Source organism: Natator depressus, chromosome 7, assembly GCF_965152275.1.
Source record: "Natator depressus isolate rNatDep1 chromosome 7, rNatDep2.hap1, whole genome shotgun sequence".
NCBI classification, from domain to species: domain Eukaryota; kingdom Metazoa; phylum Chordata; order Testudines; family Cheloniidae; genus Natator; species Natator depressus.
Genome location: NC_134240.1, coordinates 103721445 through 103865623, shown reverse-complemented (window position 1 = coordinate 103865623; position 144179 = coordinate 103721445). Strand labels below are relative to the sequence as shown.

Sequence of the window (144179 nt, the reverse complement as noted above, 5' to 3'; positions counted from 1 at the left end):
CAGTTCAGACAGTCTCGCCACAAGCTGTACGTTAGCTTTGAATTTGTTTGCTACTGAAAACCAGATTCCTACTCTGAAAAATGACTATGTAAAAATGAGAGACAAGATGGGCAGAGCACTATCTTTTATTGCTTCTTGGTGAAAGAGACCAGCTTTCAAGCTTACACAGAGCTCTTCTTCAGGTCTGGGAAAGGTACTCGGAGTGTCACAGCTAAGTATAAGGTAGAACAGATTGTTAAACATAAGGAGATAACATACGTTGCAAAAGACCAGTCAGAGTGAAGTGGGCAGTTAACACTTCTGCAATTCAGGACAAAGGAGGGTTAGTAGGTTATAGATTGTTGTAATGAGCTGTAATGCCAATGTAAAAATGACATCTTCTTACTTAGGAGAGCAGTTCCTGCTGTGTATTCAGAGTCAGAGCGGTATGTGCTCACTTAGGCCCAGTTTGTGCTTCGCCAGTGCCAAGTGGAATAGAGGGTGTAAGAAGCCTTCCCCTGCCCTGGCACATCCTCCATAAGGGCCAAGTAAAATTACAGTCACTGTGCGCTGGGAAGCACAAGGACTGCTCCATCCCTACTCCAGTGCAGTGAATGGTGTTCCAAAGGCATAGGAAGCAGCTACCCCTTTGCCCCGCTCTATACACTGTCCACACAGGGGGAAGACAATTGTGTTCCACATACAGAGACTGCACACCTAGGAGCTCTGGGAGCCATTCTGCCTTCTTGAGGGATTATGCCTCCTGCTACTCCCTCTCGGGCATTATAGCTCTGCATCCCCTTTTACTATTGGTTCTGTGCAAATGCAAATAAATACTACTTTTTACTCCTGTTACCCATGCAGAGCCCATACACCTAGAAAAGACTGAGCTGGATTCAGTTTCTTTTTGTGCATCATCAACAGAATTGTTCATTGAATTCTAATTAAATTTAGGGACAGAGGTAGGTAGGGGAAGCCTGAGAGAGAGAGATGGAGAGAAACAGAGTCTGTGAGTAAACCAAGAGAAACAGGGTGAGGGGAGAGGCCAGCAGAGGAATGGAGGAAAACCAGGACTGTGTAAAACCAAGAATAAGTTAGAGACTGAGGCTGAACAGGACAGACAGACATGCAGAACATGGTCTCTTTAGTTTACAGCTGACTGGTCACGTCAGTCCATCTTTGAGGGCGTGTGCCGGAGCATCAATTCCTGCTTGTTCCTGATCATCGGTTCTGGTGGTCTCCTACGACTGATACATGTGGTCCCAGAGATCCGGAACAGTAGAACTAAAGGTCATTCATATCCAGTGAGTCTGGTCTACTGTGCCCCGTTGCAAGCAAACATCACTAGAGTCGAGTCCATCTCTTCAGGAAGTCATAAGAAGCACTTGTGACTCAAAAGACTGACTTGGGCATTTGACAGTACCCAGTGAGATATTTGGGGAAAGAGGAACCTTGAACTAAAATAATAATAATAACAACAACCTATAAGATAATAGCCTGTGCTTACAGAGATAGATATCTATATTTCTTTATGTAGAGGGTTACCAACTGGGTAAATTATACCACCGATGTGATGGACCATTACTAAGATTCTGTCTACGCTACGAACCTTAAAGTGGCACAACGGCTCTCCCAGGGGCATAATTAAACCACACCCAACAAGCGCAGGTAGCTATGTCAGCAGGAGAGCATCTCCCGCTGACATAGTGCTGTCCACACTGGTGCTTTTGTCAGCAAAACTTATGTTGGTCAGGGGGTGTTTTTTTTCAACACTCCTGACTGACAAAAGTTTTGCCAACAAAAGTGCTAGTGTAGACAAAGCCTTAATCTTGGCTGGTAGTCTTGGGACAGAATGACCCTCAGATGTATTTCAAATTATAACACAATAACCTTATTCTGAGAGGTCTGTTTACAACTACCCTGAGAAGATAAACCAGCTGAAGACTGGAACATAAGCCTGTGGTCGTGTTATCCAGAATTTCATTGGTTAAAATTATTACAATTCAAGATGGGTTGGACCATTTGGGTGGGCCCCAGAGTTCCCTTTAACGATTACACTTTCCTGTAAGACTGTTGTGAAGCTGAACCATCCATTACATAAGTACCATAGATACTGCAAGTGAAAAAGAATGATAAACAAACAGCAGCAGCTCTTGGGAAATGACGCCAGCTAAATGGATTTTCCCATGGCTCAGAATAAAAGCATAACTAAGGGATTGTTTGGATTAGACAGGCTGCTTGACATTAATGGTTCTTATCACATTTTCAGTCACTCTTTCGGAAAGGCATGGTAGCATCTCAATGAAACGTACAAGATGGTTTTATGTTTATATTTTAAAGGTATATGCCTCACAGAACCTTACAGTGCCCCATGCAGACCAGCTTAAATGGATATACATAGCTAAACTTCAATATTTTCTCTCAAAAGAATATCTAATGCAGTACATGATTGTTTCTGTAATTCCTGTTTCCAAAAAAAACTTGCAAATAATTTGTATTGGTTTCAATATGCAGGAAATTATCATAAAAACAAGATGTTTGACTACAAAAAATCCATTACTTCTGTTACTATACATTTTAAATAGATTTTGAATATTTGAAGGAATTTTTAAACTGCAGTAAATGTTACTCCACATATCTTTTCAGGATTTAATTGTTCTCTTATGACGAATTCACAGAAGTTGTTACTGAGCAATAATTCCTGGGTTTGTATCTCAGTGTATACATTCTAAGCATGCAATAACTGAAGGACATCAATGCTAAAATATGATATTGTTTTGGTCTGTAATTTTGTTGATGTGTTATACAGTGCTACCAAGGGTCTAAGGATCATACCATATGAAATTAAATGCTACTTTAACCTTCATTTGTAATTCTGAAAGTCTAAACTCATTCTTCTTCTTGACTTTTAGAAACACTGGACTGTGATCTCATAATTTACCATAGGCTAAGCACATTGGGTCTGATCAGTAAAAGGCCAGGAGGCCTCTGTGAAAAACAATGGCACAGCAGAAAATGGAACTGGTGATTCAGTAGATGATATTCTCCCTCTGAGTCAGTGTTGAACCAATGTCCCATCATGGCATTATCTGGCTCAGTGCACCTGGAGACATCAATGCACGGTGAGATGAGCAGTGGTATAGAGGCAGATGAGATGCTCCAGTTCCCCTCCCAGCCTTGGAACAGAGCAAGTTAGAGCACCCTCAAGACTGTTCTAGCTTGCACCTGGCTTCAGTGGCCTCCAAGGAGCTTTTCTGGCAGTCAGGAATCACTGGAGCACAAAGTGATGCTGGCCACACCTCCCTCCTTCAGCTGGCGTCTGCAAGTACAATAGAACCATCTATGCCAGCCCTATAATATCTGGGCATTCCCCTAGATCAGTGCTTCTCAAACTGTCTGATGTGGAGAACCGGCAATTTTTTTTCCAATGTGCCAGGGACCGGTACCATATTTGCCAGGGACTGGTACCATATTTGTGCCATATTATTATCGTATTCGCATAGGCACGCAGCACATCAGATCAGAAAAACTAACATTCTTCACTGTATTAATTGGAATGGGAGTGTGGCGTACTCGCAGAGATTTTCCCATTTAAATACATTGAAGACGGACTGAAGGGCTGTGCATCTGTGCAGATAGTATAAAATGACTATTATTCGTTTACGATCCAAGAAAATATTATTTGAACATTCGCAGTAATATTAATTTATATCGGAAACAATATAATGAATATAATAAAAGTTGGCAGACATTTTTTAGGGGGCTTATCTGCTCCCACCCGACAACCTGCTGCAGTGTCTTTTTCCTCCACCAGCTCCGCTGATCAGTGCAGATGCCGTCAAATTTCACAGAGCAACAACAACAACAATAATAATTAATCTGCCTCTCCCCAAACCTGCGCTAAACTGTCTTCGAGCATCACGGGGCTACTTTTTTTTTTTTTTTTTGGAGTGGGGTGGAGGGGTGAGGAAAGGAGAGGGGATGACAGCCAAGCCCAAGAAATTGCCAGAGATTAATGAGTCTTCTCCTTATGAGTGTGTCCATGGGCTTTGTCTGCTCGGGGCTGGGCGGGGGCAGCGTGAATGGATGGCATAATGTGCAGGAAACACACATACATTACACATGCTGCAGCTCGGGCAGCGCCTCTCCCTCTCCGAGGTGTAAGGGTGGGGGTTGGGGGGGGCGACCCGGCCAATGGCAGCGGCCACGGCAGAGTTGCTGGCAGCTGCTGCTGCGGTGGCCGGGGTCGAGCCAGCATGAGCCGGGTCAGTGCGCGTGGACCACCACTTTGAGTAGCACGGCCCTAAAGTAGGCGAGATTAGGGATCACGGTTAAAACATAACATGCAGTACACAGAAGATTTTATTAAAGCATTAGTAAACCACATGGGGAAATGGCTCCCATTTAATTAGTTTCGGAGGTGCACAGATTGGTGTAGAACTTACTCACAGGGTTTTTGTGTATATATTATGTCTATTCATTGTCTGAATTATATTCTGCAGTGTCAGTCTGGGTCAAATTTATCATTGCTATTCATGCAATATATCTTGCAGAGCTTGATACACATATATCTGTAGATACTAACTGAAAATTGAATTTAAGAGGATAATTCGGAATTGTTTGGTATTTTACTCAACTACCCTAAGTTATTATTGAGATATTTATTATTTATTGTTCTTTGCAAACATTTATAAGGCTGCCAAACCAGAGTATTTGGACACATTTTAAATGGGAGCAGTTCTCATTATATTTGGGTAAAGTTTAAATACATCACTACCCACACCCCACTCTCGTCCCCTGCTCCAGCAGTACAATGCATCAAAAGCAATGATTCAAACAAACCTAGGAGGTTTAAGTTTACACTGGACATGCTCAGAAACTTAATATAGTCACTCCCTCATTAACATTACATCATCTCTTTAAGTGTATTCACTCCCACACTAGTAACATAATACCGTTTCTTACATCTTTCAGAGTGCAAAGCATAGCCCTGCTCTTTTCTCAAATATTTCCCTGCAGCGTATGAGGAAGCATGGTTACAGAAAGAATCATGTATCTGTAGAGACAGAAGGGATGATTAGCTTTTTTGGTTCACTTTTCAAACATATGGAGTAATACATAATTGTGTGTTTATTTAATTTTGTACATCCTCAGCACAGCTAATATTAACAGCAAGGGGTAGGAATGCAAGCCAAAATAGGGAAAGAACAGCTTAAAGAATATTTAAATAAGTTAGATGTACTCAAGTTGGCAGGACTTGATGAAATTCATCCTAGGGTACAAAAGGATCTAGCTGAAGCAATCTCAGAACCATTTGCAATTATCTTTAAGAATTACTGGAGGAAGAGTGAGGTCCCAGAGGACTGGAGAAGAGCAAACATAGTACCTACCTTTAAAGGGGGGAACAAAGAGGACACCAGGAATTATAGACCAGTCAGCCTAACTTTGATACCTGGAAAGATACCGGAACAAATTATTAATCAATCAGTTTGTAAGCACCTAGAGGATAATAGGGCTACAAGGAATAGACAGCATGTGTAACGCCGACAGACCCTGGTCATTGGCGGGATCGAACCGGACACCTCGGGAGCTTCGCGCATGAGCCTCTACAGCATGAGCTAAAAGCTAACTAGCTGTTAGCTAGGGCTGTAGAGCAGACTTACTTAACTCTCTCTAAGGGTATGTCTACTCTACCTGCAGGATCAGCGGGCAGCAATCGATCCAGTGGGGATCGATTTATTGCATCTAGTCTAGACGCGATAAATCGACCCCCGAGCTCTCTTCCGTCGACTCCTGTATTCCAGCTCAGCGAGAGGCGCAGGCAGAGTCAACGGGGGAGCGGCAGCAGTCGACTCACCATAGTGAAGACACCGTGGTAAGTCGATCTAAGTACGTCGACTTCAGCTACATCATTCACGTAGCTGAAGTTCCGTAACTTAGATCCAACCCTCCGCCCTCCCCCCGCAGTGTAGACTAGGCATGAGTGGTCTCGGTGCCACTAGATGGGGCAAAACACCACACACTGGGTTACACATGGATGTGTCAAGAACAAATCATGCCAAACCAACCTAATTTCCTTCTTTGACCGAGTTACTGGCCTAGTGGATGAGGGAAATCTGTAGACATGATATATCTTGATTTTAGTATGGCTTTTTACACAGTCTCTTGTGACATTCTCATAAGCAAATGTGGGAAATGCAGTCGAGATGAAATTTCTGTAAGGTGGGTGCACAACTGGTTGAAAATGTAATTATCAGTGGTTCACTGTCAAACTGGGGGGATGTAACTAGTGGCATCCCACAGGGGTCAGTTCTGGGCCTGGCACTATTAGATATTTTCACTAATGACTTGGATGAAGTGGCAAGTATGCTTATAAAATTTGTGGATAACACTAACCTTGGAGAACAGCACTTTGGAGGACAGGATTAAAATTCAGAATAATCTTGACAAGTTGTAGAATCAGTCTGAATGCAACATGATGCAATTCAATAAAAGATAAGTGCAAAGTATTTCACTTAGGAAGGAAAAAACAAATGGACAACTACAGGATGGGGAATAACTAGCTAAGTGGTTTAACTTCTGAAAAGCATCTGTGGTTATAGTGGATCACAAATTGAATGAGAGTCAACAATGTCAGGCAGTTGTGAAAAAGGCTAATATCACTCTGGGGTGTATTAGCAGGAATTTTTCCATGTAAGATATGGGAACTAACTGTCCCGCGCTACTTGGCACTAGTAAGGCCTCAGCTGGAGTACTGGGTCCAGTTTTGGGTTCCACCCTTTAGCAAAGATGTGGACAAATTGGAAAGAGTCTAGAAGCGAGCAACAGAATTGAAAAAAAAGTTTAGAAAAACCTGACCTATGAGGAAATGTTTAAAAAAAACCCCTGGATATATTTAGTCTTGAGAAAAAAAAGACTGAAGTAGAACCTGATGCCAGTCTTCAAATAGGGCTGTTAGAAAGAAGAGGGTGATCAATTGTTCTTGATGTCCACTGAAGGTAGAACGAGAAGTAATGGGTTTAATCGCAGCAAGGGAGATTTAGGTAAGATATTAGGCAAAACTTCCTAACTATAAGGATAGTTAAGCATTGGACTAGATTTCCAAGGGAGGTTGTGGACTCCCCATCACTGGAGCCTGGGTTGGACAAACATCTGACAGGGATGGTTCAGGTTTACGTGCTCCTGCCTCAGTAGAGGGGGCTGGACTTGATTACTTCTTAAGGTCCCCTCGTGATGTCCTGTACCTTTAAATGTTTGAGCACTCTTCCCCTCCCCAGTGAAATGCATCAGTTTCCTGCTGGCTTCAATTGTGAACAATTAACATTTCCACAGCAGGTAGCTGTGCTTAAATGAGCTCCTCTGTGTCTGAATCACCTTCTCTACTGGGGCCAGAGAGAACACCTTCCATCCCTACCTTTCTATGCTTGTATGATTTACACGGAGCTTCATGGAAGTGACTCATTATATAGTGGAATAATGTTCTTATGGTGGAGCACTCAGTTGGGACTTAGGAGAGGTGTGTTCAAAGCCTGACTCCACTATGGAGTTCCTGTGTGAACTTGGGCAAATCATTTAATCCCTTGGTGACTAATTTTCCCTGTATATCATGGGGATATGTTAATATCCCCATCCTCTGTCTTGTATATTCAGACTGTAACTTCTTTGGGAGAGGGATTGTCCTCCTATGCGTATATACAGTGCCTGGTATACTAGGGATCCAATCTTGACCTCTACGCACTACAATAATAATTATTCTTATATATCTTATAAATAAAACATATAGATGTCTGATGCATCCGATGAAGTGAGCTGTAGCTCACGAAAGCTCATGCTCAAATAAATTGGTTAGTCTCTAAGGTGCCACAAGTACTCCTTTTCTTTTTGCATATAGATGTAGTGACTGATACACATGATGAACAGAGGGGTAAATATTGATTGCACCCACAGGAAATCGCACAGCTAAATCAGACATTAAGAATCTCCGACAGTCATGAAAAGCTAAATTTTCAGCTGGGTTTCACTAAAGTCACCATTGGCAGCCTCCATTTCAAGAAAACATTTCGCAACCCCCTAATTTTGTTGCTACGTGTGTGTGTGTGTGCGTGTGCGCGTGCATGCAAGTGAATTCCAAGCACAAACCCTAAGCATTAAATAGCTAAGTACAGTACGTATTTAGCTAATACTTGTGTTTGTAAATTTTGTGGGTAGCAAAAAGTACGGGTTGAAATTGTGGTTACAAAAGAAAGGCCATTAAAACTAGTAGAAAAATTCTGAATTTAAAAATTCTTTAACAAATAAAAGGACTTCTCTTTGGGCAAAATTTCACAACTAGCTCTGGAAGCTAACCTTTTGAAAACGTAGGCTGAGATGTCATATTAGGGTGAAAGTGAGCAAAAAATTACAATAACCCTCTGTGCACAATACATGAGGACTTACTGTGGTCATCTAGACTCTATAAATGACTAAATATAAGGAAAGCAAAGGAAACTCTGAGCCCAACTGCGAAGATTATTCATGATGATTTATTCATTTCAGATGTAGCTTCCACATGCACCTACATCAGTCTAACCTGCAAACCTGATGCTTTGTTATTTGTATCAGTTCTGCTCATTAAAACAAGGCCAGTGTGAAAGATGCTTTGAAGATCACAAGGAACAAAAGTCTGCTTATCATGGTGGACTCAGGTGGGCTGCAGAAATGAAAATCTATAGAACTTGTCCAGGTTTCAGTCACTTTGAGGAAAACTAGGACAAAAGTATAATGGCAAAATGGGACTAAGTGCAAATAAATAAAATACAATACTTTCTTTGTAGTTGAAATACCTTAGACTAACAATAAATTCTATACAGCCTAAATAAATTAGGAATTTTGCTCGTTAGATACTCCCATAGACATAGTACCAAACAGAAGTTAAACAAGGCCTCCTAAAAGAGCAATAGCACACAAAAGAAAGTTCATAGGTCTTTGTTAATCTTGCTGACATGCTCTAGGGAAAATGTGAGGTACTGCACTGGTAACCTGTGCTGTTAATTGAAACATTCTAAGCCCTGAAAGCAGGGAAGTTGATATTTGCTATGGACATTGCTCCATTGCGTTGAGTTCTGTTACTGCTTTCTGACCGTTTGAAGCATTAGTACAGAAGACTTATATCTTCGGAGGGGAGGGATAGCTCAGTGGTTTGAGCATTGGCCTGCTAAACCCAGGATTGTGAGTTCAATCCTTGAGGGGGCCATTTAGGGATCTGGGGCAAAAATTGGGGGTTGGTCCTGCTTTGAGCAGGGGGTTGGACTAGATGACCTCCTGAGGTCCCTTCCAACCCTGATATTCTATGATTCTGTTTGCAATTATTCCATACAAGATAAATAATGGATATATAATAAAAAATATTCAGTAAGAAACTAGGCTCAATTGCATGTCTATCAACCACGTGACTCCTTTGGGAGAGGGAAAAACTGTGTGTAAAATGACAGTTAAGAAAAGAAAAGTATGTTTATCTTCTCTGGACAGAAATTTGATAAAGCAGCCAAAGTGGTTTCATTACATTTAGCTTCAAAGACACACAGTAGCTGGCTGCTTTCAGATTGTTATACTGTTGTACCCCTACTGTGTGAAAAAGCCTAATTTTAAAAGGACATGGTGAAGTATTTGAAGCCCAACTTGAATATATTTTTCAAGTTGCATAGTTTAAAGGGTTTTTCTGTTCGTCATATTACACTTCAGTGTTGTTGGTTTTAAGTCCATTGATCCAGCAGGAAACAAGCTGGTCATTTGCAGCAGTAAAATTTCTCCTGACATTACCCCATACCACAGGCCTTACAAAGCTAGGCTAGGCTCTCTGAAAGCAGACTTTGCTTTTCTCTGAGGCATCTGACTTTGTGCTTGTACAGCCCCCTATTAGAGCAGAATCTCAACACCTGAAAAGTGGTCATGAATTCTGCCTCACAACACCCCATGTGAGGGAGGGAACTTTTATTGTCTCTGCAAATGGGGAACCAGGGCACAGAGAGAATTCCTGGCATGCCCAAGATCACATAGGAAGTGTGTGACAGAAGCAGGAATTGAACCGCCCTCTCTTGAGTCCTAATGTAGTGTCTCAGCTGCAAGACCCTCCTTCCCCTGCGTTAGTTACTGGCTACTGCCTACATAGTTGATTCGCTGGAGCAAATCTCTGATCCAACAAGGCACTTAATAAAAATTAAGAAAATTTAAACAAAAACATGTGCATATAGCACCACATGTTCAATAGAGCTCAGGGCCACATTTTCAAGCACTCAGCATTCACCACTGGGGACACCGTCAGCTTCACTATTATATATTATAAAATAGTTTAAATTAAAAATCATCAGTTAAAACGACATAGCTTTAGATCGAAGCTAATTTACCTTGGACTATAGCAGGTCTTGTGGGGATACCGTATAAACGCCCCTGGTTGGCACACTTACAGTTTCAACCATTCTAATCTCTGAGTCTCAACCCAGGATCATTTCTTAATTCCCTGAAGCCAAGTGAGGACAAGCAGCAGCCCATATTGTTCGAATGAAGAGTTCTTCAGTTCTCTTAACAAGACAGCCAAACTATTCCGGCGTGCTGGTAGAATCCCACTGGAATAAAGTGGCCTCTGCTGCATACTAGAGCTGTATCTGGCCCTTTCATGGGTCTGGATCTTAAATCTTCTACTCCTTCAAGTTCCTGAACCTCACTACTAAAACAGTAAACTTCCTGCCTCCTACAGCTCCTGTCTCCTAAGGGTTTTATCACACCCAAATTCTGAATGCTCAGAATCTTCTGGATGCAGAAGCTTCTGATTTTGATTGATTGCTGAGTTGTTCTCTTTCAAACACCCTTCTTAGTTCATGTTGTGTTTCTTTCAGCCCCAACCTCAGTTTACATAAAAATGCTCCCTTACAGGTATGTTAATTTCTGCTTAAGTAATACAGACTTCTATACTCATAAGAATAAAGACCTTTTAAAAACATTTCAGATGAATGTAAGCACATGAAAACATTCTATCACAAATACAATAATCATAAATCATTACAAAAGTTATATTGTCCTTAAACCAAAGTTAAACTGCTCAGGACTGCCATCTAGTGACACTAAGGGGTACATTTAACATACAATCAAACTTCCAGAGCTGCCATAATAAGAGTTATAATTATCCTTGTAGACAGCATGGCTACTTAGCTTTGTGTTTGGAATAAAAGCTTGGGGAATGATCCTGTTCTGTGATACACAGCACTAACCAAATCTTTCATGGTACATGCCTATGCAAGGATGGAGGCCTTAAGTGTCTTTTGGGGAATTATTTAAGTTGGTTTTTAAAGTGTATTTACTTCTGCGGCATGGTAAAACTGAAACCTGCAAAAGATAAACAATCATTTCTTATTTTAATGTACAAATATAAAGCCAAAATATGTTTGGGGCCTTAATACCAGACACATTTGGTATATGACTTTGCTGGAAAATAAAAATTTTAAATACCTTTAAATAATTCTGTAAAGTCATAAGCTGATGGCTTTATATAAACACCAATGTGTTACAGAATAAATGCATCTGTGAAGTAGATATATATAACAGATGTGTCAGTAGGGATGATGAGTATGTCTTTTTTCTATTATACGATGCTGTGGGATATATAAATAATGCATCTGAATAATAAACTGACAGAAGTAAGGCTGTCAGATTTAGGTTTGCCTCCAATATTGCCTGGCATCATAGGAAAATGAAGTTGTCACTTAGTGCCATCTAAATACTGTAATTTATTGTGTACAGATTTGGGGCCAGATTCTTCAGTGCACTGGATTGGAGTTATTTTTAATTTATACTGGTGTAGCTGAATGGCCAGAATGTGGCTGTTGCTCTGTATATCAATTTGCCTTTCAAGTGATCGACGAGTGTGTGTGATATGTATGAGAGAAACAGGGGAAAAATCATAGCTAATGTAAATATCTATGTTTGGATACAGTCAATACTAGGTCAAGTCTCTCAGGCCTTACACTAAAAACCCAGAGATTAATGCTGTTCCAGTTCTTTTGTTTTTGTCTTTTCCACAACTCTCCCAAGGAACTTTTTATGCTGGTGAAATTGAATCTTCAAGTGGAGGAAAGGAAAGTAATAAATGTAACTGAAGTTGCCCCTCATGCTTTCCTTTGGGGCTTTCAGACAAAACCAAAAGAATGTGAATTCACAACACTCTCATCTCATTTTTGTGGCCCAGGTTGTCTTCCAACATTACCCTCATGGAGAATCCCCCTCCCCACTATCCTATCCCAGGATCCCATTTTTCCACACAGAATATATTTGGTGGGGAAGAGAGTCCCCTATAGCACCATTCCCTTTCCCTGGATGTCACAGAGCTAACAGTGTGATGGAGGAATGGGTGGGGCATAAAGTGGAAGGCTGGGGTGGGCTACTGGACTTCAGAAAAGCAGACTTTGACTCCCTCAGGGAATTGATGGGCAGGATCCCCTGGGAGAATAACATAAGGGGGAAAGGAGTCCAGGAGAGCTGGCTGTATTTTAAAGAATCCTTCTTGAGGTTACAGGGACAAACCATCCCGATGTGTAGAAAGAATAGTAAATATGGCAGGCGACCAGCTTGGCTTAACAGTGAAATCCTTGCTGATCTTAAACACAAAAAAGAAACTTACAAGAAGTGGAAGATTGGACAAATGACCAGGGAAGAGTATAAAAATATTGCTCGGGCATGCAGGAGTGAGATCAGGAAGGCCAAATCACACCTGGAGTTGCAGCTAGCAAGAGATGTTAAGAGTAACAAGAAGGGTTTCTTTAGGTATGTTAGCAACAAGAATAAAGTCAAGGAAAGTGTGGGCCCCTTACTGAATGAGGGAGTCAACCTAGTGACAGAGGATGTGGAAAAAGCTAACATATTCAATGCTGTTTTTGCCTCTGTCTTCACGAACAAGGTCAGCTCCCAGACTACTGCACTGGGCAGCACAGCATGGGGAGGAGGTGACCAGCCCTCTGTGGAGAAAGAAGTGGTTCGGGACTATTTAGAAATGCTGGACGAGCACAAGTCCATGGGGCTGGATGCGCTGCATCCGAGAGTGCTAAAGGAGTAGGCGGATGTGATTGCAGAGCCATTGTCCATTATCTTTGAAAACTCATGGCGAACGGGGGAAGTCCCGGACGACTGGAAAAAGGCTAATGTAGTGCCCATCTTTAAAAAAGGGAAGGAGGAGGATCCTGGGAACTACAGGCCAGTCAGCCTCACCTCAGTCCCTGGAAAAATCATGGAGCAGGTACTCAAGGAATCAATGAAGCACTTAGAGGAGAGGAAAGTGATCAGGAACAGTCAGCATGGATTCACCAAGGGCAAGTCATGCCTGACTAATCTAATTGCCTGCTATGACGAGATAACTGGTTCTGTGGATGAGGGGAAAGTGGTGGACGTGTTGTTCCTAACTTTAGCAAAGCTTTTGACACGGTCTCCCACAGTATTCTTGCCAGCAAGTTAAAGAAGTATGGGCTGGATGAATGGACTATAAGGTGGATAGAAAGTTGGCTAGATTGTCGGGCTCAACAGGTAGTGATCAATGGCTCCATGTCTAGTTGACAGCCGGTATCAAGTGGAATGCCCCAAAGGTCAGTCCTTGGGCTGGTTTTGTTCAATATCTTCATTAATGATCTGGAGGATGGTGTGGATTGCACCCTCAGCAAGTTTGCAGATGACACTAAACCGGGAGGAGAGGTAGATACGCTGAAGGGTAGGGATAGGATACAGAGGGCCCTAGACAAATTAGAGGATTGGGCCAAAAGAAATTTGATGAGGTTCAACAAGGACAAGTGCAGAGTCCTGCACTTAGGACGGAAGAATCCCATGCACTGCTACAGACTAGAGACCGAATGGCTCGGCAGCAGTTCTGCAGAAAAAGACCTAGGGGTTACAGTGGACGAGAAGCTGGATATGAGTCAACAGCGTGCCGTTGTTGCCAAGAAGGCCAATGGCATTTTGGGGTGTATAAGTAGGGGCATTGCCAGCAGATCGAGGGATGTGATCGTTCCCCTCTATTCGACATTGGTGAGGCCTCATCTGGAGTACTGTGTCCAGTTTTGGGCCCCACACTACAAGAAGGATGTGGAAAAATTGGAAAGAGTCCAGCGGAGGGCAACAGAAATGATTAGGGGACTGGAACACATGACTTACGAGGAGAGGCTGAGGGAACTGGGATTGTTTAGTCTGCGGAAGAGAAGAATGAGGGGGGATTTGATAGCTGCTTTCAAGTACCTGAAAGGGGGTTCCAAAGAGGATGGATCTAGACTGTTCTCAGTGGTAGCAGATGACACAACAAAGAGTAATGGTCTCAAGTTGCAGTGGGGGAGGTTTAGGTTGGATATTAGGAAAAACTTTTTCACTAGGAGCGTGGTGAAACACTGGAATGCATTACCTAGGGAGGTGGTGGAATCTCCTTCCTTAGATATTTTTAAGGTCAGGCTTGACAAAGCCCTGGCTGGGATGATTTAGTTGGGGATTGGTCCTGCTTTGAGCAGGGGGTTGGACTAGATGACCTCCTGAGGTCCCTTCCAATCCTGATATTCTATGATTCTATGATAATAGAACATGCATTCCCAAGGCCCTCAGAAAAGTCAGCAGAGACTCAGTGCTGCTTGGGGGTTCATTAACAGATCCACCACAGCCCTCTGCACTGGGGAAACCTTTACAGAGGTGTGTGTATCCTGCATGGTGGCAGCTGGGGTAAGGACTAGAAGTTCAGTGCCACTGGAACTATGCTCTTAGGGTGCCAAGGAGAGCCACATGGGGTCTTGGAGACAGTGGGGAAAGCCCCTGTGATGTGCAACAGAACCACTGCTCATTTTTTAGAAGGGAGGAGCAGAACCCATCCTCAACCCTCTCCAGAAGAAATGACTCAAGGCAAATTCCATGATGGAATCTTCCCAGAGATTTCTTCTCCCATGCATACTTCCATGGCAGGTTGTGACCAGTTCAGTTTGATTAGCCATGAACTCATAGTAAAGTAACTTTCCAAATGCCATTCCTTTCCCTTACATTCCTTCCATCAGAAAGGGACCCAATGAAATCCACCACCAGCAGCATCACTCTGGTATTAGCCTGTGCTGAACTTTCTCTAGTTCTTACATTAATGAGTCATTTCTGATACTGCTAAATTTCCAGGTGTATCCTGCCCTTTTGTGGTACTTTGTTTTGTTAATCCTACACAAGTCCTCAATGATACTGTAAAGGTACCAGAAGTTTTAAAACTCTAAGCTCTATTTGTGTGCATAGGGGAGATGGATCACTGACCATCCTTGTTGTCCTTTGAGAACATTGCTTTGAAAGGCCCTGTAAGATGCAGCAGGCTGTTAGAAATTACATTTTTGTAATTTCCGCCTCCAGGCCCAGCATCCCATCATTTCCATCAACAGCTTCAAATTGGGAAATCCAAAATTGTGAGGATAGCCTTTAAAATAAAAATTAAAACCTTCTTTTTGGCATCTGAAAATCCACTGTGTTCCAACTTCCCCCAATCAGAACCTGCTTCTCTTGAACAGCTACATCACTGAAATGTCTCTATCTATGAGTCAGGACAGAGAGTCACCTGAAAAAACTACCGGCATGGACCACAAAACAATGCCAATCTGAGTAAGGTCATACAATCTAGCCCTTCCATGTGGAGTAGGGTGGTACCAACCCTACAAACAGTCACAGGACAAAACCATCCTTCTGGTGCTGGGCAGAATGGCTCAAGATGGACAGCAGCAGCACTTGCTGCTGGTAGAGCTGGGAGAGAAATAGTTTTCCCATCCCAAAAAACTTTTCAAGATTTCAACAATTTTCCCATTGCACATCAAGACAAAGCCAACACCTTCCAAAGTTTTCCACCAACGCGCGCGCGCGCGCACACACACACACACACACACACACACACCCAGAATAGCCAACAACCCATTGGTCATGCACTCCATTAAATATTCATTGGGCCAAAGAGCTAGGATGACTGACTCTATAGCCCAGTGGGTAGGTCACTCATTTAGGATGTAGGAGACCTAGGGTCAAGTTCCTGCTCCAATGAACATTTATTTATACAAAGTGGAATAGCTCCACCAGGGAAGACTGAGAAAGCACCCACTCCATAATAGCCAACAGTCTGGTGCTTAGGGAACTGTGACCCAAAGACCTCTTGGCACCAGAGGGCAAAGCAGGGCAGCGAAAGGGTGACAGGGATCCCCTGGGTCTTGCATCTACATACTAGTTCACCAAAGGATGTCATATAAGGTCTGTACTGAAAGCCTGTGTCACACTGGTCCTCATAATCATTGTGAAATGTACATATAAACGTGAGTGAGCAGTTATGAATATATACGACAAATTATGTTCTCTATGTCTGAGAGCTAAGGCAAGTCACCAAAAGGTGATCCACATACTCCTGTCAGGCAGGGGGGATGCTTGTCTCTCTCTGGCTGTTGCTGGACAAATGAAGTACAGTAGAATCTCAGAGTTACAAACACTTCGGGAATGGAGGTTGTTCATTATTCTGAAATGTTCATAACTCTGAACAAAACATTATGGTTGTTCTTTCAAAAGTTTACAACTGAACATTGACTTACTACAGCTTTGAAACTTTACTATGCAGAAGAAAAATGCTGCTTTTAAGAATCTTCATTTAAATGAAACACTCACAGAAGCAGTTTCCTTACCTTGTCAAATCTTTTTTATAAACTTTCCCTTTTTTTAGTAGTTTACATTTAACACAGTACTGTACTATATTTGCTTTTGTGTGTGTGTGTCCCTGCTGCTTCCTGATTGCATACTTCTGGTTCCAAATGAGGTGTGTGGTTGACCGGTCAGTTCGTAATTCTGGTGTTCATAACTCTCTGAGGTTCACAGTAGATGTTTATTTACCAGCAGGCTACTGGCTATTCTGGTCTCTCTCTGGTTTTGACCAGACATTCCATCCTGTGCCTGAGAACTCTTTCCTGACAAAGTTTCGTAAAAACTGGCACATTCCCGCAAATAGTTTTGATTTTGATAAATCGGTATTTTCCAATGAAAAAATGGTTTGTCAAGAAACTCGCTACCAGCTGTAACTACTGGACTTCTGTAATACTGTGCTCTGTGCTCCAACTAGCTTGATGGAAGCTTGCTTACAAACTGGCTATGCTCCCTGAGCTGGACAACTGCACTCCTATAATGGCTCCTGACTTCTCAAGGAGTCCATCTACACGGCAACATTTCACACCTGGTTTTCCAGTAGCTGTGCAGCTTCAGGGTGCTAAGAACAGCATGAGTACTAGTGCAGAGAGGGACCAGGTGTTTTTATCATCATGTCATGGAATTCTGTGCCCTGTCTACTCTGGCAGGAACACTGTGGCTAGCACTTTCACCCACCATAAGATCTGCCACATTATGCGCCTTCATGGGGATATTTCATGTAATCTCAATGAACTGTCCACCAGCACCACCAATGCCAAACACTGTCATTCAGTAAATATCTCCTCCAATGTTGTTGCAGCTGTGTTGGCCCCAGGATACAAACATCCTGAAATAAATCTTTCCCAACTCCCCTCTTCTGGCCTTCAAACAAACCCTGAATCTCACTAAGCCCATCATCCAAAGCAAGTTCCCCACAGACCAGGACACTCCAACTCAAAGTAGCACCAGACCCCACCAGAAAAGCAGATGCAAAACCTGTAGACAATCTCCACGGTTACAATGATCAACACCCCCCATGACACACCTTTCAAGATTCATGGTTCTTACACATGCCTATCAGACCATGTAGTATACCTCATGCAGTGCATCAAATGCCCCAATAACAACTGTGTGGGTGAAACCAAACAATCACTACATCCTTGAATGAACTCACTCAGAAAAATGATAAAAGACACCATATCATTTGTGGGTGAACATTTTTCACGAAGTGATCACTTCGTATTTGATTGTTCAATACTCGTCCTCAAAGGAAACCAGCACAACACCTTCAAAATACAAGCCAGGAACTTAAATTCATAACTCTTCTAGACACCAAAAACCATGGACTTAACAGGAACACTGGTTTCATTTCTCATTATAACAATTTGTAACTCACCCCACTGCTTGACTCTTAATTGCCTACTTCATTTTAAATGGTTTCCTACAATGTTTCAACTCCTTATGCATAATCATCTAAATTATAATCCTCAGTTGCCCACTTCAACATAGTGATTTATGCTTAACAATTTGTCCCAACTTGTATTTAGTTCAGACACTCTGATTTCCTTCCCCAGACCTGTAGAAGAGCTCTGTGTCTTGTCCCTTCCATCAAAAGAAATTGGTCCAATAAAAGATATTACCTGACCCACCTTGTCTCTTCATCATAAATGGTAATACAGAAATACAAGAGAGAGGCCATGGCCTATTCTTTGAGTTAATAGCTTTACCCCTGCAATATTTGTTACCCAAATATTTGTCAGGCTCTTTACAATGATTTATAATAGTGACTTGTCTGGCTGACACTGTCCTTGATAGTTTTAAACTATATATTAAATAACTTGTGTAACAGTCACACAGAATATCTCTAATACCCACTCTTTCCTCTTCTTAAATTCATATGTAGATTTAGCCTCTCTCCAGAATTCTTAATACTGCAGAATATCCCTTAATTGTGTTTTCCCACAGAGAATACAGATCAGAACTTTCCAACTCTTCATAATTTGTTCTTTCCCCAACTTGAATGTATACAGTGCTTATTAAAGTAAGGACATGAAAGCACTTGCTGGAAGCAGCTGTAATGCAGTTAGACAGTGTGCAAGAATTTTTAGGGACCCTTTCTATCACGCCTCATTCCAGACCTGCACCTCCTTTGGTATTGTGTGGCCAACTCTTATGATTTTGTCATAAATCTCATTATAATTATTGTTTTCCTTAAAGCCCCAGCTCCTGAAGTCAAGTGGATATGTGATGATTTCAGTCTTCATTCTTAAAGAAAAAGTAAGTTTCTAGCCCTCATGGCTTTGGAGAAAGCTTCATAATGTGGCCCCAGTGCACCCTAAAGGCTCAAAAAGCAGAAGGCAAATAAAAAGAACACCAAATCTATTATTTTTACATAAATCTCATGATTTTAAAGCCAATATCATGATTTTTTTTTGTGAGCCGGACTCATGGTTTTTGAATATGTGGAGTTGGCAAAACTGTTTGGTAGTTATTTCTGGGGCATTTCTGCAGTACAGAATGACAGTGGTTCTGCGCAATGAAGTGCAGAATGGTTTTGATATTCTCTGGGGGTCTAAAATGAAACCTCCAGGGTCATGTTCACATTGAGACTGAGGACCCAATTCATCCTTAAGTTATTCTATTATCAATATTTATTTGTATTACCAAAGGAACTAGGAGCCCTAGTCATGGCCCAAGACTCCATTGTGCTAGGCACTGTACAAACGCAGAACAAATGGACAGTCCCTGCCCCAAGGAATTTACAGTCTACGTATAAAACAGGAGACAACAGACTGACAGACTGTGAGCGATGAGAACAAACTGGTGAGTATGATAGGCAGTGGTATCCGTGTACCAACAGCCTAACCGCTGTCAAGTTTGTTTTGGCATCCCAGCAAAGGAGAGTTTTGAGGAGGGATTTGAAGGTGAATAATGAGGCAGTTTTGCCGATGTCCACAGTGAGCATCTCTCAAGCTGTGAGGCAGCATGGGAGAAAGCACAAAGGTACTTGTATGAAATTTAACAAATGATCAGAGGTGAGCACTGACAGCTCAATAACGATTGAGAGATGATAGATAGGGTGGGGATTAACCATCAAGGGCCTTGAAAATGAATGCAAGCAGCTTATGTTTTATTCAATAGACAGCGGGGAGCCCCTGGAGAGTTTCAAAGAGAGAGGTAGCATGATCAAAGTGACGGGTTAGGAAAGTGATCTTTGCAATAGCTTTCTCAATGGACCTGAATGGGGAAAATTGCATTTGTCAAGGCCAGAGAGAAGGATATTTACAATAACATAGATGCAAGAGGATGAGAGCTTGGATAAGAGTTTTAGCTGTATGGATAGACAGAATGGCTGTCTCTTAAAGATTTTATGCCGAAAGAATCTGCAAAATGTAGACATAATGAGGATCTAGAGGGAAGTCCAAGTCAAAGATGATGCCCAGGTTACTGATCTGGGGGACAGACAGATGGTGGTGTTGGCCATAGTGATCAAGTCTATCCCTATTCAGAAAAAATCCTTAAGAATATGCTTAACCTTAAGTCTGTGCTTAAGTCCCACTAAAGTCTGGGATTTAAGCACTTGCCAAAGGTTAATCATGCACTTAAGTGCTTTGCGGAATAAGGATGGATGACTGACTAGTTGGCAATAATTATTCTTTACTTAATAATCTTATTCCATTACCCTTTCTCCTAAATTGATGTCACATAAACCCTGAGAACCATGACCATGTACATAAATAATGTCAATATTACCTTTTTCCTCTGATGAACTGCTCCTATTCCACGTGTCCCAAGCTAAAGGAAAATTTTTATTAATACAAGGTTAGAATCCCAAATAATCACTTGAAATAATAAATCACAATACACCTCACTAAAACGTTATAAACGTAGGACCAGTGCCACTAAGGGCATTCCAACTACATCCATTTACAACACCCAGAGAAACGGCATGTTTGGTGTTATAAGGTTTTTGTTAGTTTGTTTTTTCTTCTTTCTTGCAGCCATTTCAGCTTATCAAAAATTCCATTTTTCTTTTTCCCCCCTCCCCCCCTATAAAAATAGGTCTTTACTCTTTTTCTTATTTCTCAGTCTGATTTCTTCTTTCTTCTTCTTTTTTTTTTTTTTGGCTACATCTCCTGGTTTTATTTTCCTCAGTGCAATTTTGACCTATCAATTTCTCTTACCACTCTAAGTTTTTATTTGGCTCAAGTGCATTTTTATGAGCTTGCTTTCTTCATTTTCACTCCTTTATGCTATTTTGTAAACGTTATATGTTGCATCTTTTTATTGCTCTTTTATTTAGAATTACACTGTTATTCCATATACTTCAGGAGAGTTATTCTGCACTGTGTCCTCTTTATGCATAGCTGATATAAGGTTGGGTAGTGCTTAGGGTTTGATTTTATGGAGGCCCATAATTATTTCTAACTCTCAAGTCAAGAATTTCAATGTGTACTTCATTTTTTCAGGTTTCAGAGTGGTAGCCGTGTTAGTCTGTATCAGCAAAAAGAACGAGGAGTTCTTGTGGCACCTTAGAAACTAACAAATTTATTTGAGCATAAGCTTATGCTCAAATAAATTTCTTAGTCTCTAAGGTGCCACAAGTACTCCGCATTCTTTTCATTTTTTCAGTCTCTTTATCTTTTATTTTGGTATAAACCTTAGAGAATCATAGAACCATAGGGTTAGAAGGGACCACAAGACTCATCTTGTCTAACCCCCTGCCAAGATGAAGGATTTGTTGTATCTAAACCAGTGATACTCAGACCTCAGTGGTTCAGGAGCCAAATTATCAACCAACATTAACCAAAAGAGCCACAGTCGTGTGAATTCACTGTTTCATTTACTATAGTACAATATATTCAAATTTATACAGTATGACAGGGGAAATATTTAGTTATATATAATTCTCACCACAAAATGACTGATCAAGTATTATTATTTTATCAACTACAATTGGTTAATAACATAGTAAAAGCATCCTGACTGGTTAATCACTTAGATTGGTTAATAATTAAGTCACACAGTGTTTTAATATCATGTGCTGCAAAGAGCCACAGGAGACACATTAAAGAACCATTTGCGGCTCCTGAGCCTCAGTTTGAGTATCACTGGTCTAAACCGTCCAACACAGATGGCTATCCAGCCTCTTTCTGAAAACTTCCAGTGAAGGAGCCTCCATGACTTGCCTAGGCAGTTTGTTCCACTGTCCTACTGTTCTTACAGTTAAGAAGTTTTTCCTGAGATTTAATATAAATCTGCTATGCTGTAGTTTGAACCCACTGCCTCTTGTCCTGCCCTCTGTGGCAAGAGAGAACAACTTTTCTCCATCTTTTTTATGGCAGCCTTTCAAGTGTTGGAAGACTGCTATCATGTCCACCCTTAATCTCCTCTTTTCCATACTAAACATATCCAGTTCCTTCAGCCTTTGCTCATATAGCTTGCATTCCATCCCTTTAACCATCTTTGATGCTCACCCCTGGATCCTTTCCAGTTTTTCTACATCCTTTCTATACATTGGTGTCCAAAACTGGACATAGTGTTCCAGCTGAGGCCTAACCAGTACCAAGTAAAGTGGTACTATCACCTCCCGTGACTTCCATGTTATGCCTCTGTTAATGCAAGCCAAAACTGCATTTGCATTTTTTGCAAAAGCATTGTTGTTTTCTTATTTTCTTTTATTTATTTTGTATTAGTTTATCTTCAGGCATATATTATGGTAGTATGATTTTTTTAATCTAACCATTTTTTTAAATTTGTAACTCAATGTCCCACTTAAAGTTGGTTTCTTGAGCCCCGTCTATGATCTCATTTGACAGAATGACCAGATTGAATTATAGAAACTTGTAGCATGTTCAGTTTAGCCAACTTTTGGATACTGCATGAGGAGGAGGATCTGAAGGGGCTACAGCCAGTTGGCTAGATTTGATTCATGGCTGAAGTAAGGAGTAGCTACAAGTGGGTGTCACCCTGAGGATAGGATTGAGATGACAACAAAATTATGAAGAGAAATAAGTATATAAATAACACTGACCCCTTCTATGGCTCCTTCCATATCAGAATTTCAAAGGTTAGGTTGAAAACTAGAGAGAATTTTTAAAAAATAATTCTCAACTTTATTGCAAATGTTGACTACTGTACAAACTGGTAAAAACCAAAACCGAAAAAAAAAGTGTTATAAAATATTTTGAATTTTTCCCCACAAATCATTTGTTTGAAATTTCAAAATCTGAAAACTTTTAACCACTCAACTCTTTGCAAACAATAATCAATTGGGACTCACAGTACCCCAGGATATAGGTAACCCCAACTATCTGATGGTCTCTGGGGAAATCCAAACATTTTGCACAATGACGGGGACTGACCAACAGGTTTTAAGTCTGATCCCTCAGAGTTGCATTTCCCTGGAGCTCACCCTTCAAATCCTGTTTACTGGCTTCCTTGATAATATATATTGTGAGACAACTTCTTCAAGGCCACAAATAGCTAGGCTGTGAGAGTCCCCCTAGCTTGGAGTTCAGTGAACAGGATCCTCTACAGCAATCTAGCAACGCTGGTTGTCTCGGCTGGAGGAGACTGGAGCTGTGCTGTGGAAGGTATGGAGCACAGTTGAGAGAGGATATATTGGCTTGGGAAGTAAAACAACCACCAAGATGCATAATCGTGCTCTGGTTCACCATGTTGGTATTGTATTAATTCCTTTCTCACGGTAAAGAGAGGTTAGGTAATTTACCCAATATCAAAGTCAAATCCATGACACAGTTGGGAATAGAAAATTTGAAAATCTTGAGAACTAGTCTTTAGCTCTAATCCCTAGATGATACTGCAGTATAAGCTAGGTGAGGGTTGGGGAGAGGGTGGTTTGACAGAGAAGAATCATACGCAAATATGTGGGCAACACCTGAAATTCACACAGGCAGTATCCTCATGAGTCACCATTTCTGTGTGTTATTAAGGCCTGATCCAAAGCCACGGAAGTCAATGGAAAGATCCCAGTTGATTTTAAGCGGGCTTTGATCAGGGTCAGATAGCCCTTCCAAATGCCATAGGAGCTATTGTCACATCACAGCACTGACTCCCTGACTCCAGCCCCTTCCCATCCAACTTCAAATGCGACGCTTCCCCTTTCTTAACATAGAGGGAAATATTTTTCAAAGCATGCAGCACCCCAAATGTATTTCATTTAAAGAGAACATGTGGCTTAAACCGTATTATTTTGTGACACTAAGAAGCAGTGTTCTCTAATAGCACATCTGTATTTTTCTTTAAAAGGGTGTCATGTACTGTAGCTCTCAGGTGCCACAAGTGCCATGTGATGAGTTACCACAGCAACTGCTGCTTTGGTAACAAATAGCCGGCTGAAAGCTCTTGTAGTTTGTACGTGCTCTTTCATCATTTTCACCCTAGGTTTTCCATGTCTGTTATGCATAACCAAAAGGTAGCCACATAGTGTACCATGTAAGGGGAGGGGGAAGGAATTGGTAAGCTTCAGGAAATAGTAAATTGTGCTTACAGCAAGTTCTGTGCTCTCTAAGCTTCTGCCCACCCATTTCTGCAATCTACATGGAAAATAATAAAATGATCTATGCATAAATACAGGCCTGAGAGAATTCTTGTTTTTTTAATCTGACTTCACAGGTTCAAACTCAGATTGAATGCTACTGTTAAGATGTTTATCCATAGCTAGATACCAGTTATAATCAGGGGCATCGTTTGTAGGGGGCAGGTCCGGATTATCTCTCCTGTGGGCCTGGGGCTATGACATTTTGTGGGGGCCCTGTATACAAGTTTTTTTCCTGAGAGGGAGTTTGGTGCAGGAGGGGGCTGAGGCAGGGGATTGGGATGCAGGAGGAGGTGTGGGGTCTGGAGTTTGGGTGCAGGAGGGGATTCTGAGCTGGGGCAGGGGGTTGGGATGCAGGAGGGGGTGCGAGGTGCAGGCTCTGGCTGGGAGGCTCTTACCACAAATGGCTCCCGGCTGGCGGCGCAGCAGGGTTCAGGCTGCCTGCCTGCCTGCCATAGCCCCACACTGCTCCTGGAAGCGTCTGGCTGCTGGCACGTCTCTGTGTGCTCCTTGGGGGGGAGGGGGACAGCGGGTCTCCATACGCTGTCCGTGCCCACAAGCTGCAGGGATGGTGCTGGGGGTAGGGGCAGTGCACAGAGCAGCCTCCCCTGCACTTGCCAGGGGCCACAGAGATGTGCCAGCAGCCAGCTGATTCAAGGAGCAGCGTGGGACTATCCTATTGGGATCCAGGAAGTGGATGCTGCTAAAGGATCCCCCTCCAGCCTAAGAGGGGGATCCACAGGACCTGGAAGGCAAATGAGTACAGGGGACAACTAATGAAATAACAGGGACAGGAGTGCAGTCAAACGGTCAAACGAAGGGGAACTAGATGGGGGACTATGGCAGGCAGGTAGCCTGCCTGAGCACCCTTTTTAGTGGCCCAGAAATCGCTTCCTGTAATTTATTTTTGCGGGCCCCCCCCCACCCCTTGGGCGAGGGTCCTGGGCTGCAGTCCTAAAACCCCTGCCTTAATCCAGCCCTGGCAGGGGGCCAGAGGAGATGGCTACCTCCCACCCAGACTTCACTGCAAAGATTAAAGGAGCAAAAATGCCATACATTTCTTATTTCTCCTCCAGTATGGTTCTGCTTATTTTCTGTGGCCTGAATTCCTTCTCTGCCCCCACTCCCCAACCATTGCCTGCCTTCCTGGAGCAACTTTAAGACAACCCCACAAAGCTGAGTTGTCAGTTACAGCAAAAGCAGCATTTCAAATCTTCTGACAGTCTAGTAAGCTGGAAAATAGCTCTTGTGCATGACCGTTGGAAACGCATTACAAATGAGAAGGGTTTTTGTCGTTGTTTTGTAAAGTGAGCTTTTCCAACGTCACTTCCGATGGGGAGCTACTCACCATTTCTCACATAAGACACTAACCAGTGAGCTGGGGCATTTTAGAGTACTTACAACACTATGGACCTGTTTTAGAGCCCACTGGAGTCAATGGAGATTCCCGTTGACTTAAATGAGCTTTGGACCAATCTGTACAAACTCAGGTTTAAACACTGCAGCTTTGCACCCCATGCTGGGCTGCTGCCTCTGTATAATTTAGGCCGAGGAGCCCAGCTAAGTTATGGTAACCTCCTTAGGCTGCCTTACGGACTGCAGCACTGCTTGGAATTGCTCCAGCACTGTGTTATGGCTCTGCTCCAGATATGCTCCTGTGTCAAATCACCTGCCCTAGCCTGCTCCCCCTACACTTGGGCTCCTGAGAGGATCCTCTGAGGTTAGCCTTATGGCTGCCTTCTGCAGTGCCTATGCAGGAAGAATCCTGCCTTGCCAATTCCAGAACACTGAGAGCCCCTTTCTGCTATTCCAGCCCTTTTACCCAGAAGTATCCTCCAGCACCGCAAAGTACACGGATCACAAATATCCTTGCCCCAGAGGATTAGCCTGTGCCTTGTACCTCAGAATCTGAACTATTTTTATTTTGTTTTATTTTGCCATATCAAAAAAGCCTAGCCTCCAAGAGCAAGTCGTTACAGTGAAATATATGCTTGCCCTGGAAGCAAGAGGTTGAGGACTAAGGGCCTGCAGTGGTGCTGAAATGCATACAGCTCACTACAACTCCCTGCCGAAGGTGTACTAGTGAGAGCAGCACTTGTTCTTATGAAATGTTTTTGCTGTGCATTTAACTGACTGAGGCATTAAGAAAATTATATGTACTTTACACAAGCAATTGTTTTTATTGAGCATATGGATACTAAAATGGCAAAAAAATATCTCCTTCCTGTGAAATGTAATGTGGTGATTACCGCTTGGATCTTTTAAAAAAATTATTTCTGTTAAATGCAGCTTAATATATACACTGCAGGATCCTAATGCTGTACCACAGACTTGAGCCTGGCAGTCATTAGACCCCTGCCATGCAGACTTGACCAATAATCATTTTAAATGCCTTTGTATTGATTGATGCAGAGCAGAGAGCAAGGAGAGTTTTTACGAAAGTTGATAATTAAGAATAGAGGTTCCCCGCAGAAACTTACCAGTGCTGAAATCAACTGAGGCTAGTATCTGTCAAGGGATTGCACATGTGGGGCCTGATTCAACGATCAGAGACTTATATTGTAGTCTTTAAGGCCAGAAGAGACCGTCCTGATCATCTAGGCTGACCTGCCCATCACAGGCCATAGAACCTCACCACCCACTCCTGCAATAGGCTCATAACCTGGCTGAGTTACTGAAGCCCTCAAATCTTGATTTAAAGAATTCAGGTAACAGAGAATCCACCATTTACTCAAGTTCAAACCAGCAAGTGACCTGTGCCACACTCTACAGAGAAAGGTGACCCTCCCCGCCCCAGGTCTCTGATTGGGGAAAATTCCTTCTGACCCCACAATATGGCATTGTTAGCCCGAGCATGTGGGCAAGACTCACCGGCTAGACATCTGGAAAAAATTCTCTATAGTATCTCAGAGCCCACCCCATCTAGTGTCCCATCTCCGGCCGTTGGAGATATTTGCTAATAGCAGTCGCAGATAAGCCATATGATATTGTAGGCAATGTCATCACACCATCCCCTTCGTAAATGTATCAAGCTCAATCTTTAAACAAATGGAGTCTTTCCATGGGCTTCAATGGGTGTTGAATCAGGGTGATAAAGAACAATGTAGATTGCCAGTGGAAGTGCTGACCGTCTCCTTACCAGAGCTGGCTTTAGGATTTTACACCACCACCCCCATAGCCACAAGAATATTTTTGGCAGCTGCTCTGCCCCATTCATTCTCCTCTGCCTCAGGGTAAGCCCATTTACAAGTACTGATTACTATTACTAAGCAGCAGACTTCACAGTCCTATGTTGAATTAAGACTTTTGGGTCCCTGGCACAGGATTGGCAATTGCCAGAAGTTGGCTCTACCTTTAACTAGATCTGCGCTAATGAACCCGTCTGTACAGAAGTCGACATTTTATCATAGTCTGTTATTTGAGCTACAGTAAAAAAGGATCTTTCAGAATGAGGCAACATGGTCTAGAGCCTCAGTTTCCCCACTGCTATAATGGGGATAACAATACTTTTCCTCCAAGCAGCATTGTGAAGAATCATTAGTCAGTGGACATAATCCTGAGAGCCAGACATACACGGAACTCCCACTGACTGTACAGGGGAGCTCGGTGAGTGCCAATTGCTGCCAATGTCAAAGCTCCCACTGAGTTAACTGGCGCTGGAACAAAGTCATGGTATTCTTACGGGATCAGGTCCTATGTGTGAACAGTCCTCCATAAATGGTTCGGCTTGGGCTCACAGTGGATTGTACCAATGGAATCTTGGAGACAAGGGCCTCTGGTGGGGGAAAGCCCACTTGGAAGGCATTGGTTGCAGCACGATGTGTCTGCAGTGACTTCTCTGAAGGGAACCCCCCATGGACAGAAACAGACTCAGCTCATCTCCCAGATAGTATCTCCTGGCAGGGCTCAGAAGGAGCCTGAACTAAAATGTAAAGCTATCCTCACCCATGGTGGAGCCCCTGGGGAAGAGCAGCTGTGCAAATGCTGCACATCATTCTCCAGTGCATGGTCTCCATTACTGGAAGGATGTGCAATTTAAATCTTTCTGCACCAGCAGGGATGAATTAAATCCCTGAAATGTTAAGCATCATTATTGTATCAAAGACTGAAAATGTATCCATGGAGTGGACATTAGCAAATATGCATAAGACCTCATGACAGTAATTAAAAAAAGGTTTTGCACCTCTTTTTCCATCCGCTGCAGACACAGGGTTGAGAAATAAATTCCTGGTTTATACAGTAGGACAAATATTTGTGTAACTGAAATATTCTTATTTTACTCCTTAGAAGAAACAGAAGTTGGTTTATTGGACAAATAATATTTCCCTACATTGACCATAAGGTGGCACTGCAACATAAGCATTTTTTTCCCTAAACGAGGCACCATAATATTTCAAAACCATGACAAAACACAGTCACTCACACAGTACAGCATGTTAATATTACACATGCCTGTATTAGATTTACATGTTGTATCTACATGAATCACTTTCTGCCACACAATTTTGTCTTGCCTGTTATAGAAGACCCTTTGGCTTAGTTGGAAATTATATTAATTCTTGGCAGGAAGACATTTTCAAAGCTGTAACAACTTCATTGTTTAATCGCCAGTTTATTAAGCTGAAGCATACAAGCCTATATAATGGAATCAATAGACAACAATGTATCATTTTCTTTGTAAATAAGAAAGTCTGTCTATCTTGGTAAGAGGCTTTTGTTGTTGTGTTTTTACTTCATTTTTTTTCCACCTATCAAAAATTCGTAGATTTAATGCCGAGGGTCTTACAGAAAGCACATTTTGCATTCTTCTGCCGTGTTGTTGAACTTTACTACAGTGGAGACAACATTTGGAAATGGCCCTTCCCTTAGTGACTCTGGGACCAGGGTATCTCCAGCTTTCCTGATTACTATTATTCAAGAGGAATAAGTGAAAACAGTGGGTGAGACATATGCATTCTATGTATTTCAGGTTGTAAAGAGCCACTGACACGCTTTGGCAAGCCTTAAAACACACTATACTGAAAATATATACATATTTTAAACTGAAGTACCATTATGGGGTTGCTGGATGGCTCTGTACTAGAGCAAACAGCACTACTACTTATGCCTCCCCTACCTGGTTTACCTCTTAGAATCCAACCCCCATCCATAGTGTCCAACAGTTACCATCACTGAATTATTGTCCAGCAGAGGAACAAAGGGTCTTGGGAACTGTACTATCCATCTTCTGACCCACAGAGAGCTTCTTGCCAAGTCAGGCTTCAAGTCCCTGGATAGGCAGCACTGGGAAGTTGCATGATGCCGCCCATACTATACCTGTTCTCCGGCTAAACAGAGGGTTTGGATCTCGAGAACTGTCAGTGTGGCATCTTTGAAGACTACTAATTTACCTAACGCTATTCTACTGAGACAGACACTAGTTTGATATTTTCTTTCCAATTCTGGGAATCAACAGTGATATCTGCACATAAATGGAAAAGTCCCATCTTACCAACCTGCTCCTGCTGTTTTACCCAATGATGTCATAAACCTGTGTTATGCCGCAATTTGTCAAACTGTGATGTCACTTTTAGGCAGCACCTGAAGAGATGGGGCAATAAAAGCAGCCTAGTTAGAAAGAAGGTCACTTCCATTTTCCTAATGACTACAGTAACCTGCGAAATCAGTAATGATAATTGGCATTTGATAAAGTACAGAGTTTGTTGGAGCGCAGCAATACATCTTAAATGCAACCTTAGGACACAAAACCATGTATAAATGCATGATGATAACCTTAAAACATCCTAGCTCTTCTCAGATATTTCTCTTTGTTTTTACATTCAATGAAGGCAAACTTAGACAGAGATCTAGCCTGTGTACATTTAGCAGCACTTCTTTTGAGCACAAGTGAAATCTGATCTTTCCAAATCTTCAATCAATCATTTTTTGGAGTATACTAGTTTCCCCCCCCGTTTTCCATTTTTGAATCCATAACCTTTGTACCAATTATCAGCTGGCATCCTTCCGATATGTTGCTGTACATGATCTGGTTGTGACCCAATGGTCTCTGGCTGTGGTCCCATTATTGTCCAAACTTGAGTAGGAATCCTCCAACACAAAGTCAGGGTGCTCTGGGCAATAATGTTGGTGAACAGGTAGGATGTGTTCTTCTGTACCATGAGTTAGAATTGAGTAATGCCCCAGCATGGTGCTGGGGGCAAATAAGTCTTAATACAAAAGTGTTGATCGCTAAAGGTTAGACTGTGATTCGGGCTATGCCCCACAGACTGGAACTAGGGCAGGAAGCCTGGAACGCAGCATTCCCCAAGGACGGACGACGGCCAGCTGGAATACAGAAGAAGGCAGGAAGTGACCCAGAGAAGCTGACTGGAGGCTGACACAAGATACCACAGGGTGAGTGAAGGTGGAACCTGGTGGAGCGGGAGGGCCCGTGTTCCTCTTCCCTCACCAAGAATTGTACCCATTCGATGGAGCTGCTGCCTGGAAACTGAACCCACTAGGTGGGGTTGCCGCCAAAAACTGTATCCATTAGGCAAAGCTGCTTTTTGTGGACTGCACTCACAAGGCGAGGTTGTCACCAGAGATGAACCACTGGGTGTAACAGCCACCTGGGGCCCTAACTGCCTCCCGCCCACAACCCTTTGCAACCACTGAATTCAATGGGACTATTTATGTGAGCTAGCGCTGCTCAACATGGATGAATGCTGTACAATTCTAGCTCAATGCAATTTGGTCACAGTCATTCCTGATACAAAGTGCTAACAAAAATATCTTTAGCATTTATCACTGGCAAATCTGTACCACCAGTTCAGGATCTGTGCTATTGACAACTGAATGGAAACCAGAGAAAACGAACCAGTACAGCGAACTCCCACAGAAAAATGCTTTTGGTAGTTTTCATCCACCCTTCCTGACTACTCATTCTGGTATACAATAGGGCTGACCACATTATTCAGTGTAAATAATATTTGTTGAAAATTTAGACCTTATTTCTGTTCACAGAATGTTTGAATCAATTCTGATTTCAGCAAATGTGTCAAATATCGTAAGTATTAATTGAATAGTTCTCATGAACAATTTTGAATATAAAATGTTTGTGACCTAAAGAAGAGCTCTGTTTAAGCTTGTCTCTTTCACCAGCAGAAGTTGGTCCAATAGAAGATATTACTTCTCCCAACTTGTCTCTAAACTATTAACATTTGCGGTGTGAGAATGGGTCACCTGAATCCCATGGTATTGTTTCTGCTCTCAGATTGGATGACTGAATCTTTTTAAACAGGAGATTTGCAAATAGTGAATACCCAATGATGAACTTCTGACATGAATTTTCATTTGTGAAATGTTCAGAATTTGTGAACAATTTCCACACTATATGTCAGTCAAGGGAGAGGTGGTAAATAATAAATATGACTGCACAGACAGCAACGCAGTGAAGTCAGTATAATTATTTGCAAATATGTTTGCGTATCTGTTTTTTATGATTATTATTCAGCCAGCTCTACTATGGACACAGGCACAAGAGCAAAATAACAGTATCCAAAAGTAAGAGCACAATATACTAGTTAGAACTGGTTCTTTGGACTTTGGTGCATCAGCTTTAGTTGATTCAGTTTGGAGTCATTTCAGTGAAGATATCACGTAGTCCTTGAGAGAAACTATACTGAAATAAGTGTCTTTATTTGGCTATAATCCACTCTATTTTTAAAAATCAACTTTATAGTTCGAATATGCTGGGCCAAATTCCGCCTTCAATGAGATTCTGTGGGTGTAACTGAAAAGTGAATGTAGCTTGCTGTATTTTAAATAAAAAACATGAAATATTGCACAGCTGAACTTACTTTGAACAGGGAAACAAAGAATGTGTGCAACTTCATCAGTTTATCTGCACCTATCCTACTAGAATGAAAGGCATTATATTGTCATGCATGATACTGTATGATACCAGTGTATGAATTTAGTGATTAAGTTTTAAATGGTTTCAGAAAATCAACATGTTTCTTTATAATGGAATACTACACAATAATTCATGTAGGGCCTGATCCAAATCCCACTGAAATAAAAGACTTCCACTGATATCACTGGACTTAACGTAAGACCCATTATTGGTTTCTTGGGAAAGTATGTAGATGAGTGGACTCTACATATGTGCATTTAAATAAATAAAATTAAAAAAATCAAATAGAAACTTGTGTATTTCTGTTATTCTATATTATGCCAAAAAGTGAATAGCTTTTTCTTTAACTTAATACTTTCAAATTACTCATTCTTGCACTGAATGTGCAATTCTTCTCTTACTACAAACTGTAGCATATTAGAGGAATTAATTAGGTTTGGGAATTACTTAAATGCAGTAATATATAAAAACATAACCAAGTGACTTTTCAATGTATCAGATTAGTTAATTAACGTAAGGTAATACCATTAGTCTGGGTGAACAGATTCTGCACTGTGCTGATGCACTGTAGTTATAAAAAAAGAATTTTGGATTTAATTCAAATAAAGATTTTAATGGCTAATGGATATTTTTTATTACTTTGGAATGAATGAGGGGAGAACATACCTTGAAAGTGATGACATAAGTGTAGTTTTAAGAGACCAATGCTAATTATGTATTGTACTGTTTTAGAGAAGATTAAACTTCAAAACCACAGTCAGACAGTGTAAAAGAACTCCTTCATTCCAAGGCTATTTCCATACTGCTCTGTTACTGGGGGGGGGGAAAGAAATGGCAAGAGATTGATAAGCAGGATGTTTTACATTCTCATGAGGAAAATGTGATCTAGCTTCAGTGAAATATCGTATGCTAATGGAAGAGAACTCTCATCTCATTAGTTTTGCTTCTCCTTGGAATGGATAAAATGTAAATGTGCACGCAAAAATAGACTTTAAAAAATAAAAACTCCTTAAAGCACTGTATTTGTGGAAGTGAATTTACATATTATGTCTTTTTCCATAAAAAAGCATCATCAAAAAGAACCTGCGCCAGTTTTGTATTAAAAGGCCTATAGAAGTCTCTTAGAATCGCCTTTGTTGTTGGTAACATGGGTCCCAGATTTCGGTCTTCAGGACGTCTAGTGTTCGAAGCAGGACTCTTTGTAATTAGAGCTTCTTGTTTCTCACTTATAGGCCCTGCAGTCAACAGAAAATTATTTTAATGTATTTCTTCCCAAAATGTTCATGGTAAAGAATGTAAATGGCCAAGTAAATAGGTTTGTCAAGAAAAGATTAATGGAATTTTGGTAGCAGTGGTTATGTTCCAGAATATTGGCTACGGGTTTAGTTTCGTAAAATACATTACAGTTAGAATACATGGAAATACTTTGTTTTCCTTTCATATCAATTAATCATCCATGCAATAAGCAACATAAATCATTTCTAGAGGTAGAGATGTGTTTTCAGAAAACAAATAGGACAGTAAAAATAATCATTGATGTGCATTGTTCGGTAACAATTATTTCATTTTATTTCCTAATTTTTGTTATGTTATGAAGGAGCCACCTGATACCTGTCAGGGTGAAGTTCACCCAGTCAAACAGTGCAGCACTTATTTCTGACTTCAGTCCTCTTTAAGGACTTTGGTGGGATAAGTGGTGTTATGACAACTCTCAGTATACGAGAAACTTTACCCCTCCTTAGTGGTACTTGTGCACTGCAGGCCTGATTGTGCTAGCACTGACCTCTTTCAATGCAACTTAGATGAGAGGAGCAGGGGCCAGACTCCTTATCTGTCCAACCTGCTAAATCTAATTACCCAGACCAATGTTTGGACTCAACCAGGTTAATGTGCAGCCACATCTCCATAATCGTTGTCCTACTGTCTTCCCAATATCAGGCATTGTTCTGTCTGCCAATGTTGTTCTGACAATCAGCAACTGATGTCTCAGTCAATGACAGTCAAAACATATTCCCCAAGACACTAGAAATGTTGCCTTTTATAATACTCAGATTCTGGATTTGCTGATTTGGCAACGAAACACATCATACCATTGAAGCATTTCACCTGGCTCTCTAGATCACTTGGGCCAGCTCTTGCTCCTGCTGCAGTTCATGACAAAAACTCCCACTGACATTAACAGAAGTAGGATCAGGCCCTACATGCTCAAACACATGCACGAAGTACCAGGTTTCTGATTTTATAACATCGTTATTAATTCTTTGTACACTTTCTTGCACTGTCCTTACTCAGACAAAACTCCCATTGAAAACAATGCACGCTTTGGAACCAATGGTAATTGTTTGAGTTAGGACAGCACAATTTGCCCCTCTGTGAACGCAGATGCACACCTTGGATGTTGTCTCTCCATAAGCATTAACAATCCAGAATGTAAGCATGACTTTTGCACATCACTCAAACCAGCTAGATGATGCCTACCTAAATCCAGAAACTGGAACACAATATGCATGGTGTATTTAACATTGGACGCATGATCCTCTAAGCGGAGAACTAGTATCTGACCCTTGTCGAAAACAGTCAGCCAGTCCAAGAGATACACAACATAAAGGCCAACCTGTAGCCTCACCTACAAAAAAAAAAAAAAAAAAAAAAAGATGAGTTAATTCATTGATTCTATCTTGTATCAAAATTAATGAATATTCATCCCACTGTTCTCCATGGGAAGGAAAATCTATTTTGGATTTGATCTAGAAGATTTTAAAAATATGATTCCTAGAAAAAGTTTAAACCTTGATCATGTAGCTCTTATGCATGAAGTAGTGCTATTGACTTCAGTTGGGCTACTTACATAATTAAATCCTTCAGAGTTGGACCCCTATATTTGTAAATTATGTCTCAATTCAGTAAGGGCCTGAGCCCAGGTGCTTAGGGCCTCGTCCTGCTAAGTGCTGAGCACTCTGACCCTCAACCATTGAACTGAATAGGTATTCATGGAGATGCTTAAAGCTAAACATATGTACAAGTACACTCACCTTCATCAGGGCCAAAAGGTGCAGATCTGAGCACAATGGTAGCTGAGGGCACTCAGCACCTTTCAGAAATGTCTTACAAACCTTATGATATATTGGGGTTGCAATTCATTCCTCTTATCTTATCAAACAAGCATTCCGTAAGGATACTTTATACTCACAGAATATACCAAAGAGAAAATACTTCCATAAAACCTCTTCGGTTTTGATATGATCAAAATATCTGCACCACCCTTCAGCTGTTGGACTATTCCGCAGAATGGCATGAATTGCTATGGCACAAGCCTCATTTTTTCAAGCCAATTAAAATCTGTTATCTTTTGCTTGATGAAGAATGATCACCGGATAGTTGGGCCTGGCAGATTCAACCTCACAAGTGTCGAGAAGGAAAAGGTCACCAACCTTATCTTAAAATGAAGATGGCGGAGGACTTGTGTACTATTAAACTATACTCCTGTTAGTCAATATTAGTAATTCCTAGAGAACCAAACAGATGCTCAGATGCTAAAGTTAGGGGCATGGCATAAATAACTAGATAGATTAAGTAGTACACCGGCTAACTGTTCAACAGAAGACTTATACTGTATTATACTGTAGAGGAAAATATGATCCTTCTCTTTTATGTGAAGGGACAAATTTTCAGTCTGGCATTAACCTGGTCTCCATTTTTGCTCGATTTTGCACGAACATTTAAGGGTGCAGTTTAGGCTTCTTAAAACTCCAAGTTCCTGTTTGTACCTGTGTTTGTTTCTTTTTTACCCGTTCAGACACAGAAACAGAAAGGAGGACGTGAAAACCTGCCTTTGATAAAAGAAGCTTGGTACACCTTGGAGTCATAGTCAGCACAGAATTGACAAAAGCAAACAACTATGTCTTGTGATCTTTTAGTTGACTTGAGTAATTGCAGTTATGACCTAAATACTGCTGAAAGAAGTCAAGTTTTGAATCATTACTACAGCAATGGAGAGATTATTATAATTAATCTATAAAACAACCTACACATCAATAAACAGGAAGTCATTTGAAAAGAAACACTCTGCTTTCTGAATTGCCAGTAAAGCACAGAAGGAACATTAATCTGATCCAACTATTGTCAGATCATTGTTATTAAATTACAATTACAAATCAAGAACATAAATGGAATATTTTGGTTTCTACTTTTATGAGATGATGACAAGTAGAGAAACTAATCTATGCAACCTGACTCAAAATCTATTCAAACTTAAAGAGCCAATTTTCCAAAGCAATCTCTGCATATGCACTTTCAAAACTGCACATCTACATTTTGGGCACTTAAGTTTTAATACCTGAGTTTTTGCAAGCCGAAAAACTTTTGATTTGCATTAGAGTAGCTGTTTGCATGTACAAAACAGTCTTTGGGCACACAGATTTAGAAACTGACATTGAAAAGTTCTCTCAACAAATTCAGTCCTTACTCTTGGCTCAGATGTTATGTGGAATATTTCCTTTCTGAGTAAACAGTTCCCACAGTTTATTAACTCATTGTATTATTATTATTTATTTGTACCATATGTGACAAAGTTCCTTCTCTGCCTTGGTGGGTCCTGCGCTTATTGGTGGATTTGCTCGCCTCAGAGATTCACGGTAGCCCTCAGTTTGGCCGCTTTTGCTATGGCTCAAACCTGCCGTCCACTCAGCTGACCTCATCACTGGCCAGCAGGGGAAAAAGGAAGGAGAACAATTTCTGCAGTCTCTGCTGGCCCACCTAGTGGGTCGGGGGACAGGCCAGGGACCTTCCCCTCTGGTGGGACCCACAGTCTAGGGCAACTCCTCCTGTATCCAATAGGGAGTTGGGGGGATTGGGGGAACCCGGGTCCTCCCTCTACTCTGGGGTCCAGCCCAGGGCCCTGTGGATTGCAGCTGTCTACAATGTTTCTTGTAACAGCTGTGTGACAGCTACAACTCCCTGGGCTACTTCCCCATGGCCTCTTCCCAACACCTTCTTTATCCTCACCACAGGACCTTCCTCCTGATATCTGATAACGCTTGTACTCCTCAGTCCTCCAGCAGTACGCTTTCTCGCTCTCAGCTCCTTCCACCCTCTTGCACAGGCCTCACTAACTGAAGTGAGGTCCTTTTTAACCCAGGTGCTCTGATTAGTCTGCCTGTCCTAATTGATTCTAGTAGCTTCTTAATTGGTTCCAGGTGTCCTAATTAGCCTCCCTGCCATAATTGGTTCCAGCAACTTCCTGATTATTCTGGAACAGCCCATTATCTTACTCAGGGAAAAGGGACCTGCTTAACCTAGGGCTAATGTATCTACCTTCTATCACACTCCTGTAGCCATCTGGCCTGACCCTGTCACACACAGTAGTGCCCAGAGGTACAATCATGATCATTACAAACCATTATGCCAGGTACTGAACAAACATACAATAGAAGACAGTTCCTTTCCCAAAAATCTTACAATCTAATAATTATGGTTATCTTAGAAACTGTGACCTGACATTAGTTTTGGGCTGCTTGTCAGTTACAGGGTAACCTATGCAGCAAAATTCCTTAGGTACATATTGTATATAATGCAAAAATTTAGGGAAAGTATCTCCACCACCACCATTACATGCCAGAGCTATAAGCTCTAAATAATTTATTTTAACTATTAGCCTCACATATTGCAGTATTACAGGATCAGAACCACATTATCCGAGGCACTATACAATCATACAGCAAATCATCTACGTGTATTCCTCATCTTTATTCCTCTTTCTCCCAACAGGATGGTACTGGGGCAAGTAAGAAACCAGTATCAGTTGTATAATGTAGGTTGGGATACTGTATTTTATAGCATTACTGAGCTTCTACCCAAACAGAGAATTCTAAGATAGAATTAACACTCACTTAATCCAGTAAGAACTTCAAACATAAAGTCCCTTTGTTGCCCAGGATAGTCACCTTCACTTCTTTTTGAACATCTGAAAAAATGGCATGATATACAGGCCTGTGTTTTGCCACTGTTCTTCCAAAACAAAATCCCCTTTTCAGGAAAGTCATTTGCTTTCCCCCTATAAATTATGCAGTGCAACTGAGCATTTCCCAAAGAATCCTCCCTGACTGCAGTCTCTCCAATTTCAGTTTGACACCCCTGGCTCTCCTTCCCTTTCTTTGGTTAATATACTTTCTATTGATGGTAAGTGAAGATAAATTGATGAACGCCCCTTCTCTGTACAGAGGGTTACTTATCAGCAGTGGCAATCGCTATGCTACTTTTTCTTCTGGTCTCTTAGGAGTACTTTTTTCTGCTGTAGTCACACAGCTACTGATCTAACATCCAAGGTCATAGAAAAAAAATCTAGTCTTTCAATATATAACAAATTACACATATATAGACTTTGCCAGCTATGCCTGAGAGGAAGCTGAAAAGTCCATTCAGGAGCCTGGCTGGCATTCCATGCTTTATTAAGGATAACCATTGGTAGCTTTCTGGAAATATAAATGATCTCAAAAGAAAGAACAATGAGTTAATTTTCAGAAGTACCTTCTTCAAGGTGCTAAGAAGAGGAATAAACTGTGGGACAAATGATGATGGTCTAGGCACCTGGGGGAATACGAGGGGTCTGAGCAAGTGTATTCATGCCACAATGCAACTACATTTGTGCAAGGGAGACAGTTGGCAAGAACTGCATTACAGTGGTGCAATTCCCAGAGTGGGCATGATAGTCAGTCTCTGAGGAGGGAGGAGACTGTTGTAGTCAAAGATTTTAATTTTTTGTTCATTTATTGTGCGATGTTATGATTAACTAATATGTTATGTCATATATAATCATTGTATGCTAAATAGAGTTAAGTTGTAGGATTATAGAAGTACAAGATGGATCAGTAGTTAGAAGTGATAATTATGTATTAGGTATCTAAGTAAGTAGGGCTGAAACACAAGGCCTACAGGTTGAGACCTGTAAGATGTCATCTTAGCCATACTAGGCCATAGGCTTAAGAAATACTTGGCATAAGTAAGTGACCAAAGATACTGTGATGTTGTGAAAAATTAACAGCGAAATGTTTTGCTTACAAGATACCCAGTAGTCATATTTTTCTAATACATGCCTTAGCTGCAGGGTACACTATGTGCATAAATACTAATGAGGTATAATCAGAATCTCATTATAAAAAGAGGGTGTCCAGACCAGGAAAACTGAGCTCCCTATGGGAAAACTCCAGCAGGAACCATCCCGCTACTAAATGATCAACTGGCAAGGCAGCCATCAGACCTTAAGAATATCATTAAGGATGTGAGTATAGCTATATTTATAACTTGTGCAGAGGTCTTTATAGAATTTTTATATGCATGAGTAATCATAACTTTAATTTTAACTTGAATAAAATTTGTAGAACAGACTAGACCTTATACTTGTAAATGTGGGGGTGGTCCAGATCCTTGGTCTTTATGTGTTCCTAGAGACTAAATCTGAAACAAGTAGCAGAGGTGACTTTCTCTCTGTTGAGCTTGAAACTGCTGGTGTAATACCACATTACAAAATTCACTTTAAATAAATAAAAAAAAAAGGCTATTCTGTCTCTCTTTCAACTTCCATTTCTGGATGACCGGAATAGCAACAGTAAGGAACATGGGGCTTGATTCCCATTCCCAGTATGGGAAAGACTCTCACTGACTTCAATGGGCTTTGGCTTGGGCCTATGATGCATGATTTCCTCTGAGGTTACTTTAGTAACTGGAGGAAATGACGATGAGATGAAATTTACTGTAATCTGGAGAGAGAGGAGGAGTAAAGTGTCCTTCCACCCAAATCAAGAAAATGGGAGGTAAAGGGCTAGATCACACACACCTGGTGCTTTACAAATGCATCCCACAGTAAACATGATATACTGCTATGTATCTCTAGATAGATAGATATAGATAGATATTTGCAAAAACCCTTTTTTCACCCTCAAACAAAATATAGAAACAAATCAACACTAAAAATGTGGATTTTGGACCAAGCACACTGATATTTAGCCCTTTTCTGCTGTGCACAGTTTTAAAAAAGCGTGAGAGAGAGCACATTTAATCTAGCTATCAATAGCCTTTTCTTGGGAAAAAAAAAAATCCAGCATAAATGATGTATTCTTACTTGCAGTTCGGAAATTGCCTTATCTTTGCCAGAGCTATTTTTTGGATAGGTTTGCAAGTGAAGATTAAACTGTAATCTTTGCTAAATGTGTTCTTCATGCTCCTGCCCACGAGAACCAATGTATTTTTACTGCTGGCGCTCTTCAGGGAACAGACTGAAGAGACAGCTGAGCCAGCACATCAGTTTTTACATGCATGAATATATTTTTATGTCACTAACTTAAAAAAAAAAAGGAGGAAAGTTTGTTGGTAGTCACAAACTGAACCACATCTTGATTATAATTATAATTATTATTAATAGTTTGCTAAGGATCCTGGTATTTTAATAATCCAGACAAAATGTTCTATTGTTAAGCAAGGAATCAAAATGTTACTGGAAATACATACAGGCATGGCATTGTTAAGAGTGTTGTTGTAGACACAGGCTCTCAGTGAGTAATCCAGCATGCAATTTTCAAACAGCTGCAGGGAATCTGCCACTTTTTCATGAAAGTCTTCTGCGGATTTATTCGCACTTGCAAAGTACAGATAATCCGAGTACAATCTGTGAATGAAATACATGTGTAAATGATTAATAAAATTCAAGAAAATCAATTTATATTATTGAAAATAAGATAGCAACGTTACTGGAGACAAGAGGGCCTGAATGTAACATTTACCCATTAGTAGCTTATCCAAAACCTGCTGAAGTTGATTTCAGCGGGCTTTGGCTCAGACCTTAAGGGTCCAATCCTGTGAGTTGCTAAGCATCCTCCACTCTTATTAAAGTCAGCATCTAACAGGATTAGGCCCTAAGTAGTTAGGAGCCAATCCTTTTCTGAAGAGAAACTCTTGAAATATATCTTTTTGTTTATTTTGTATTAATTATTGTTATTCTGTATTGCAGTAATGCCTAGAAGCCCCAACTAAAAAGGGTCCTATTGTGCTAAGCTCTGAATGAACCCATAGTAAGAGACAAACCCTGCCTCAAACAGCTTACTGTCTAAACAGACAAGATGGACAAAGAGTGGGAGAAGAAACCGAGGCAAAAAAAAGTAGAGTGACTTTTCCAAGACAGCCCGTAGGAGAGCTGGAAATAGAAACCAGGGTTCCTGAGTCCTAGTCCACACTGCCTCTCTGTATGCTTGGTATGCAACGTGATGAGGAGCTGTATTGTGGCACAATCTGTGGTCTCACTCCTGCTGTCTCTATTCAGGCAAAGTTCCCATTTAGTTCAATAGGAGTTTTGCCTGAGTAAGAACTACAGCACCTACGGTCCACATATATATACAATACCAATATTATAAGCAACCATGCTGCAATACCTTGCTCTGCAGCTATTTACTAGCCATCTCAGCCATACAAATTTGAATTACAGTGCAAATGGCAGGGTGCACTGTGATTTCAAATATGAAATATTTGTGCAAATCATTTCAAAAACATTTATAGTTGCTTAAATATTACAAGACAAAGATGACTTAAATTCTGGTTCATTTGGATGGAAATAAAAGTGTAAAATGAAATATTTATTTTATTTGTTTTTAATCCCTGGGACTCTGATTAGAATCTCTAGATGTCAACATCATTTTAAAACCGAACATAAGGGAAATGCCAGGATGTGACAAACAAAAGATAGTTTATCACCCTTTGAATGAGATACATATGTCATTTTCACCTGTTTGGGGCTCATGAGATATATCCAGAGTCCTGAAAATTCTGCACCACTTCAGAGCCAATCGCTGCAGCAAGGGTGAGAGTACAGAAGTATTAGGAGCCCAAAGAATCCATTCTTGGACACAGAATTCGAGAGACCCTGAATACACTTCACTCTCCGTAAGAGCATATGTTTATGTAAATCATGATCTAAATGTAAAAGTGGATTTTATTTCACAGCTATAATGCCGGAGGAACACTGAATCCACTTCCATCTTCGATGCCCTTCCCATTTTTATTGAACCAAAAATATCAGGCTGGCCAGAGATTTCCACAGAAGCTTTAAAATACTACTTTTTATTTAAAGAGGTTAGGCCCTGTTTCAGCAAAGCACTCCGCACACGAGCACTCCCACTGGAGTCAAGCATGTGCTTCAGTGCTTTGGTGGATCAGGGCATTTATCACAGTATAAGTTTATGAACTCCTAACTCATCTAAAAAATGGAAAGACAGAAAGAAAGGACAAATGAAATGGTGAGAGTAAGTAGAGGAGAGAGAGGCTGGAGGAATAAAAGGATAGCGTTTCATATAGACAGACTCTTAATTTCTGAACTTTTAGATTTGTTTTTAATTTCATTTTTACATATTCAAAAAACAGTACTGAAAACTTGAGAAAAATTGAGAAACTGATGATGAGACACTATGGGCTCTGTGCAACCTTTTCTCAAACCAGTGAACATGGACTCATGCAAGTAGCCCTATTGACTTCAAAGAGTATGTCTACACTACAGCTGGAAGCGTGCCTCCAACCCAAGTAGATGGAGTTGCACTTGGTCTGCTTGAGCTAGAGTGCTAAAAATAGCAGTGTGGACATTGCATGGGCAGCAGCTCAGGCTAGCCACCCGAGTCCAAGCCCACCCAACACCCTGGATCCGACACAACACCATTGTGGGATGGGCAGTGGCTAGCCCAAGCCACTGGCCATCCCACAGTGTCCACATTGCTATTTTTAGTATGCTAGCTGGAGCAGAGATAGTGCAGGTCTGTCTATCCGGGCTGGGAGGCTCTCTCCTAGCTGCATTGTAGACATACATACCCGGTGCTCGCTTAAATAAGACTTCACCAATATGAATAAGACTTGCACAATCAGATCCTTAGCTGGCGATGTCAGGAGGAAGGACATGATTTGTATTTACTTCAAAAAGCAAAAGATAATCTGTAGCTGTCTGTCACCAGAGACCCAATTAAGAGCCCTGTCCAGTATGGTTTCTAATTTTTGGCCACTCCCCAGCCCAGCAATTCTGTTAGCAGATTGAAGAGAATTTCCATAGAGAAATATAGATCTTGTTTGGAAAATTTAACTGGTAGGCAGTCAGAGCTTTCTGTTATTACATTTCTGCTCCTTGGCAAAATTTCAAGTGGGCATCGATTCCTCTAGATTTATCTGCAGAAGTGGTATGGGATTGGGCCTACATTAGTTGCATCTTTCTGTTTATGTACCGAAACAAAAACTGGTTCACCTGTGTTGTTGAAGTTAACAGTTTTTAGCAATATTCTACTAAAACAGGAGAGCGGATTAGAATTCAAAATGATCTTAATAAGTTGGATAATTAATCTGAAAACACTAATATGAAATTCAATAATGACAAGTGAAAGTTCTGCACTTAGGAAGGAAAAATCAAATACACAAATACAACATGTAGTATGACTAGTTAGGCAGCGGTACTGCAGAAAAGGGGCTTTTAGTGGATTACAAATTAAATGAGAGTCAACAGTGTGATGCTGCTGGAAAAAAGGCAAATGTCACTCTGGGTTGTATTAACAGGAGTGCTAGATGTAAGCCATGGGAAGTAATTGTTCCACTCTACTCAGCACTAGTGAGGCGTTAGCTGGAGAGTCCAGTTTTGGGCACCATACTTTCAGAAAGATGTGGACAACTGGAGACACTCCAGAGGAGAGCAAAAAAATATATAAGTAAACATAGGGAAAATGTGAAAGAATTAGGCTTGCTTAGTCTAGAGAAGAGAAGACTGAGAATGGATGTAACATCTTCAAATATATAAAAGGTTGTTATAAAGAGGACAGAGATTAATCATTGTCCATGTCCACAGAAGGTAGGACAAGAAGTAATCAGTTTAGTTTGCAGCAAGGGAGATTTAAGTTAGATATTAGGAAAAACTTTCAAACCATAAGAATAGTTAACCACTGGACCAGGTTACCTAGGGAGGTTGTGGAATCCTTCTTGGAGCTTTTCACAAACAGGTTAGACACACATCTGTCAGGAATGATCTAGGTACACTTAACTCTGCCTTGACACAGAGGGATAGACTAGATGGCCTCATTAGGTCTCTTCTCGCCCTACGTTTCTGACTGTGCACAGTCACAGACACATTTCAATGCTCTGTTTAAGGACTGCTTGTAAAATTTCTCATGGCCACCAATGGATTTAATCCTGTCCTGTTATTTTTGTTATAGGAAATACTGATACTTTTTAAGTATCAAGCGCCTCAGCCTCTCTACTTCAAAATTATTCTTCTCTTTAAGGAGAAGGCCATAGAGTTAAAAGTAAGCAATAATTGTAACTGTATGATTCTCAAGCACATCACTCCAATCCAGTCACCGAAACACCAGTTCTCTTTTAAGGAACGTGTTGACAAGATTCCATGATGAGAAGTGAAGGGAACAGGCTTCTGGCAGGAAAATCCTACTATCCATCCGGAAATTTCAATTCCCCCTCCTAGCACCTGAGGGAGAGAACCAAGGCTCTGCATATTTCCCATCCATCTGCAAAGGTGCGGAGGGAAATACCAGTTGAGCAGCCAAATGTTGGAGATGGATTCTAGGAAAGCCATGAAGAGGTAGGGGGGTGGGGGATCTTACTCTCTCACAGGCCTCCATGCAGTCCTGTAGGGTCAGGCCACAACCTGCCCCTAAATAAACTGATTAGTGTAATCTGATTAAAAAAAAAAGTGTGGTAATTGTCAGAGTAGAAGGCACCAGCTTTTAGTGTTTGTCTGATGAAGGCAGGCAGGGAAATGTATGTCCCTTTAAGCCCCTACTCACTACAAGAAACAGCCACTAAGTATTTGGCTGCCCGGATTATTTTGCTGCCTTAGGCATCTGTCTGTTCTGGTGTATATGGAAGATCAGGCTGCAGAGTAGAGGATATGAGAAAAAGATGGGGGAGAAGCTGAGGGACAGAAACAGCAGAGTTTAGTTATATGTGGCAGGCATTAAGCACGCAGCAGTATCTTCTCCTGGAAGTGTATAGAAATACATGTGCGTGCAAAGACTGCTGTTTGCTAATGGCACGTTAACAAAAACCCTAAATGAGGATCAGGCTGGAAGAATCTCTCTCCAGGAGAATAGGATCAGGCTGACAGTTCTTGCCATCCAGGGTACAGGAGAACAGGCGCTTGCAGGAGGAACGGAGCCAGCAAGAATCATTTTGAAGATGAGCCATAACTGCAGTTTGTTTAAAAGGTTTAATTTTTCTGATTATTTGTTCTAATCATCTAAAATAATGTTTTTAAAATTGAAGAGCTGCTGACACCTTATGGAAAGCATTTCTCTATCCACTCAACTGCCTACATTTTCTATATTTTTTTCCATCTGTTTTTCAATTCTAGGGACATCTGCATGAAAATAAAATCTTTGTTGATTAGGATTTCAGCTGCTCCTGGTACTTATTGCTCACTTGAAGTCATTATACTCAATCATAAGTTAACACAAGTAAATAACGTGGCCATGACTGTTATGGCACCCACAAAGGATTATGAAACCAGTCAACCCTGATATAAGCACGTGCGACTCCAACTGAAACCAGTGGGACAATTTCTGATCTCAATTGCAATGGGAATTTACACAACTGATGTCACTGGGAACTTTCCCATTGAATTCATTGGAAGCAGAATCAGGCCCTAAATGCAGAATGACTGTATTGAGCCAAAGGACAGAATAAGGGGCTCGTGCGGTGTACTGGCTGTCCAAGGCCCATATGAGCCATGCAGCAGCTGAAGACAAGCCTGGCCACACCCCTTCCCATAATCCTGACTGCACCAACACATTCCAGAATGCCCTCTGTACCAGCAGTCTCTTAATGTAATTGACAGCAGAGTCTGGACCAATGAGAGTTGCAGCCTTTTATGACAGGGCTAAACTCGCTCCTATGATTTCAGATGAGGCACAAGCAAAAAGGGCAAATGAAATCCTAAACAGACAGAATCTACTTCCCTGTAAATACCGAGTTAGTGAAATGGAACCCACTTTTTGTCTCACCCATATTATAACTGGCAAAGTGAAACACCCATATTACAGAAGGTGGTAAGGTAATGAGAAACTTCTGGATAAGTAACATGAGGGAGGTACTTCAACAAGCTCTCTTGCATAAAATTACCATGTCTTAAACCGTAAGGTCAAGAGGAGCATTTAACAGTTGGGAAATGCGTTTCCTGACACAGAGGATAGGAAGAGCTGGCATGGCTCTTTATCGCTGACAAACAGGGAGGGGCCACTCTGGCAGTTCCTGTTTTGCAAAGTCATGATGTCAGGAAATCTAGTCAAGGAGAAACCACAGCAGATGACCTGCCACCTAATACCATGCAACCTGACTGGATACGCCAGCATCAGGGGTGGAGCTGATGTGATGCTCCTGGGTTAAACATTTCAGTGCCAACTCCCACTCTCCTCCACCAGTGCAAATGGAAGGTATGTGCCCTGCTTTATTACGAAACATGTTCAGAATGCCTGCCTGGGATGACTTCTTATTAAATATTTATATGTTGATTGATGTAAATCAAAGCAATTTAGATAACTGATTTTAATCATGATTTCAAATCAGCAAGCAGGAAACCTTGATTTAAGTCATGCTTTGCATTTGTACTTTAGTTATTTTTCTGAAGAGTTTGATTCTTATTGGTTGATACCAATAAACCGTATTGATTGGCAATTAAATATAGCCTTCACATTAATTTTGGTGCTTCATTTGGCTCACAAGAAGGATACACTACACTACACACACACTTATTTAAGTAGTTATCTCACTTATTTATTAAAATTCCTAAATTTTATATTTTTAATTTGTTATAAAATGGTGAATGATGCATTCTTTATTTATTAAAAGGCAATTAATTTTTACTTGAGATTTGTGTCAAGTTATATTTTGATGGAAATTCAATTAAATATGCACAACACTAGCATTTTAAGGTCTTTTTATTGAATAAAACTACTGTAAAAGTGCTGGATAAATAAGGAAAAAAATTATCTAGAAGCTTATCAAAACATGTTTTGCATTTAAAACTAACTGATTTATTACACAAAAGCAAGTATTATTGGTAATTAGTGAATGGAGTGGATTGTTCTGATTAATATGTCCTTCAAGATGTTAGGATTAGTAGATCTCATCCTCTCCAATTAATTTTTATTCATATGCTGGGAAAGGGAAGCAAGCATTCCTGCTTTTTCAACTCCCAATTGGTTTCTTAACTTTTAGTGAACTAGTCACTGAACTCAGCTTGTTGAATAAACTGAAATAAAGAAAATATTCTCTCTGCAGCTGCTGTTGTGAAAAGTCAGTTTTTCATTTCAACTAACTTTGTTTCTAGGTACTTATATAGTGGCTTCCACCAGTTCAATAGTTTGACTTTCTTTAAAATTTGGCAGCACACATGTGTTGCTTAATATTTTTTGTATTTAATTTAAATAACTTGAATAGATTATAATAAGTTTAGGCCTTAGCTTAGGTTGTCAATTTCCAATTGAATTTTAATTAAATTGTATTATGTTAGCACCCAAACGTCCCAATGGGGACCCATTGTGCTGGGCACTACACAAACATACAAGAGACAATTTCTGCCCTGAATGGCTAGTCTTCACCCATCACCTCCTTCCTCCAGATGTAGTTTAGTGCATGGTTTCTAGCACAGTACTGATAAAATAATTATCAAAATTTACAGGACAGGAGAGAAGATGGGTTTGCTCTTCCCTCTGTTGACGAACTGGAATTTCACTGCTGACGTTTATCTCGGACTTAGTTAAAAATGGAATAAAACTCTGTAAGAGTAATAATGGGATCTCACCCTGTAATCACCCAATAAACATTTAGCTAGTTCATGTAGATACAGGAACTGATTAAGACATAGGCACTATGGGTATGTTTACACTGCAATTAAACAGTCACGGCTGGCCCATATCATCCGACTCAGGCTCATGTTTAATTGTGGTGTAGACATTCAGGCTCAGGCCCCCAATTAAACAGCTCCTTAGCCCAAGCCACACGAGCCCGTCAGCTTACATAGGCCAGCCACAGGTTTTTAACTGCAGTGTAGACATATCCTATGGGGCCAATCCAATGCCAACCGAAGTCAATGGCAGTCTTCCCACTGGGTCACTGGGTGTTGGATCAGACCTCAGAGGCACAAGCCTAGTGTCTCAGCTCAAGAGTTATGTGATGACATCAACTGATGATCTGACTTTATATTTATAAAAGCCTGAAAACATGACCCAAGTGATATCAGTGCCTGAGTCTGTAGACAGCCTTTAAACTATAGTTCTGCTCTCAAATGGGAGAACTGCCCCATGCATTTTAATGGGTTATTAATTCAGCATTCTGCTGTTCTGGGGGCCTCTGACAACACTCACCCAGAGGGATAGTATGCGTGGGTAGCCCTTGCTGCCATCACCCTATAATGTTTTTTCTGGGGTGGTAACCTGCCCAAACAAAACATGTTTGTTGGACCCCACCAGCGTAGTAGATGCCTTTTCCGTGGGTGAGCCATGGCAGTGTGGCAGGGCACACTGAAACCCATGAAGCGTGTGTCTAGCGCTGGAATTATTTGGTGCAGCCCTGTTTTGGATAGCCTCGTTAGAATTATGTGCTTCCCCTCACCCCCATTTTTGTGGCCCTCAATATATTGCCTTTATCTTTGAAGCTGTGTATCTGGCCAGATGTGTCTATCTCAGTAGTAAAGGAGAACTAACGTCAAAAGTTTTCCAGTGCTATAAAAAATTGGAGGAAGTACACCACTGTAGATTCTTGCCACTTGTGTGTGGCATTAGAGGCTACCTAGAGAGGCATGGCCCACAACCACAAGCTACAACATACATGGGAAACTTTGGCCCAAACTGTGTGGTCCTTATAACATCAGTGAAGACTATCTACTCTTCCACTAACCTCTCAGGTCCCCTCACCGCTTTCCTGTGCAAGGTAGGGACCTTTTACCGGAGACCTCGTCCTTGAAGGATGGTGAAGCCCTAGCCTGCAGATGGTTGAACTGCCCTGAAAATATATATTTGACAAAATGTGTAGTTGCCATGAAGGGACTGTGGATCATGCTGCACAGCTTCACTCTGCTCCTCAGGGCCTCTGTTCTTTGCTTTTGCTACCCTCTGCACCACACTGCAAACGAGAGCACAGTACAAATCCCTCTCTACTGACAGCCTGCTAGGGCACAGCTGCCCAGAGAAGAGCTAAAACATAAATGGAAAAAAAAGCTGTTTATGTCTAATACACAGGAAAAATAGTTCAAGAACAGTTTATCTTTGTAAAAGTTCAACCCCATACCACTGCCAAAGTCAGCAAGACCAAGGATGACCTGTTAAGTAAGTGTTAGCTGTGGAAGTTAAATATGCCCCAGACATTTTAGCTTAGTACTTTACCAAGTCTTTCCAAGATTTTAACAAACAAACAAAAAAACCTTGTATAAAGAAAAGGAGGACTTGTGGCACCTTAGAGACTAACCAATTTATTTGAGCATAAGCTTTCATGAGCTACAGCTCACTTCATCGGATGCATTCAGTGGAAAATACAGTGGGGAGATTTATATACACAGAGAACATGAAACAATGGGTGTTACCATACACACTGTAACGAGAGTGATCAGGTAAGGTGAGCTATTACCAGCAGGAGAGTGGTGGGGGGAGAGGAGGGAAGAAAACAACAGAAGCCACTAGCCATCACCTTCAGCCCCCAACTAAAACCTCTCCAACGCATCATCGAGGATCTACAACCTATCCTGAAGGATGACCCATCACTCTCACAGATCTTGGGAGACAGGCGAGTCCTTGCTTACAGATAGCCCCTCAACCTGAAGCAAATACTCACCAGCAACCACACACCACACAACAGAACCACGAACCCAGGAACCTATCCTTGCAACAAAGCCCGTAGCCAACTGTGTGTCCACATATCTATTCAGGGGACACCATTATAGGGCCTAATCACATCAGCCACACTATCAGAGGCTCGTTGACCTGCACATCTACCTGCACATCTGTGATATATGCCATCATGTGCCAGAAATGCCCCTCTGCCATGTACATTGGTCAAACTGGACAGTCTCTACGTAAAAGAATAAATGGACACAAATCAGATGTCAAGAATTATAACATTCATAAACCAGTCGGAGAACACTTCAATCTCTCTGGTCACTCGATTACAGACCTAAAAGTGGCAATTCTTCAACAAAAAACCTTCAGAAACAGACTCCAACGAGAGACTGCTGAATTGGAATTAATTTGCAAACTGGATACAATTAACTTAGGCTTGAATAAAGACGGGGAGCGGATGGGTCATTACACAAAGTAAAACTATTTCCCCATGTTTATTCCCCCCCACTCCCCCGCTGTTCCTCAGACGTTCTTGTCAACTGCTGGAAATGGCCCACCTTGATCATCACAACAAAAGGTTCCCCCGCCCCTCCCTCCCCCCCGGCTCTCCTGCTGGTAATAGCTCATCTTACCTGATCACTCTCGTTACAGTGTGTATGGTAACACCCATTGTTTCATGTTCTCTGTGTATATAAATCTCCCCACTGTATTTTTCACTGAATGCATCCAATGAAGTAAGCTGTAGCTCATGAAAGCTTATGCTCAAATAAATTGGTTAGTCTCTAAGCCCTGGTCTACACTAGGACTTTAGGTCGAATTTAGCAGCATTAAATCGATGTAAACCTGCACCCGTCCACACGATGAAGCCCTTTATTTCGACTTAAAGGGCTCTTAAAATCGATTTCCTTACTCCACCCGTGACAAGTGGATTAGCACTTAAATCGGCCTTGCCGGGTCGAATTTGGGGTACTGTGGACACAATTCAATGGTATTGGCCTCCGGGAGCTATCCCAGAGTGCTCCATTGTGACCGCTCTGGACAGCACTCTCAACTCAGATGCACTGGCCAGGTAGACAGGAAAAGAACCGCGAACTTTTGAATCTCATTTCCTGTTTGGCCAGCGTGGCAAGCTGCAAGTGACCATGCAGAGCTCATCAGCAGAGGTGACCATGATGGAGTCCCAGAATCGCAAAAGAGCTCCAGCATGGACTGAACGGGAGGTACGAGATCTGATCGCTGTATGGGGAGAGGAATCCGTGCTATCAGAACTCTGTTCCAGTTTTTGAAATGCCAAAACCTTTGTCAAAATCTCCCAGGGCATGAAGGACAGAGGCCATAACAGGGACCCGAAGCAGTGCCGCGTGAAACTTAAGGAGCTGAGGCAAGCCTACCAGAAAACCAGAGTGGCGAACGGCCGCTCCGGGTCAGAGCCCCAAACATGCCGCATCTATGATGAGCTGCATGCCATTTTAGGGGGTTCAGCCACCACTACCCCAGCCGTGTTGTTTGACTCCTTCAATGGAGGCAACACGGAAGCAGGTTTTGGGGACGAAGAAGATGATGCTGATGATGAGGTTGTAGATAGCTCACAGCAAGCAAGCGGAGAAACCGGTTTTCCCGACAGCCAGGAACTGTTTCTCACCCTGGACCTGGAGCCAGTACCCCCCGAACCCACCCAAGGCTGCCTCCTGGACCCAGCAGGCAGAGAAGGGACCTCCAGTGAGTGTACCTTTTAAAATACTATACATGGTTTAAAAGCAAGCATGTGAAAGGATTAATTTGCCCTGGCATTCGCGGCTCTCCTGGATGTACTCCCAAAGCCTCTGCAAAAGGTTTCTGGGGAGGGCAGCCTTATTGCATCCTCCATGGTAGGACACTTTACCACTCCAGGCCAGTAACACGTACTCGGGAATCATTGTACAACAAAGCATTGCAGTGTATGTTTGCTGGCGTTCAAACAACATCCGTTCTTTATCTCTCTATGTTATCCTCAGGAGAGTGAGATATCATTCATGGTCACCTGGTTGAAATAGGGTGCTTTTCTTCAGGGGACACTCAGAGGTGCCCGTTCCTGCTGAGCTGTTTGCCTGTGGCTGAACAGAAATGTTCCCCGCTGTTAGCCACGGGGAGGGGGGAGGGTTGAGGGGGTAGCCACGCGGTGGGGGGAGGCAAAATGCGACCTTGTAACGAAAGCACATGTGCTATGTATGTAATGTTAACAGCAAGGTTTACCCTGAAAGAGTGTAGCCACTGTTTTATAAAATGTGTCTTTTTAAATACCGCTGTCCCTTTTTTTTCTCCACCAGCTGCATGTGTTTCAATGGTCACAGGATCTTCTCCTTCCCAGAGGCTAGTGAAGATAAGAAAGAAAAAGAAACGCACTCGTGATGAAATGTTCTCTGAGCTCATGCTGTCCTCCCACACTGACAGAGCACAGACGAATGCGTGGAGGCAAATAATGTCAGAGTGCAGGAAAGCACAAAATGACCGGGAGGAGAGGTGGCGGGCTGAAGAGAGGGCTGAAGCTCAAATGTGGTGGCAGCGTGATGAGAGGAGGCAGGATTCAATGCTGAGGCTGCTGGAGGATCAAACCAGTATGCTCCAGTGTATGGTTGAGCTGCAGCAAAGGCAGCTGGAGCACAGACTGCCACTACAGCCCCTGTGTAACCAACCGCCCTCCTCCCCAAGTTCCATAGCCTCCACACCCAGACGCCCAAGAACGCGGTGGGGGGCCTCCGGCCAACCAGCCACTCCACCACAGAGGATTGCCCAAAAAACAGAAGGCTGGCATTCAATAAATTTTAAAGTTGTAAACTTTTAAAGTGCTGCGTGGCATTTTCCTTCCCTCCTCCACCACCCCTCCTGGGCTACCTTGGTAGTCATCCCCCTATTTGTGTGATGAATGAATAAAGAATGCATGAATGTGAAGCAACAATGACTATTGTCTCTGCAAGCGGTGATTGAAGGGAGGAGGGGAGGGTGGTTAGCTTACAGGGAAGTAGAATGAACCAAGGGGCGGGGGGTTTCATCAAGGAGAAACAAACAGAACTTTCACACCGTAGCCTGGCCAGTCATGAAACTGGTTTTCAAAGCTTCTCTGATGCGTACCGCACCCTCCTGTGCTCTTCTAACCACCCTGGTGTCTGGCTGCGCGTAACCAGCAGCCAGACGATTTGCCTCAACCTCCCACCCCGCCATAAACGTCTCCCCCTTACTCTCACAGATATTGTGGAGCGCACAGCAAGCAGTAATAACAGTGGGAATATTGGTTTCGCTGAGGTCTAAGCGAGTCAGTAAACTGCGCCAGCGCGCCTTTAAACATCCAAATGCACATTCTACCACCGTTCAACTACAGGCTGAGCAAGTGCAGAAGAGCTCCTGACTACTGTCTAGGCTGCCTGTGTACGGCTTCATGAGCCATGGCATTAAGGGGTAGGCTGGGTCCCCAAGGATAACTATAGGCATTTCAACACCCCCAACAGTTATTTTCTGGTCTGGGAATAAAGTCCCTTCCTGCAGCTTTTGAAACAGACCAGAGTTCCTGAAGATGCGAGCGTCATGTACCTTTCCCGGCCATCCCACGTTGATGTTGGTGAAACGTCCCTTGTGATCCACCAAAGCTTGCAGCACTATTGAAAAGTACCCCTTGCGGTTTATATACTCACCGGCTTAGTGCTCCAGTGCCAAGATAGGGATATGGGCTCCGTCTATTGCCCCACCACAGTTAGGAAATCCCATTGCACCAAAGCCATCCACTATGACCTGCACATTTCCCAAAGTCACTACCCTTGATATCAGCAGATCTTTGATTGCGTGGGCTACTTGCATCACAGCAGCTCCCACAGTAGATTTGCCCACTCCAAATTGATTCCCAACTGACCAGTAGCTGTCTGGCGTTGCAAGCTTCCACAGGGCTATTGCCACTCACTTCTCAACTGTGAGGGCTGCTCTCATCTTGGTATTCATGCGTGTCAGGGCAGGGGAAAGCAAGTCACAAAGTTCCATGAAAGTGCCCTTACGCATGCAAAAGTTTCGCAGCCACTGGGAATCGTCCCAGACCTGCAACACTATGCGGTCCCACCAGTCAGTGCTTGTTTCCCGAGTCAAGAATCGGCATTCCACAGCATGAACCTGCCCCATTAGCACCATGATGCATGCATTGGCAGGGCCCATGCTTTCAGAGAAATCTGTGTCCATGTCCTGATCACTCACGTGACTGCGCTGACGTCGCCTCCTCGCCCGGTATCGCTCTGCCAGGTTCTGGTGCTGCACATACTGCTGGATAATGCGTGTGGTGTTTAATGTGCTCCTAATTGCCAAAGTGAGCTGAGCGGCCTCCATGCTTGCCTTGGTATGGCGTCCGCACAGAAAAAAGGCGCGGAACGATTGTCTGCCGTTGCTCTGACGGAGGGACAGGCGACTGACGACATGGCTTACAGGGTTGGCTTACAGGGAATTAAAATCAACAAAGGGGGTGGCTTTACATCAAGGAGTATTTCAGGCAGGACTTCACAGAGGGTTCCAATAAGAAATGGTGCACCTAAGTAATTGTTCTTATTGGAACAAGCAGGTTGGTCTGGCCTCTGATTGATACATGGCTCGATTTACCTCGCTGCACCTTCTCTGTGAGTGACTGCAGTGTGACCTAGAGGAAGGAGTCCCCTAGATGGGGGGGGGGGGGAAGGAGGGAAGCAAATGAGTACAAAACAAAGCTGGTCTATTTCTTGTTTTGATCCACTCCATCTATCTTTTACATCTTTGGCTGGCAGCAGATGGTGCAGAAGGACTGCAAGCCATCCCACATCTCACGGCTGCTCGGCAGAAGATGGTACAATAGGACTGCTAGCCATCCTCATCTCTTACCTGCCCGGCAGAAGATGGTACAATAGGACTGCTAGCAATCTATATCGCCTGCCTGCTCACCATAAGATGGTTCAATAGGACTGACTGCAGGACTAAAGAGAATGACCTGGTCAAGTCACTTCTAATGTAGTCCCTGCACCATGTCTGCCCAGGCGCTCCTGGCCGACATGGCCAGGAGCACCTTGGACATGACGATGACGGCTACCAGTCCTATTATACCGTCTGCTGCTACAAGGCAATGGGTTGCTGCTGCTGTGTAGCAATGCAGTACCATGTCTGCCAGCACCCAGGAGACATAGGGTGACGGTTACCTGAGCGGGCTCCATGCTTGCTGTGGTATGGCGTCTGCACAGGTAACTCAAGAAAAAAGGCGCGAAACGATTGTCTGCTGCTGCTTTCACAGAGAGAGGGAGGGAACGGGGGCCTGACGATATGTACCCAGAACCACCCGTGACAATGTTTTAGCCCCATCAGGCATTGGGATCTCAACCCAGAATTCCAATGGGCAGTGGAGACTGCGGGAACTGTGGGATAGCTACCCACAGTGCAACACTCTGGAAGTCAACGCCTGCCTCGGCACTGTGGAAGCACTCCGCCGAGTTAATGCACTTAATGCACTTAGAGCATTTTCTGTGGGGACACACACTCAAATATATAAAACCGATTTCTACAAAACAGACTTCTATAAATTTGACCTAATTTCGTAGTGTAGACATACCCTAAGGTGCCTCAAGTCCTCCTTTTCTTTTTGTGGATACAGACTAACACGGCTGCTACTCTGAAACCTTGTATAATTTGCTTATTTGGGGGCCATTCTCAATCTTCTTTTTAAATATTCTGCCCCTTTGGAGATGTAAACCCTACTACCCATTGTTTCTAATTTGAATTGAAGCACTACTCAGTGCCAGTTATTTTTTTTTTTCAAATGTTATTAAAATTGAAAATTTCAAAACACTTGGAATGAAGCCATAAATATTTACAAAATCTGAAGTTAATTATAAATCAATAAAGCTACAGGGATTTTACAAGTATTAACACTTATACCAGAAAAGAAGTAGACCTCGGGCATATAAACAGTATAAGTACATTTATTACAGCTTTAAGAAAAAACAACAACTCTTGTTTCTAGTGAGAAAGAATTCCACGCATTGCTTTATTGCTAACCTTTCAACAGGATCCCTCAGCATGACGATAAGTTTGGCATCGGGCTGGAAAGCATGGATGAAATCCTGGATTAAAAATGGAGGTTCTCCATCAGTACTGTTGTCATAGAAGAAAACCCAGGCATTGTTATCCCACATTGTAGAAGCACTGGCTTCTCCTAGAAATGAAAAGTATTTACAATGAGTATCTTTGACTAATTTTTTTTCTTTACATTGGCACAAAAGATATAGATCCTGATCCTCAGCTGGTGTAAATCAGTCTGGCTCCATTGACTTTGATGGACTTATGCTGATTTACACTGGCTGAAGATCTGGCCCATCTTTCTGCAAAATCAGGAAGCTCTTACTGTTTAAATGTAGTTATAGTTAAAGACACGTATATAATTACACAAATTATCACTATCATTATGCTGTACTTCTGAAAATGGTTGATGAATATGCCAATATATTTAACTTTAAAAGGGTGTGATCAATTATATAATGCACAAAATTTGTACTCTAGTGGTACTATAACTATTTCCTACTGTCCAGACAGGAAGAACGTATATCCCATCAAGATTTTCAATTCCACCTTATCTTGAAGGTACTTTCTAAGAGTTACTTTTAACACTTCCCTAATTGCAGGGAAGTAAGCCCTAAGTGAATGACATCATTTGTAATTGGCCAGCCAGATAAAAATGTAAAGAACCAGACCAGACCAATCAGTGTTGCTTAGTCCACGAACTGAGGATCTGAGAGATCCACAGGCAATGTGGGAATAAAAGCAGTCAGCCAGCTTTGCTGTGTTACAGTGTATTGAATCTTTCCTTCTCCTCGGTTATTATTGGAGCTTTATTGTACACCATAAGAGATACTGTACAATAGCATCATGTCCCATAGTCTCAAGTACAGATATGCACTTAAAAGGAAGACAAAATAAACTGATTTCACAATGAATAATAAAACACAGTTAAAGACCAGATTCTGATGTCTTTAGGTCAAGAAAAAACCTTACTCCGAAAGCAGTGTCATTTATTTTAATAGGACTACTCCTGGAGTAGGTTGCTACTCAGTAACTACTCAACTGAGTAAAGGATATCAGAATCTAGCCAATAGTGCCACATACTACATCTATCTTTTAAAACTGTACTGTCTCCTTCTGCTGAGTAACACTAAAATTTATGAGACAAAATTTGCTTCAACAAAATGTACGCTTTAGCCTTTTTCAAGCTCTCTCTTTTTGCCAGTGTGGGAGGCACTAATTTCTGTTAATGAGTTTTTGAACCAAAAGGGATGAGGAAAAAAAAACACCTTGTAATTGATAGTTCTGTGATTTAATCATGTACAAGTACATATATGCAAATATATTCTTATTGTAAGGAATTTTCCTTTTCTCTTTCTTTGCCTCCTCTTTTTCTTTGTATTTGAATCCTCATTTTGGAAAAATCCAATCAAGTTTTTAAATTTAAAATAAAAATTGCCAAAGCCTTTATACTAAATAAGCATTTATCACTTCCTTTAGGCTCCACTTTTACTTAATGTACTTCCCTAAAAGAGCCTGGAAGTCATTAGAGACCAGAATTATTTACGGATATTCTCATTCCCATTGTTCTGACAGGAGATACTGGGGCTCTACAGTCTAAGACTGGAAGTCCAGAAGATCTTTGATTTCTCATTCCAAATCAATTATAAACACTATTACATGACCTTGAGCAGATTATCTGACACATTAGTTCAGCAGCGGTCAGTTCAGCTCAAAAGCTGGGTCAAGTGGAACCGCAAAAGACTAAATGCAGCATTGGAGCAAAATCCCCCCACCAAACCAGGAGTGAGAGTCTGTATTTGTATTAGCAGTGTAACAAACAAGGCCCAGTGCTGTAAATATGTGTGAAGGCATATGTGGAATATAAATCTTGCATGGACTGAGTAAGAACAATGCATTTAGATATATGAGTACTCTGACAATCCAGATTGGCACAGCTTCACTGAAGTCTATGAATTATACCGATTTTAAGACAGAGAATTTGCCCCACAGCTCCAGCCAATTTAAGAGCTCTGTTAGGCCCCAGATGCATTGGAACCAATGTTGTCCTGCTGTGTGGGAAGAGGGTAGGAAGTGAGAAATCCAGACAGACAGTGGGCTCCATCCATCCTATGGCACAGAGGTGTTTGGGGGGCCAAGCAGCTGTCCAGGGCATGGGTGCAGGCACAAGCATGAGTCCATATATTCATGAATCTACCCACCAACGAAGCAGTGGGCAGCAGCTACAGAGGCTACAGTAACTGTGCCAGAAAGCCTCTGAAAATAATCAGCAGCCTCTCATCCATCTAGCCAGCCAGCTATCCCACAGACATAAGCGTGGTGTCTGAACAATTAAAATATTCTCTCTCGCCTTCACTCATTTGGAACTCTTCTGCACAACAACCCACAGAGGACCAGATTCTGCCATCCTTACCTACAAGAATAAGAACAGTGGAGTCTAGTCCTTACTTTGCATGTGGATTTGGCCGACATGTTTACTTTTGTATACATGCTCTCAGTTTACTCATTCAGGGGAGTGAACTTTAAGCTAAAGATTCTGTTTTTTGTGCGGTTAATTCAGTATAGCTTGTGTTCGGAACCAAAACAGGATGACTGTGAGGAACTAAAAGGAAAAAGAAATTAATTCCTACTCATTTGACAGTGTCTCTTTACACCGAATACAGATTTAATATCTGTAAAGAGAGTACCCTATTCAACACATGTTGAATTAATCACTGTTATATCCACTGCATTTATATATCAAATTATCATAGCACAATCAAATATATACTAATTTTTCCTATGGACTTAAAGCACATACGGTATGATTAAACTGCCTACTTTCATTAAAGAATAAATTTACACTGTCCTTATCTTGAGATTAATGGAATAAAATCATGTCATGTTTTCATAAAACATTCTTGTGAATTTATCAGATTAATGATTGTAAATAAAAAAGTCCTGCTTAGAATGCCTGAAGCTAGAATAGCAGTGTACTCTATAGGTCTTCTAAAGATCTACTGTTTTATTTGAGAAAATATATTACCCAATAAAGGTATGACTCAAAGATGGTTAGAATTTGAAAATACTGTTACATGACAAAGTTAAAGGAATGTTTATAGTTTTAATTAAATTTCCCTTTTTAATAATCTGAAATTTAACAATGCAGCATTCTAAGGAAACCTGATTTTCATACATCATGTAGACTGTCTCTAGACCAGACTTTTTTACTGAGGTCATAAAAAACTGATTTAATGAGCATAATAATTCAGAACTTTTCCTGCAAACTTAATAAGGGCCAAAGTAACCTTAGCGATAAGGGAAACTGAGACTACAGAAAAAACATGAACTTTAGAAAAAGCTGTAACGAGGTAAAAGTACTTAAATATGTACGCTGCTAATTTAAATAAGTGAACTGAGTTTATCTAAGTGTTCAATACTGTGAAAGTATTGTAGACTGTAATATAAAAAGCAGGACTATCTGCAGATGTCCCTGATGGCAGAACTTCACAGGACCCAATACTGCAGTCTTGCCAGGCATAGCACATCCATTTAGGTAAATGGAAGCAACCTGCCTCCAGAGGAAAACAAATAATGCACCTATCTGTAGATGGGGGCCTTAACTGACATGAATGACCCTCTGCTATGATTAACTTACCCCGGACACAAGACACTTTGATTAAGCTTATTTTACCATCACTATAAATGTTACAACTAATATAGTACCATTGACACATTTTCATAAGTAGTATTTGCAGTACCAATGATGATGTGGTTCATCTTGCTGTGCCCTTTTGTTACATCACTCTGTAACACACCCTGAATCTGATGTGCAGCCAAGTCAAACAGATCAAGGTAATCTTCCACTGGGTAGCGATCATGAAATCCATCCCTCAGACGAATTATTCCTAAAAACAAAACCCTAATGAGTAAAAAAAGAAGCTAGAAAATGAAACTCAAAAGCCAGATCCACAGTTGGAGTAAATCAGCAAAACTCCATTGACATCAATAAATCTACAGCATTTTACACCAGCAGAGAATTAATCCAAGGACCATAACATTAAGATAAAAAGCCAATTATGAAGTAGTTGTGATTCAAGATACTACAATACTAAGAAATAAATTCATTCTGAGAGGAAATATTTTAAAGTGCTATGTTTTATAGACCCTGAATGAATAGCTTGAACTTTCTTCTAAGTTTAGCTTTTGAAATGAACATAGAGGGCCAGATTCTGCTCATTTACACCAGGGTAACTGGAGTCACTTGACTTTGGATTTACACTGGTGTGCCTGAGAGAAAAATCTGGCCCTGAATCTGTCAATTACACCCACATTTAACAAATCAGAAAATCAGCAGAACAACAACATGGACCGTCTTCCAAATTTGAAGAAAACAGCACCTTTCTGCAATTCCTGGCTTTGACAACAATTTTGCCTAAGGGTGAATGGATTTCACAGACACTTTCAAACACGATGGGAAGGGGAACTAAAAAATCTGGAGGAGATGTTTTGTTTATTAATTCTTTTCACCTACCAATCTAATTAACAATAATAGTAAATTGAACTGGTAACAAGATTATTTCAAGGTATAATTCCTATTTTATTCTTTTGGGGTGGATCCAATTCCTATGAAAGCCAATAGCAAAACACTCCAATCCCTATGCTACTTTTTCCTCTATATTCACCTTGCAGTATCACCAGCCCTCATTCTTCATCTCCAGCATCACCGGCCCCTCTTAGGTATCCTCTGCTCCTTTTCCCTTTTTTGTGCCTGCTCTCTCCACTTGTTGCTGATCCTCTTCCCATTTCTCCATTCCCTCTTGTGTGTTCCCCCCAGTCTCTGCATTCCTGCTTCTTATTCTAGAGATTAGTAAGGCCCAGCTCTAAGAAGCTGCCCTTGCCTTACTTTGATTTACCCATCCTGGCTCTTCAATTGCAAATTACGCCAATTTAGATCTTTGGGAGTCTAAGTGCTAGGGAGTTTGTTAATGTAAGCAAATCTAATGTTACACTTTACCTCTGAATTTGGCCATCTCTCCCACATGCACCATCATGGCAGACACAATCAGCTGAGATGCTTTGGCTGACAAGCTCTACGTTTAAACATCTGGAGATTAGAAGCGGGGTATTCTCTGTGGAAGGTTCTAGGATCTGAAATTCACTCCCTCCATTGATCTGATAGAACTTGAGCCTATTAACCATCAGGTCATGATATAAGGCTTATCATTTATTTCCAGGCTTTTGCCAGAAGGGCTGACTGTGAAGAATGATTTTGATTTTAATAGATTTTTAAGACTAGGTGAGAATGCATTATGATCATCTACTCTGACTTTCTGCTTTGTACAGCCCATAGAATTTCACCCAGTGATTCCTAAAGTAGAAGGAATTGTTTCTTTCCTATTATGTCTAATTTGGTGGGGGAAAATCTATTTGATTATACTTGTGCTATACTGTGTGATTCCTAAATTATGACTGTGCACTCAAAATATCTGGTGGGCACATTTTAGAAATCTAAATATAATAATAAATTAAATACATTATTTATGGTAACAGACAAGGAAAAACTAATGTTGAAAAGGAGATATCTATCTATCCTTTTCTTCATTTGTTTTGTTTCCCCATGTGTATGTGTGTGAACACACACAAATATAAAATGTGTGTGTAAACAGATATAGATACCTCCTTTTCCATGTGTGCGGGGTCAAGATTTATATGTCTAGCCAGAGAAATGCAGAGTGCCTCCAATCTCCATTCAGCCAAATACTGAAATCCTAACTCAGGTTTTACTCAGTCTTCACTCAAGGATATTTATATAAATAAACCATTTGTGGTACATATATGAACATTACACAAAATATGACAGACGTTATTAGAAGTGAATCAGGAAAGTTGGGCTTTTCTAAGGTCTCTTCTAATGCAAGACAGCTTACATTGACCTAACTATGGAAGTGTCTACACTTAATTTCACTCCTGCTGACGTAACTGCCCTGCTATGCCGACTTAACTCCACCTACATGAGCGGTGTACAGTCAAGGTCAATATTGTTAGGGCAACGCAGTGTCAGTGTAGACACTGCATTGCTTATACTGATTGTTACTAGCTTTCAGGAGCTATCCCACAATGCCCGACACTGACGGTACAATTGATACAAGTGCTCCCGGTGAGGATGTGCACCGCTGACATCAGGAGCAAACTGCAGACATGCACAAGCAATGTGATTACTGTGGTGACTGTACGCCGACATATGTTAAGTCAACTTAATTTTGTAGAGTAGGCATGGCCGAAGTCTGAGCCAACTTTCTACCGAGGTGCTGTTCCAGAAATGAAACACTTGTGTTTTCACTAAGGGCTACTTTTCAAGGGAGTTTAAAGAAGAAAACAAATAAAACCTAAAAAGGGCACGTAACAATTTCCCTATGCAGGATATAAAATCCCAGCAAAATAAAAAGATAAAACACATTAGCTAATGCAAAAAGTATATGCTTTTAAACCAAACTAAGGAATACAATCATAAAAATGTACGACTTGAAAGGACCTTGACAGGTCATTTGGTCCTGTCCCCTGCATTGAAGCAGGACAAAGTACTACCCTGACAGGTGTTTGTCTAACCTGTTCTTAAAAACCTCCAACGATAGAGACTCCCCAGCCTTCCTAAGTAATTTATTCCTGTGCTGAACTACCCTTACATTTAGGAAGTTTTTCCTAATGTCTAACCTAAATCTCCGTTGCTGCAATTTAAGCCCGTCGCTTCTTGTCCTGTCCTCAGTGGTTACAAAGAACAATTTATCACCCTCCTCTTTATAACAATTTTTACATACTTGAAGATTTATGTCCCCCCTCAGTCTTCTCTTCCATAGACTAAACAAACTCAGTTTCTCCCTCGTAGGTCACGTTTTTTCATAGATATTAAGGTCAGAAGGGACCATTATGATCATCTAGTCCGACCTCCTGCACAACGCAGGCCACAGAATCTCACCAACCCACTCCTGCAAAAAACCTCTCACCTATGTCTGAGCTATTGAAGTCCACAAATCATGGTTTAAAGACTTCAAGAAGCAGAGAATCCTCCAGCAAATGACCCGTGCCCCATGCTACAGAGGAAGGCGAAAAACCTCCAGGGCCTCTTCCAATCTGCCCAGAGGAAAATTCCTTCCCAACCCCAAATATGGCGATCAGCTAAACCCTGAGCATATGGGCAAGATTCACCAGCCAGATACCCAGGAAAGAATTTTCTGTAGTAACTCAGATCCCACCCCGTCTAGCATCCCATCACAGGCCATTGGGCCTATTTACCATTAATATTTAAAGATCAATTAATTGCCAAAATCATGTTATCCCATCATACCATCTCCTCCATAAACTTACTGAGTTTAAACTTGAAGCCAGATAGGTCTTTTGCCCCCACTGCTTCCCTTGGAAGGCTGTTCCAGAACTTTACTCCTCTGATGGTTAGAAACCTTCGTCTAATTTCAAGTCTAAACTTCCCGACGGCCAGTTTATATCCATTTGCTCTTGTGTCCACATTGGTACTGAGCTTAAATAATTCCTCTCCCTCTCCGGTATTTATCCCTCTGATATATTTATAGAAAGCAATCATATCTCCCCTCAACCTTCTTTTAGTTAGGCTAAAGAAGCCAAGCTCCTTGAGTCTCCTTTCATAAGACAGGTTTTCCATTCCTCGGATCATCCTAGTAGCCCTTCTCTGTATCTGTTCCAATTTGAATTCATCCTTCTTAAACATGGGAGACCAGAACTGCACACAGTATTCCAGGTGAGGTCTCACCAGTGCCTTGTATAATGGTACTAAAACCTCCTTATCTCTACTGGAGATACTCGCCTGATGCATCTCAAGACCGCATTAGCTTTTTTCACGGCCATATCACATTGGCAGCTCATAGTTATCCTCTGGTCAACCAACACTCCAAGGTCCTTCTCCTCCTCCGTTACTTCTAATTGATGCGTCCCCAGCTTATAACTAAAATTCTTGTTATTAATCCCTAAATGCATGACCTTACACTTCTCACTATTAAATTTCATCCTATTACTATGACTCCAGTTTACAAGGTCATCCAAATCTTCCTGTATGATATCCCGGTCTCTCTCTAAATTGGCAATACCTCCCAGCTTTATATCATCCACAAACTTTATTAGCACACTCCCACTTTTTGTGCTGAGGTCAGTAATAAAAAGATTAAATAAGATTGGTCCCAAAACCGATCCCTGAGGAACTCCACTGGTAACCTCCCTCCAGCCTGACAGTTCACCTTTCAGTAGGACCCGCTGTAGTCTCCCTGTTAATCAATTCCTTATCCACCTTTCAATTTTCATATTGATCCCCATATCTTTTCCAATTTAACTAACAATTCCCCATGTGGAACAGTATCAAACGCCTTGCTGAAATCTAGGTAAATTAGATCCACTGCATTTTCTAGGCCTTTAATCATTTTTGTTGCTCTCTTCTAGGTTTTCTTCAATTTAGCTACATCTTTCCTGAAGTGCGGTGCTCAAAACTGGACACAATACACCAGCTGATGTCTTGTCAGTGCTGAGTATAGGGGGGAGAATTACTCCTCATGTCTTGCATGCAACACTCCTGCTAATACATCCCTGAACGATGTTTGCTTTTTTTGCAACAGTTTAACATTGTTGATTCGTATTTAGTTCGTGATCCACTATAACCCCCAGACCCATTTCTGCAGTCCTTCTTCCTAGGCAGTCATTTCCCATTTGGTATTTGTGCAGTTGATATTCCTTCCTAAGTGGAGTAGTTCGCATTTGTCCTTATTGAATTTCATCATTAAATTCAGACCATGTCTTCAGTTTGTCAAAACCATATTGCATACTAATCCTGTCCTCTAAAGCACTTACAACCCCTTCTAGCTTAATATCAATCACAAATGTTATGAGTGTACTCTCTATGCCATTATCCAAATCATTGGTGAAGAAAATGAACAGAACCAGACCCAGGACAGATCTCTGTGAGATCCCGCTCAATATGGCCTTCCAGCTTGATTGTGAACAATTGATAACTATTCTCTGAATATGGTTTTCCAGTCAGTTGTGCACCCACCTTATAGTAGGTTCATCTTGGCTATATTTCTCTAGTTTGTTTATGAGAAGGTTATGTGAGACAGTACCAAAAGCCTTACTAAAGTCAAGATATAACACATCTACTGCTTCCCCCGCATCCACAAGTCTTGTTACCCTGTCAAAGAAGGATATTAGGTTGGTTTCGCATAATTTGTTCTTGACAAATCCATATTAACTGTTGCTTATTACCTTATTTTCTTCTAGGTGCTTGCAAACTAATTGTTTTATTTGCTCGATGATCTTTCTGGGTACTGAAATTAAGCTGACTAGTCTATAATTTCCTGGATTGTCCTTATTTCCCCTTTTTTAGATGGGTACTATATTTGCCCTTTTCCAGTTCTTTGGTATTTCTCCCCTCTTCCTCGGATATACTCATCTATCATTTTACCAAAAGTTAATGGGGGACTTACTCATAATTTGCAGAAGGAACTACTCTTTGAAGAGTTATGCTTCCATTTCAGTAGCTGCAGTTCTTTTGAAATGTTAGAATACATGTTTACTCACCAAATCGCTTTCTTGTCCACCAGTGTGGTTCTTTAATTGCTGAGAATCTAACGTCTGGGTGTAACCTGAGCCTGTCATAAAGATCAGTTGTTCCACATTTTGGCTGGCCTATTATGTAGAAATGAGGAAGACAGCGCAGCCGATAGTGCTTATCCTTATAATGATACAAGTGGTTCCAAAATACTTTTCTGAGGTAATCAAATATGGTCCGAAAACGCTTTGAATACAGTGCATATGAGTTTGTTGTGTAAGGATCTGTGGTAGTATTGCCTCTATATTCTTCATACCAACAAGGATTCTTGCTATTTGGAAGGAATTTATTAGGAATTACTGAAAACATCTGCAACATAAAGAACAGTAATTTCAGTCAAGGCAGCAGCAAAGTTTATAATCACACTTTCTTATTTAAACACAATTAGTGAACACAATGCAACCACTATCACCATAATCTTTCTATTTTTTTTTTTTTTTTTTTGGCAATTGCACTGTAGAGATAAACCTCTCCTGCTGACCGAACTGGAGCCAGATCCTGCACAGCTGCACGAGGTGGAGAGCGGGTGCAGAGCTAGATGCAGAAAGGAGAATATTCATACACTCATTGGTTTTAAGGCCAGAAGGGACAACTATGATCATCTAGTTTGACTTCCTGCATAACATAAGCCATAGAATTTCACTCAGTAATTCCTACAGTGGAGGAATACTTCCTCCTGAATCCATAAGTGAATGTGATAAATCCCAGTAATTTATAGTCAAAGTACTGCACTTAAGAGTCATACAATGCCTCTCACAGCTCCCCCGGAGAATATGCATCCCCGAACCACACCTATGGCTGCTGGCACTTTTAGAGTCCAGCCCAATTCCTGTCGAAGACAATGGAAAGGCTCCCAGTGACATCAGTGGGGATTGGCTTAGGTCCTAAAGAAACAACTGAGTCCAGAAATATTTGAGAATAAAACTGAACAGATTTTCCATTGTATTGTATCACTTAATACCAGAAGTTTTGTTTTTGTTTTTTGTTTTTTTTGGGGGGGGGTGGTTGCAGGGGGCGTTAATGAAGGAAAAGATTGAGGACAAAATCAATGTAGTAAAAAACCGTCTTCTGCTGTTAGCTCTATCAGGTCTAACCAGAGGCATTGTACGATTCTTTCTTAAGTGCTGTACTTTGATGACAAATTGAGTGCTTCCAGCCTCCATTCAGCCAAATCCTGAAATCCTAACTCAAGTTTTACTCAGCCTTCACTCAGGGATAAATCCCATTTCTGATTTTACTGAAAGGCTTCCCAATTTAGCCCATTGACTCCAATGGGAGCTGAGATGCTCGGCCTTCTCAGGATCAGGCCTTATCTTTATGCTGCGAGCTCAGCTAAACTCTGTGGAGCCTGCTGGACTCTGTAGTACTGCTTAATTTACGGAATCCTTAAAATAAGCTTGCAAAGAATAATCATTAGGAACACTGATTTAGCCAAAAAGATAAAATAATCAGATCAAATTAACTTCCAGTTTTTAATTCTGAAATACAAGATTTGCATGAGTGATTGGAATACCAATTACTAGATTTCTGGGAAGGTACACTAGCATTCAGTTATTAAGGGAGGCTGTTTTTTATTTTATCAGTTAAATGTTTTGGCACATCTGACTAAATCCTCTGAATTATTTTGAATAAAATGACAAGGAATAAGTTCAATGTAATTATACTACTCTTGCAAGATTGTCAGACTTCTTGTCTCAGATGTTCAGATCATTTATATAATCCATCTGTTTTGCCTGTGGCTCAAATACAAATACATACATACATACATACATACATACATACATACATACATACATACACACACACACACACAGAGAAATGTGCATGGAATAACAGCAAATTATTGACTAAGGTGAAGATGCAAATTTACAAGACTTGTGTGCGGTCATCCCTGTTTTATGGTTCAGTAACGTGGACTACACATGCTAGGCACATAGGGAAACTGAATAGTTTCCACATGAGATGCCTGCACAAGGTCCCGAAAATAAAGTGTGAGGACAAAATACCAAACACAGAGGTGCTGGAGCATGCAGACTGACACACTTAGAAACCACTATCCAGAAGAAGAGGTTGCAATGGCTTAGTCATGTCAGGAGAATGGGAGAAGACTGTATCCTCAAGAATATTTTGTACGCTGAGATTCGAGCCAGCTCTAGAAAGTGGGGTCACCCTTTATGTGTTACGACGATGTGTGCAAAAATGACATGAAGTTGTTCAGCATCAATGTAGAAAGCTGGGAGGAGCGCACAGAATCCCAGTGCAGAATGTCTGGCACTGGACACAGCTCAACATGAAGCAGCTTTGATCTAGAGGTTGGAAGCAAAGCAAGAAAGAAGAAAGCAGCATGCTGTAATCTTGGACTACAACTCAGACAACACATGAAACTGTGAAATTTGTAACAATCTGTGTTGCTCTCGTTTTGGGCTCGTCAGCCATAAGCGGATTCATCAGGCACTTGATTAGACCGCTTATGCATATACCATGGTCCAGTGATTTGACAGTTGCATATTATAAATATACAGATGTATTTATCTATCTATCTGTAGAGACAAGTCTGCAGCAGTTGGTGTTCCAGATCCTCCGCTGGCATAAACTGGCATATCGACTTCAATTGAGCTATACTGTTTTACCTCATCTGAGGATCCAGCCCAGATAACGAACAAACAAAAAAACATACATCAGTTTCAGGGGGAGTTTAGTTTATACTTACATGCAGTTCTTGTTTCTTCAGGTCTTCTAAATCTGGACGTTGTCTGTTTATAAACTCAATCTTTGAAGTAATAGTGTCAATAATTAATTTAATGCTTGGATAATCCTTTACATATGAAATATTAATTTTAGAAGGCTGGTAATGGTCTTTCATTTCACTAAGGCTTTCATTGTCCATTAAGTTTGGATTGCCAGTAAAAGCTCCATAATGGAATGGCGAAGGTATTAGCAATAGGCCATGTTTGGCTCCAGTCAGTATGTATGATGCCATCACTAAAGTCATTATTATCAACCCAAATATCAAGCTGCATAGCTTCCCTTTCCTCAAGCAAAAAAATCCATTCCAGCTTTCATTATGATCAGTCCTTACTTCCAAAACTGCAAGCAAGTTCATCTGCTTACTATCCACATACAAAGGAATTATATTTTCTTGTTTGCACACAGGACACTTCTGGTTATTATGATTAGACCCACGGCATCTGAAACAGTGTTTGTGCAAGTCATTTGGTAATAACTGTATGCAACAATTAATGCAATGCCTCATATTAGTACCGTTAAACTGCTATATTAATGAGCCATGAATAGCCAGAAAATATTTCTGATGCATACAAATTATTTTTTGAAAACTTGAAATAATTTAATTCCTTGCATTATTATATATGTAGTAATTCAAAAAGCCAGGTTCAAACCAAAACACCTAAAATATGCTGAAATTAATATACTGCCTCAGTCACAAATGAAAAAAATACAAATAAAGGTACTGTGGACATGTTTCATAAAGATTTGGCTCCTTAAGGGAAATCTAGTAAAATAAAAAGCAACCACAAGTCTTGCTCAAGTTTTTCCCATTGAACAAAATGAGATGGAAGAAACTTCACTATATAGTGTGAAAGTACACAAAAAATAAAAAGACCTCATTGTCCTCTGACGTATTTAGGAGTAAGCAATATATGTAGCCCAGACAGAAGGTGCCTTGGAAAGTCCCATATGCTCTCAAAAAAGGTAGGTTCCAAAATGGAGTGCTGCTTCTGAAAGTTTCATCTACATAAAGGTAGCTTCAAAGATCTGTGTTGCATAACCTAAAATAAAACAAAACAAAAAATATATATGGATATATGCCAATGGATAAGCCATTACATTAATCAGCTGCAATACAAGTACGATCTATAACTTGCAAACAAATTCTTAGTTAATTTAGCAACCTTAATTGAAATGTATCTTCTACTTAAAAACAAAAAAGTATAGTTACAAAACTTAAACACACTGAAAATTTGGAAACTCAGCTAAAAGTTTCCAATGAACTATCACTCTCTTTAACCCGTAATTAGACTCAGATTGAGAGCCCTTTGCTCACTCTCTTGATCTGTTACTCGTGTTCAAGTTGCACCATTGTCTTCAATAATTGCTCACCATTGTAAATAAACAGTTTATAATCTGGCCCTTTCTTTGGAGACCTTTTCAACTGAATACATGAAGGCCCTTAGGCATCACAAACCAAAGTGTTAGGGCACCTAAGTTACCTAGAAAATCATAGGAACAACACTGTGATCCACAAACCTAGGCTCCCTATACGATGAATGGGAAGAGACAAGTGCCTTAGAATATGATTCACAAAAGAGAGCATGGTAGAGGGCTCCTTACCTAAACCAGCCAATGGGAGATGCTGATGTGCTAAGGCCCACCCCTTTCTCAGAGATAAGCACCTAAATCCAGGCTGCAGGGAGGTGCCTACCTCTAATAGCTATCCACGAATGGGAACCCCTCTCCTAGCTTAGGTGCCTATATCATTTCTTGTAGGAACCAGTTAGGTGCCTGACTCACTCCATGTGAAACAGCCAGAGCCACAGACAGTAGTGGTTTTTCATAGAGTCATAGATTCCAAGGCCAGAAGGGACCACCGTGGTCATCAACGCTAACCTCTTGTATAAGACACGCCATAGAATTTCCCCCAAAATAATTCCTACAGCATATCATTTAGAAAAACATTCAATCTTGATTTACAAGATGTCAGTGACAGAGAATCCACATGACTCTTGGTAAATTGTTCCAATGGTTATTCTCACTGGTAAAAAAGTATGCCTTATTTCCAGTCTGAATTTGGCTAGCTTCAACTTTCCACCATTGGATCATGCTATACCTTTCTCTGCCAGAATGAAGAGCCCCTTATCAAATATTTGTTTCCCAGGTAGGAACCTATAAGGTTAATCCAATTACACCTTAACCTTCTCTTTGGTAAAATAAACAGACTGAGTTCCTTGAGTTTAACAGTATACGGCAAATTTTCTAATCCTTTTTATCTTCCTGTGGTTTTCCTCTGAACCCTGTCCAATTTATCAACATCCTTTTCTAATTGTAAACACCAGACCTGGAACAGTATTCCAGCGGGATTTACATCAGGGCCATCATGTCAGTGGTGATGACTTAATAACTTTTAGCCCAGTGGTTAGAGCACTCACCTGGGAAGTGGGAACCCCAGGTTCAATTCCCCCTTGCCTGGCAGAGGGGAGAAAAGATTTGAACATGGGTCTCCCACCTCTCAGCAGAAGGCTCTGATGTCTGAGACTCCAGGATATTCTCATGGGGCTTCCCTCAGTCTGTCCTTTTGAATCTGCTTGACTGTACAATAATACTTAAACAGTCACTGGGCGACACACACACAAAATGACTCTGTAGCCCAGTGGTTAGGGCAGGGGTGGCCAACCTGAGCTTGAGAAGGAGCCAGAATTTACCAATGTGCATTGCCAAAGAGCTACAGTAACATATCAACAGCCCCCCATCAGCTTCCCCCCACCACTCTAGCACCGCCGATCAGCACCTAACCCACCATCCCTGCGCCTCCCGCCTGCTGCGATCAGCAGTTTTGTGGTATACAGGAGGCTCGGGGAGGAGGAGGAGGAGGAGCAGCAGCAGCAGCAGCAATGGCATGGCAGACTCAGGGGAAGGGGAAGGGACCTTTGGGGAAGGAGAAAGAGCCGCATGTGGCTCCAGAGCCACAGGTTGGCCACGCCTGGGGTAGGGCATCCACCTGGGGGGCAGGAAACCCTGGGTCAAGTCCCTCTGTTCCAAACACTCTTCATTTATCCACTGTGGAACAGCTTCAACAGGACCATAATGAGGGACTTAGGCACCCAAAAAACAGAACTTATTTGCCTAAATCTGGGTTTAGGCACTAAGTAGCATCCTGGATTCCACCCCTTCTGCTCAGTGTTCAAGAGTCTAATATGTGAATACCCTGTTCATGGAAACTGCCTCTATTATAGTCCCAGATCAGAGACAGCATCAAACAAAAAGCAAACACACACAACTTGCACAAGCCCCTTTGCTGCTCAGTCCTTTCACAGGGCACCCACTGCAACCAGAGCTGTCGCCTTTGACCTCCTCAGCAGACTGTCAATCCTTAAAGGAACGGAGCAGAGGTAAATCTAACCCTGATATTCCCTTATGAGTGCTACAAATCCATTTAACCGGAGGGGAGGGGTAATAGAAGCAGTGGCTCAAAAGGTTGGAAAGGGGTGTTTCTGACAGTTTCTTTCAACACTGCAGGGCCTTTTAAAGACAGAGTGGAGTGTCCAGTTGAGTGAAGGTTGTGGATGTGCTGGCAGTCTAGAGCAAGACCTCAAGATAGGATCTCTGGTAGTTGGACTGGATAGCTCTGGGATGTTGTGGGGGGCTACAGATGACCCATGATGTACAGAAAAATCATTGACAAACTTACCATTAGCAGTCAGTTTACATTTTGGAAAGGCACTTTTGCAATGAAATGGTTAGGAATGTTCTGTTTCTTCAATAAAAATATATATTAGCAGTGTCATTTGATAGCTAAGGCCCCAGCAAAAGCACTTAAGCATGTGCATATCTTTAAGTATGGGAGTAGTCCCACTGAAGTCATAGTAGACGGAGTTCCTTTGATCAGGGTAAAGGCTGGATACAGTGTCTCATGCAAAGACTTCCAAGCACTGAAGTCTTCAATGGCACTACTCACAAGCTTAAGTTTACAGGTGCTTAAGTGTTTATCTAGATTGGGGCCTAAATCATTGTCATTTAAATACTTCACCACACAGGTGCTCATGTAAAATCAGGGAGCAAAGTCATTAATAACTTCTTTATTTAAAAGCAGTTTTGTTTCAAATTACCCTACTACAGGAAGAATTCAGAGCAGAGAAATCAGAAGTGATAAATCCAAGCATTAGCTTCCCAAAAAGAGTTACATTCTTTTAACTAAGGCCAGAAACTTAATTTTTTAGTATCTTAACTCAAAATCAGATATGCTGATTTGCTTCAAAGCTTTTATTTTATTTATTCATTTAGTTATTATCTTCTTTTAAGGTTCCACATATTCAGGAAAAAAATTAATTTGATTTGTTTTGTTTTCGACAAAGCTAGGAGGGCAGGGTGTCCAACAGAGAGCTTTTGGGGTAACAAACAAAATATACTAGCCTCTGGTATATTTAATATCTAATAATCCTTTGGTTTGGGCAAAGTAAGCCAGAAAAGCTTTTAAAATAATTTTGGAAAAAAAAAAAAAAAAAACACAACAACAACACTACAGTGAACGTAAAGTGAGAGGGATAGCAAAATGATGAAGGAAGCCAAGGAGGAAAACAGCTGGCATGCATTGTTATCAATGGGTAATATTTAATTTTGTTTTTAATATACCAGTAAACTGTATAAACGTCTCTGTTGAGGGGGATCTTATTGAAGTCTCTCCCTTTCCCACAGTCTTCAGAAAAAAAGATAATAAGAATCAAATACCAATAAGTTAGAACTCGGTACAAAGCCTACTGAAGACATTGGAAAGACTCCCATTGATTTCATTGGGCTTTGGGTCAGGACACTATGCAGTGGAGATGTGGACACTGAAAGAGTTACCACTCTGTAGCATGAAACAATACCAAAATTACAGTTCTGATTAAATGTATTTTGACATACAGCATGAAGCCAATTACGGCTTCACCACTCCTTAAAGAGCTGAAGATTAAAAGCTACTTAAATACTCAGTCTCCCTGCAAAGTGATACCATGACAAGAATGTGCACAACCTGAGTATATACAGTACTCCAAAGTAATCCGATGCTGGGCAAGAACAAAGATGCCTACTTCCAGAGGGTGAATATGCTTGGTCTGACCTAAGTGTTCTATGAAGCTGAATACAAAGTAACAATTGAAGACCTAATACCTCTTTACAAATCTCTGCTATTGAAGTATTTCTCCCTTGAGCCACTGTCACCATTCTCAGACAGGGGAATAACGTGACTCACTTAAATAAAAACATTGCACACTTAAGTAGGCAAAATGTGATTGATGAAGGAGAAATAGTTGAATCTGTGACAGTGCTTAAAAAGCATATTTCCCATACAGGAGTCTCAAAAAGAATTACACATCAAGAGCCAAATGGCCTAAATAGGGAGCAGTGAGGTCCATCCTGTCCCATAGCGAGCTTTGGGGGAAGGGGTTGTCCTCATTTAGGAGGGTGCAACCTGCTCCCCCACATGTGGCTGGCTTGGCCCACATGCTTTTATGGAGTGAGGTAGGCACATGATCCTTTCTCCTTGCTTACCATCAGGTTCCGTAGGCTTCCAAGAGCACATCAAGGGCGTGCTCATTTTTTTTCTCCACTTTCCCTGTGCCATCCACACAATGGCCTGCCACAAACTGAGCTTCAACAAGGTTGCCATTTAGAGCAGTGATTTAACTGGATTTTACAAAACATCAATTGTCCCCGATAGCTAGTCCCTGAACTCAAAGTGATAACAGCCTCTGTTCTCCTCCAAAGTTCCATAACCGTGTTTTCTCTAGTCCTCTGTCTCACAGGACTAGAAAGAACAGTACAGTATTAACAGATTACATTTACCACCTAAGCAAAGAGAGTAGCTTGGGAAACTGCAGTTCTCAATACACACACACACACAGAAAATAATTCAGCTAAGCAAGTTAGATAAGGAGAAAGGGGCATATGAGATGGAAGTATTGAATGCCTTATGGTCCCGAAATACAAGCCAAAACATCCTTATCTTGGTCCCTGTTTTCTATTTCCTTCTTCTTCGCACACATGAAAGGAGATGGCATTTACTCTGCATTGCTCTAGCACTTTCTAAGCCACATTGCATCGCCAATCATCATGCACCCTTCATACATAGTTTTTATTTCAAAATCAGACAGTTATGTTCCAAAATAGGAGCTGCAAGGAGAAAATGGAAACTAGAGGCTGAACCACAACGGTGGGTTGTGTTGGAGATGAGATAACTTCCACAGAAATAAAAAAGCATTCTATTTTCTAGTCTTTGCGAGGGCAGCCTCAATATTAACCTGAGCAACAGAAGGATCATTAGCAAACCATTTATAAAAAATTGTCATTGAGAAACCCTGCAGGTTAGATAATTGAAAGTCCCTTCCGTGCAAGATCAATAAAGGGCATCCAGTTTCCCCATAATAATCATAGGAAATTATTGCAGATAAAAGCTGAGATAGCAGAGAAGAGAGAGCGTGAAGAGTTCAAGAGAACATTAACTTTAATCCGGCGGGGAGAGAGAGAGAGAGACACACACACACTAGGTAATTAAATGATTGTTTTAATGCAATTAATCTATGGCCTTGACTAAGACAGAGAACCTTCTGCCAGCTTTTATGGTATCCCTAAAGGCTCAATACCATCTTCTGACTATTAAATGAAAATACATTTTTCAAGGAGCCTTAATCAAAATATGAAATAAAATAGATGTTTGGTTATTCATATTTAAGAAAAAATGATTCAATAATATCAGTGTGGCATAGAAAATCTACTAAGGAATCGCTATAATAAAAAGCAACATGTCATCTGCAAAAAGGTCCAATTTACAAACAATGTCCCCAATACAGACATGCCTTGGTGAGCTCTGACTTCAACTACTGTGATGGTCTCCCTGCTTCCCAACTTGCCACGGTCCATCAATCCAAAACGCTGTTGCTATGATCATCTTCCTTGCCTGCTGCTGCTATCACTACCCTTCTCCTAACCCTTTATTAGTTTCTTTTACTACCAAGATCTCATCCTCATTTTAAAGGCCCCGTACAACTTTTTCTGCTTGACTTCCAAACATCTTTGTTCTCTCTTCTTCCTTCATTCTATCCAAGATTCCAGCCTAATTCATCCTTTTGTTTCCTTTTCTCACTATGGCCTTCCTCCATGCTAACCATTATGACTAGGAATCACTTCCTCTGCTGACACACCAAGGAACCACCACTTCTTTCAAATCCCACCATAATACAATTTTCCCACAAAGCTTATTACTGTTAATCCACGAAGGAAAGAAGGGTCACAAAAAAAACCTGCTATATTTTAAATCTATATAAATATATATGTGTACACACATTTATAAAGTGCACATTTTGCACTACTTTAAGATAAACCTACCTTCTGATCATCTAGTGTATTATTTCTTATTACTGATGTGTCATAACGTACGAGTCCTGGCACTTAAAAATAACAGCTCCCTACCTTGAGGAATTTGAAATCTAACTAAAATATTCCACAGCAAGGAATGACAATACACAAAGGGTGGAGAAAAGGGTGAGAGAGGACATGGGTGAAACAGCCTGAGATATACTTGCTTTCAAGTATGTTTCTTGAAAAATCTATTTTTGTTTCTGATTTTAAAAACCTGTATATATTTATCTTAAACAATACATATTGAAACTCAAAGCAGTGTCCAGAATGAAGTCTAAGGTGAAGGTCAGTGATGAAACTAAGTTCTGAAGAGGGTTATGTCAACACTGCAATGAAAGACCCATGGCAGCGAGTCTCAGAGACTGGGTCAACTAACTTGGACTTGTGGGGCTCCACCTGCGGGGCTAAAAACAGCAGTGAAGATGTTTGGGCTCAGGCTAGAGCCCAGGCTCTGAAACGCAGTGAGGGAGGTGGGTCTCAGAGCCCAGCATCCAGCCCGAGACTGAACATCTAGACTGCTGTTTTTAGCTCTGCAGCCGCAGGCCCAAATCAGTTGATCTGGACTATAAGACTCGCTTCCACCTGTTTTTTATTGCAGTATAGACATACATTCTGATGCTGCATGTTACGCAGGGTTAGGGGGAGGTGTTTCAGGCATAGGAGCAACATACGAAAACAATAATTAACAGGCGCTTTAAAACCCCAAACCCCATAATATAAGAACTAGGGGCCACCAAATGAAATTAATGGGCAGCAGGTTTAAAACAAATAAAAGGAGTTCTTCACACTATAAGCTCCCCAAAGCAATTCTACAACTTCCAAATATGTCTCCCAGTTAACAGCAGTTGTGTATGGGTAGCTCCTGCATCCAATCTAAGTAAGCAGATGAGAGGTTCAACTGGCCCAATACCCACAGGCTGGAAGAGAGGTATATGTTTTTCCAAAAATTCCATAATTAAATGACCAGAGAACAAAATACAATGCAGGTTGGCCTGCTGCTCTTAATACCTTTGGAATTTGCTGTGATTCATTAGTGATGCCTTGCAGAGATCCAGTAAAATCTCCTCAAGATCTCGTTTCAAAAGAAACATAGGGAATTCATTCGCATTAAAACAAACATTTATACAATATCACGAATTTAAATGCTACTTCGAAAATATATATCCTACAACCCCTTATGCAAGTGTTTAACGTTACTGACATGAGTGGCTTCACTGACCAACAGAATTCTTCAGGTAAATAAAGTTAAACACATACAGAAGCATTTGAGAGATCAGATCCTTAGTGAAAGACATGTTTCCTGCCCAAAGGAACTTACAGTCTAAATCAAACAAATCAAAGATAAGACAAAGCATAACCATTTATGGAAGACACCATGAGGAGATATGATTAAAGGGAAAAAAAAGACGAAGAAAGCATTCCTGGAAGAAATTAGAGTTTTAATCCCTGTTCCAAACAGTGGTGTGGGTATGATTGTGATGGAAGGCTGAATGACTAGAAAGACCAAATCAGAGACTCAGCAGTATCATAGTATTATATATGATATATATACAAAATATACAAAATCAAGAAGTGTACTTTTGTAAACACATAACAAAAATCCACAAAACAAAGAAATATCCAAAAGAAAAACTGAAAGCCTTGACAGAAGCAGATTACAAAAAAAAAATCAAAGCAAGAGATGACCAAGGCACAGAGAGTTTTATCAGCAGAGAAAGAGAGAAGGAGAGAGACGGTTCAAGGATTACACTAGGATTGTGACCCCAGGCTACGGGAAGGATAGTGGAGTAATCAACAGTTATAGAGAAGGGAGGCAAAGGGGAGGGTTCGGGACAAAAGAAGTTCAATTTTGGCAAGACTAAGTTTCAGATAGTGATGGGGCATCTGAGAGAAGATGTCGGAGAGCGAGTTAAGGAGATGCGAGACTGGGCAGAAGAGGAGAAGTCAAGGGTAAGCAAGGCAGATTTGGGAATCTTTAGTGATAGAATACAGGAGATTGAAGCAGATGGGGTCCCCAAGCATGAATGGAGAGAAAGAGAGAAGAGGAGGGACCCTGAGGGACACTAAAACATAAGAAGAAAAGGAGTACTTGTGGCACCTTAGAGACTAACCAATTTATTTGAGCATAAGATTTTGTGAGCTACAGCTCACTTCATCGGATGCATACTGTGGAAAGTGTAGAAGACTTTTTTATACACACAAAGCATGGAGAGGGAGGAAGAAGAGCCACCAAAGGATACATTGATGGAGTGATCAACACTGGGATACAAATAACTATGTGGCATACAGCATGTCTCTTCCCTATACAATATCCATACTAGAGTTAACTCCTCTGATTTCAGGAATCCTAGATGTTAATGCAGTGTCAAGTGAATAGCTCTAATCTAGTTCCAGAACACTCTTCTTTAGCTCTTTTCCTTATATTCTCAGAAAGACCCCATGGTGTGCACTACCTAAAGAGAAAGTTAATCAGATGTTATTTTCCAGTCCTTTGTTAAGAGGAGATTTAGAGACTTGTCTTTTGATGCCATTAACTGAACAGATTTATCTGAGCCACGATTATCTGACCACTCAAGTCCTATATGAGAGGTATTTGACTGATATTAATTCTCATTCCTTTTTAAAAAGAGCTGTCAAAACTATACTATCCAATGCAGGGTTTGTGGGTCTTAGAGAAAGTACAGAAGGCTTCCAAGTTCTATGGAATTAATGTCCCTATGTTAATAAAATTGACTAGAATTTATTGAACTCTTTTCAGGTGGAGAAACTTTTTACGCAACTCGGATATAAATATTATGAACTGGAGGAGAAATAGTGCTAACTGCCTCTTTGATGGCTGAGGAAAATGCTTTAATAGGAAGTTGAAATATGCCAAAAAAAAAAAAAAAAAAAACTATGCTAATACCACTGTAAGGTTGAGATTTAATCAAACAAGTAATGAAATTGAGAGTTGAAGGTTCCATCAGCAACCATAACTGCCAATCTGTGCATATGCATTACAAAAGGGCCTTTTATTACATGATCAATTTGAAGATCCACCACTGGGCAACATAAAAAATTACTCAGCAAACAGAATAAAAATAAACTGATTTTTTTTATAACTGTTAGATGCCTTTTATATTATTACACATTTGTCATGTTCATGTAATGAAATACCCATCTGTAGTGCACACATAAAAGGGTGGAGGTAATTCCTAAATATAATTATCTCTTCTTTCCTTGCCAAACAAGGATCTCAAATTTAATTAAGTTCATACCACAATCTTTCACTACCCCATACAGGAAAAAAAGTAGTCAAAACAAATGTTACAACTAATCTAGCAGCTCCATGTTATACAATAAGCCTTGGACTGTTTTCCTGATGTGACTTCATTATGTTTTCCTGCTACATATGGATGCCTTCCTTCAATATGTATCTTATATTCTGAGATCTAACATTTAGCACTTCCAGTACACAGCCCTGATCACAGATATACTTTCAGCTTTTACGTTTGCTATATTTCAGGAATGAAAGTAGGATATGACTTGAAGAAGGATGTGAATTTTAACCAGAAGAAAGACCATGAAACATTGGAGTTAGAAATAAACAATTTTGTGTATTTTTTTGTTTTTAAGTTCCCAGTTCTAAAACTTCAGCCAGAATATTACTTGATTTACGTAAGGAGCAATTTATTTGGCTATTCTTGAATAACAGCATGTAATTTCCTGCTGTTGAAATGAATGGTACATTATTTATGGCCATCCCCATACAGCATTTGACAATTGTATATAAACATATACCAGTCTTAACCTAGTTCACCAGTCTTTGAGATTCAGCATCAAACTTTTGCAGTCCCCTTGGCCAGCAAGCGGACCTCTTCATAAAATAAAGGAGGAGCTGAGACTCTAGACTGTAGGAAGCATGGATTGGGTATAAGGAATGATGCAGAGGAGCAGAAAGGGGAAAAAAAGAACTAGCTATTTTAAAGACATAACCCAGTCTCACAGAAGTCTACGTGAATTGCTCCACTGATTTCGGTGGAAGGATCATGCTCCTGAAAACATCTGTTGGTAATGGGACAGTTTTCTCCAATTTCCCTTTCTACACTTCTTTCGCTGGCCTGTCATCCAGGGATGAATTGGGCAGAACAGGCAGCAGATACCAGAGAGACAAATGTGACAGGTAGTACTTATCTAAAGGCAAGAAGCTAACAATGTATGGCAGATCTGCTGTGCCTAAGAACTTTGAGAGGAACATAGTAATGATCCTGGAACATCGACCAGCTTCTGCTCCAGAGCTATTTAATGTAACAAGAACTGGCCAAATCAGCAACATAAAACAAGTGAAATTGTCTATAATTCCCATTTTTTGTATTTTGGTATCTAGAAAGAAGATATTACAAGTTTCTATTTTTTAAAATTAAAAATCACAATCGCTCAAAGAATTTCCTTCCCCCCCCCCCATTTTTTCCCCTCTTCCATAAATATAAAAGAAGCAGACTACAATAAATATATGGCTAATACAAATTGCTTTCATATGCTAATAACTAAATCACTCATCTATGTAATGGCTGGAGATAAAACAGATGGAGTAGTTCCCATTTTTCAAAACATGATAATATATTTCTTTTATTTTTCAGTTCTCTGGTCTTAATATTTGATGTGTTATCTTTCATATAATTCTGTAAAATACAGATGTAACTGAAACTTATAAGACTTGCATTAGTCTCCTTGCCTGAACCCCACATTGTATACTGACTTCATTATTCTTAAGTAATTTCAACCTTCCTTAGTATCACATGAAAGCAGCATGCTTTTAACCTATTTTAAACATATTTAAAACATACCAAATTTATAGTTGGCCAAATCATCAACTGGCATAAATTAGGATCGCTCTTTTGATGTCAATGGAGCTACCTCACTTGACACCTCAGTGTCAGTCTAAATGACGATCTGGCCCCAAGACCTTTTAATAAGAAGAATCTCTTTTTGTGCATTTTAGGGCCATACACTCACCTGCCATGGAGAAGAGAACACACAAATATAAAATAAGCTAAAATCTAAATATGAAAGATAGAATTGAAGATGTCACATAGCACTCCACTTACAAACACCATGTAGCAGATCTTGTTTAAAATCCAGCCCCAACTCTGTGGCCAGAGATCCCATCAGCAGTGGAAACAATCTGGTGCTGCTGTGTAAGGGAGGCCTGGATTTGGATTGAGGATATACAGGGAGTGGGCAACCCAGCTGCAGTGGGTTCCTGCTACAGAGTTAGGGGCTTCACAGGACTACTCCAGCCACAGAACTTAAGTAGTCTCCATGGAATGGTTGAGAAAGGGCTCTGTGGACTTGGGAAAATGATGCCTTGTCCTTTCTCCCAGGATGCTGGGCTTCTGCATTAGGTTGAGGATTTGGCATTTGATATTGTTACTACAAGTGTTTGAAAAATGTGCTCTTTTCCAAGGAAAATTTTGATTTTTTTTTTCAGGAAAAAAATGAAAATTGAAATATTTCCATATGGAAATACTGCCATGGTGCCTCATGCTCCCATTCTCCTCTAAAAGACAGGCTCTCTCACCAGACTATCTCCCATGATGTGCCATGGTCTCTGACTAAGGGGAGGTGAGATATCCCTGGCCATGGGTACATTGTAGAAGATGCAGTCCAGCTGGGGTGTACTGCCCATGGAGGAGAATGGGGACATGAGGAAACCAAACTACACCTCCATGAGGCACCATGCCAAGTATATGAACAGAAATATTTAGGTTTTCAGGCTTTTGGTTTTTTTGATGAAAAAAATCAAAATTTTCAACAGAAAGTTGATAGTTCCATGAAAAACTTCCTTGAGTCAAAAAACACTTTTGATGGACAATTTTTGACCAGACCCAGTTTTATTTTATTCCACAGCTGCATTTTCTAGGCATGATAGGCCTGATCCAACTGTCACTGAAACCAACAGAAAGTCTCCGACTGACATCAGTGGGAATTAGATTAGGCCCCTAACACCTTCGCCATACTTAGCCATCAGTATATCTTGTGTCAGATGAAACATTCCTGTTTCAGTCTGCTCAGCAGTTTCTATGGGAACAAATGGCCTCTAATATAATAAACCTAATGCCCTTCTTCAGGCCTAAAATAGGTTATTTTATCAATAGTTTTATAATTGTTTTAAGTGATCTGGACAAATGTTTTCAATACCTGCTTGCTTTCCATGACAAATCAGGAAGATATATGCAATTCTCAACTGGGGCTAGTGTTAACATTACTTTTAAGACTTCAACAAAACAAAAGCAAACTTAACATACTCCACTACAGCAACTCAAAAATGCACCTCTTTTTTATTAATATGTTACCCTCAAGATACTGTGAATTCAATGTTGTAAGTAGTTTATAAAAAAGCTGTGGGTAGACTTAAGCGAAAAAGCTATCTAGAGCTATATAAGGATAAACTCTCTATTAATGTGAAGGCAAAAAAGGAAATAAGTTGTTTTTCTTAATTGAGACCTTTATAACATTATCAATCCTTTATAAAAGAGTTGAATTTCAGTATCCAGGCAGAACATCAATAATAATATAATTCCACCTCCCACCCACTGCACTGCATTTCCAATTTACTGGATGCAACCTGGTTCAGGTTAGCAGCAACTTGCCTTGTCATTGTCTGGTGATAATTCAATGGCATTTTTAAAATGAGTTGATGAACTCAGTTTTGCTGATAAGTGTAGTAAGAGACAAGTGTTAATAAAAAAAACCTGAACACCATCATCACTGGCCCTTCTTAGCTAGTGATTTCAGCAGAAAGGGAAAGGATTGAATGGGAGTGGACACTGAATTATGTTTTCTCTAAACCAGGTTGAGTCATTTTGGCAGGTCATTGTGGGGAAATTTACACTACTGCTGCACATGCTGTACCTGCTCAGTGAATAAACATATAAGCAATTAAAAATCACCTAAAAGAGGAAAAATGGGAGGCGGGGGGAAGGGAACAGAGGAGAACTAATTCTCCTTCTGCTGGATGATGAACATATTTGGCTTCTCACATTAACCTTCTGATGATAAACTTTGCCTGAACTCACAGCTATTTACTTCTGAGTAATCAACTAATCTGCTCCTCTCCCAGCCACAAAAAACTAAATGACATGAGAAATTGTTGATCTCTGCAACTTCACCACAAAAACTTCTTGTAATGGTTTTGAGAGCCCACATGACTCATTAGGAAGGTCAGCAACCTTCTGCAAAAAGCTTACTTCCTTACCTGCTAAAAAAAGGTCTCAAAACTCAATCCACGGGGAAAAAAAATACTGTTAAAAAAAAATGCTTGTCAAATGATTTCCTTAAGGGAAGCACTAACATATTCCTTTTGTCAAAAGCTAGAACATTTGGCAACAGTCAAAAGATTATATACACAGCTTGCATAACAGTTGTTCAACTCTTATCTTGCCATAACTGTTTAAGGCCCCAATCTTGAAGTCTTTAGTAAAGCCGGAAAACACCTACTGAAGTCAGTAGTTTTAACAGTAATAATGACTTCAGAATTGTTCCCTAACACTTAAAATTTGCCCTAACAGATTGAATCTAAACATGTTCTAATTCCTACTCACCAGCATACTTATATAAAAAGTGCACACACTGAGCCATATCCTCATTTTGTGTAAACCAGCAAGCTCCACTGAAGTAAATGGATCTACAGCAACTTAAACCAGCTGAGGACTGGGCCCCGACTTTTTGCATTTATTTCTTGAAAGAAGCTTGACAATTTTTGAGCCTGGTTCTCTTTTCACTTACACTGGATTTTAGAGCTGGTCAAAAGCTGTGGGGAAGGAACCCCACAATTATATTCTGTTCTGAAATTTCCCATAAAAAATTTTAGGTACAGAGGACATTCACAAGAAAAATTACTTTTTTAAAAAACAAAACCCTATTTTTAAGTGTGAAATATTTTTGGTCAAAAAAACTTTGCCCAGCTCTAGAGGTTTTACACCTGTGCTTCTCCAGTTTACTCCCGTGTAGAAGTAGACTGTCCATTTCTATATTTTATTTTCAGAATAAAATTATTTCTAGTCAGAAAATACAGTAGAAATCTTGTGTACTGATGGGAATCAGGCCAATGGCTTCTCTGGTATTGACACTGAAGATAGGCTAAGAAAGATTTTAAGGCTTGCCTGGGAGTAAGACTCCCATGATGCTTTGCGATTAGATGAAGAAGTCTAACCAAGAATGGAATTTTACTGAACAGTAATCCTTAACCTACTTTGACAGCTGTTTTAAGACATATATTTTTATCATGTGCTAACCGCAAGATGTATAACCAATGAAATTATCCAAAAAGGACAAACACTGACTAACCATCAGGTGCTAAGACAGTTGGAAAGTTGTGATGGGACAGGGAACCTTGGAAATAACAAATATGTATCAGAAAGAGGAAATCGATATGGATCAGAATGATACATAACAAGGGTAACAAGAGCACAACAGCCCCTAAATTACAGGGGAACTAAAATCAGCAGCAGACTGGATGCAAGCTGTCAGAAACTACAGGGAAGGTCTTCCACAGCTGTTGGCAATTGTATGTTTCTCTAAGTATGTGCTGTCTTTGCTAACTGTTTGATTAATAAATCCAATCAACGTATCGGTGTTCTATTATTAAACTAAGCCGAACCGGAGAGAACACTCTCTCTAAATGAATAATCACAGTTAAAATTCCTATCAATTCTTGATTTACAAATGATTGATAATTGATTGATTAGCCACACAGGTAAACACTGTGCTACATTAGAGCCAGCTCCTTAAACTACCATTAGCATTTGGACTACATTGTTATTGATCTGTATTTGGGGTAGACAGATTGTGTGTCTGGCTAACAACAAAAAAAGACCAACACCAGGGCCTTTCCCAAAACTGAATGCCATTTGATATTCACATCAAAGATTTTAGTAGGAGCAACAGAGCCTTGGGCAAAGACTCTGCCCTGGAGTGAACTGGACCCATAGAATATTTCCAAAGAAAGGGAGGAAGAAAAAAAAAAAAGGCATCATTGACAGTTACCTGGCCCATGATACTATATATTTCAGATGAGAATGCTTTGACATATGTCAGAGCCCATTGCCAAGCTAGTATACCTGAGTCCTTCACCTCAAAAACACAGGGTGAAATTCTGTTCCTACTCACACCTGAGGTGTAACAGAGCAGAATTTGGCCTATAACACCTCATCCTTTCAAACACTTTTAAAAAAACATTGTGGCCCCTGATGTGTAACATCTCTAGCCATTCATATTTTAATATAATTTAGTTTCTATGTGTATCACATATATTTTCACTCCAGAAACACTGACTCAGATTTATACTGAATAAGAAACAAATTGCACTTTAGTAAAATTTCATCTTTACATAAATTACTCCAGCACAAGGTTCCACAGAAGGAAACGCACAAAAATGGCCACACTTAGTACAAAGTTTCCAAAATTGATGTGTGGTCAAGTTTAATATAGCTTTTCCATTCCGATAGCTACTCTTAGCAAACCTCCCTATATCGTCCTTGAGGTCATACCACAAAATTAGAGATGGTCTAAAGGATGCATTCCATTTGGATCACATTCTTTTCTCAAAACAGCAACTTGGAAACATATCTAAAACCACAGGTATTCAGAATAAAACTAGAAATCAAAGCAGTGTAGGATGCCGCCATTTGACTACTGCTGAAACAGTTCCATACCACAATTCCTCATTAGCAGGAATTAGGGATTGGGTCAATCAAGAAATGTCACAAATGCTACAAAATACCACCATACTGTTTATAGTAATTAAGTTTCATCCATAATCAACAGAAAGCATATAGTATTCACTTGATGATCCAGAATGACAGCCAGCTTTCCAGTTACAGTAAAGGGACCACCTAAAAAGAAATTATACTCACATCAATTTAATTTGCACATTCACTGACATATTACCACTGAGGAATTTTCAAGTTGCATTTGCCATATTTATTTTTCTTTGGTTATATTACTAAAGGAAAAGAATCAGCTTTTCCCATGATAAGGACAAAAGGAGTCTCCAAAATGCAAGGCCAGTTGGAGCTAAGAGAAACAGTGTGACAAGTCCACCCCACAGCAAATATTTTAATTAATTTTAAAAGGGTCTAACAATCAATATGCTTTTCTAAAGAATAAATCACACTATCATCCCATGTTAAAAGGAATAAAATAAAGGAGAGATTTAAAGTCCCAGTAAACATGAAAACAGATTCTGTTATGGAGCTCTTCCACTCAGGACATTTTTACCACCACAGTCTATGGGATTTGGGGGTTGGCAGGCAGGAAAGCCTATTGTGTCTAAATACAGCTCCCCTATGTCCTGCAGTCATGCTATAGTCAAAAATAAATAATGAGTACTTCTCTTGAGAAAACTCCAAAGGCAAAGAATTGGTCTAGTATTAACAGACTTCCCTTATCAAACACAGACTGTTTTTCATCATACATTTCTTTCTGACAGCTGAATGTCCCACTTTATTTTCAAGCTTCCAAGTCTCCTTCCTCATCTGAGTTTCTGGACAGATATTGCTTGTAATCATCTAAAGTAGCTCTTCTGCAGCACCTATTTCAAAAGAAGGGAAGGGTGTATTTTCCTATATTCAGATAAAGGAATGGGAACAAATGTATCTTCTTTCCCACCAAACTAAGTTTTAAATGGGGGGGGGGGGAGAGATACATTTGTTCCCATTCCTTTATCTGAATATAGGGAAATACACCGTCCCTGTTTGTTCTGTATGGCTGGGTTGCTTGGGTCTGCAGAAAAATAACACGCCAATCAACATTAATGTCCTTTATAGTTGTAGCTGACTGCAGCATTCAATACCTGCTGTGGGAATCTGGAAAGGATATAGCAACTGTGTCCCCCCTCCCCACGCGCCACAACAGGTTGCTGCTGGGAAGTTCTACTCATGTTCCTAAATGTTCTTTTTAAGACACAAGAAGACTTCTTGAATAATTAGAGCCTAATTTTCAGAAGTTCTGAGCACCCAAAACTCCAACTGAAGTCAATGGGAACACCAGGTGCTCAATATCTCTCAATACCAGTTGGCACCTCTTCCTCTGCAAAAGGAACTGAGAATTTAACTTTGCTTTCAAATGTATACATGCAGTTCTCATTTGAGACAGATGTAATACTGGGCGCATATTTAACTGGTTGGGGCCAGATTGTGAGCCCCTTACCTACACTGGCAAGCCATTACTCACAGGAATAGTTCTAGTGACCAATAACAGGCTCACAACCTGGTCTTTAGTTACTTCAATAATAAGCATGATAGAAAGAGCTCTCAGAGGAGAATTTGGTCTTGAGTCTTTTTTTTTTTTTTATAAAAAGATCAAGAGAATGCAAACTACAACTGTGTCCTGATGCCCTAATTCCCTGGTGATGAGCATGTTGCAATAGCCTAGACAGGCTTCTTGTTCATCCCTTGAGTGAATGTTGCAGAGGCTAAACACAATCTGGCCCTACAATGTTTAGAGAGATATATATAAAGTCTAGAAACAAAAGAAAAGATGCCATTTTCCCTGTCATTACTACTCTTGAGATGAATGAACATATTTTCCTACTTCTTTTTAGGAGTTTACTATAAGGTCCATCCTTCCTCTCAATTCACAGCGGATCTGAAAACACAACTGTTCGACCCTTAACTTTTCAATGCCAAAATGTTATAGAAAACAAAGGCTTCTTAATTACAGAGGTACATGAGCACAGATCATGATGCAATGTAATCTTCTATGATCTACTAAACTGCACTTCAACTCAAGAGTATGATTAATGTAACAAGGGTAATAAAAACTGCATATTCTCATCTCTATAAAATTAACTTTTTGAATTGCAAACAGGAGATTAATTACAATTCTTCTTAAGTGGCACTTTGCTGCTGTAACCTAATTTTCAACTGATATTCTTGTATCTGCCTGCATCAATCAAGAGTTATTCAAACAGACGTGTTCAGATTTCTTGGATCTGTTCAACTAAACTAGATCTACATCCAATCCAACATACTGTATTTGTAATATTTTGACTGAATATAAGGTTATTAAAACTCACATTCCAGGAACTTGTTTTGCAAGCAAAAATCACATGAATTCAATGCCAGGAAAGCTTTTAAAATCTCAGTGTGAAAAACAAGGGAGAAACAGGAAAATACTGAAGAATTTACAACCTGGGTGCTATGTTGGAGTAAGGATTTCTGCATCTGGCCTTTAAAGAAACAAGGACCTGAACCAGTGAATGCTGAAATTAATGGAAAGACTCACCTTGACTTCAGTGGGTCCCAAGTGCTTGTAGTTAATTCACTAATACAGCTACAATTTCCACTACACTCTGTCTCCCTTCTTTGCTAATGGCAGAAAAATTCCCTTCATCCAGTCCTTCAGCCAATTTCCAGTTATCCACACATCATTACAAATTGTCCAGATAAGATCACTACTGCACTTTTTAACAATTCTGCAGGCACATTATCTATCCCTGGTGCTTCCTCAGGCTTCATTTTCATAATAGCATACACCACTTCCTCTCACAGGATCGATGGCTCCGGCTCCCATGCTCTCTTTTCTGTCATCCTCCATTATGAGTGGCTCTGGTAAGGCATACAGATTGGCACAATAATTTCAACACCTGAGTTTAATATCATCAGTGAGAATTCTGCCATCATGATCTCTTATTATGTCTGATCACAGGGAAAACCTTTCAGTAAGAAGTCTTACCACTGGGAACATACCTTTTGGATTATGACTATTTTAAAATTCTCAGATTCCATACATTTTCGCTTCATATTTGCTCATCTCGCCTCTGACTCGGTGCGCTCACTTTCTTATATTCTCTCCTATGTTCTTCCATCTCCAAGTCATTCTCTTTCACTCTGTCACTTTTTTGCCAGTTCAAACACCTTCTCAGTTAACCACGATGCAGTCCAATGCTGACTTTTCAGAAAGTGTGCTTTGGTGGTTTCAACAACAACAGTTTTGATTTTATTCCACAGTTTGCAATCACATGTCAGCAAAGTTCTGCTCTCCATAATTCAGGATCTCAAGAAATGACGGGTACAGACAGAACTATCACTGCAACAAACTGGTTTCAAAGAGGCTGAGGCATGCATGACCAAATAATGAATATCCATCACATCACTGAAGAATGCGGAGAGTACAATCACCCATTGATCATGGGCTTTATTGACTATTCAAAAGCATTTGATATTGTCCAATATGACCATCTTGGGAGGATACCAGCAGACATGAAGATTCCAAAGCATCTCACTGAAAGCATGACAAGTCTCTACCACCAATAACAGACCACAGTAAGAACAGCAGTTGGAGACAGCGAGTGGTTTTCCACTGGTCAGGGTGTGAGACAAGAGCGTACTTTGTCCCCAAGCCTCTCTAACACGTATGCAGAATTTATTGAGAGTCAAGCCTTGCAAGGTTTTGACAAAGTGGAAGGAGTTGGGATTTCCATGGTGGACACCTCTTAACTGACCTCAGACATGCTGATAACATGACATTCTTTATTACAAGCATCAATACAATGCAACATATATTGGAATATGTAAAAACAGTTAATGAGGAACATGGACTATTCCTGTCCGTGATGAAAACAAAATGCATGCATGTTGACATGACTACTAAAACAGAATGCAAGAAGACATCACGATTAATGGACAAACTTAGAGGCAGTGGGTTAATTTAACTATCTGGGATCATATATATCCAAACAAGCAGGCTGTTCCAAAGACATCAGAAGACGACTAGGAATGGCTCATTCAGCTATGGCCTCCCTTAAGGAAGTGTGAAAAAAGTGATATCTGGAAATGTACAAAGCTGTAACTGGTGAAAAGCCTAATTTTTTCCATTCATGGATGTGAATCCTGGAAAGGAAATGCTGCTGACAAAAAAAACCTGAAGTTTTTGAAATGTGGTGCTGGTGAAGACTCTTGCATATCTCCTGGATGGACAAAAAGGTGAATGCTTATTATTGGACAGAAGCAGACCTTGATGATGGAAATCGACACAAGCTTATGTACTTTAGTCACATTAGGACTAGAGATGGAAATAATCTAGAGATAGTCATAATGGAAGGAATGGTGGTGTGTCATTGTTGTAGGTGTCGCTAGCAAGGAGATGGATGGATGGTGTGCAGCAGGTCACTGGTAGATCACCTGCTGAGTGCTCAAAATTAGCGACAGATTATGAGGGCTTCTGAAATTCTGCTGCAATATCACTGATATTTAGACATAAATAACTGGATTTACCTACTTAATTTCCATTAAAAACTGCCTTTGATACATTGCACAATATTATAGACTAATATTCTGCCCTTAGTTACATCCATGCAAAACCACTGAAGCCATAGGAAGCTGTCATAGGTGTAACACAGCAGAGTTTGGCCCACTATATTAATAAGCAATGTAAAGTGAAAATGTTAAAGAGTTTTAAAAAAGGTTGATCTTTAGTACTATAGTTTAGAATCAAAGTGCTATAATTTCATGGCATGAATAATCTTGGATTGTCTATTTCTCACCCAAATCATTGTTAGAATATTGCATTGGCACTACTGTGGAAGCACCTTGTTTAGAAACTGGCAACAGTTAAATGTCAGGAGCAGTAGCTTCTTTAATAATATACATTTACAGGGGAAAGAACACCCTGTACCTTTTTGTCAGTGCTTCATTAACTGGGTAATGAAAAGAAGTACAGGAATACACCCATGAAGAAGCCAGGTTAAACATGGCTCTAAACCACGTGTCCACAAGACTACTTCAGTTACGTCTGCCATAGATACAAGATGGAAGTTAAGCCAATTATGCAGCGATAGTAAGGTTTAATGAGCATGCTAGTAAAACAGAACAAAACTCTCACGGACTGACATCCTGTCTGCAGGATTAAAGATTTAGGCTGAATTACTGTTTACCAAAGATGTATAACAGTAATGAGGAATAAAGTATGTCGACCTCAGAAAGGTACAGGAATCATTCTCCTGGGACAGGAGAGCATGGTTTACGGCAGCTGACTAGCAAGGAGTCACTCCTCGATATTGTACCAAGAAACAGTAGTGTTTATCCCACCACCCACTCCCCCCACACACACTTTATTGCACACTGCCTACTTCAGCCTATACTCAGCGATACACCGCCTGAACTCAAGGTGAAACGTGTCACATTTCACTCCCTTTGGCTGCAATATGTAAGGGAAAAAGAACAATGGCAGGTCCCCTAGTCTAGCTCTACCATGAGTGTCAGATTACCATTCAGCCCTGCTATTTCGGCAATTAGAAGGTGAAGGTGTTCTTAATCTTAAAAATTGAAGTCAGTAAATGTTCCTAGTTTGTGCTTGACAAAAATCATTCCATTACTCTTCATTACAAGAGACATCAACTCCTCTTCGATATTAATTCACTTCTATTCTACCGAGATATGAAAATGCAGCATAACATAGCTAAGATAGTAGAAAATGTTAACACTAAATCAGTCACTTTAAAAAGGGATTTCTCTCTCTCTTCTTGATTACCAATATAGGGCCATTGCTTGGAAAAATTTTGTCCTAAAGGTATTTGCACAGCCCGTGCCAAGCGTTTCTAGCTTGGCATATTGCAAAATGGTGGACATTTAAAAAAAATCATCACATTATTTTGATTACCATGTTGCTCTTTTTCCACTTTAAGGCTTACATTATTTTTGCCAGCTGCTATCTCAAGAAAATTTAGAGCTGGAAACCAGTTCTTTACACCATCTGAAAACTAATGCTTTATGCCAGTTTTCAATGGCATAAAGCATTAATCGCTAACTGTAGATGTTTTTGAGTTATCAGCTGCTAACTTAAGGATTCTTTAGATGGATGAATACCATTATGAGTAAAAGGAATAAATGGAATGTGAATAATATATCATCATCATCTGTTTATTCTGTGCTTTGGTAAAACATGTTTTTGCATACAACCACATGCTTCACTGAAATAATGCAACAAAATGCTATCTACTAGAATTCATTTAACAATACTTTCCACTCTGCAATAAATCAGTGTTCTTGGTGTAGGGGGCTGTTTTAAGATAGGTTCTTAATATTGGTATAATGTAGTTGTGACCAGAATCCCAGGAGAGCCAGCTGAGGTCACGCAATTAGGGTGAACTGCAAAGAATGGGGCAGCCAATCCCCAAAGCTGGTGGATATTCCAATACTTAGATTTACCAGACCAGCTTCTATTATACCTCACTGGTTACTCCGAAGTCAACAACACAGTTCCATTAAAGTAACCCAGCTGCAGGCCTCCACCTAGACACCCAAGTCAAAATGAGGAGGATTACTGAAAATCTTATTCACCACATAAAAACGGTTCTACCAATCCCAAAGGATCAGACACATTACTTCCCAGGTTAATGAATATTCCCGACCTTTCCCAAATACACACTTACAGCCAATTCTTATTAACTAAACTAAAATTTATTAAAAAAGAAAAAGAGAGAATTGGTTAAAAGATCAGTGTACATACAGACATGAGCCAATCTTGAGACTCATTTTCAAAGCAGAGATGGAAAGCTTTGTAGATGCAAAGAGTTCTTTCAGAAATAGTTCATAGGTTATAGTCCAATGTTTGTATTCAGGGCGGTCCAGTCAGAACTGGGACCTCAGTCCTTATGGTTTAGGCTTCCCCTGTATGAAGCCTCAAGCAGATCCGAGACACACAGGATGAGGACCCAAGCCATTTTTTATACAATTTCAGGCCTTCTTTGACAGGTTGGAGTCCCTCGGCGAACAATAGACACTCATTTCCTAAGCATCACCAGTAATTATTCACACAGATCAACATAAGTCAATTGCCAGTTTTTCTACCATTCGCAGGTGATTTGCTATACATTTCAAAGAAAGATGAATACAGCAATATCCTATATTTACGGTTCATTTAAATGTTAAGATGTTCTGTTGATCTCTGAATTAACAGAATACAGCATAGACAGGGACTGTCTGATTACACTGTTGACCTCTACCTATATTTTTTTATATTATATATGTATATGTATATGTATATATGCTGTATATATGTAAATACACAAAAAACCAAAACATTATCTCCCCTTATGTTTTTAAGGGTTGAATTTGAGTGATTTATCCTGCAGGATGCTTCTGGTCATCATCACAGTAGTATTTGTGTGACAATTCTAAATCCCCATGTATTTTAACAGCTGCCTACCTGATCATTACACTACAAGAAAAGGGATTTTCTCCACATCCTGAATTGATTTCTCTTAATAAATCTGTTTGCCTAAACCCCACAACGAAATTAGATTTATCTTTATGAGTCAAATATGGAATCTTCTCTAAAAGACATGCGTTAAAAATGGGTGGAAAAAATGTATCTAGACTATACATGACTACTGTGTAAGTATTTTTTTCATGAATAGGGCACTTCATCTACTGCTGAGTGGGTGAAAAGAAACATACACAGCTGCATCCTGAAAAGACAAACTATTAGAGTCTGTCATTAAAGTTTCTTGTAAATTCAAACAAAAATTAGTCTACCAAAACTAATCACTGATAGCAAAGGACAACTGTGGTTTTGCTTTAATAATTTAAAAAAAAAAAAAGCGTTCCATGCTTAGCAATAACTTTTACAAAATTTTCAACTTACGTTTTTAAAATATTAACACAAGGTATAAAAATCCATCTAATTAAAGCACTAAAGGATTACACCCTCATTCCATAGAGGGATGGTTGATTAGTAAATGACAGTCCAGGGACAGGACAAAAGCAAGGTCTAAATATTCGTAAGAAAACACAATAGGGAAGCCCCTGTTTTGGAATGCAAAAGTAATGTGGCATCACTGGATGAAACCCAAACTTCCCGCAAATAACTTCTGGCTACAACCAGAAGCAAACCTTTCCTATGAAATATGTGGCTTCCAAAGTCCTAGACAATGGGGCTGTGTCTCTGCCGGCGCCCTATTCCCTTTGGGGTGTGTCTTGTGTCTCAGGGGACACATGGAGAAAGAAGTCACGGTGGGAAGTCACTGCAATTTTTCCCCAGTATGCCACAGAAGCACAGGACACAAATCTTTCTGCCCTCTAAAAAACGCCACATGCTCTGCGGAGCAGCAGGGCACACTCTGGCCCAAAGTGAGCAGAGGAAATGGAATGATCTCAGGTGCTTATTCTTATATAATAGTTAACTGATCATCAGCTATGTACAAACATATTGAGACAGTCTCTTCCCCCCAGAAGTTGCAACTGAAATCAGACAGACACATATAATACGGAGTGTTTTCGTTCCACTAACAGAGAGATCACTTGCTGAAATGTTTCTCACGGGGAAATGTGTTTTAAGGAAAATGGAAAGAAAAAAAGATGATCATATTGTGAGCAGTCAAACATTTACATTTGATTAAATGACCCAAATTCTATCAATTACTGTTGGCAGCTAGCCTCTCTCAGAAACACAGGCAAAAGCTTGTCTGTTGGTAAGTATTCAGAAGCTGGCTGTTCTGTTGAAAAGGATTCCAATTACTAACAAATATAGGATCAATTTACCCATTTAAGGGCAGCTCGTTTCCAGACATCCCTAAATTTAGTTGTCACATTTTCTTGTGAGATTTTGCTTCAACAGCAAAACACCAAAATATATGGAATGGGTTTAGTTTGTTGTAGCCACCCATGATTTCAGTCTCCACCCTACGGCATCAGCATGAGCAATATTCAAGGCCCACTGTCAACACAGTTTTATGAAAATCATCATGGACTCTCAAAGATGCAAGGAACTTCACCTCGGAGAACATAGTTTCACTTCTGATCAACTCCCTCAGCATTCACTGAAGGAGACATGGGACCCTTTCATGAAATATTCCATAGAGGAGAAACCAACAAAACAACCCCAAAATTTCAGTCCCTGATGCCAGAGTAATTGAGTTAGAACATTTGACCTAAAAGGCTCTAGAGAGACCTAAATAAAAATCTCCAGAAAAATTCCAAGCAAATACCACCCAAGGTTCTATGAACCCAAACTTTAGTATTGTAAAAGTGTTTAATCCAAGAACCATCTTTGTTTAAAGGAATTCCTAAGTATTGAAATGCATTTACCGACTCTAGTTCATCTTTTTCAATGTGCCAATACTATTCATTATGTCCCAGATCAAAGACATAAATCTTTGATTTCATGAGATTAATTTAATAACTTGGCTTTGGCTGCAAACACATTCTAGGCCCTTAGAAGCACATGAGAGTAGGATGCACCATGAGCATACAAAAGTATTCGGACAGAATCAACATCTCTGGGAAATGGGAAAAATAAAATGGGAAAAATAAGTTGCAGTTTGAAGACTGTTTATGAATTTGTTAATGTACAGATGTAACAGAAAAGATACCAAAATAAAACCTTATCAGAAGTCACTTAGAGAGACTGGGAGAGTTAGCCCTCATTTTAGAGTACGGTCCCATTAAATATTTTGTGACCCATCAGAAATTTGCCTGCATTGGTGGCAACATGGTGAGAGGGAATGGACTGGGTAGAGGGGGGAGGGTGTCTTTGGGAATATAGCTTGCTTTGCCACTTGCTGAAAGGCACTATGCATGTAGGTTTTCTTGTAATTATTTATTCTATTAAAGTAGCATCTAGAGACCCCAAACGAGGTCAGGGCCCCATTAAGCATTTCTCAAATGCCCCCAGAGGCTTTTCTTGCGACCACAGACTCCTGGGCTGTGATGTGGGGGAGGGCAGAAGCAGCGGCACCTCCCCATCCCTGTTGCTCCTGGATGCACCACTTTGGTGTTGGTTGCTGGGACCACCAGCAGGGGTTAGGCCCTGCCTCCCTCTGGAGACACGTGGGGCACAACACTGGAGGAACAGACAGCCAGTGAGTTCCTCACCTTCCCAGGGGTGGGGGGGCTCAGGTTTTGGGCTTTAGCTCTGGTGTGGTGGCAGTCTCTGGCTGCTGGGCTTTGGGCTCCAGCCCCAGGGTCTGGCCACATGGCTTTGACCTCTGATCCTGCGCTCCAGTTGTGGGGCTTCAAGCTCCGGATCCCTCGTGGCTCCCCCAGCCACCCACCCATCCCCATTGCCCCTGGTGCCCGCTGCCTCCCCCACACCTCTCATCCAGGGCTTAATTTGTCCCCAGACTTGCCAGGGCTGAGTAAGTCTGCTGTGAAAAGTGATACTTATGTGTTTGTTAATATCACTTTTCAAAACAGACTTATTAGCTAGAAATAAATAAACTACAATGATCTGGACATCTATATGTGCATCTTTATTTGTTATTCCTAAAGCTAATTAAGTATTTTAGGAAAAAGTGTGAGAGCAGGCCACAGGCACCAACTCCGTGGGTGCTCCGGGGCTGGAGCACCCATGGGGAAAAATTGGTGGGTGCACTCCCCGCCCCGCCCCATCCTGCCCCAGCTCACCTGCACCTCCTCCCCGAGCTCACGGCATCCCCACTTCTCCTCCTAGCTCCCAGCGCTTGCTGCTGTGAAACAGCTGTTTCATGGCGGCAAGCACTGGGAGGGAGAGGGGAGGAGGGGGAACACGGCACGCCCAGGAAAGAGGTGGGGCCCGGGATTTGGGGAAGGAGTCCAATGGGGCAGGGAGGGGGCCGAGTTGGGGAAGGGGTTGGAATGGGGGCGGGGAAGGCGCAGGAGGAGGCGGGGCAGGGATGGAGTCCGGGTGGGGCCGGGGGCAGGTCGAGCACCAACCGGCGCCAGGAAAAGTTGGCACCTGTGAGAGCAGCCACCAGCAAGAGTTAGTGGCTGCACTCTGAGGCCACCAAATAATTTGTCCTAAGAACCCCTAGGGGCTGCACATATACATAGTAAGAAACTCTCCCAGCCCTGAAGACCTTATATTCTAAATTGATGACACAAAGGGTGAGGGAAAGGAAGCGTTATTATCCCTATTGTACAGATGGGGAACTAAGATACAGAGAGATTAAGTGAATTGCCAAAGGTCACAGAAAGCCTGCGGCAGAGCAAGGAAACTGAAGCCAGGTCTCTTGTATTTCAGTTCAATGTCTTAATAGCAAGCTTATTCTTCTCTTTTAAAAATGTATATGGCAGTCAGCTAAAGATGACAAAAACAGCTATAAATAAAATATCTGTCTTTTCATGCAGACAATGCTATAAAAAATGAACATGATATAAGTAAGGTATATGCAAGTTGACCAGTACTAATAAGAGTCCAGATAGTTAGTCACATTGCAATTCTAGAGATGTTAGAAATGTGTTATTTTGGTAAGTGCCTCACAAGAGTAGAGAGGTTTGAAAAATGAATGCATGTTGATTTGTTTCATAAGCAATATCACAATGATATATGTGCCAATGTTTTTATGTGATATGAAGAGCACCCTTACAGTCACAGAAATCTCTCTTCCCGCATCATGATCAAAACTCAACTTATTTTTATGCTTTTTGCTTTCCTTTCCAGGAATGCTCTTGTCCCTTTGATTGTGTATTTTACTGCACAACACAATGACTTTCATAGCAGCCTTACTTAACTGTTAGTTTCAACAGAGGGTCAACCTGGAATACCTTCAAAGCTAGTGGTTGTTGAGCCAATTATAGTCCCAAGGACCTCTGGCATGCTTCTGCATAAAACTGATCCTTGTAGCCCTTGAGAAACTTTAAAACAAAACAAACTAACTTTTCCTGCAACTTTACATAAACCAATTTCTCAGGGCTGTAAGGAACATTTTCTTTAAAAAAAAAAAAAAAAACAAACAAACAAACAAACAGACGAACTTGGGTAGATGAGGAGCTTAAGATAACAAACAAATTGTAAAGTAGCTCAGTCTGAGGCCAAATGAAGTTGACAGTGTCACTTTTCCCAAGCTTGTTGAAGCTCTTAGAGATAGCAGCCCCTGCTGCAGGGATGTTGATGTCTCCACAAACATGCTCCCTTTACCTGCAGAGGCAAGGAGGTAGTTCTTTTCCTCTCCTATTTTCTCTAAATAGATATAAATAATTTAAATATATATGTTTGCACAAACACCACAGCAAATTACTATCAATCCCTCTGTGATGCAAATTATGATCTAGACAGAGAGCAAAGAAAATCTGTATTGGACAAAGTCACTTAGACCTCTACTCTATACTGTACTCTTTTAAAAAAAAAAATTTCCGCAGCTTTGTCCATGGAGCTTCAATAGACCTTCTCAGATTCAGATCCAATGGAGCTTCATATGGATCCTAATGCAAGGGCCAATATTTTTGGCACTGTCCCCTTGGGACATCCCCAGCTTTTGGAAATCTCCTCTTTCTACTAATTCATCTCTTCCCACATGCCTTTAAAAGGAGAGCTGCATCTGATTCTTCTGTCACTTACACCAGTTTTCTACCACTGTAGCTCCAGTGCAGCAGTTCTTTATTTACTCTGCTGTAACGGAGATCAAAATCAAGCTCATGGCTTACTTTATAAGACTGACCGAACTGGACATGTTGAGAGAGAAAAAAGGAATCAGTATACAGAAAAGAGCTCTCGGATGCTGTTACAGGAAAGCCTTGCAGTAGATCAAATGGAAACATACTATTTTTGTCTAATATTTGGAGGGGGTATACCAAAAAGAGGTATTTTCAGGCTCCAGACTGTGACAGCCACAAACTGCTTCATCATTTCTTAATAGAGAGGGACCTGGAATGAGGTTAAGCTGCTGAAATTTTGCAAAGCGGGGGGTAGTAATGTGACTACAGTATAACATTAATCCATAAAAAGAGGTTCAGGAGAGCTGGCAGTTTCTCAAGGAGACAATATTAAAGGCACAACAGTATTTTCATTAATAACTTGGATAATGGACTGAAGGCTGTTGCTTATACATTTTGCAGCTGACACTAAACTGGAAGGGATTCCAAGCACTCTGCAATACAGTATTAGAATTCAAAAGGACCTTGACAAACTGGAGAATTGGTCTGAATTTAACAAAATGAAATTCAATAAAGACAAATGCAAAGTACTACAATTCTGAAGGGAAAATCAAATGCATTACTACAAAATGGGGAATAAGTGGCTAGGTGGTGGTACTGATGAAAAGGATCCGTCGACTATAGTGGATCACAAATGGAATATGGGTCAACAATATGATGCAGCTGCAAAATGCTAATTCTGGGATATATTTACAGGAGCGTTGTAAGTAAGACACAACAGGCAATTGTCCTGCTCTACTCAGCCTTGGTAAGGCCTCAGCTGGAGTACTGTGTCCAGTTCTGGAAGCCACATGTTAGGAAAGATATGGACAAGCTGCAGAGAATCCAGAGCAGAGCAACAAAAATTATATAAAGTTTAGTAAACCTGACCTATGAGGAAAGGTTAAAAAAAATGGGTGTTTAGTCTTGAGAAAAGACAACTGAGGAGGAACCTGATAACAGTCTTCAAATCTGGTAAGAGTGTCATAAAGAGGACAGCAATCAATTGTTCTTCATGTCCACTTAAGGTCGGACAAGTGGTCATGGACTTAATCTTCCACAAGGGAGATTTAAGTTAGATATTAGGAAAACCTTTCTAACTATAAGGGAAGTTAAACTCTGAAATTATTTCCAAGGGAGGTTATGGAATCCCCATCACTGGAGGTTTTTAAGAACAGGCTGGAAAAATGCCTGTCAGGGATGGTCCTGCCTTAGCACAGGGGGTTGGACTTGATAACTTCTCAAGATCGCTTCCAGCCCTACATGTCTATGATTCTATAAGCCTAGCTAAGTACACAGTTCTTTCCAAAATAAATCATATGCTGATAATATTTCTTTATTACGTGTCAGTATTATAAACGAGACTGATACTCAAACTCACAATGAAATAAATCCATCATTTTTTATCTATATATACACACACAATGTTTGGTTTTGAAGTTATATGTAGTTTAGTTTTCTTCAGATATTTGCATATAGTACATACACACGTTAGTTGGTCTACTGGAGCTAGTCTTCTGCATGAGAGCAAAGAACTCTTCTCAGTATCATCTAGTTTGGCACCCTTTCCCTGATTTCTATTTAAGATTTATCATATAACTGAGGGCAGGACTTTCTCCTCAGTAAAAGCAGTTGGAGGAAGTTCAGAAGGAGAAAAAATCAGCAAGGTCCTCCTTGAAGAGCTTCTCCTACATTATTCACCCTGAACCACAGATCTGGCCCCCAAACTCTGGGCTCCGCAGAGGAGGAATTTTGCCTCCATCCCAGATCTGGGATCCCAGCACTCTCCAGCAGCTCAGCTTCAATGCAGCCATCAACTGGGTAATTACCCCTTGGATCTCCAACATGAAGATACTGCATGGAACCGTACTACCTTCCTGCCTAAACTCTGTGAGACAACTACAGGCCCTTCCATTTTCAGTCAGGTACCTGCCTCCTCCTCCCATGTGGAGATGGCTCTCCCTATCCATACCTTCCATGCAGATGGCAGGAGATCCATGATCTAGTTCATTCAATGTGTGAACCATGGACGTTTTATCAAGCCATGAGTGATTGTGTTGTGAAGACTGGTGGTTCATGGGACTGTCAATGGGGCACAGAAATCTACAACATTAATCTAGCCCAGATCAGTAGTGAATAATACTTGTGTTCCAATGGGACAGACATCCCCATTTTTGTTTTATTTAGTAATTTTTCATTGATGGTGGGGTACATGGCACTTGAAACTGGCACATATTTGTATATTTTAAAAATCAAGATAAATAAATACAAACATCACCACCACCACCACGGCACTAAGCAATGCCCTTACAGGAAGTCAAAGCTCAGAAGCCAAGGACTGAACAAGTCCTAAGAACTAAACTCCTAATTCTTAGAGGTGCTGACTTTGGCTCAGGGCTGAAGCATAAATGTGCAGTTTGCTCAGCCACTGCCCATGACTGGGCTCCAACTCTGTCAGTATAGCACCTTTGGTAAGCAGCAACAAAAAATATATATATCATCAGTACTTAAAACACAGAGCCAGACTGATCCCCTCACTTCCCTTAGTGAGATGTCACACATAGAACCAGTCTAAATGATTTAATTAATGCTATTTGTGTGATTAACTGCTTATCAGTAAGGGGTTAAGAGTTTGTGTGAGTGACTGTTTTCCTACATTTCAGCTGCTTTTACAGTAATCATTCTTTTACTCTTTGAAGAATTAAAAACTGTGGATGAATGGCCATTAATTCAGAAGTGACCCTTCACTTCTCTACAGACACTATGTTTTTTTTAGTCTTGCTTTCACTTGCTGTCAATATACTTGCTTTGTGTTATTTACCCAGTCCCATGTTAGTTTTTGTCTTATCTTGTTTCTTTTAACTTTGCTGGGGATGTATGCATATTTAAAATGCTATATTTATCTCTAATTCTTGGACATTTCATATGTTAAAGTTACGCAGGGCATAAAATGTCCTTTTATCCTTGTGAAAATTCAATGAGCCAATTATTTTTTAAAAATGAATGAATTTTAGAATGAATGTTATTGTCATTTAAGATTCTTAAAACATTCATCTCTCTTATCTAGGAGAACTAAGTGGTGTACACTCCAGTATGAATGCAAAACTCTTAACCCCCATTTTCCCTACTCTTTGGTAAAACTATCTTCCACTGTGAACAGATTTCTTAGAAAGATCCATGATAAATTAAAGAGATGTTCAAAAAGTAAAATAGATTAGCAGCATCCTGATCTAGATTTCTTGGTAAACTGGGTGCAAGCAAACAATGTATGTTTTAATATGACTAAACGTAAATGTATGCATCTGGGAACAAAGAAGGTAAGTCATACTTACAGGATGGTGGACTCTATCCTGGAAAGCAGTGACTCTGAGAAAGATTTGGGGGTCAGGGTTGATAATCTGCAGAACACAAGCTCCCACTGTGAAGCTGTTGCCAAAAGAGCTAATACCCTTGTTTATGCACACCAGGATTGTATCTTCAGTAGGAGTAGACAGGTTATTTTACCTTTGTATTTGGTACTGGTGAACCGATACTGGACTACTGTGTCCATTTCTGGTGCCCACGATTCAAGAAGGATGTTGATAAATTGGAGAGGGTTCAGAAAAGAGCCACAAGAATGATTAAAGGATTAGAAAACATCCTTATAGTGATAGATTCAAGGAGCTCAATCTATTTAGCTTAACAAAAGAGAAGGCTATGGGGGACTTGATTACAGTCTATCAGTATCTGCAATTTCCACAGTATGCATCCGATGAAGTGAGCTGTAGCTCACGAAAGCTCATGCTCAAATAAATTGGTTAGTCTCTAAGGTGCCACAAGTACTCCTTTTCTTTTTGAGTATCTGTATGGGGAACAAATATTTAATAACAGGCTCTTCAGTCTAGCAGAGAAAGGTATAACATGAGCCAACGGCAGGAAATAAGGCATACATTTTTAACGGTGAGCATAATTAACTATTGGACCAATTTACCAATGGTCATGGTGGAGTCTCCATCACTGAATTTTTAAATCAAGATTCGTTGTGTTTTCTAAAAGATGATATGCTTGAAGAATTATTTTGGGAAAGTTCTATGGCCTGTGTTATACAGGAGGTCAAATTAGATAATCACAACGGTCCCTTCTGTCCCTAGAATCTATGAATATATGGAATCACAGTCCAGCTTAAGGAGGAAACTTTTTTCCCCCCACACACACAAAAACTACTACAAATTATAGACTAACGAATTGCCACACAGATTGAGTTTCAACTTTGTGTCCTTTGTTTACCTGGGGCACAAACTGCATGGAATTCTATACACCATACAGAGACATCAAGTGGATGAATAATATACTGCTAATAAACAAATAGTTTCAAACCTAAACTTCAGACTACCTTTTTCTCTGGTTATTTTTAATTTGTTGCTTCTTAATAGAGACTTGTATATTTATATTTATCTTATTGTTAGGTACTATGATCCATGAGAATGGTGCCATCTAAAGCATACAATAGATATGGGAGTGACATATGCACATCAGGGGGAAAATGTGTGTCAGGTACACTTTCAAAGCATTACACAGGTTTAGCCAGGCAACTCCGATGAAAGTCAATGAGAACAATGCAGCTAAAATTTCTGCATAGAAAATTTTGAAAATTTACCCCTGAATCATGCTTGAGGAATTTAATATCAATTCAGTGTTCTCAGAACATTATTTCTTTTCAGAGAACCCTCGTGCAAAGATAAGAGTTATTCTTTTCATTCTGAGGTTAGGAGCACTGCGATCACCAGTGTGAACATTTAAACATGTTAAACAATGTCTTTGCTGTCGTCTTTTACTATTTCAACTGTGACTGCCTCTGGTCAGTCAAAGTCTTATTTTCCCAAACATGCACGTCAAACATAAGACAATTAGCACTCAGTATCTTTTATGGGATCAGGCTGAAATAAAATCCCTTGGAAAGCAAGATCTGTGCAAGATAATTAAGACTACACATATGGCCCAACCAAAACTAGAAGTACAAAACTTACAACACTGCAATTTCAAGGTTCATAATCATGGCTTCATCAGTAATAAATATTTGGGTACACAGAATTTAATTCTATAAATATCATCCTTGTGGAAGGAAATGGAATAGAAACACACTTGCTGCATTTATCCACACGAAAGTTCAAGGATATTCCTACTAAATAAAGAGGATGGCAAGCTACCCCTAAACAATGCAATGTTCTTATGAGGATGTGCTGGGAGAGACTTCACTTTAAGCTTGAAAAGGGGGAAGAAAGGTCACTTACATAGAAAGTCATGTTGCCAACAGGACAAAGCTAGGAATGTTGCCATGACTAGTTCTGAATACTGCTACTTAACAAAGAAGACTCTCAGAGCTACCACCAAGACCATGAAATAAAACAATATTTTTAGCAAAAAATTGAGACTTGGGAATTTCACACTTTGTTTTTAGGGCCTGACCCTCCTTAAAAATGCACAGCTCCCTCAGGATGCTCAACACCCTCAGCATCAAGGTGAACAAAAGATACTAAGTGCCTCCACGGTCTGCACTCCTTCTGCTAGGCAATTACTGATTTATTATTTCAAAAGGAAATATTACTTCATTCGTTTTCACACATTAAACTACCATCCTGGTTGGTAGTATCTTCTATAGAACACTTCCTGGATGATCTAAAGAGGAATGGGCAGCCCTCATTCCAGGCTCAGTAACTCATCAAGAGCTAAAACATTTCAAGTTTACCTCATTCTGAGAGTGAAATCCTGACCCCACTCAAGTCAACGGCAAAACTCACATAAACTTTAATCAGGCCAGGATTTCACCCTGAATGTTATCTGGAACACATCCCCCATACACAATACCTAACTTTAAATCCTCTATTGTAACACAACATTGCAAATAATAGTGCAATGGGAAATGTAAGCATTTTTTAAATGAAAGAAACAAAAGGTCATCAAAATAGTAACTTTTTAATTATTTCTATTATTTGAAAAAAAATAAATTTGGAGAATTCTTGATTCAATAATACGAAGGTCTTTAAAAATGAACAAACAGAAATTGTCATCAAGTTTCCATTTATTCAGGTTTCCATTTATTCTCTAGCTGTGAAATAGCTTTTTAATAAAAAGAATCAAATTAATCTGGCAAAATATCTAAAGGGGTGTGGGATACCTACAGGGGCACTTGTATTTCTACAGTATGTTCTTAAATGTTTTTGTCATTTATTAAGCAATGTGCCATGGCTCAAGAAGAGCCTAAAAGGCTCGATAACTTACTATACTCACTTAAAGGGTACCATTAAAAAAACTATTAAAAGCCAGCAGAAGCTTTTTACACATTTCATTGTATAATTCCAGAACAACTTATTGTAACATTTAAAAAAGTACATATCAGCAAGAACATTCTGAAGTGCTAAAACTGTGTCTAGCAATCATCAATGAGTGACTTTGAAATATTTTTTCAATCACAAAATGACCTTAATCTGATTTAACAAAACTAAATAGCAGTGACATTAAGTTAAAAGCTACTCATTATTGAGATCTAGCAGCATAAAAGTACTAGACAGTTACAGTAGACTGTTTCTTAGGTTTTTACTATCTTACCTGGAAAAAGATATGCCTTATTCATATATATCCTACAATACTGCTTAAACCACTCCTTTGTAGGCTGGCAAGGTGAGTCAGAGTATCACGGGTCCTTTACGTCCTAGGTCAGCAGATGTGGGTATTCCACAAGTGTACAGAATGGAGGGCTGAGTGCCACTGCTGGTACTTGACCTAAGTGGCTATATAAAAATCTAAGACATAGATGTGACATCCCTGAGGGTGTGACCTGAACCACTGAACTGCTGTCACCTTAATTCTCCAGACCAGGGTGTCTCTTACACTGCTCTCCTAGTGAAAAGCAGCCTCTCCAGGACCGGCTCACACAGTCATTAGCATGTAAGGGCACAACCAGAAAAGTTACATGAATGCTCTCCCTGCCACTCATGAACTACACACAGGGAAACCCCAGTCAGTTCTCTAGTTCCAGACTTGCATCCCAAGAAATATGCATCTCGCCATGCCCAGTTCACTCACTATGTAGCCTAAGCTCATATAAAGTTCATCACTCCATTAAAAGGTAATGAATATGGAACAGCCTTTGTTAATCTGAGTAGAGATTCCCCAGACACTTCAATCAAGAACATATTGGTTTAGATAAAACATTAAAACAAGTTTATTAATGAGAGAAAGATAAATTTTAAGTGATTCTAAGTGATAACGGCATACAGGTCAGAATTGGTTATGAAAAAATAAATACACAAGCTATTTCCTAAACTTTACCAAGGTTAATAGTTCTAAAAGCAAAACAGGCTGTCTCACAATAAGCTGCAATACATTTCACAGGCTGTCTCTTTCCATCCTGGGACCACCCATCCCACAGTTCAATGATGGTTCCTTTTGTCTTCCAAACGCTCTTGCCACCGCGTGTAGAGATGGGGGAGGAGAGGTGACGGGGAACCCACTGTCTCTTATTTTATAGGCTGCTCCTCTCAGTGAGTAATACCTCCTCTCACCCTTGCCACCGCCCCCTAACCACCCCGGCCAGGGTGCAGACAATCAGTCTGTGGTGTACATGAGATTTGAAGCATCTTCTGCTCTTCTCCAAAAAACAGGAAACTACTCTCTCGCAGATATGCTCATATTCGGTGCCTAACAATACTGAGCAACATAATTATATGCCACTGAAAGAAAGGACAGATACTGTCCCATTTTCACCAGTGCAAATTCAGAGTAACTCTAGCAACTTCAGTTGAGCTAAACCTGATTTACTGAGGTGCAATAGAGATCCAAACTTGACTTAAAGATGCCAATATAAACCTATTTCTCGGACTAAATAGTCTCAATTTTTGCTGCTATACTTGGTAAGGTTCAAAGTCTTCTCTGCAAAGAACATAATGTGACGGGTTCAATCACAGAAACCCCCTTAGGACTGTCACCTGATGTGTGATGTGTTGAGACTACTTCTGAGCCACTTTCTCTGCCAGTTTGGGCCTCCAGATCCCTGCCTCGTTGAGCCATACACACCAGTCTGCTCCAACACAGACCCAGGGTCTGAACCACAAACCCCAAAGCTGCAGACGTAACTAAAAACAGCTTAAGAAGTGCTCCTGTCTCCAGCACCCAGACACACAGCTTCCAAAGGGATTCAAACCCCAAATGAATCCGTTTTACTCTGTATAAAAGCTTATACAGGGTAAACTCAAATTGTCCACCCTCTATAACACTGACAAATATGTACATCTGTTTGCTCCTCCAGGTATTAATTACTTACTCTGCGTTAATTAATAAGCAAACATGATTTTATTAAGTATTAAAAGTAGGATTTAAGTGGTTCCAAGTAATAACAGACGGAACAAAGTAAGTTACGAAGCAAAATAAAACGAAACACGCACATCTAAGCCTAATATATTAAGAAACTGATTACAGATAAAATCTCACTCTCAGAGATGTTCCAATAAGCGTCTTTCACAGACTGGACTCCTTCCTAGTCTGGGTCCAATCCTTTCCCCGGTACAGTTCTTGTTAGCACCAGCTCAGGTGGTAACTAGGGGATTTCTCATGACTGGAACCTCCTTTGTTCTGTTCCACCCTATTATATAGCTTTAGCACAAGACAGGAATCTTTTGTCTCTCTGGGTCCCCACCCCTCCTTCTAAATGGAAAAGCACCAGGTTTAAGATGGATTCCAGTACCAGGTGACATGGTCACATGTCCTGTGAGACCCCAAGCCTTCATTTCAGAGTAACAGCCGTGTTAGTCTGTATTCGCAAAAAGAAAAGGAGTACTTGTGGCACCTTAGAGACTAACCAATTTATTTGAGCATAAGCTTTCGTGAGCTACAGCTCACTTCGCTCACGAAAGCTTATGCTCAAATAAATTGGTTAGTCTCTAAGGTGCCACGAGTCCTCCTTTTCTTTTTGCAAGCCTTCATTCTTCCTGGCCTGACTCACAGGAAGGCTTGCAAGTAAACAGAGCCATTTACAACCAATTGTCCTAGTTGATGGGAGCCATCAAGATTCCAAACCACCATTAATGGCCCACACTTTGCATAATTACAATAGGACCTCAGAATTATATTTCATATTTCTAGTTTCAGATACAAGAATGATACATTTATTCAAATAGGATGACCACACAGTAGATTATAAGCTTTGTAATGATACCTTACAAGAGACCTTTTGCATGAAGCATATTCCAGTTACATTATATGCACACTCATTAGCATATTTTCATAAAATCATATGGAGTGCAACATTACACCCTCCTCCTGAACTTACTGCCAGAGACTTGGACACTGTCCATGGTGAAGGCAGTATACCTAAAATTCCTCTTTGAGCTCCCCTCTGGGTCAGACACTCCTGTGTCTCCCAAAAGGGAAGATGACCCTGATCCAGCTTTGGTCTCACAGCTACCAGCTATGACAGACCCTTCACTGGCCAGAAAAATTGCCCTCTTTCACTCAAGTTGGGCTTCCTTCCAGCTACAGAGTCCTTGGGGTCTGTTCCCACCGCAGCAGTCACCAGGACCCCAACTTCCACCTACAGGATACATGTCTCTGTGCACCCCTTCCACTCCAATACAGCCAGTTCATGCTTCTGGGTCTCAATTTGTGCTGGTCTCTGAGCCTCAATTTCTTTGTCTTTTAAATCCAGGGTTTGCTGGTGGGCAGCCTTTTCTTTTTCCAGGGCAGCCTTTTGTGCTTCAATTTGAGCCTGTTTCTGGCCCTCAAATTCTTTGTCTTTTAAGTCCAGGGCTTGCTGGCTCTCTCTCTTTCCTTCTTAGCAATTTGTAACCTGTGCAGTTCTAGCTTCTTCTGAGCTTAACCTATTTTGCTGATTTTCCTGCCTCAATTTCCCTTACCCGAAATAAGCAAACAGAAAACAACAAACCAGTAACCACTTTGTCTGTTCTCCAGCCACCACACTCAAAACTCACTTAAAACCACTACCAGTGTCTCAAAGCAATCAGTTGTGCACACACCCTGCTTGACTACACTACTGTGATGGGTTTGGTCACACAAGTATTTAAAATAGTCTGGTAGTGTGCAAGTGAATGTTTTCCCTTTCTGATAATGGGACTCATTTAGTTTAGGTACACCTTCTCACATCTAATTTCTTGTTTAAACTATTTTGAAGCTGGTATAAATAGCTTTGCAAAGAAATTCTAACACTAAATGTCAAAAGTGATTGTGGTTTCATCTTGATTTATTCTTCTATATTCCCCAGGCAGATTAATCCTCAATCTGAGGTACTTAACTGTTTTATAGCATTATTATTTATAAAATTTCTCACCTTTTTTTTAACTTCAGGAAAGGCTCCAGTGAGACACTCAGAATCCGGACCAGTAATACTCAACCTTAAATAGCTGCTTTGATAGGGAAGAGAGTTGCAAAAAAAAAAAAAAAAAAAAAAAACACCGTAATTGAGAAGTGATGATCCTTGTATTACAAAGTTGTTTTTTCCCAGTGAAGTTGAGCCATTGTGACCGATCTTTATATATGCAATAAATAGAAAGCCATGACAACACGATCATCATGTAATCTCAGGCAATCACTCTGTGATTTATTGGCTTTCTAGAGCCCCAATGCCAAATCAGGGTCTGCTGGCATAGATCCATGCTCCTGTGCAGAGTCCAATTGACATCAACGATGCAGGGATCCAGCTGCTGATCCCAATGCACAAAGAGAAGGTTACTCACCCTGTGCAGTAACTGAGGTTCTTCAAGATAGTTGTCCCTGTGGGTTCTCCACTTTAGGTGAAACTAAATCCCTGCACCTGTGATTGGAGAATTTCAGTAGCAGTACCTGTTTTGGTCGCACATGCACTGTCCCTATCTCGTGCCACATAGCGCTGTGCGAACAAACCCTGCTCAGTTCCTTTTCTACCACAGAGTCACTAGCAAAAAAAGCCTCTGAAGTAGAGGGGAGGAAGGTGGGTAGTGGAGCACCCACAGAGACAACCATCCCAAAGAACCTTAGTTACTGCACAGGGTGAGTAACCTTCCCTGGGGGTGCTCCACTTTAGGTGACTGTAGAACAGGGCCCTTCGTTGGAAGGACGGGGCTTCAGAGTTGAATTTGTGAAGGATGATAAGACAGTAAAGTCCCAGCAGAGCATCTGATGGCAAATCCTGCTCTATTGCATAATACTCTGTGAACGTATGGGCTGATGCCCAGGTTGCTCCTTTACAGATAGGCTATCTTAACAATGTACCCCTCATGGATATTGTCAAGGTTCCTCCCCCACTCTGAACTCTAGGGTACAGATGTGGGGACCTGCATGAAAAACCTCCTAAGCTTATCTTTACCAGCTTAGGTCAAAACTTCCCCAAGGTACAAAATATTCCACCCTTTGTCCTTGGATTGGCCGCTACCACCACCAAACAAATACTGATTACTGGGGAAGAGCTGTTTGGACACGTCTTTCCCCCCAAAATACTTCCCAAAACCTTGCACCCCACTTTCTGGACAAGGTTTGGTAAAAAGCCTCACCAATTTGCCTAGGTGACTACAGACCCAGACCCTTGGATCCTAAGAACAATGAACAATCCTCCCAACACTTGCACCCCCCCTTTCCTGGGAAATGTTGGATAAAAAGCCTCACCAATTTGCATAGGTGACCACAGACCCAAACCCTTGGATCTGAGAACAATGAAAAAAGCATTCAGTTTTCTTACAAGAAGACTTTTAATAAAAATAGAAGTAATTAGAAATAAGAAATCCCCCCTGTAAAATCAGGATGGTAGATACCTTACAGGGTAATTAGATTCAAAACATAGAGAACCCCCCTAGGCAAAACCTTAAGTTACAAAAAAGATACACAGACAGAAATAGTTATTCTATTCAGCACAATTCTTTTCTCAGCCATTTAAAGAAATCATAATCTAACACGTACCTAGCTAGATTACTTACTAAAAGTTCTAAGACTCCATTCCTGGTCTATCCCCAGCAAAGACAGAATATAGACAGACACACAGATCCTTTGTTTCTCTCCCTCCTCCCAGCTTTTGAAAGTATCTTGTCTCCTCATTGGTCATTTTGGTCAGGTGCCAGCGAGGTTACCTTTAGCTTCTTAACCCTTTACAGGTGAGAGGAGATTTCCTCTGGCCAGGAGGGATTTTAAAGGGGTTTACCCTTCCCTTTATATTTATGACAGATATCGACGTAGAAAATGACCTGGTGGAGTGTGTGCAAGTACCTGGTGGGTCTGTAGATGCTCTTGGTGATAGCAAAGGTCAACGTATACAGACCATGAAAAGCAATCTTGGATGAAGCGGATGATTGTAAAATGTCCCACAGCTTGTGTTGAAACTCTGAAACTTCTTCTAATGAGTTCGCATCCTCTTAAACTCCTCTTGGAATTGTTTTAAATCATCACCCGTCATGGTTGGTGGGGGCGTGATGGCTTCGTCCAGAGACGAGGAGGAGAAATTGTAGGTGGGGTAACCTCCTGATCAGAAGTTTCCTCCAGCTCTTTGAATGCCTCTTCCAGGAGGTCAGAGGATCCAGGTATTGAGGGCGATGAAGAATGTCTCAATCTATCCCTGTGGGTAATGGGAGGCTTAGAATACTGCTGTTGCTACGCCACCCACGGATCCCAGTAGGGCCACTGGGGCTGGAATGGCATTGGTAGTGGTATCCATGGATGTCTATACCACCCATGGGTTTTGGCCCTGGGTTGTTATCCAGGTTGCTCAGGTGGACCTAGTCTGGTGGCTGTCTGGATGGGAAAGGAGTGACGTGATGAGTAGATCTCCCCATCCTCATTGGAGAAAGGAGGAGCTGATCTGGATGGTGGTGTAACTTAGTATGGTACCAAGCATGCTGCAGTAACATTGGTACTGAGGAAGGGAGATTCTGGTGCTGAAGAGACCAGGAGGTCTTTGTGTTTCAGTACCAAGAGCATCGGTATCTAGGAGGGCATTGTTGGCGGTGCCGATGGAATTACAGCAATTGTCAGTACCTATGATTGAGCGCTATGCACTATCAAGGCAGAAGATGGGGACATAGACTGTAGCGCTGCTCAGCGCTACATGTTTGAGCAGCTCCGGGGGAACCAAGGAATGGAGCATAAGTTGCCCTTTGCTGCTGCTCTCTGAGCCTGCCCGCTTGGGTCTTTGGCTGTCACGGTACCCATGGTACTGGAGGGTCCTGCCACCCCAGAGGTAGTCGGCCTCAGTGAGGTCGGTACCGAGAGTATCTGACAGGTTGGGGATAGTCTCTTTTTAGCTGATTCCCATAAAGAAGAGGTCATAGCCTGTTTTTTGGCCACCTTTTTGGAGGAGTGATCTTTCCTCTGTGAGGGTGATGGGGAATGTCTGTCAGATGACATTACTGGAGACTATTGTCCAGGAGGGGTCCACAATCCTGGACTGGAAGCCAGGTGCAGGACTTCTCCATCAAGAAAAGTTTTAGCTTAAGATCCCTTGCTCTTCTGGTGCAGATTTTTTAAGATTATGGCAATGAGAGCACTTTTGCGGAATGTGTCTCTCACTGAGACAGTGGACAAACCGAGTGTGTCGTCAGAGACCGGGATTGACTCCTGTCAAGTTAAGCAGTGTTTAAAACCCAGGGATCCAGGCATGCCACTTAGAATGAAGTTTCTCCCAAGGGAGGGTATCTATACTCTGCTAAAGAATATAATAAGAAATGATACTTAGTCTAATAAAAAAAATTCTTCTAAATAAAGAAAGATATATGAGGGAGAGAAGGGTAACTAAGCTAACTAACTGGCTTCTAAAATTACTAACTCCAAATCTATATTTTAAGATAAAGGCAAACTCGGAGGCACTGCTGATTGCTCCATCTCAAGTCAAGGGCAGTAGACAAGGAACTCGGGCAGGGGAGTGGTCACACAGTGATATATAGCCGCCAGAGGTAGCGCGAGATGGGGACAGCACATGTGCGACCCAAACAGGCACTCCTACTGAAATTCTCTGATCGCAGGTGCAGGGATGCAGATTCACCTAAAGTGGAACACCCACAGGGACACTTCTTGAAGAATAGGGCCTATTACTCCTCTAGTTTAACAAATTGGTATCCATCCAAGAAACTGCATGATTAGTAGTTCCAAAGACGACCCCAAAAACTCTCTCATACCTCAGCCAGCAAGCCAGACTTGATTACTTGTGGGATGAGCAGTCAAGTCGTCTATAGTCCTACAAATATAAGTCACTATTGGCATGAGGGGATTTGACCTGAGGGGCTCTCCCGGAAAATCTGTGAGGAATATCTACCAAATTCCTTAAACAGTTGACACTCCTTGGGGAAATGCTATCTAAAGTATAAATCAGTTGAATGAAAAGCTTACAAAAGTAGAACTTGATTAGATATTAGAATCAAAGAAGTCAGAGATGGATAATATCCTTAGATCATCCATTTTATATTCATGCAAAAGTGCATTCCTCATAGGACATTTTCTATATTTTGTCCAGTCTAATTTAAGAATTCCCAAGGAATGAAGCTTCCACCAGATCCTTTGGGAAGCTACTCCAAAGCCAAGCACATTTCACCATCTGGCATATTTTCCTAATATTCAGCCTAAATTGTTCCTCTTTTAATTTAATCCCATTTCTAGAAATATCTATACTGTACCACACAAAATAGAGACTCCTCTTCTGCTTGGGATGATTTAGATAGTGTTGGTCCTGCTTTGAGCAGGGGATTGAACTAGATGACCTCCTGAGGTCTCTTCCAACCCTAGTATTCTGTGATTCTATAATTGGTGTTAACACCTTCAAGAACAGGTATTTGTAAACCATTGTCATGCCCTGCTTAAGTCACAGATGAGTTTAATATTAAATATAAAATCAACTTTCCTCACACACTAATTCAAATTTTCTAGAACCCAAACAATTTGTTGCTTTCCCTGAACTCCCTCCAGTTTGGTGCAAAAATTAAACACAATATTCCTGGTCCTATCAACCACAGCTATGTCGAGACAGACTATTCCTACTTGCTCCATGAAAGAGATATGCAGCATACAATGGCATTTGTTTTTTTTTCCTGAACCCATATCACATTACACCTCATGTTTAATTTGCTGTCCAATATCTCTCCTAGCTCCTTCAGTATTCCCCCATCTCTTCCTTCTCCTAGATGAATGCATTTCAAATAATTCTCCTGTTTTAAGTTTCTTGCTATTTTCCCCCAGATGTCTTATAGAAACTTGCATTTTTCAAAGGCAAATCTTATTTTGGTACTTTCTACTCATGTTTCTTATCTCTATATTTCTGTGCATTATTTCTTTGATCTCACAGCTCCTTCCTCTTTGGGATAGACTGGGTCATCACAGTTATCCAAATTTAACCAAAAGGACTTTAATTAGACTACATGCACCTCTGGTAAGGGACCATATCTATGTATTTGTACAGTACAAGCATAATGGGATGCTGATCAAATACATGTAATAAGTAACAATATTGATGAGGCCTTCTGCAATCTTATTAGCTTTGTTAAGCAGTAATCTTGGCATAAGGTTAAGTTATATTTAAAATGACTATTTTCTACAAGATGAAGATGGAAATCTTTGCTAAATGTATATTTCTTCATACTGAAAAGTATGAACAGAGTAAAAAAATCTCAGTTTTAATGAGTTTCTATTAAAAACATATATTGCAGACTCTGTATATCACAGAGAAACAGTATACTTAAAATGCAGACAATGTACAACAAAATAGAAATATTTATAAAATTAAGTATGTGCATTATAAATCCAAAGGCTTGTAAATTAGCTTATAAAAGACACTCTGTATATACTGCACACTGTCAAATATAAGAGAACATCTATCATCCAGTAACTGCAAATGCGGTGTGGTTTCAAATCATTGGGCCCCATTCTGCAATTCTTAGTCAGCCAAAACTCCAGTTGAAATCATCATAATGGTGTTATTTGAAGTAAACAGGAGTTTTGCTTAACTAAAGCTACAGAGTTGGGCCCATAATGCAGTAACTGAGATTTGACGGACATTAGCTTTTATATTTCAGCTTGCTTTTGACTCACCTGCATCTGTCTAATTTTGCACATTTTGGCCCCTGAGCAGTTATAGTCAATGAATTCTTGATCAACTGCGGAACATTATTGCTGACCATCTTCATTAACACTGACCACCACAAAAACGAACAGCAATTTTTTATTTATTTTTTTTTAAGTACATCAGAAGCAGGAAGCCTGCCAAACAATCAGTGAATGATCTGGAAAGGTGGGGAAAAGCTGTGAGGTTGCAAAGTTTACAGTTGATATAAAGTTACTCCAGCTAGTTAAGTCCAAAGCAGACTACAAAGAGTTACCGAGGGATCTCACAAAACTGGGTGACTGGGCAACAAAATGGCAGATGAAATTCACTGTTGATAAGTGCAAAGTAATGCACATTGGAAAACATAATCCCAACTATACATACAAAATGATGGGGTCTAAATTAATTCTTACCACTCAAGAAAAATATCTTGAACTCATCATAGATCGTTCTCTACAACATCTACTCAAATGTGCAGCAGCAGTCAAAAAAGCTAACAATGTTAGGAACCAGTAGGAAAAATACAGATAATACGGCAAAAAATATCATAATGCCACCACATAAATCCATGATATGCTTACACTTTGAATACTCTGTGAAGTTCTGGTCATCCCATCTCAAAAATATATATTAGAAATGGAAAAGGTATAGAGAAGGACAACAACAATTGTGTGCAAGTGTGTGGAACAGCTCCCTTTGGAGGAGATACTAAAGAGACTGACTGTTCATCTCTTAGAAAAGAGATGACGGGGAGGGGGGGAGGATACGATAGACGTCTATAAAATCATGGCTGGGGTGGAGAAAGTGAATAGGGAAGTATTATTTCCCCCTTCATATAACACAAGAACCAGGGGTCACCCAATGAAATCAATAGGCAGCAGGTTTAAAACAAACAAAAGGAAGTACTATTTCACACAATGCACGGTCAACCTGTAGAACTCATTGCCAGGGGATGCTGTGAAGGCCAAAAGTATAACTTGGTTCAAAAAAGAATTAGATAAATTCATGGAGGATAGGTCCATCAAAGGCTCTTAGCGAAGATGGTCATGGACACACCCCCATTCTCTGGATGTCCTTACACCTCTGACTGCCAGAAGCTGGGTCTGGAGGACATGAGATGGATCGCTCAATAATTGCCATGTTCCATTCATTCCCTCTGAAACATCTGGCATTGGCCACTGTTGAAAAACAGGACACTGGGCTAGATGGACCATTGGTCTGACCCAATATGACCGTTCTTATGTTGTTTCACAGACACAATCTACTTGGGATTTACATCAATTTCACACAACAACTTCTGGCAGACACACTGACTATGTCTGAGAAACACTGGGTGGGAGGCCCAATGTAGTGTTCATTTTTATTAACATTCACACTACCATTTTAATTAATGTTCACAATCATATTTTGGATTCCTGGCCTCTGGCCAGAGTGGAATGAGCACAACTACACTGTTTCTCTCCTTATCAGCAACCATTATTACTTGGCATCTTAATTCTGTTTGTTCTTGCTAAGAATCATGTGCTAGAAGTTCTCTATTTTATGATTATCTAACCTATCATGAAGGATGGTATGGCCCTTAAAGCTAGCATTTATAAGCAGTGTTCAACAGTGCCTAGAAACTAGGCATAATATAAATGAATATTCCATGCAAAAGCCACATTAACCCTTTGCCCCTAAAGTGCCATTCATTGCCTACAATGGCTATGTAAGCAAAGACTTGCAGTGCTCTCATTGCACTCAAGTTCCCAGATAGCCTGCCTCTCCTGTTCATTATGTAAAAATCAGATCAAGCAACCAGTCCAAAATCATGATCACATTTTCAGTTATTTGGTCAAAACACACAAGTGAAATGGTCATAAGGACAAATAACTAGCGTGACTGTAAAACATACCCTTAATTAAATAGAAACATTACGTTCCACCATACATACACTAGACTGAATTAACAACCTGTACATAACTGTGCAATACTGATAAATGTTCAATCTTATGGACACATCAATGGAATCTCTAGACTTCAGGTTGCATGGAGATTTGCACTTTAAAATCTCTCAGTTTCACACTTTAATTGTTGAATTTAATTTCCAATTTTGCTACAATAATCCTTAGACAACAATGGAATTTTAGTTTTTATTTAGTAAAGCATTCAATTTAGTATATTTTTTGTAAAATAAACTAAATTTGGACAGGATATATTTTTTAATGCTCCCGATTGAAAATGTCTTCATTTTCCCCCATATTTCATTAGGCTCCTCTAGCTAAATAACCAGAGTCCCCATCAAGGAACATGATAGGACTCCAAGTCATTCGTCAGCTGTTCAGGATGAGGGGAAAATAGGTGGACTATGTGCGTGGTGGAGGGAGACACTGAAGGCTGAGAAGGGGAACTGATGAGTGCAATATAAATGGGAGACAAACCCTCAGCTGATGTACTTTGTTGTAGCTATGACAGATTACACCAAAGAATCTGCCCTGGAGTGTTGAATCACTTAGCTGCATATTTCCTTGAAGTTCTGATCCATAGGCTATAAAGTCTAGTAACCTTAATGTTAATGAAGATTCTTGTCTGAGAATGTAATGGCACATATTTTAGGTCTGGTTCTTTTCTGCTGAGTTGATGTATCTGTACAGAAGGAGTTAAACATGTGGCTGTTCTAACTTCCTAAATCAATATATCATTAAGGCAAGTACAGTTCATTGGTGTTAGTTTAAATCTAAAGAAAGCACATCGGACATTATTAAAGCGAACAATGGAATTGCAATGAAAACCTAAATACATTGCTAAGTACAAGATCTACAACTTTGTTTTTTATCTGATTCATACACAAATGTGAGGAAGCACTAAATAATGCATGGTTTGTTTAAGAATTAATAGGCTATATTTACACCTGTTTAGCGGAGAAATTTTGGCAAGATCTGCAGTTATTTTTTAATTTTTGTGTATTATTTTTTCCTTCAATGTGGAAGGGCTAACACTCCATCCACTTAACAACCTGGCCTTAAATATAAATAAATCCTTAGAGAAATGTATGAGTGTTGTTAGGAACATCGATCATCATTGGAAAAAAAACCCTGCACATGTAATTTTGCTGCAAATGTAATTTTCAGAAACAGAGGCACATTTTCCCCCAGTTTCTGCCATATGCTGCCTAGTGGCACCAGTATTAAAAAAAAATCCCCCATATTTTACAGTATTTATGATCATTTAAAGGACACTTTGTGGTTATTGTGGGGTGGAGATTAAATGACATGTCAATTGATTTTGAAACTGTCTACGTATGTCAAACTGATTGGTTTCACAACTGGTTTTGAACTCTGAATAATATAAAGTTACATTTTTTGTTGAGAAACAAAATCTGCAAGGTAGACACAAAATGTATCTCCAGCTTTAATTACGCTTCAGACATTACTTTTACTTAGTGTTCCACATTTTCAGTTTCCTTTTATCAATCCACTCAGTATTTTTGGGGTACTTATTTTTGTTAGACACTAAATCTTTGTGTGATTGTTGTGTCCTGCAGCTCTGAAGCAGTTCCACAGTGTAAAACACAGAACACATACTAAGTGGAGGTCGGAAAACTAAACAATGTTAATATCGTGCTATGATTGGCTCACAAGGAGACGCTGCCCGCCTATCTCTTTGTGTCCGTTTAGTTTGAATTTAAACAATCAATCCTTCACAGATAAAGATATGTAATGTCCCCTATCCACCTAGTTGCTTCCTTTACTGCCAATCTTCTAATGGGTTTGGATGGATGGGCATGGGTTCTTCTGGATCCCCACACAGCCAGTCCTGTCCTTTCTGTGGCTGGGTCCAGATTACTCCCAAAATGGTTTCTCCCCCCTCCAGGGCTCCCAGGGGCAGGCTTCTCACTCCCTGTTGATCAGGCTAGCTCTTCTTCCTGGGCTTTCCCTTGTTAATGATGTGACTCTGCCCCTTCATCTGAGCTGGCACGCCCGCAATCCTTCCCCAAACCAACAGAGGCCCCCGTTGTTCTACATAACGTCTCCCCTCTCTTCCTCTGCGTTGCCTAGCAGACTGAATCTGCCCTTGGCTCCCCCTTGCTACCTGGGATTGTGTGCCTCTCCCTGAACTATCAGCACGCAGAGCCCTAGGAACGTAGGTAAGCTCCTTGGGGTTACAGATAGATACAGTAAAACGGTAAATATGCAAATCTTTCTTGAAAATCAGTGGTTAGAAATTTTCAAGAAAAGTAAAGATGGGAGTGATGCATTGTGCTACAAATACTGCAGCACTGAGGTCAGTGATCGCACTGACAGAATAAAGGAGCATATTGAAAGCAAGCAACACAAGAAGCTTAAGGAAGAAAGTGGGCTTCAGCATAAACAGACAATATAAGGAACTTTCACCAGAGCTTTAATGAAAGAGAGGACATAGCACAACTGTGTCAATGAATGTGTGTGTGTTCTTTGTTTCACCAGACAACCACTGTTAATAGTAGAGGGGTCTATTGGTGACTTAGTGCATCAATAATGTCCAGCATCAAAAACCCTTCCTAATGAGACAACCTCACTGGTAAGTATCTGAAAGAAAAAGAAAATGCTTTAGTATCTAAGCTGATGGAAATATGGTGTCTAGTCTGATTTTTTGATGAGTCTCCTGATGCTTTGGACCGTCCGATTCTTGGCCTTTTGTTTTCATTTTTTTATTTCAAAGCGAATAAACCTACATTGCTTTGTGCTGATATGACAGTCATCCCCTCTGCTGACAGACATTTTCTCAACACAGCAATAACTGACATGTTTGAGATGTACCAACTAACTTGGGAAAATGTGGCCAGAACTAACACAGATTCTGCTTCCTACAAGGCTAAGTTTTCCCAGGAGATTACACTCAATCAGAAACCGGCACTGCTAGGTATTACCTGTCCTGCTCATCTAATTAACTTTGCACTGTCAGCAGCTACTGCTACAGAAGAAATGAAAGACGTGAAATCTTTATAATTGGATTTGGGGCCGTTTTCAAGCATGCAAACAAGTCGAAGGCTTTGTTTAACACAGAGCGAGATGAGTGCAGATTACCTACCCCTGTTGTGCCACACCTGTGGATGAGCTTGTACTTCACTGCCTGTCATGTAAACAACACGCGGACTATGCTAATGTGTCTCCTAGATCATCCTGAATTTGTTGGTTCTAAAGCACAAACTCTGAAGGGACTGGCAAATCCAAAATAACTGCCAGATACTCAGCACCAAGGTAATGTTAATTGCTGAAAACCTGGAATCATTACGTGACATGCAGAAAACATTGGCGTTTTCTCTAACTACTGCCCACATGTTTGCCAATACAGACGTTTACCGGATCTTGACAACCAAAATCTCAACTGAACTGAGCACAAAAACTGAAGGAGAAACACACGGTGAGAAAACTCAGCTGTTTCTGGAAATCTTTCCCACCCTGGAACATGCAAAAACCAAAAAAGCATTCAAAACCTTCAAACACAACACTCAGTGAGAAATGGGAAATGACCGTGGCCCATAATCTGAATTCCCCAAGTGTTTGGTGCCAAAAATATTTTTTAGAATGCCCAGGTGTTGCACTTCTTCCTCAGGGTGAAATCTGCAGCAGACTATGGTCTTTATGCCACTGTGTTTCAACCATTTGCCACTAAAGAAGAAATTTCAAATCTGAAAGGGGAATTTACTACATACATGAACTTGCCTAATCCTAACAATGCAAAACTGGATGTGCTGGTTTTTTGGAACAGTCATCAAGACACTTCTCAGCTTCAGCAAAGCGGCACATCAAGCTTTGAGTGTACCCCCTGGATCTGTTGAGGCAGAGTGCATATTTTCAAAGTTGGACTACCTCCAAGCAGCAAGAGGCTCAACATGAGTGAGGATACTTTGAAGAAAATTATGCGTGCGTATGCAAACCAGGATTTCTGGAAAAACAACTAGCTCTGAGAGAGACAAAATATACCTTTGTACATTAAAAAAAAAGTTTCAATTATACAGTAATAAAATGTGTATATTACAAAAGTTTTTTTTTGTTTTTCTTTTCCCCAACCCAGTTTCCCCCCCCCTTTTTTTTTTTAAATTTGAACCTGATTTCATCCCAGTTTTAATGTTTGGAAAGAAAACACTGAAAAAAATCCCAATTTTTTTTTTTTTTTTTTACAAATAAAAACTGAAAACATGAAACAGTACTTTTATTTTAAAATTACCAGCCTGTCTCTAGCAAACAAATTAAGATCTGAGCAGATTCCAATTTCTATCTGGACAGTAATTTTAGGAAAACCTAACGTCAAAAATGAACATGTAAGAAAAGCAACTGTCAAATTTTGCTGCACTAAACTATTTAAGCAAATTGCCTATATTGATTAAATGAACTGAAAAAAGTATCAATAATACATGATGCATATATACAGTACTGGACTATGCATCTATAACGAGAGTCTTGTTAGTACTTGTGGTAGACTGTCTAGTCCAGTCCTTGTATTTAGCCACATGAATTAACTGAAATATCAACATTCTGCTCTTATCTTCTCCTTTGTACACTTTCCAACCATTGTAGTTTTAGCTTAGTAAAGATAATTAAGTCCATTATAGCATCTTCGGTTATACCAGCAGAATTATATGTATTTTGTAATGCAAATTTCAACTGGTTAGCCACATTCCTCTTATAAACCCTCATGTAAAACATTTTGCATTTGTAACTGGATTTTCTATCACAATTCTTGAATCATAAAATCAATTTGTGGTTGACTTCAGAATATGGCACTGGACTCGATGTTGACTTGATTTACAAACACAAGTATGTTGTTCTGGATCCCCAAGGTTCCTGTATCATCAAAAAACAGGTAGTGTTCACTGACCTTTCATACAAGTTGTTCCTTCTTCTCAGCATTTAAATTAATTTTCTTTTTCTTGGCACGTGAAGAGCTAATTGACTACTCTGACTCAATGCCCAGGAGTGTGAAGTGGCACCAGCAGCAGAGAATACGAAAGGATCTCTCGTGGCATCAGAGGTGACACCATTTGCATCACTAACATGAACAGAACATTTAAAGACAGTTATACCATAGTACAGGGTGAAAAATACCAATTTTTACGATTACTGGTTTAAGGAGATGCCCCCTTTTTGGCAAAAATCAAAAGTAGCGTATAGTCAGCATTAAGCCAAGTAATATTCGATTAGACAGTTGTTGACACAAATGAGTAAACGAGGGCATTTTTCAGCTACCCCTTCAAAATATTTACTCTTCATGAGTAATTCCAATGAATACAGGGCTTTGAATTTCAGCCTCTAACCTGTTCTTTTGATTACTCTATTTTATAAGTAGATGATCATTTTCTGGACACAAAACAAAAGGTGTATGTTGGAGCTGCATCAGATGATAAAGATCTTCCATGGCTAATCATTCCAACTGATTCTATTTTAATTACACATTTACAAGCAAACTAAAGCAGTGTCTCCAAATCAAAGGTTACAGAATGAAATCTATATCTGAAGGTTTCATAACTATGTAGACAGTACCATGCTAAAATACTGTTCTGTTAACCTACAATTCAAACTGTGATCCCTGCAGAGCAAGGCTGTAGTATTATGATAAAACAAGGAGTACAGCAAAAGGAAGATCGCATGTGACATCTCCAAAGTTCAGACTGATTCGTAGTTTAAAAGAGTCAACCACAAGCTGTCACTAAACCTTGACTACATTCTCAATAAATGCATACTATGAAGCTATTTTTAATTGTCAACAGCTTGCTCTTAAGAAACATCTTTCAACATCTAAAAATATGCATAACTGAATGACAATAGCCATCCACAACTTTATTCAAGGTACGCGCACACCGAGTTAACTGAAGGAATACGCTCCAGATAAAAGCTATTTTACAAATGTCTTCTCTGACAAATCACCATAAAACTACTGTAATTAGCCAATTGGCAGTTCTTAGGCAGACAGGCATCAACCCAATAGGCAGCCCAGCACAATGACAGCAAAAATTGCATTATTGTAATACAGTAATTATGCATTTCTTCCAAGGCCTCGCTACAGCCGGCTAACATTTTCACATTTTAAAAAAGTCAAGTACCCCCGATCTGTTTACAGAATGGAAATGCTGAATAGCTGAGCATCCAGGCTAAATCCCTGAGCATGCATATTAAGAAATGACTAACCAAGAATGTACATAAAGAAGAGTAGATTACACACCTTAGCATGTTACCTAGTATTTTCCCAGAGGGGGTTTAACACTTGTCTGTTAAGACCCCAGAGGTAGTCCCTGCTCAATCAAGGATGCTGGTCCTGCTGTCTTTGATGCAAAGATATTCTGGGCAGTTACTGTCATACTTCACTTTGCAATGGGGGGAGGGGAAAAAAGTTAAAGCATCTTGCCATCACCAGCAGTTGCTACTGAAAACTGTCAGCAAGAACCACCAGCACATGACAAAAATCTTTTTTTCTCCTTCTGTATGGAGAGTGCGACCAACACAAAGAGCATCAAACCCAACAAGGATGGATACTTACAGACCTCTCTCAAAGCAAATAAAACACAAACTCTTTCTAGCAAGAAATCTGATCACACAAATCTACATACCTGCACACAGAAACCCAACTCCCCTACAAGTACCCCATAACCCTCTGTTATAGACACAGCCCATCCTCCCTAATTCCTGTATATCTACATCCCAACACACATTCACACACACACCCCTGTATGAGCACTCTCTCAACCCCCTATGCATACACACCTTTAACCCCTCCCCCAGCAGACCTTATTACGTACTTTATTACAATACATAAAGTAATAGCTAAGCTGATCTTAATGTAAAGGTTGAACTATCACAGTATCAGCAAGTCATTTCCGTAACAAAGCAAAAAACCGCTACCTCACAGCTGTGTGTGGTTGCACGTCCTTCGGGCAGTAAACAGGAAACGCAGACCTCTAAATAGCGAATGCAGTAATGAAACAGATATGCAGAAACGTGTGGATGGTTAGGTTAAATACCTGCTTTACACACCTCATTGTGTATGTTCCACGGGTAAAATTCCTGCTCAGCCCTCCTGAGTCCCGCGCGTGTGTGTGTGTGTGGTGAGGCTGCAATGCCCGCTCTGCACGCCTCAGAGTGTGTGTGTGTGTGTTGTGCAGGTACAATGCCCGCTCTGCGCTCCTCAGAGTGTGTGTGTGTGTGTGTTGTGAAGGTAGGATGCTGGGTGTGCACTCAGTGTGTGTTGTGCAAGTAATACGATGCCTGCTCTAGCACGCCGGGTGCGAGGGCAGCGGCAGCCCTTCTGCAGAAGTTCCCGGCGCCTCTCCTCTCAACGCTGGGCGCCTCCCGTGATCAAAACTCGGGGCGCTCCTCTGCTGGTCGCTGAGAAATGCACGTCGGGTGGCTGCTTCCCCCCTGCCCCGCTCGCAAGCCCTGAGGCAGCAACTTCTCCAAGCGGAGCCTGCCAGAGACCGGAGCCGCTGCCGCCGCATCCCTCCTGCCGCCCGCTGCACCCTCCCGAGCTCCCCGGGCTGCAGCCGCCCGCCCGCCCGCCGGCTCCTTCCCACCCCGCTCCGGCCGGCAGAGCGTGGCACTCACCGCTTCCCCGCCTCTCGCCGGTCTCCTCGCCACACTTCCCCCAGGGGGCGGCGGGGGGGCGAGCCTGCCCGGCTCCGCTCGGTTTCCAGCCCCGCAGCCGCGAGGCGGGCAGTGCGGTGGGTCCGCCTGGTCTGCAGAGCCAGCCCGCTCCGGCCGGCCAGACACCGCCGCCGCCCGCCAGTCCCCAGCAGCGGCGGCTACGAGTCCAGCCGGCGCTGAGGAGCCAAGCAGCGGCGGCCACGTGAAGCGGCGGCGGCAGCAGGCAGGGGCTTGCCAAGCGTGCGGCCGTCGCGGGGAGCGGGCGTTACCCCGCCGCGCCCCTTCCCCCGGCCTGGGCTAGGGCAGGGGGCGGAAGTCTGGCTCGTTTGTTTGCGCTTGGAGAGGAGCTGCGAAGCCCCGGCCGAGCGCTGTGCAGCCCACGCGAGACTCCCTCGCCCTGGCCCGGGTATAGCGCCCTGCGTGTGCCGCGCCAGGGGACTCCCACGCCCAGCCAGAGGAGCAGCCCGCCTGCAAGCAGCGGCAGAGCCAAGGCAGAAAGCCGCTGCTGAGGGGCTGCTCCAACGACTGCAGCTGCTGGCCCTTCCACTGGACCTCCTCTCCCCCAACACGCACCCCACGCCCAACAGACTCTGCTTCCCCACCTGCCCCCCCAGCCATTTGTACTGTGCTCTTCAGTGGGGCAGACTGAGCAGGGTTAGGAGAAGAATGATCTGGACCCAGACCCTTGCCCATCCTTTTCGAGTAGAGGAAGGCTTCAGCCCTACTGCGCAGCCTGCGAAGGCAACCTGGCTGCAGCTGCCCCCCCGCTCCCATCACTGTGCTTGTTCAGGTGGGGCTGGGAAGGCCACAGTTCCATTGCGTAGGCCCAGGTACTCTGGGGAGGACGAGAAGCCTAGCTGCTGCCACCCACTTTAAGTCCTGGGGAGACAAAAGGCAGTATCTGGAGCTCATCTAAACAGTCCTCTTCCTCTCCAAGGTTAGAAAGGTCACAACCTCACTGCCTGGTCTAGGGACCTGAGAGGTAACACGGCTTTCATTGTCAGCTCAGCTTTCATTGCCAGTATCTCAGAAACAGGCCCATCACATAGTCCAGGGAAAGGATAGGCCATGAAGGACCTTCAAACCAGCAGCAACATCAGCTCCTGGGGAGGGCTCTATTACCCTTGTAAACAGATGGGCCTTGCCCAGAAAATGGGCAGATTCTGGCTGCTTTGGGTGCAGGTTAAAACCAACATCTTAAATTTTAACTGGAAGCCAGAAAGTTGCCAGAGCAATTGATGGAGCACAGGTGTGATATGCTCGTAAGAGGTCCACTCCCCCAGCAAGCAGCCACATTTTGCAATTGCTTCCAAATGGAGTTAGTTGTAGACTCACACCAAAGGGAACATTGCAATGGCTTAATGTTGAGGTCACAAAGGCACAGATGCCGGTAGCGAGAGCTGTGTCCAAACTCAAAGGCTGTACCCCTCCTGTCAAGTATAAATGCGGGGGAAGGCGGAAAGCTACTTTGGCCATAACTTCTCCTTAGTCATCCAAATGTAGCTGTTAGTCCAACTAAGCACTTAGGTTATCTACTGGTCAGTAATGGCAGGCAGACACCTCCATCATCGGCTCCAATATAATGTTTCACAACTTTATTCTCCCAACCCACCAACAGCACCTCTTTTTTATCATTTTGCTCTCACCCATGTTTCAGTGTCCATCAAACCTTAGCTCAGTTGCTCTTGCTAGTCCATCAAGATGAAAACGCAAAGCTATGTGTCATCCGCATACAGAAAATAACTAAACTTCTGCAGCTTAATCTCCCTGCATATTCCTGAAGGCATCAAACCACAAACAGATAGATATAGCACAGTGTCAGAAGATGGAGACAACTCAAATGACAAAAAGCTGTTTGTGCATCTAACAAGAGATAATTCTATCCCTTCTGGCAAATCTTTCCTAAAAAGGAGATTCCCGTGTTCTTATATCCGATCATTTGTAATATCTTAGAGAAAGCATCTTTGCAATTATGTCCTTTCAAGGGAAGAAAGTCATTATTTCCCTCATTCTTGAATAGATGAATGACCATTAAAATCTTTTAAGATGTGTTTAGGTTCAGAGGATGGACTTTACTCCTTTCCTAAATCCTGTTGTTACAGGATGTTGCCCCACAAACTTACTTTCACTTGGAACGTGACCAGCTGAAAAAGCAAAACTAAACATTAAGACACCTGCAGTATGATGCTTACATTGTAGAGGGAAAATACGAACTGCATGATAGGATTCACAGCAGCCTAAATGAGAGCCAAATGCCTTCAGCAGTACCAGTCCAATCAGGTAGATTTGCATGCAGTCCTAGGACCCCAGAAAAAGGTTTAGCAGCCAATTTAAATTCTGCCCAATGTGAGGAAGAGAGAGATGTCTGACCAGCTTCTGGAGAGATCACAGATTTATCCTTTAAGGCCCACCACATAGAAGGATTTGGGCTGTGTAGGTGCAGCCCAATCTCAGCCATCACTAATGTAGTAAAAAAACAATTATTCTCAAAGCATGGTGATTAGAACATTCAGACTCAGATTGGAGCACTCATCTTTTGGTTCATGTGCATTTTTCTCTTCTACTGTGGGCTACATGCTGGGCCAGTCTTATCGGAGCAGCAAAAGAAAAGGAAGTTATGCCCATACTTCTGTCATTTATAGGGAAAGAAATTTCATAGGGAGTAGACCAGAGATTGACAGACTGTATGAGGATGGGACGGTTATATTGTACCCAATTAATATATATATGCTGCTGGTGTATCTACAAGCAGCAAAATAAATGTTGAGAAAACATTTTGCTATTCTGCTGAGCAATAAAGGCAAGAATAGCTCTCAGTCCAAAGCCTCCTGCCTTGATTAACAAATCACAATGAAGGAGAGGCTTGTTACTGGATTATTCACGCAATGTAACCAGGCACATGTCTGGGTTGTAGACAGTAGAGTTTCCTTTAAAAAGCATTAAGCACCAAAAGTTGTGGTGTTGCTGTGAGTTGCATGTGCTTTGCAGAGGCTGCATGTTACCAGAATGGGAACTGTAGCCCTTTGCATTTCTTTCCCAATAGTGATGTGCTCAGTGATTAGCTTTAATGTGCATGTTCAATATTCTATAATGTTAGAGTTAACATTTCATTTACTTATAGCTAAGTACAAAGCTGGTGAATACTACATCCTAGGGATATCTAAATTTGTGGGGGTTTCTTTTGAAGTGAAATCATTTTTGGTATAATAAAATGCAAAGCAGAATGTTTCTATTATTATGATGATGACGGAATCATCACTGGGAGCCAAGCAGTTTAAGTATTTCCAATGCGTGATTATTCACCCACAAAACTAAGTTTAACTCTAAAGGGCTGATTTAAACCCATAGCTGCCTACAAATTCAGCTTTAAGGCCATTCCTGTGCACATATGGCTCTGGGTGTATCAGACAGTCTCATTCCATGTCAGATGTAAATTTCTCCTAACCCTAAGATTTAAAAAGGGCTTAAACAACAGATTCCAGTTCACCACAACTGATTTTAAGACATCTCCCTGGGTAAAACACCTGGGTAGATACATGATACAGCCTGTAATTTTAAAAAGTTACATATTCTGTGTTCCTATTCTGGGTTAAATATGACCTGCTTATGCCTCAAGGACTCTGGACAGCATTCTGCTTAGCAAGAATTTTGCATAATCATATTTTCAGACTTTTTTCTGTCTTTTTTTATTGGTGTTTTAATATCTAAGACATTGCCATAAAAACAGGATTCATCTGCTCACATGGCTTACTCCCCACGAAAGTCATAGGGGCAGATCCTCACCTAGTATAAATTAGCATAGTTCCACTGACTTCAGATTTACACCAACTGAGGATCTGTCCTGTAATCGATGTAGGGGCCTGATTCTGTTCCCACTGAAGTCCACAAGAGTTGGATAAGTTCCTAGGTTCTAATGGTACTAGCAAATAGGTACTCCATAATGGTAGTCTTATCACTCCACAAATGTGAATGAATTTATGTTTGCAATACCGCAGTGAGGTAGAGGAGAAAAAAATATAAACCTTCTGTGACATAATAAATCACCTCTGTAGCAACTAATTGTGATGTCACAGAACATTATGGCTTCAGAAGGGAAATAAACAGCAGGAGCAAATGAGTTCTTTAAAACCAAGATCCTGTTCTCACACAAATGAATCATTATTAAAAGAAGGAAGGGAGGAGAGATTTATACAGCGTATCAGTATAACCGTCTCTAAATAGATTGATTTTCATAAGACATCAGCTCCTGGCCCCCCTTTCTGTAAATATAATGCATCGCTAGTTCCCACGTGCACCTTCCCCAGCACACAAAGATGAAGTCACTTTTCAAACAAGATTGTTCAAATTGCTTGGCTCTGGGCAGGTTTATCTGCTGGGAAAAGATAACAGAAAACTCTTTACTGATGTTGATGAAAAGAAGGCATGTAACTGGCAGCATCAGTGTGTGGGTTCTAAGGGGTGTTTTATACACATGTAGTTCCCATTGATATTAATTGGACTTAAGTGTGCACATCTGGAGAAGAAAATAGACCCCTTAACTTGGCAATCAGCAGTACAGAGTCTTGATAGCCAGATTTGTCAATTTTAAAATTAAGGTCAGTGTTTGTGCACAGCTGTAATGGGATTCTGATTTTGGGGGTGGGAGTGAAGGTCTGTTGTTCTGTGTGCCTGTTATATTGTTAGGGTCTCTAAGTTATTCCCACACACAGATAGAAATTTGGGAGTTTCTACCTTGTCATTTTTTTCAGAAGATGGAGATTCAGAGAGAAAAAAGTTCAATCTCTCAAACCTGCAGTACTCAGGAGATCCACTGAAGGTCTGGTCCATCCATGCTGTACCTTATGCTTCTTTCTACATCACATCCCAGTCTCACCTGCCTCAATGGTAGCATTGGCCACTGTCTCACAAAACCTTACTCATGGGATTTTGCTATAGGATAAGAGGACCAGCATAAATTAATGCAGATAAAGGCAACACTCACTTACACCTACACTTCCGGTGTGTGTAGAGAGGAGGGGACATAATGCCTCCAAAGCATGTGAGTCCTCTGGCCTGTCCCCACCCCACAACACACAAAGCCCATTGTCTTTGGAGCACCTCTGCAGATGGAGGAAAATGTGGGGGAAGGGGTATGTTGTCAATGAGGCTGCACTTTCCCTCCCGAGAGTCCTTGAGTAGTATCTACCTGAACAAGCATCTCACAGCTCATGGAAGCAAAGAGATAACTGGGGGGGAAATAAAGTTACTACTAAATGCATCCGATGAAGTGAGCTGTAGCTCACAAAAGCTTATGCTCAAATTTGTTAGTCTCTAAGGTGCTACAAGTACTCCTTTTCTTTTTACTAAACAGTAGTTCCTTCCAACAGGTGGAGATCTCTGAATGGGGAATGGGAGTTTTCATGTGGTGGATCCAAAAAATGCAATGTGCTGTAAATTACGCTCCTGAGATTCCCACAACACCACTGATCTGTAGCCCCCCGAGCAGAAGGTGTGCATGCCCCTGGTGTCCAGCAAAGCTCAACTTTATGGGGGCACTAACTGCTGCTGCACGTAGTGTCTCTTTTGGGCAAGCAGGGGTGGGGAACACCAGCAGCCCAATAACCACAGAGGATACTCCAGCCCTTAGTCTGAGTTATCAAGCTGGGCTCTGAGGAAGGATTTAGTGCTGTGGGAAGTTAAAGGAAATGATATTCTCCTTAATAGTCTGTTCTCCCCTTAGTACTATTGCATATGTCTCATTTAAACTAATAGGAGAGAAGTATGCTGCTGAGGATAAACTGTTGATTTTGTTATTACCATGGTGACAAGCACACTGACAGATAGACCACTCACTTTAATTCTGGGGAACAGGAAGATGATCTCTTAAAGCTTGAAAACAGATTTTGCTGTTTTCCTTACAAAGTTGCCCCTGGGAATGATGCTTATAGGCACATAAACTCCTGGACCATACCTGGAGTCCTTTACTTTGTCTGAATTCTCACTGAAAATAATGGGAGTTTTGTCTGAATAAGAACAGAGTCAGAATTGAGTAAACATGTCAACATTTGGCCTATCTGAAAATACATCCCCAGCTTTTTAACATTCAGATTCAGTTTTTTATTCCTAATGGTACATCCTTGTAATACCCTTCAAGAAATACTTGAAGGACAAACATCAGTGAGGCAAAGGGATTATTTAGGGTATAATTTCCCCTAGTCATTATTTAGCCAAGTTATACATATTTTGTTTCCTTAATCTTTCTTCAAAAGTCACTCTCTTCAGCCCCTTAATCATTTTTATTGCTGTTCTATTAATTCCCTTCCATTTGTCTACAGTTCTCTGGTGCCCAGATCTGAATGCAGAATTTTATATGTGATCTCACCACAGCAGCACAGAGAGGGGATATTACCTCCCTGCTACCTTTATCACCAATAACTTATTGGAATCATGGAGAGCCAGAAATTGATTCAAATAGCTTTAAACGGATAGAGGGTTCAAAAATATTGTAACGCTTTTGTGGCACTGCTTACATCAAGCCAAGTTTAGCATGCTAATTTACTACAAATGTACAACATTTTAAATGCTTGGGGAAATTAAGGCATTAAAACCTGACTCAAGCACAACCATGTGATTCTCTAAAGGAATATGAATAGAGTTACACCATTTAGAAGACAAATGAATAGGGTTCAAATTAGTACTAGAAATAGCTCACACATGGACATGTCCTGAGGGTTTCATTACTGCACATTCTATAATTCACAGGTATATGACAGATCAATCAAAGACGACTCGGAGTAACAGACCAGCTGGAGTGAAAGGACAAGACTATGTCTATTAGGAACTGGGCCTGGCACTGGGGCTGGTGCAGAGCTGCTCTACCTGAGGAAGAGCATGTGTATCTCAGGATGGCAGATTTCAGAGTAACAGCCGTGTTAGTCTGTATTCGCAAAAAGAAAAGGAGTACTTGTGGCACCTTAGAGACTAACCAATTTATTTGAGCATGAGCTTTCGTGAGCTACAGCTCACTTCATCGGCTCCGATGAAGTGAGCTGTAGCTCACGAAAGCTCATGCTCAAATAAATTGGTTAGTCTCTAAGGTGCCACAAGTACTCCTTTTCTTTTTTCAGGATGGCAGAGTTTCCAAGAGTGCAGGGGGCGGGGGTGCACACAATTAGAGTACAGCATGCCTCCCATGAGCTCGCTGTCTAAGCACACCTGGATAACTGGGAAGGAGCAAGCAAGGCCATTGCCTCATCTCCTGCCCAACCTTTTCAGGTGACTAGCACCCCAACAGGCACTTGGAGGAAGCAATTCCTGTGCTAAGGGTGCTCAATACCCAGAGTTAGTCTGATGCCAAAGTATGGGGTGGGCACGGAGCTCAGAATTCTAAGAGGGCTAGAGGGAATTAAAGAACTACTTACCTTCCTCATGAGGAGGAACCCCCGTAACAGTGAGACCAAGAAGCTTGCAGATATTCTATGAGCTAGCAGCCAGAGGGGTTAAATTTGATTGGATCAAGCCCTTATTTGCACTGAACTTTTTAACATGGCAGAAAAGTCTGCAGAAAACCTCCTGTTAAATGCATGACAATATACAGCACATGAAAAGATGGGAGTTCATGTGCTGTATATTTATACCTACTTACTGTATTTTCCACTCCATACATCTGATGAAGTGGGTTATAGCCCATGAACGCTTATGCCCAAATAAATTTGTTAATCTCTAAGGTGCCACAAGGACTCCTTGTTAGGGGGCTTATTCCTTCACCCGCTTACTTCCCTGGTCCTTCTCGCATGAACAGAGAGCAACAATACCCAAAGTCCAACGGTGCAAACAATTCGATGTTTATTGGGGTGAACTTCCAGCAAGGATGATTCCAGTTTTCTTCCTTAGTATCCTCCTTCCCAGCTCTGACACCACAGAGCCTTACACCTGTGTCCCTGTTCCTATTCCTGCCCTTAGCCAAACATTATTCCAGTTTCCTTACCCCCATTCCCTGTTCCCATTTCCCCCTTTAGCAAAACATGATTGCAATTTCCTTACCCCCATTCCCTGTTCCCATTTCCCCCTTTAGCAAAACATGATTCCAATTTCCCCACCCCCATCTCCCCCATCCACCCACTCACTCACTCCCTGATTGACTGCAGGCTATATAGTAAAATCTGAGTTCTGCTTTGCTATACCTTAACCAATCATTTTCCTGAAATTTAACTAACCAATCCTAACATATTGTAACATGATTATGTAACCAATTATATCCCACCACCTTAATTAGTTTACATCCAGCAAAATTAATTATACAGCAGACAGGAACAATCACAGAACCAGACAGAGATTATACAGACAAACAATAGCAAAGTGGGAACTATAATGACAAAACAATACAGAAGTGAGGATTTCACATCCCAGCTATTGATAAGTGAGTTCTTGCCAGACAGGATGCTATCAAACTAAGTTTCCTTTTACATTTTCTAGGTACTTCCCTTTCTCTGGAGGTGATAGGAATACAATCCTGTCCTGATGGTGCCTAAGAGCCCAATAGCACCTTATTTCAATGTGACTAGTTTGGAATGTGAGGATGTGACTGTTCGCTTCCTAGCTTATGGCTACCTCTGCTGCTTAGCCAAAGGCCTTAGCCTAAGCACAGGGCCTCAGACTGTCACAGTAAGAGAAGGCCCTTACACCAGCAGACAGTGATTTTGATTCTTTCTTTTATACCTCTAGAACTAGCCAAGTGATAAGAATACCCCTAAATTCTTAAAGTACAGGCCTTTCCAGACAGGCCTGAATATCTATATCCTAACACTCCTCATTGTTTTTACTGATACAGACTAACACAGCTACCACTCTGACACTTATGCTAAGCAATCTAGTCCACTTTGCATTTAGCTGTGAGCCTTGAAGTACCTTTCCCAGACCTGAAGAAGAGCTCTGTGTGGCTCAGAATCTTGTCTCTATCAACAGAAGTTGGTCCAATAAAAGATATTACTTCATATACACACACACACACACACACCCCCACACACACACCCCTCTAATATCCTGGGACCGACATGGCTACAGCTATACTACATATTCCACTCTGTCATATAAGCAAAGAATATCACCTCCCAGAAACATTACATATGCTAATATATTTCATTGCTACAGATAAGGAATTGTAGGTCACTGGGCCATTTTGTATGCACTTCAGTGCTCAGCATAGCTTTTCTTTTCATGTCATTTATTATTCCTCCCCCAGCTCCTGACTACAAAATGCAGTGTTTAAAATTTGATCAGTGATGTATCCTAACTTGTCCTTGAATTATACATGTTTCTTATTTCTCTTTCCTTAACCCCTCTTTTCACCTTAACTACCTCAAGAGAAATCAGAATGAAGTTTATTTTACAAGCTGCATTCCCCTCATACAGTACTTTTCTATCCCTTACCTCTGTTACTCCTCAGTCAGAACCTGACCATGTGTTTCTTGCACACGCAAAGCCACCATTTACTTCAATGGGAGCTGTGGGTGTTCAAGAAGCATAGATCAGGCCCTTTATATACATACACATTCTCTCTTTTCAAGTGACTCATAAGAATTATTTATTCTGGACAAATATTTCCATGCTGCTGGACAAAAATTATGTCTCCGTGAGCCATAAATCAAAGATATTTTCAACTGTCCTAAGACCATTTGGTTAATATTGATTCAGCTGCTATAAGTGCACAGTTTATGGAACTTACATTGACTTCACCGGGATCTCTGTACAGAAAGGATGAGATTCATCCCTATGTAAAGAGCAAGCTTAAGGCCTGCTCAAAATGGGACTTAAATAGTCTTATGCAGTGCCTCTGTACAGGCTGAATTTTCCCTGGAGCACTTAACGGATCAAACTCTGTACCATATTCCAGGGGGGTGGGAGTTGCTCACTTTTAGGATATAAAAATACAGTCATTTGATTTACCAGACACCATATGGAAATGTGGAGATGGAGTACCTCTTGTTTCATTTTAAAAAAAAAAGGGGAGGGGGGGATGAAAATCTCCCTGATACATACAAACTCATCTTTCCTGAACCAATAAACTGAATAATCCTCCTCTTTTTTTTTTTTTTTGGGGGGGGGGGAGAGGGTGGAGAAGAGGTGGGGGAGGCAGGGGAATGGCTAACTCAGCCTTCATCACATAGTTGCTTCATTTTGCAACAGTTTTCAATACATTTTAAAAGATAATTAAAAATACATATCATCATCATCATTTTTAATTACTACCATAGTTGCAATGAAATTCTGGCTTCAGGAATATTAAAAGAAACATTGGGAAGTAGACAATAAAAGTTTAGGCCAAATTCACTCCATTGAGAAATAGGCCAGGAAAGTAGAGCTTAAGCAATGCAGAACACGTGGGCTAGCATTCTGTATAAGGGTGAATTTCATGCTAAGTGCACAAACCTTTGTTGTTACCCCATCATCAGTACATATGTTTCTATTCATAGGTTAAAATATTGGCATACTTGCCTTTGCATGAAGTCTCATCTTACCAGTAACTTTCTGCAGCCTGGTTCCTCAAAAACAGAAGTATAATAGAAGAGCTTCTTCACACAAGCTAATTTCTTGCTGACTCAGACAGTTTGGTGTGGAGCCAAATTTCTCCAACTTCTGTGGCTTTGCATCAGAAATTACTATTGTTGAATAGATCTTTGCTTGTGACTTACAATATACTCCAAGAGCATCACAAGGTATTTTATACATTTTGCTACTTTTTGTACACGTATAATGCCTTCCTCTGAGATTTAGACAGGTTTTCCTTCTCTTATTCTCACCACTATTGGTCTTATCAGGGCAGGAAGGAATTTAGAGGTAGTTCTGTGAGTAACCTCATGCAGCTCATTTAAATTCTTTGTCTGAACTTCCTAGTTCAATCATCTGTACAATGGGGGTGATAAATAATAGTCATCATAATAAGCACTTAGTCCCTGACATCACACTCAAATACTCCCATTGATTCCAGTGGGACTACTCACATGTGTAGAGTTCAGCAGGTCTGTAAATGGCTGCAGGATCAGGGCCTTACCTACCATCCAATGATTTTTGTGAGGATGAATTAATCATTTAGTGTTTGAACAGTGCTTTGAATGTGTAAAATGCTATAGAAGTGTTATTAATTATCAATATTGTTAGTCATTATTAGTGGTTAGATCAAGGAACTATGAGTCAGAATCCCTGGGTTTTATTGCCAGGTCTGCTTTTCACTGAGAGCTACGGAACAAAGAGCCATGAATAAGAGCTCTGTGTAGCCTGAAAGCTTTTCTCTTTCACCAACAGAAGTTGGTCCAGTAAAAGATATTACTTCACCCACCTTGTCTCTCTAATATCCTGGGACCAACAAAACTACAACACTGATCCTGAACAAGTCATTTAATTTCTCTGTGCTTCATTTTTCCTGTTATTAAGGTGCCTACCTCTGTGTGATGAGAAGTTTAATTATGTTTGGGAAGTGATTTGAGAACCTTGTATGAGAGGTGATATATAGATGCAAAGCATTATTATACAACAAACAGGTTATTTCACCTCTGTACAAAGAGTTAGCACTAGTCCTATGCACCATTTCATTGATAGTGGGGCTTTGCACTAGGCCTCTGTAGAGGGGTGAATTTCATCCACTAAGTAATGAGATACATACTGAGCCAGAATTCCACACAGTGAGAGTCAAGGTCTATGCACTTTTGCATTTCATTTGGAAAACTTATTTATGCAACTACTGGAACTCCAGGACACTGGTATGCACAAATGGGGTATTTAATGATTTAAACATTCATTTCTGGGTATAAACGTGGAATTTGTATGTTAACTACAAAAGAACGTGGACATAAAAATGAGCCTCTGTTCTAGAAAATCTCATGTACAGTATTCAATGTTACGGGTAGTCTTTGTGATGATTCTATAAATAAATCCACGTTAAGGATGATTTTAGTGTCCCCGTCTGAAAATTAATGTGCTTCGTGCATAAATATATTGACCCAATAAGTTCCAGGTTCCATCATCAAGGTGTCCACGACTATTTCTGGTTTTCTGACAGTTATCAGATGATATATTTATTTTAATTGCATATTTCTGGAGACCTAAAGTTATGCTTTTGGTTCTGGACACTTGATACTCTAGTAGTTTGACACAGTTGTTTTCCCTAGTGCCATATTTGATCACATGGTTTTGGAACCTACCTACCTTTTTTCACAACTTTGGTTGCCGTGATAACCCATGGCAGTTTTTAATCTATTCAGCTCACTTTTTGTGCCTGAGAAACTGGCTGCTTGTTTCTGTCTGTTGGGAAAAGCTGCATCCAGACAAAATAAAGAATGCTGTCAGCATAAACCCCAGTAGAAGGTCTTTTCTGATTTTAAGGACCGCTGTAAATCAGAATGGTTGATGAAGCAGCAACAGCACATTCAGAAAGTTGAGAGTACAATTATCTTTAATGATATTTATGTCACATAATATGGATACATATATGATATAAAATGCATCTATTTATCATTGCAATAATAGATACTAATAGCGATGCAAAGCAAAGTTGACAAGTGGCCATTCTGAGAGCTACATAAAGCCCTCAGGACATATGTGACAATCCGACTGAAGTCACCGATGTAGTGAGTACACATTCAAATCCTCTTGATCCTTCCCCCACACACACTCCAAAGAGAGACAGGCGTAACTATTTGCAGCTGTCACAACTGCCCAGCCCCAGGGACAAGTACTATATCTTCTTCCAGCTTTAGGAGCTATCAACTTTCAGCCTCAAGAAAACTGTCTTTTCCCAATGTAAAACCGATCTGGCTTCCCCCAGTGACATCCATACCCCAAATGTGTTGAACATGCTACCCTTAGATAGTACAGTACCATGCTCATGTATTTCATCATTTGTTCAGTCCCTTATTGTCACCTTCAATAAGTATGAATAATCCAGTAACGTAATCTACTATAAACTCTCGGGAAATTTGACCCACAGTGTTTCCCTGGAAGTTGCTGGCGGATATTAAAATGTTGACTGCTTCTCATTCCCCCCGCCCCCCACTTCCTTCTTTCTTTACAAACACAGTGACCCTAGGATAATGAAATGCAGAAACATACTATAATGCAATGTCATGGCTGAGCTTCTCACTGTGTTAAATGCGGCAATTTTAAAGTTCCTGACCACAACCATAGCTTGAGGGCTTTTGCCCCTACTATATGAATTATTTTCCTATTACCATTTATGCTGTTAAATTTTCTGTATTAGTATATAAAATGTCTTTGAACTATAAAAAAAAATATATGAGCAGTGTGACAGAGTTCAGTGTGGTAGGTATAATAACTTTAAAATACCTGACTTTTGTACGTTTAAAAGAAACAGTGCCTGCCCTTGAATAACTAGGTTTTTGCATTTAAAATATCTATGCTTGACATCAGAAACCTGGAAATATCCTTTGATTGCACTTTCAGTAGTTTGGCTTAACTTCCATATTTTTGATAGCTCTTTTTCATAATGGATTATGCTGTCATAATAGATTATGGAACATACTACTTGAGTATAATTGCTCATATAAAGGATTTTAGCTCAACAGGGTTTATAATAAACCTAAGCAAAAAGCATGCATGCCATTTCACACACTCATAAATTTGAATTTGACCTTCAGATGAATGAATGGTAAATATTTTGGACATATGCTTAATTCCCTTATGCTTTAATATTTTAAGTATTTATTTGGAGAGGACAGTCTCTTTTGTTTAAAGTAGACATGTGAAGGGGCCTGTGACAGGGCTCTCTACTCACTGCTAGGATGGCGCCTTCTGCTGCTGCAATGGGGATTAGCATCGCAAGGTCAACACCCCTTCCTGGGGTTGCACACTGACTCTCTGCTGTGCTCTCTTGGTTTGCAGCCCCTCACTTGCTCTACGAGCTGCTACTGCCTCTTTGTAACTCAGCCCTCCACCCAGGTCATTATATGTATTTTGTCTTCTGGGATACTAAAGTCTTCCTTCAGCAGTCCTAAGCAGTCTTCCCATATGCTGACCATTCACCAGCTACTCCATGTTTTGGCCCAGGGACCCTCTAGCCAGTAGTCAAGGTCTGTTCCCTCCTGGACCTTACTGCCTTTCTTTATGGGGTGAACACCCCACCACAAGGTCTCTAATAGCACACCCTTACCACAAGGCTGCCCCATTTCCCCATGCCTGGACACAGCATTGCAAGGGGTCTTCATCATTGGTGACCCCTCAGAGCCACTTCTTTAGCTCTGCAATGGCCTGTCTCTCTCTGTCTTTTCCCAACCATCTATCTGGGTGCTCCAGGGCTTGGTCCTTTAGCCAAGTCACATAAAAGTTCAGTCCCCTTCCATAGTAACAGAGATCCAACCATAAATTGGAATGTCATCCAATTAATAATGTTGCAGCTCCTCTTGGGCTACACTGAAGTTCTCCACTTATTAGCCCCTGCAGAGCTTCCCCTATGCTACTTCCCCTAGCAGATTTTTCCCCCACTGCCTCCCCTCCCTAAGGCCTCTAGCAGCTTCCCTTCAGGGCTTTCCCTGCTCCTTGTAGGCCCGAGCTCAAGGATCCCCCACAAAAACCTACACAGATCCCCAGGGGTCTTCAAGCATGGTTTCCCCAGGTCTTTCCCCAAGAGACAGGGAGCTCTCCTTATTTCTTTCTCCTGAGTTTTTTCACCCAGACCAAGTTCATAGCTCTATCTAAGTAGTCCTGACTCTGATCCATGGCAGCTGGGATCTCTCCTTATAATTAAACTCCATCACACCCAGCGGAGATCACTAATGATCATTACATTAATACCTCACCAGTGTGGCTGAGGGATAGCTTCTAGGTCACAAGCATGGCTGAGTCTTAAAGGGCCACCAGCCTGCAGTAGGGCCCAATACAAGAAGGGAAATGCTGCTGTTAGCTGAAATGTTACTGTGAGATACATACAGAGATACATGATTCATCATCTTTTACTCTGTTTTATTACAAAAATTAGGACCAAATTCACTACTAGTGTAAGCTGGCACAGTTAAGTCAACAGATTTGTGCCTTCTTATGCCAGTGGTGAATCTGGCCTGCAAGGTTTGGACTAAACCTCCTGTAGCTGTATGTTGGCATACCAATTGCAAGGCAAATTTCTGCATGAAGAAAAGCTGTTAGCACTAAGGCTATTGGTCAGGAACAGTGAGTCAGTGTACAGTCATGGTGCAGCAGCAGAGGATACCACCTAGAGACCTGGCAGGCCTGGGTTCAATAGCAGGGTCCTTACAAAAATGTCTTCCATTACCATGGCTTACTGACAGGCATTGTATCAGACAGGGGACCACAATTCTGGTGGGAATTTCTCAGACTCCTTGGTGTTGAGTCTCTCACTTTGTCTGCCTATAACCCACAGACTAGTGGGAAAACAGAGGCAGTCAAATTTTGGAGCAGTATCTTCACTGCTTTCTGAGTTACTGCCAGGATGACTGCCTCCCCCTGCTGTGCTATGCCAAATTAATATAGAACAATGCAATCTACGCCTCAACCCACCATCGTCCATTCTCACCAGCTGCTGAGAATTTAACCTTCCACATGCACTGGGAGCTCAAGAAACTCTTGCTGTCCATCAAAGAAACCTATAAATACCATGCGAACCAAGACTGTCAGGCTGCCCACATTTTGACAATAAGGTGTGGCTCTCTGCCCAGAACCTTAAATTAAGCCTCCCAACTGCCAGGCTAGACTAACAGTACCTGGGCCCCTTCAAGATTATAAAATGGGTAAAGCCAGTGGCCTTCTGATTGCAGCTGTCTGAATCCTTGGTGTACCTCAACTTTCATATCTCTCTTTTAAAGCCCCACACTGAGCACACATACCCAAAGCACTACCCATAACAGTCTGTGGACAGGAGAAGTATTGGTCCACAGAATCTTCAAGTCTTATGAATTAAGGGAAGGCTCCAGTACTTTGTGTACTTGGAAGGCTACAGTCCAGACCTATTGCAAGAGTGCCACTGGAAGTATCCTGAGAAACTGGATCTGAGGCCTAGGAAGTGCCCTCAATCAGGGGGTACTGTCAGGAATCAGGGCCTGCAGCAAAGCCAGTCTCCAGGCCACCAAACAAGTACAGCTGGTGTGTAGTAGATTGCCTGGTTGGATACAGCTCCTGACTGGTGGGCCCACAAGCAATAGCTGCTGGACGGCTGCTCATAGCATTTGTCCATGGCTATAATAGCTCCCGAACCTGTTTGTTCCCAGCCCTGCTCCTGCCTTGCCTCACTCCAGGTAACCTGGCTTTGACCTTTGGCTCCAGTTCCTCACTTCAGACTTCATATCTGACCCTGGTTCTGATTCCTGACTGCTGACTCCTGCCCCAACCATTAGACATGACCGCCCACATCCTGGTCTGTGATATGCTGGATTTGATGACCTCCCAAGGTCCCTTCCCACCCTTCATTTCTATGATTCTGTGATTTTGAGGAATAACAAATTACCCATATTCCATGCATGTATATCTATTTGTTGCTTGTAAAGTCCAGCAAGAGAGAATCTAATGGCATAACAGTAGAAATAATAGACCAATACATTTATCCTAGCAAGTTGCTATGAAACGTTCTGCCCATGGATATATTGGCCTCAATTCTCTACTCAGTGACACAATCTTTATGCCTGCGTAACTCCTCTAAGCCAGGGCCATGAAGTTTTCCCCCTGTGCATTTTGATACTTCTAAACCATAGTTTCAGAAGCCTTTTTCAAATGTCTGGGAGATGAAAAATCATGTCATTCTATTTTCTTTACGGCTGCATCAGCCATTTTGCATCGTATTATGTTTGCTCCTTGAACAGGCTTCTGAATTCTCTAGCCAGTTCCTTAAATGTGTTTGTGTGACCCTTTGGAAAGCTACAGACATATCATTACAAAATATATTGTGATATGATAAATATGGCTTTCCATCTGTACATAAAATTGAATTTTCCTCTTCTACTTGCAAAGATTTGTTGAGATAGTTTCAGATAAGGTGCATCATGGTTTATAGGCTCAATGACTTACGTTGTCCTAATATAGTAAGACACTGGCTGATGCACAAAAAATTTATAAACGCATGGTCTGAATGTATTATAATTACACTCTATAGGCCAGATCCTCAGATGGTGTAAATAACAGGCTCCCTTGATCTGGCCCATTATTTCTGTAGTACCAAATGAAAGAAGGAAACTGAAAAAAGAATTTTTTTCTCTTTCAAAACCATACTAGGACAAATATACAGTACTAGGGCTAAAAACTAGAGTACTTAAGATCACCAATACCAGTATTCTGTGAAGCTATTATTGATTTATTTATTTATTCATTCATTCATTCATACCTATAGCCTGTGAGTCACTGACCTTCATGTCAAATAGATTGGCCATATTTGTTATAATCAGTTCCTGTTTACGAAATTCACAACTGGAGAGTGAGATGCGTCAGTTTTTAACTTGCTCTTTATTAATTACAGCTTTTTTGTCCATAGCACTTTCAAATGTATGCTGAAGACATTGCTCTACTAAATACTTTGTAAATTATGCTAATTTTAATTTAATATCTTTGGGTAATTCTCTCTTTTTCATAGTTCAGTGAAAATAGATAATTTATATTTGAAATGCTACTTCACTTCTACATGAGAACAAGGACTTTGTGGGAGACATGAAGGTGAAGAACCACAACTAAAAGAATATCTGTATTCTATGTCCCACATCCCTTTGCTTTTTTTCTTACTTTCTGAGTTCTGTTTTCCTTTCATATTATAGATTTGGCTTTGATCCACCCCAATAGAATGAACGATCTTTTGTAAAAATTCTTTTGAGTGTGAACCCTTTTCATCCGATGAAGTGAGCTGTAGCTCACGAAAGCTTATGCTCAAATAAATTGGTTAGTCTCTAAGGAGCCACAAGTACTCCTTTTCTTTTTGCGAATACAGACTAACACGGCTGTTACTCTGAAACTTTTCAGGAAAGTGATAAGAAGTGAAATGATAAAGAAAGACGATTTAGATGGTTTATGTGACTAGACTATTGATCCCTCAGTTCAGTAAATGAAGAAAAATAAAAAGAATATGATTCTGAAGAACATGAATCTGACCAGGACAAGAATGGGTTCTAACAAACTAAATCATTGTAAGGGTTTGTTTTTATTCATATGGAAACTTATCCTGTAGGAATGCAAATCGTTTTAGGAAATCAGGCTCAAAACTACAGGTGTTCTGTATGCAGAATTCTAGCTGAAGCCACTGCGGAGCCCTGGTTGTCCACTTCCCCGCTTTTCTCACAAACATCTTTTGTGCTTCCTCCTTTGCTGTCCCTTTCACTTGTGAAGAACTTGCCACCAAAATTTGCAAAGCCACCAACTTACCCTCTTTTAGGCTCCATGGTGGTTAGCACATGCCTAATTTTTGAAGCACGGGAATAGTCACAATTACCACTCTCTCACACTTAAAGTTAGGCACACATCTAAGTAGATTGCTGATCTGGGCCATAAATCCCCCTTTCAGACCTACCCTTGCTGTAATGCCTAGAAATTGCTACCATCTGGACTTAGTTTGGCTGATGACCCTTTGTCATGACTACCACCTGTGGCCACTATGCCCTCCTCTGAGAATATGTACTAATGGAAATGCTCCTGTCCCTGCTGTTACTTGTTATGCCACCGGCTTCTACCTCATTTGTCTGTTTATTCACTAGTTGCAAGTTGTCTAAATCCTAGATAGTGAGCTGTGGGGCAGGGACTGTCTTGTTATTTGTGCAGAGCCTAGGAAAACGGACCCTACTCTCTGTCTGAGGACAGTAGGTGTCACCACACTTTAAATAATTATTAAAAGAGACTGCAAGATTGGAATCTGTTGATCTCATCATGATCACTTTAGGTACTTACATTGCCCCCTTTGCTGTAGTGTCTGAGCCGAGTGTCTTTCTCCTAAAAATCTTCTAACCGGAGGTGGAACCCCCAACCCATTCTCAAAAATGCAAAAGTAGCTTCTAAAAGACAAGAACTAATAATACTTGGCATTTATACAGTGCTTTTATATTCAGTGTACAATCACTGACCAGTGTATATGTCCCATCCATCATGTAACCATAGTGTGTGGTGGTAATGTCTGTGTTCAGTATTAAGGGCACACAAGCCATCATTTTGGTACCTATGTGCCCTTTTTTATTATGCTGCTTTTGATTGTTCATTGTTCATGAGGTCAGAGCTTTTGGCTTCTGTTCTTTGTTGACAGTGCTCCTGATGGTTTTTTCCCTATCCTTCCCTGCCACTTTAAAAGTAGATACAACTTACCTGCCTGTATCCTTTCTTTTCCATTTCCTCAAAAACACCATTCTTGCCACCCTTGTTGGCTCTCAGTTTGCACTGAGTCCTAATTCAAATAACAGCCCCTGCACTGTCTGCCTCTTTGACACACCTGCTGGCCTCAGTAGATTGGAATCCATTTACAAAGATTTCTCTAGGGACCATTCTGTGTGTTTTGTGCTGATGCCGTGCCAGAGCTCCAGTGTTTCTGCATGGATCTGGATACTGCTCCTCTGGATACTCCATAGAGGAATACACGGTAGGATAAACAAAAAACTTCTTTTTACCAATGTCATCTACTTGTGTAGCATGGGTAGTAATATCTTCTGGTCTGCAAATGAAGATCCCATGCCCTTGGTATTCAATCACCTATACCTATCGTACCCATATGCCAGTATCCAGTCTTCTACCCATTGGGTGAACTAGTCTACCCCAAATCAGTGCAATTAGGGATTGATCTGCACTGAGCACAGTGCACTTTTCTGAACCTTTTGCATTGAATTTTTCCTTCAGTAGAGAATATATGCCCATTTCTGCCAGGATTTCAGGTGCATCTTACAGCTCATTGCCAACCACTTATCCCTTTCCCCTATCTGAAGTGAGAATTTGGCACATCTTATTTTTGTATCAGATATGTGGAATCTTCTACATGTGAAACTAGAACTGGTCAAAGGCAGCTAAGGGATATTCTGCTTTCTTTAGGGGCAGTAAGGTCTTTTGCTATCTGCCTGTTAGTCCAAAAAAACAGGGAACACCCCAGTGTTTTTTACTTTATTCATACCATGGAAGGAAGCAGTATTCTGCTTCCTGAATTATACGGCACAATGGAAAATACTGGCTGGCTGATGCTGTGATGTCATCCCAGAAAATCTGCTTCCCTTGTAGCTTTGCACCAATTGCTGTATGCCAAGTTCTGAGGGAAGATTTTAGGTGCCTTTATGACAGTGGACTGGTTTTTTTCTTTCTATCTTTTTTCACCCTAAAAATGTTCTTCTGTGCCCAGCCCCTACTTAGGAGTCTAATTAGTGACATGATGTAATTTAATTACCATTACTATATTGTGCCCTGGCTGACCTTTATCTGGCTCTCTTGCTCTCTCTTTGCCAGTGTATTTTGATGTCATAGGTCTGCAAGGTCGATGCTTCTTCCTCTG

At 40.9% G+C, this 144179-nt stretch overlaps 1 protein-coding gene across 4 annotated transcripts; it reads right to left on the bottom strand.

Annotated features, from left to right (window-relative positions):
- Window positions 1-28605: 28605 nt before the first annotated feature.
- Window positions 28606-123904, bottom strand: CHST15 (carbohydrate sulfotransferase 15). 4 transcript variants are annotated; one of them, XM_074959197.1, is made up of 10 exons: window positions 123143-123616; window positions 120993-121163; window positions 68320-69397; window positions 65579-65918; window positions 59746-59892; window positions 55985-56141; window positions 40608-40764; window positions 34584-34731; window positions 33189-33340; window positions 28606-30535 (listed from the first exon to the last, which is right to left on the bottom strand). In XM_074959197.1, the coding sequence occupies exons 3-10, from the start codon at window positions 68860-68862 to the stop codon at window positions 30464-30466; spliced, it is 1716 nt and encodes a 571-aa protein (XP_074815298.1). In that variant the 5' UTR covers window positions 68863-69397; window positions 120993-121163; window positions 123143-123616; the 3' UTR covers window positions 28606-30463. The 4 variants fall into 4 exon arrangements, with proteins under 4 accessions (XP_074815298.1, XP_074815299.1, XP_074815301.1 ...); XM_074959198.1 differs by lacking the exon at window positions 123143-123616 and adding an exon at window positions 122334-122472; XM_074959200.1 differs by lacking the exons at window positions 120993-121163; window positions 123143-123616 and adding an exon at window positions 123710-123904.
- Window positions 123905-144179: the final 20275 nt, after the last annotated feature.

Bases quoted from the DNA above. Each gene is read 5' to 3' on its own strand.
- CHST15 (XM_074959200.1), bottom strand. From the start codon at position 68,862: ATGAGGCATTGCATTAATTGTTGCATACAGTTATTACCAAATGACTTG. The intron at 40,765-55,984 runs GTTAGCAATAAA...TTTCATTCACAG, and splicing joins CTGAGGGATCCTGTTGAAAG to ATTGTACTCGGATTATCTGT. The intron at 30,536-33,188 runs GTTCTTTTTGAT...TCTGTATTCCAG, and splicing joins TTAATACAAAACTGGCGCAG to CTGGCCGTCGTCCGTCCTTG.